At 54.4% G+C, this 105,695-nt stretch overlaps 2 protein-coding genes across 5 annotated transcripts; one reads left to right on the top strand and one right to left on the bottom strand.

Annotated features, from left to right (window-relative positions):
* Nucleotides 1-882: 882 nt before the first annotated feature.
* Nucleotides 883-34,911, top strand: ERLIN1 (ER lipid raft associated 1). 2 transcript variants are annotated; one of them, XM_006126355.4, is made up of 13 exons: nucleotides 883-1,015; nucleotides 8,285-8,377; nucleotides 12,184-12,307; nucleotides 15,012-15,093; nucleotides 16,131-16,177; nucleotides 24,495-24,556; nucleotides 26,317-26,442; nucleotides 27,051-27,124; nucleotides 29,704-29,762; nucleotides 32,499-32,590; nucleotides 33,724-33,813; nucleotides 34,119-34,198; nucleotides 34,448-34,911. In XM_006126355.4, exons 3-13 carry the CDS (start codon nucleotides 12,195-12,197, stop codon nucleotides 34,664-34,666), a joined length of 1,044 nt encoding a protein of 347 aa, XP_006126417.3. In that variant the 5' UTR covers nucleotides 883-1,015; nucleotides 8,285-8,377; nucleotides 12,184-12,194; the 3' UTR covers nucleotides 34,667-34,911. The 2 variants fall into 2 exon arrangements, with proteins under 2 accessions (XP_006126417.3, XP_006126418.2); XM_006126356.4 differs by lacking the exon at nucleotides 16,131-16,177.
* A 653-nt stretch (nucleotides 34,912-35,564) lies between these two features.
* Nucleotides 35,565-94,157, bottom strand: ADAM8 (ADAM metallopeptidase domain 8). 3 transcript variants are annotated; one of them, XR_016350140.1, is made up of 26 exons: nucleotides 93,997-94,157; nucleotides 87,601-87,710; nucleotides 81,836-81,912; nucleotides 80,243-80,321; nucleotides 78,655-78,731; nucleotides 66,898-67,084; nucleotides 65,290-65,355; nucleotides 63,088-63,156; nucleotides 61,808-61,977; nucleotides 60,999-61,080; nucleotides 58,318-58,466; nucleotides 57,934-58,111; nucleotides 55,607-55,696; nucleotides 53,845-54,040; nucleotides 53,146-53,233; nucleotides 49,858-50,041; nucleotides 49,620-49,697; nucleotides 48,265-48,349; nucleotides 47,498-47,612; nucleotides 46,260-46,446; nucleotides 45,125-45,187; nucleotides 41,459-41,527; nucleotides 40,776-40,826; nucleotides 40,110-40,220; nucleotides 36,932-39,969; nucleotides 35,565-36,891 (listed from the first exon to the last, which is right to left on the bottom strand). XR_016350140.1 is itself a non-coding variant. In XM_075934688.2 (25 exons), exons 1-25 carry the CDS (start codon nucleotides 94,046-94,048, stop codon nucleotides 39,919-39,921), a joined length of 2,664 nt encoding a protein of 887 aa, XP_075790803.2. In that variant the 5' UTR covers nucleotides 94,049-94,157; the 3' UTR covers nucleotides 35,565-39,918. The 3 variants fall into 3 exon arrangements, 2 of the variants coding, with proteins under 2 accessions (XP_075790803.2, XP_089636168.1); XM_075934688.2 differs by having other exon boundaries at nucleotides 35,565-39,969; XM_089780042.1 differs by having other exon boundaries at nucleotides 35,565-39,966.
* Between the last annotated feature and the right edge of the window lie 11,538 nt (nucleotides 94,158-105,695).

The raw sequence follows: 105,695 nt of genomic DNA, 5'->3' as shown, positions 1-105,695 counted from the left end.
TGTACTCATAGTGAAGGAATGCCTGTCTATGGTGTGGGCTCTTAGAAAACTGCAGCCATATCTATTTGGGTGGCATTTCAAGGTGTACACGGACCACTCTCCCCTGACCAAATGAAAGGGCGAATACCAAGCTGCTGCTATGGAGTCTGCTCCTGCAGAATCATGACACAGAGGTGGTCCATGTTAAGGGGAGTGCTAATGTCATAGCCAATGCTTTATCACAGAGCAGGGGCCCCGAACTTCCCCAGGCCACTGGCTCAGTGCCCCTGCTCCGTTTGGTCTCGAAGGGAGAAGAGATGCGACAAAGTGGGGGACTGTGTTTGCTATGTTATTGTTATCTCTACTACTATGTTATGTTATCTCTATTACTGGGTAGTAACCCAGTGCATGTGCCTTAGTTTCCCTAGGCACTTCACCAGGAGTGAGATGCTGATGGGAATTTCAGTGTCTGTCTCCTGCAGGTACACAATGGATGATGCTTTCTGTACCCTGAGCCTCGGTGGGGGTGTCCTGTAAGCAGGACGCAGGCTGCAGAAGGGCTGGAGCAGGCTTTGGGGTGTTTTAAGTCTTGGGGGGCAGAGACGGGGCTCTGTTCTGCCTGCTGGCTGGTGGTCAGTGCTGGCTGCAGATGAGGGTTTGGGGCCCCCACACACACTGACACCACCCAGTGCCGCCCCCCCCCCCCATTCAGCCTGGTTCCCCCTTGTGACACTGCACAATGCTACTCTGGCCCTGAACCCTGCCCAGCGCCGAGCCCCGCCCCCATACGTCACACACACCCCTCTGCTGAGCCCCGCCCCGCTACACCGCCCGTCCCCGGGTCGGATTCGGCCAGGGAGCGGTGCTGCACGACGCGGTCCGGGACGAGAGGTATTTTGTCCTCGCTGCTTTGCCGTCCCAGGGGGCGCTGTGATTCTGTTCGGTGATTGGCTGGGGGAGGCGGAAGTAGCCGGGCGTGGCTGCGCATGCGTGGGAGTGATGTATTCGGTGGCTCGTGAGGGGCGGCGCTGAGCAGGTACTGGGGGCGCAGCGGAGACTTCCCCTTCCCCCTCCCCCTCCTCCTCCCGTCACGCCGGCTGGGGGGGGGCCCTCGCTGCGGCCCGGGGCGCTGCCCTCAGACTCCCCCTCCCCCCCCCCCCGAGCCGGGGAATGCGGCGGGGCGCGGGCCTGGTGCTCCCACAGGTCTCGTGGCGAGACTCCCGGGTGCGCGCGCGCGTGGGGAGGGGCCCGCTTGTTCCGCGCGTGGGGAGTGTGGGGGGAGGGGCCCGCTTGTTCCGCGCGTGGGGAGCGTGTGTGTGTATGGGGGGGCCCGCTTGTTCCGCGCGTGGGGAGTGTGTGTGTGTATGGGGGGGGCCCGCTTGTTCCGCGCGTGGGGAAGTGTGTGTGTGTATGCGGGGGGCCCGCTTGCCCCGCGCGTGGGGAGTGTGTGTATGGGGGGGGGGGCCCGCTTGTTCCGCGCGTGGGGAAGTGTGTGTGTGTGTATGGGGGGGGCCCGCTTGTTCCGCGCGTGGGGAGTGTGTGTGTGTATATGGGGGGGGCCTGCTTGTTCCGCGCGTGGGGAAGTGTGTGTGTGTATGGGGGGGCCCGCTTGTTCCGCGCGTGGGGAAGTGTGTGTGTGTATGGGGGGGGCCCGCTTGTTCCGCGCGTGGGGAAGTGTGTGTGTGTGTGTATGGGGGGGGCCCGCTTGTTCCGCGTGTGGGGAAGTGTGTGTGTGTATGGGGGGGGCCCCGCTTGTTCCGCGCGTGGGGAAGTGTGTGTGTGTGTGTGTGTGTGTATGGGGGGGGCCCCCGCTTGTTCCGCGCGTGGGGAAGTGTGTGTGTGTATGGGGGGGGCCCCGCTTGTTCCGCGCGTGGGGAGTGTGTGTGTGTATGGGGGGGGCCCGCTTGTTCTGCGCGTGGGGAGTGTGGGGGGGGAGGGGCCCGCTTGTTCCGCGCGTGGGGAGTGTGGGGGGGGGAGGGGCCCGCTTGTTCCGCGCGTGGGGAGTGTGGGGGGGGGGGGGGGGGGGCCCGCTTGTTCCGCGCGTGGGGAGTGTGTGTGTGTGGGGGGGTGACGGGAGCCGCAGTCCGTGCTCCTGGCTGCCAAGTCAGCGCTTGGGAAGCTGCAGCGGTGTCTCCTTGGGACACTTGATTTTGGTGGGGAGTCTGGCGGCGGGAGAGTGCCTGCCTGTTACTAGTAGGAGCCTTAATGTCTGCAAGGTGAACGGGAAATGGTCTGTTGGCGCTTGCTGAGAGGCGGTTAGTTATTACACCAGTTTCTTGATATCCTCCTAGATTAGTCGTGGGCTTGGTGGACACAGACCCCTTCTGCCCTGTCCCTTAGTCACGGTGGGTTTGGACTCTCTTACCCAGTGAATAATTCCGATGCTGCTCACACTTCTGAGCGTCCGTCTGCAGGGAGACTTACCCAGAAACTTGCTAACTTGATTCTGCTGCCCTTGGCAATTTCTGAGCAGCAGCTGCAGACGCCTTAATGCTTCTTTGTCTGCAGAAACAGGAAGACAAGACTCTGGATTATACCTGGCTTGTCTTTGCAATCTTGGCCACTAGAAATGTCACTTTTTCAAACCAAGGGAAAGCACAGACTCTGCAGGAATAAACGACTAATTTCTCCCTTGCCTGCCCTACACACTCACAAGTGGGAAGCTTTGGTTCTCAGCCATTTCTTATAGGGGCCCTTGGATCTCATATCTCTTTCCTGATTTGTACTAAGCTAGTCATGACTGTAGCCTTTAGTTGGGAAAGAGTGACTAGCTGGACACAGATTGTTCTAGGAAGTGTGTAGCTTGGTCCAGGTGAAGGATGTTTAATCACCTGGGCTGAATAAGGGACATGGAGAAATCTGCTCTGCACTTGGGCAACTGTGGGCACCAAAGGGAAAGTTTATTTTCTTATCCTGCTAGAATCTACGTGCTGGAAAACTTAGTTTTGGTTAGGGACTCTTACTACATTTAAAAGGCAGAACTGCAATTCTGCTGCACCTCTGCCTCCCCTCCCCGCCTCTCACACCAGCTGCTGCCTCTTCCCCCTCCCCTGATAGAGGCAGCAAGGGGGGTGAAAATGCGAGTAATCGACAACTCTCTTACATCTCTAGTTTGGGTTCCGTGAAATGACTATTTAGAAGTACATTGCCTTGCTGGCCTCATTCAGATTGCACGTTTAGACTCTTGCCTATTCCTTCCTGCCAAGAGCTTGCGCTGTATTTCCTGATCAAAGTCCAGTTTTTTTTCCAAAGTAAACAAGGCCAAATCTTAGCCAGTTTGTGCCTGTCTGAGAGAAGGGTAGATTGTGCCTACTATATTTTTTACAATGGCAAAAAAAGAACAGTCCCATAACACAAAAGCTCAAGGGAGTTTTCTCTAATACAGGCAGTCCCCGACTTACGTCGGATCCGCACTTACGAACGGGGCTTTCTCGCCCTGGAGGTCGAGGTGGCGGATTGCTACCTGCGAGCTCCGGGGCGAGAAAGCCCTGTTCGTAAGCTGCTCCGGTGCCCCTGGTCTGCTGGAGACCGTCTCCAGCAGACCAGGGGCACCGGGCGGGTTCCCCGCGCTTCTGAGGCTTTGTCAGCCAACGGTCTGTCCCTTAAGACCGGCTGAAGTTCTTTTAAATTGTGCCTGGTTCTGTTACAGCAACTTAAGGAGTCAGGTTAAAACTTAAACAGTTACAGGTTTATTAAAGAAACTTATAAATCATATGGTTGCAATGGCTATTGTTCTATTTCTTAACTACTAGCAAAATATAGATCTTAAAAATGGTTACAAAGAAGATAAAGATAGAAAAATAGAAATAATGGTACCAAGTAACAGCTTACTCTTTCTATGTGTACACTTAAGACAGAGGACCACATCCAGGTACAATTTTTACCCCCTTCTGTGCCTCTCAACTCCAGCATGTCAGGCCAGGGCCGGTCCCTCAATTCCTAGGAAAGATGAAAATACGAGGTGGGCGTCCCCATAGAACCTCGGGAGGTCAAACATCTAACCTGACCAGCAGGTAGAGGGTAGAATGACACTCAAAGTGAGTGTGTGCTGGGCCCATCTTTTATACTCATGGGGTCACGTATTTCTCTTTCTTATCTGTCATGCCAAATGGGGCTGGTCTGTCTTTTGTGAGACCAGTTCTTACAAGGGAGTTGTGAACTTAATTTACACTTGTAAGGCTGTGTCCAGACTCAGGGGTTTTTTCGGGAAAAGTAGCCTTTTTCCGAAAAAACTTCACCTGCGTCTAGACTGCAGCCGCGTTCTTTCGAAATTAAATCGAAAGAACGCTGCTTTTCTTTCGACGGCGGTAAACCTCATTTCACGAGGAAGAACGCCTTCTTTCGAAAGTGCTTCTTTTGAAAGAAGGCGTTCTTGAATGTAAATAGGGCTTCTTCGAAAGAGAGCATCCAGACTCACTGGGTGCTTTCTTTCGAAAAAGCAGCTTGCTCTTTCGAAAGTTCCGCGTGCAGTCTAGACGCTCTCTTTCGAAAGAGGCTTGCAGTCTAGACATAGCCTAAGAGAGAGAACTAAATTGGAATTACTGGGGATTCTTTTCTCAGTGGGAAATTCCTCTTCCAGGGACTGTGTGTGTGTTCGAATCAACATAGGTGCCAGCCGGTGGCAGTCTCGCATATCCTGATCTCTCCTCATATCTATGTTTCAGCTTCTCAGGATCAGATGAGCCAGCATAGACTATGCTGATTTTATTGCTCCTTCTCTGTCCTGTATGCTTCAGAGAGGCAAATAAGATGGATGTGATGAAGGCGGGCTGTCTGGCCACAGGCTTTGCCAGAGCAAAGCCTCAGAAGCGCGGGAACCCGCCGCTGCTGCCGCTTCAGTCCCGGTGACTGTGGTCTGCTGGGGACGGTCCACAGGCACCGGGACTGAAGCTGCAGCCATAGCGGGGTCCCGCGCCTCTGAGACTTTGCCAGAGCAAAGCCTCAGAGGCGCGGCACCCCGCTGCTGCTGTGGCTCTGCTCCCCGTGTCCCTGGTCTGCTGGGGGGGGGGACGGGGGCGCAGCTAGTGTGCCCCCCCCCCCCAGCAGACCAGGCTTTTGTTTTGGACCCTGGGGCAGAGCAGCTGGGGCGCTGCCGATTGGTCCTGCAGCGCCGCTCTGGGCACTACTGGACCAACCCGGCAGCACCCCAGCTGCTCTGCCCCAGGTCAGCAGCTGATTCCAGGAAGCCCGGGGCAGAGCAACTCTGCCTCGGGCTTCCTGTAGTCAGCGCTGGTCAGTTTCAGCAGCGGCTGAATCAGGACGCCTGGGGCAGAGCAGATGGGGTGCCGCTGGGTTGGTCCAGTAGCACCGAGGAGCGGCCGCGCTACTGGAGCAACCCAGCAGAACCCCAGCTGCTCTGCCCCAGGCGTCCCCAAGTCAGCTTCTGCTGAAACTGACCAGCGCTGACTACAGGAAGCCCGAGGCAGAGTTGCTCTGCCCCGGGCTTCCTGGAATCAGCTGCTGATCAGTTTCAGCAGCAACTGACTTGGGGACACCTGGGGTTCTTAAGTTGATTCTGTATGTAAGTCAGAACTGGCGGTCAGTTTCAGCAGTGGCTGAATCTGGACGCCAGTTCCGACTTACATACAGATTCAACTTAAGAACAAATCTACAGTCCCTATCTTGTACGTAACCCGGGGACTGCCTGTAATTAAAATCCCATTTGGGTAGAGATGATGTGACAAAAGCCTACCAAGCCGATGACAAATGTGAACGTTTTGGGATATCCTAGAGTGTGTTTTCTCTCCTTTAAAACATAACTCAACCGCTGACTGGATGGGGGTAAAGCAGGAATTCTTGTGCTCCCCACCCAAGATGCTATTCCATAATTAGCCAGCACTTTCCTCTTGAAATGCGTACTTTGGCTTCATTTGGAGATAAGATACCAGATTACAAGTCACATCCAGTGTGAAAATTTCTATGTTCCTAATGAAAAATGTGCAAGCTGCAGGTTCCTGGGTGAAGAAGGGGTGGAGTGTTTGTTCTTTTTGCTGTTTATATTAATAGATGTGCCCACGCTACCTGAGTCCGCCCCCCTGTGCTCCTCAATCAGCCCCACATCCTCCTCCCCACCTACCCGATGAGCTGCCTCCACAAGGCCAGCGTCTCCTGTGGGCCATAGTGCAGGGCCTGCATGGCTCTTCTTGCTGGGCTCGGGGACAGCTGAGAGCAGCCCCGCTGCTGCCTCGGGGGTATGTGTGTGCATTCGCTGCTCCCATTCAGCCCAAGGGACATGCTGTGCTCCTGAGGGAAACCTCCAGCCCAGCACGCTTCCTGCCAAGTCACTGCCTCGCCCGGGGGAGCTGCTGAGCGCCGCCACTGTAAGGCGAGATCTAGGATAGGGTGGAGACCGCTGGTTGGAGGAGGGGGGTGCTCATGTTGCAGATTCCTTATTACTAAAATGTTTCAGGGATCCATTTTACACCCGCTCACCACAGGTGAAAGTAAGCGAGTGTGTAGCAACCGGGGGAGAGGGGTGTTGGTAAGCCTAGCAGGGGGAAGTGGAGGGAACGGTTTGGTGTGTGTAGTAGCCACAGAGGAGGGTACAACTTCCTAGCATTCCTTTAAAAAAGAATAGAAGGACAGGTTTCCATGGAAACATTTCTTTTGATGGGAGGTGTTCTTAAACTACATTTCGTTTCAGAACCTAAATGTTGGGCCTAAATTAATTTTTGCAGTATGATTCTAGGCCCATCTACACTGCAAGTGCAATCATATCACAGGAAGCACTTAACGTGCTGTTGTCCCTAGTCATGGTTTGACTTTGGTATTGAAACAGGCTGTGACGCTGCGCAATGCTAGTGCCAGTTCAGGCCTTAAAAAGGTACAGTCAGCTGTGGTCCCTGTGGCTGGGGTGTTCCTTTTGGTAGCTGGGTGTTTCTCTGGAGGAGCTTGGAAGGCAGAACCCGCTGATGTGACTCCTTGTTTAAGTTGAGCCAATGCAGGAGCCTGGAGTCATGTCCCTTTGAGTGTGTTGCTGAGATGAGCTGCTGCAGTTTGAACCAGCTGGAGCCTTGTGTCGCCAGATACATTGTTACAGTAATGTAATTGAAAGGTCACTAAAGCATATGTCACCTGTGGCTGGGCCTGAGACTGACAACTGAGGCAGATGTAGAAGGAACAAGACCTTTCCATAGCCAGAGATTTATGAAGGGTCCAGGATTGTGTTGATAGACTTGTCTATCTGAGGGCAGGTAACAAAGATTGGAGTGTGTGGGGGGGTGTTGTGCTCTTGCACACCTCTGAGTCTGAGAGAGGACAGCTGTGATCCATCACCGATAGTATACACGGCCTTTCGGATCTAGCAGCCATCGCATGGCTGTACACCAAAATCCAGGGATAAGAAGCTGTCATCAGCATGTCCACATAGGAAAGGTTTATAGGTGACCAGTTAACTGGTGGGGGCTGGAGCAACACCCTGTTTGCCACAGGCAGGGGGCTACTCCAGATCCATGGGGGCCGTCCGCCCCTTTAATTGGTTAATTGTCTAAACAGCATGTTTAACTGGTTAACCAATTAAACAGGATTTTACATTGCTAGACCACAGCATCAGCTCTGTCCTGCTCTAGCCTGAAGTTTTATTGGGAGAGATCCAGAATATTGGAAGTGGCCTGGGAGATATTTCTTTACTCAGAAATGGGAGGTTGGATACTGAGTGTTGGGTGATGGAGCTGGTTGTGTGGCATGATATTTCCTCCCCAAAAAAGACTTTGGTTGTCATATGAACTCTTGCGGTGCGTCTGGGGCTTCCTGTTAGGCCATTTTGAGAGGCAGGGTATTGTGTTATTGGGTCTGTGGTTTTGTGACTATTTCTTGACAATAATTGCTCAAGACTTTACAGTGGGTTGAGCACATAGTTAGGGGTCCCATCTACACAATAAAATGCAGATGTGCTTTAGCCATTTTGGATCACAAGTGCATCTGTCTGCTTGTTCTTCCAGCACAAATGGGCCCTGTGGAGCCATATTTTTGCAGCTATTTATGCACCTGGCATTTGAATGCAAGTTTATTCTGCCCACCTTGCTCATTTAAACATGCTCAAAGCACTGTTTTAGGCTTTTAATCATTTACAACATCAGAAGCGAATTGTGATAATATGGTCTGACCTTCCACATATCACAGGTCATGGAGTCTAGTGATGCCTCTATCTATGCCAACTTGTATTGGAGCTTTAACATGTCTAGAAAAACACCCAACCTTGGTTAATACTGCATGTGCCAAGCAATGGAGAATCCAGCACATCCCTTGGTAACCTCTTTCAATGATTAATTACACTAATTGTTAAACATTTGTGTCTTGTTTCCAGGTTTTCTGATCTGAACTTACAGCCACTGGCTCATGTTTTTCCCTTGTCTGCCAGTTTAAATAGCTCTCTCTCAGCTGTCTTCTGCCTGTATAGGTAAGTACAGATTGTGATTAAACTTTTTGATAAGATAAATAGATTTAGTTCCTCTAGTCTCTCCTTGTCAGGCAGGTATTTCAGACTGTAAAGCATTCTTGTGCTACTGTTCTGAAATCTCGTTTGCCAGCATCTATTTGGAAATGTGGCATCAGAACTGTAAAAGTCTCTCCGATGCTGCATACCGAAATAGTATCCCTTCCTGTTCCCCACAGCCGCACATTTATTTGCCTTCCTAGTACACTGCACTGGGAGCTCCTGCTCAGCTGCTTATTCACCATGGCCCCAAGATCACTTTCAGAATCCTGCCTTCCAGAATAAAGTCTTCATCCTGGACTGTGAACTCTGGTCACAGTTCTGAGATGCATGCAGTGTTGAAAGGCATGTGGCATGATAGTACCTAGTTAGCTATATTGCCCTGTAGAAGTGGAGCCCTGCAAATCTGTGGATATGCACTTTGTCAGATATTTGCGGCTCACTTTTGCTGATGCAAATTCTGTGTCTCGAATGCTGCAGATTTGCAGGTGTCTGCTTTATATCGCGGGTATTCACCTCCACTCATAGGGATGTGGATATCTGTGGATCTCCAGAGGCAGATGCCAGTTTATCTGCTCAGGGCTTTATGTACATGGGCTTTGTCCTTGAATTGCCACCTATCAATGTGGTGTTTGTAAAGATTATCCGCCAATGGTCTCATGTTTTCTTCCAGTTCATTGATAAAGGTATTGAATGATGGTTAAGCATCCCTGTGGAATGTCAATAGAAACACTGTCCCTGGGCAGTTATCTCCCCTCCCATTAATTATATATTTTTGTGATCTATCAATTACTTGGATTTTAATCTGTTTAATCCACTTTTAATATAGAAGTTTTGAATCATTATATGGTTTCAGAAGACAAAAGTGTATTATGCCAATAGTTATTACTTTTGTCGATCAAACATGTAATTTCAGATTCACTTAAAGGAACTATTTTCTTTGGGATTGTGTTGATTAGAATGAAATACCTTTCCAGTCTTCAGTTCTTTGATAGCCCTCTGTCAGCTAGTTCTGTCTTTCTGGCTAACTGGCTTGCAATTCCTGTTTTATTCGTGCTCTTAAGCCTTGGTACAGCAGTAGCTTTCATGCAGGCCACTGGAACTTCTCCAGGATTCCAAGATTATTAAAATTTAACATTAGTGGTCTGTTACTGTAATGATAGTGAGAGACATGGGTGGAGCTTCAGGGGGGAGGGGAGAAGAGGTTGAAGAATGGCTTGGGGACAGAAGAGGTCTGAGCCGGCATTAAATACTTCTGCAGTACATGTACCACGTGTGGTTCATGGGCTCTGATCAGTTGGTACGTGGGTTGATTAAAATCAGACTGGAGTATTTTGAGTACAATAAATAAACATACAGAACTGCTTAATGAATGTGAGAAGCTCTACACGTCTGTTTTAAGATACATTAATTTTAGTGAAAGCAGAAGGAAAATTCAGAGATAAGAACAGAGAATTAATCTACTCTGTTCATAACTGACTGTGAATGGTGCAGCTGTGCTGACAATGAAGGCATGTGGACAGATTGCAGAGAGTCCAGCAGAGGATGATGAAAATGATTAGGGAGCTTGGGCACATGACTTAGGAGAGGCGGGGCTTATTTAGTCTGCAGAAGAGAAGTGTGGTTGATTAACTGATAAGCAGTTAATAGTTAATATTAGTTAATAGTGCAGTTGATTAACTGATAAGCAAAAGCTTATTGGTTAATGCTATAGACTACACGCATTCCCCCACCCAGCCAGTAAATTTTTTAGCAGACTGGCCAGCAGCTTGTCTCAGTCCTGGCTCACTGGGTCCAGAACCTATCCCCATTGTGGCTCTGCATTTAAAGTGTATTAGGAGCCAGGCGGGCAGGCAGAGCATCTCAGTTCCAGTTTGCGCTGAGTCCAGGAGCTCAGTCCCCTTTCCCCCCAGACAGGGGCTGCTTCTACCGGGCTTCTTGGGAGTGGGGTCAGAGTGCATTGGCTTCCAGTTCCACTCCCTGGGGACTGTAGAATAGTTGAATAACTGATAAGAATTCATGAGGTTAACCGATATTTAACATCTCTAGTGTGGGGGGGATTTGATAGCCTTCAGCTACCTAAAGGGGTGTTCTAAAGAGGATGGAGCTAGGGGTGTTCAGTGATGGAGCTAGGAGCAATGGTGTCAAGTTGTTGCGTGGGAGATGTAGGATGAGTATGAGGAGGTTGTGGAATCTCCACCACTGGAGATAGGTTTGTCTAACCTGCTCTTAAATGTGTCGGAGTGATCGAGATGATGCTTGGTCCTGCCGTGAGTGCAGGGGACTGGATTTGGTGACCTCTCAAGGTTCCTTCTAGTTCCAGTATTCTGTGTTGCTTTTTGAAGTGGGAGCAGAATTATAAGGCGGCACATGGGGAGGGGGCACTTTCCTTTAATTTCTGCTCAGGGATAGAGAAAACCATGTCTCCATTCTCCGCTCCCTCAAAAAGACAAAGGATACACACACATGCCTGGCTAGGGGAGAAGCACTGAAAACACTCCTTCCTGCTGACCTGAGTGGCTGGACAGAGGAGACAGCTGCAGGGCAGCCTTCTGCTTTTTGGTGCGGCTGCATCCTGGGCTGCAAGAGGCAATGTCCAATTAAGATTACAAATATGTGTTGCTTTGGCTTTTGAAGTTTAGGTGTGGAAACAGTTGATTTAGCTGGATGGGGCTAAGAAAGCTTGACTCTGAGTTGAGAGAGCTTGCTACAGCTGGGTGGGCAAAGCTTTAAAGCAGTAGGATCTCTAAAACTCTTGTAGGGGTCTGGGTAGTACTGCTCAGCCACATGGTACTAACTTAGGGGTGGCCAATCATTTTTGATGGAGGGTCTACTCCAAGATTTTGATAAGTAGTCAAGGCTGCATTTTTCTATGGAAGCGGTACGGGCTATGGGGGGGGAGGTTGGGTGCAGAAGGGAGCTTGGGGTTGGGCACTGGGGTCCAGGAGAGGGTGTGGGGTTTGACAGGGAGTTCGGTGAAGTAGGGGATTGTGACCTGGGGCAGGGGATTGAGGTGAAAGGTGCAGGAGAAGATTCTGACCTGGGGGAGGAGTATAGGAGGGAGTGCAGAGTCTGGGAGGGAGTTGGGGTGCTGTGGGGAGGTGCGGGGAGTGTCAGAGGCAAGCAGCTCCCGGCCAGCAGCACACTCAGGCAGGTTTCCCTACCGGCCGGCAGCCCCTGGCTGGCTGTTCCATGTGTCTTTCTGCGCTGCGGAAGGGGAGAGTTTCATGTGCTGCCCCCAACCCCAGAAAAATCTCTCAGTTCCTATTGGCCAGTGGGAACTGAGAAATGTTGCTGGGGGTCGGGGCTGCATGCAAAGCCTCCTCCACCCCCTTGGCATTGCCAAGAGCACAGGGAGCTGCTAGCTACTTGGAGCGGCACTGCTCCGTGCCGCAAGGGTGGGCTGGCCAGATTAAAAGGCTTGGTTGGCTGCATATTGTCCACCCCTGTTCTAGCTCCTTTTCATTTCCATCTGACACCATGTTAAATTAAGCTTAAAATACATGCATTACTCTTCTGGTATTGTTCATGTGAGCACCAAGTTATTGGTATCGGATTGTCGTGAGTGTGTGGGGGCAGGCATGGAAATGGTCCTTGACTGAGAATGGGAGAGGGGTGTTTGAAACATTCTGTGAAGTTGTGGTCTAGGTTATAAAAAGGCTTGGGAGCCTGTGCTATTAGGAAAATCCACAGGCGCAAGAGAGACTGGGGAACCCTGTTCAGATACTGGCAGCAACATTGATGGATGACCATGTGTTTTGTCCCCACAGATGAAGTTAGTATGACTATGGCCCAGCCTGGGGCGGTAGTAGCAGCTATTGTGGGAGTCGTGGTTCTCCTCCTCTACTCCTCCATTCACAAAGTTGATGAGGGCCACCTGGCAGTGTATTACAGGTACGGTCCCTATGAGCGCATCCAGTGTTCTCACCAGTAAGTGGCATTCTGGGTTTAATTCTCATTGCCCTGCTCCATGTTCCCTGCCTGGGTCCCCTCCGAGTGTGGCAGGGGGGCCATTATTGCTGACTAAAGAGGTAAAAAATACGACACTAGGCTAATAATCATGAGAGAGTGTGTGGTTGTTTTTGGTGGTTTTTGTTTTGTTTTTTTTAAAGAAAAATCAACTTGCTTTCTGATCTGTCTGGATTTTGAAGTCCTCTGTCGCCCTCGTGTGCATTAGGCAATTACAGGTTAAGATCCAGCTTTAAATGCATACAGACAGGCGCTAGCTCCCCAGCTTCTTCCCTCACTACTCCATGTCTCACCCACATCCTTGTGTGCTTGTTTCACAAATCCCAGTCTTCCTACACCACTGAGTACCTAGTCTCCAACTCGCCCATCTCCCCTCACTACCCAGAGCCCTTCCTACATCCCCATGCACCTCACCTAACTCCTTTTTCTTTCCTGTACCCTGGGATGCCTGCTCAGCAGCTTCCCCCAGCAGCCTTTCCTGAACTCTCCACCCTTCCCTGGGGTCTGGTCCCTGCCCAGCACTCTGGCTCAATGCGCTTCCCTGCTGTACTGTGTGCCCAGTTGCCACCTTCCACTGCTGGCAGCTCCCAACTCTGCCAGACATGAGCAGTTAGGGGCAAAAACCTAACTGGCTTCAAGCCTGAGCTTACGTTTATAGAAGGGGCAGTACGAGGAGACCGCCAACAATGGCATGTAGCTGATCTGTGGTTGCTAGCAGCAAACATAGCCAATGGTGGCTGATGGGGAGGGCTCTGAGTTACTACAGAGAATTCTTTCCCAGGTGTCTGGCTGATGAGTCTCGCTGAGGATCTATTTGATCGTCATATTTGGAACTGGGAATGACATGAGGAAAAATTCTGATTGTCATGAGTCACGGATCACTTGCAGGTTTAAACTAGTGTAGCTGGTGTATTTTCTGTTACTTGAAGTCTTTAAATCATAGTCTTTAAACTTCAGGTAACTGAATCAGGCTAGGGATCTATTGTAGGAATGGGTGCGTGAGATTGTGGCCTGCCATGTGCTCGAGGTCAGGCTAGATGATTACGATGGTTATTCCTGACTTTAAAGAAGGACACATAGAGACCAGAGACAGTGAGGTCAGTTCACTAACTGCAGCTACTTCCTTTGTTTAATAAATCCGTTTTAAATGGAAGACGTCTTTTGACAAACTTTTCTTGTGTATCCTGCACATTTAAGGTTGTTTTATTTAATTGAAAATTTCAGATGTTGGTTTTGTGCATCTTAACTGATTTTCATCCAAATAGATCCTGTCCTTATTTTAGTAAATAAGAGATGCGCCTTTCATCCTTTTCTTAACTTATTCATTGTTAATTTTTTACTTTAAGCTATAGCATTACCTAAATAGCATATCTTCCTCCTCCTTCTTCTTAAAATGTGCAAATGGAAAACACTATTAAAATTAATAATTTAAACCAAAGTTTCCTGCTTGCTGATTTAAATCATTATATTGGTGATTTAAATTGCCTTGATTTAAATCAGTCTCCCTGGCTAGACTATCTAGGGACACCCTTTCCATGTTTCTGTAATATTGGTTCTAGCATCTCGTGGTAGCTGTGAGTTTATTGCTAGGCACGGAGTGGCCTCAACAGCTCCTGCATTACCAAATCCACCTTGTCACTTAGATTCCTTGTCTATGAATGGTGCCGTTCAGTGACCGTTTCTTAGCAAAGCCCTTTGGGTTAATATGCACTCCTCTGTGGGATATTAATGTGGAAGAAAGAGGAAGATACTAATGGTAGTAATTTGATGTGTGTGTAAAAGTGTTTTCCAGAGCTCTGTTTTAGACAGAAGATTACTAGTCTCTGATAGCTGCCTTGGTTTACATTTTAGCACAGGTACTACTGCAAATCTGTGCAGGGTTGTGCTGTTGAAAAAGCTAAGCAGGAATACCCATCTTGTCTAATTGTAAGCTGCATGTTTTGTACATTGCTGGCATGAAGCAGGCAAACTGAACACAGAAGGTACAGGGCAAATGTTATCTTGTACCAGTACTAAGGATGTAAAATCCCATTGAATTGTTTAACTGGTTAAATGATTGAAAGGGGCACAGGCAGGGGAGGGGCTGCACCAGACAGGCTGGAGCACTCCCTGTCTGTGGTGGATCTCCCACAGGGCTGGAGCAGTCCCCTGCCCACAGTGGGTGGGAAGCTGTTCTCACCCTCACCAGTTAACTCCGTTAAGGGTGAAGCTTACTGATCAACTGGTTAAACATTCACATCCCTAACCGGTACCCCATAAAAGCTGATGAAATCAATAATTATTGGGAAAGTTTTGTTTAGTCTGCATTAAATAGCTTCCTCTTTAGCCCAATGACCTGTTAGATCACAAGTGTATTTTCTTTACCCTATGTTCCAGTAATGCTGTGTGTATTAATGCAGCCCTGTCAGATTTGATTTGTTCAGGCAAGTGACTTGGTTTTGGTGGGTGAGTAAAATAATCATTCCCCCCCGCTCGTTGTCAGTCATGGTAACGAGCAGGGTAGTAGAGCTTAGCTGATCTGTTGTGAATTATTGATCTATAGAAGCTTGTGGCCACGTCAGTCCAGTACTTTGAACGAGGTCTGGAACAGTCAGTACTGCTTCAGCATCTTCCATTTGTCTTTTCACAGGGGTGGTGCGTTATTACCCAGCCCAACTGGACCAGGCTATCACATCATGCTTCCGTTCATTACCACCTTCAAGTCTGTGCAGGTTAGTAGCTTCTCACAGCTGAGCTGGAGTAGGGTGGGGTCATATGGGCCTGTCTGTAAAATGAAGGCCATATTGGCCAGCCCTCAGGAGCATCAGAGCACAGTACTTTGGCATATTGTCAGGCTGTAGCCACCCCCCTTTCTCTGATTCTGGCGTAGGGACTATGTTTGGTGTATCATGTTCTGCTGCGCTTTGCTCTCCTCTGAATTGTTACCACCACCACGAATCTGGAAGGACTGAATGAGTTACTCTACCTTACTGTGGCTAGAGGTGCTGGTGACTTTCTGAGGACGTAGTGTAGAACAATGTTCTCTTTACTTTTTTTCCAGTTATGTGCAGAATAAATCTTATGCACCAAGGCATGTGCAGATGTGCACCACCAATAGAAGCACATGTTGCTGGCTATAGGAGACTGTGCGCGCTCTGCTAATCAGCTGGGTGGCAACTGAATCTCTCCTGGGTGGCCACCCAAATGCTTACAGGGAACACTGGTGTAGAAACCCCCTACATTGCAAATAAAGGTGGGACCTGTGCTGTTTCCAATGGGAGCGCTCCACTGGCACAAACAAAAAGCTACTTGCTGACCCCGAGGCTCCTGCCTTGGGATGCTTCCCTTGCTGACCCAAGTGCCTTCCCATTGCTTGGGTCTGCAGACGTTCACTGCTATTCACCGGGCAGGGAGCTGCAATCCTTTTGGGTGCTGAGGGAAGGAGAGTCGGAGGAAAGAGAATGGCATTGCCTGCACCATCCTTTTTTTCCAAAACCATCACACCGAACTTCTCTAGCACACATTCCTTCTGCAACCCGGCTTATAGCAATCACAGCCCCCAGCAGCCTAAAGAGCAGTGCTCCTCTCTCTTTACCCCCTCACCCCGTCCTTTCCCCTAGTAACCATTACAGAGCATGCGTGCTGAACTTCCAGCAAGAGTATGGTCTGAACTGGTCCAGAAAGCGCCACGGGGACCTCTTTAGGGCTTGGCTGGTGACTGGTTAGTGCCTGGTGTCCCTGAGCTCTGATTACATGTCTCTTGTTTCAGACAACACTGCAAACAGATGAAGTAAAAAACGTGCCTTGTGGGACAAGGTATGTCTCTCCTCTGTGTTCCTCCTGTGGCAAGCCAATTTGATCAGTTTAATTCTCAGCTTGTGGCTACTTCGCTTGGAGGCACACGAGCCTGGGATCTGAGAATTATGGACAGAAGTCTTTGAGTAGCTTTTCAGGGGGGTGGGATCTGACATGCCCATTCAGAGTGTTTATCTAGTAGTAGAAATAGTCCCGGTTGTCTTCCATTCCCACTCCCTGCTGGTGCCAGAACTGACTTTCTGCGGCTGTCTGTGCACATGTGCCACTTTATCCAGGGTGTATTTATGTCCGTCTCGTTTTACTTTTCTCCTGTTATCTGATATTCCGTTACTCCTCCTTGCCCTTAATCAACCTCTTAGTGCTTCTAGGTTGGAATTTGCACTCTAATGATAGAAGCTCCTCAGTTGATTTCCATGATATGCCAGGGAAATGAGAACCGCACCCTCTTGTGATTGGGCTTTCACGTTTGGAGTGTGGTCACATCACCTGAAATGAACCCTGACAAAGCCAGGATCTGGTGAAATGCAGAATATTTGTCAGTCTGGATCACCAGAAACTTTCTCTGAAATAAGAGCAGGTGAATGTTGCTCAAGTAAAGTTTAGCCACCCAAGAGGTTGATTTTGCAGTATTAACAATGCATTAATATGTGCCTAAATAAAGCACTTTGGGATACTTTGCGAAGATAAGCACTGCACACACCACATTGTTACTACTGCTTTCAAATGATGCATAGTCAGGACTTGTATATTTAAATGCTATTGAATATTCCATAATTGAAAGTTTCTTCTGAAACACTGACCTAGCTATATTGCACATCCTGTATATTTTATGCCGGGGTGGGGAGAAAACAGTTGGGGGCTGCATACAGGTGAGACGTATCTAACTCCCCCTCTTCCCCCCAAATTCCCCCCCCAATCACTGACATAGACACTCCTCACATGCCTCTCGCACACCAGAGCCTAGCGGTGCCCAGCCTAGTAGATTTTGTGTGCTCCAGCCCTGTGGTGGGACAGCAGGGTGACTGGAACTCTGGCACAGGCTCCCCAGTGCTTGGGGGGGGATCCTGAGCCTCGGGAGGGGGGTGCATCTGGCCCCTGGGCCTGAGGTTCCCCACCCCTGTTACGTGGCATAAGTCATTATAATATTCTTTGGGTTACTTAATGAGATCCTGCCACAAAATAAAACACCACTTTCCTGAATTACAGACCCATCCTCCTAACCTGAAAAGGTTTTGAAAAAACTGTTGAGCAATCAATTTGTAAGTACCAAGAGAATAAATAACAAGCCGTTAAGAAGTTGCCAGTATGGCTTTATCAAGAAGGTAACTGGCTCGGTGGACGTGGGAAAGTCAGTGGATGTTATATACCTTGACTTTAGCAAGGCTTTTGATACGGTTTCCCACAATATTCTTGCCAGCAAGTTAAGGGATTGTGGATTGGATAAATGGATGGTAAGATGGATAGAAAGATGGCTAGAAGGCCGGGCCCAGCAGGTAGTGATCAACGGCTCGATGTCAGGATGGCGGTCGGTTTCTAGCGGAGTGCTCCAAGATTCAGTTCTAGGACCAGTTTTGTTCAATATCTTTATTAATGATCTGGATGAGGGGATGGATTGCACCCTCAGCAAGTTTGCGGATGACACTAAGCTGGGGGGGAGAGGTAGATACACTTAAGGGTAGAGATAGGGTACAGAATGACTTAGACAAATTGGAGGATTGGGCCATAAGAAATATGATGAGGTTCAACAAGGACAAGTGTAGAGTCCTGCACTTGGGACGGAAGAATCCCAAGCATTGTTACAAGCTGGTGACCAACCAGTTAAGTAGTAGTTCTGCAGAAAAGGACCTGGGGGTTACAGTGGATGAGAAGCTAGATATGAGTCAACAGTGTGCCCTTGTAGCCAAGAAGGCTAATGGCGTATTAGGTTGCATTAAGAGGAGCATTGCCAGCAGATCCAGAGATGTCATCATTCCCCTTTATTCGGCTTTGGTGAGGCCGCATCTGGAATACTGTGTCCAGTTCTGGGCCCCCCACTAAAAAAAGGATGTGGACGCATTGGAGAGGGTCCAGCGGAGGGCAACCAAAATGATGAGGGGGCTGGAGCATATGACTTATGAGGAGAGGCTGAGGGACTTGGGTCTGTTTAGTCTGCAGAAGCGAAGAGTGAGGGGGGATTTGATAGCAGCCTTCAACTTCCTGAAGGGAGGTTCCAAAGAGGATGGAGAGAGGCTGTTCTCAGTAGTGGCAGATGGCAGAACAAGGAGCAATGGTCTCAAGTTGTGGTGGGAGAGGTCCAGGTTGGATATTAGGAAAAACTATTTCACTAGGAGGGTGGTGAAGCACTGGAATGGGTTCCCTAGGGAAGTAGTGGAGTCTCCATCCCTAGAGGTGTTTAAGTCTCGGCTTGACAAAGCCCTGGCCGGGTTGATTTAGTTGGAATTGGTCCTGCCTAGAGCAGGGGGCTGGACTTGATGACCTCCTGAGGTCTCTTCCAGTTCTATGATTCTAAGAACAAAATCATGCCCAACCAGCTTAATTGACTTCTTTGACAGGGTTACTGGCCTAGTGCGGGGCAGGGAAGCAGTCAATGCAATGTATCTTCATTATATTAAGGCTTTTGGTTGTTTCATATGACATTCTCATGAGTAAATGAAATTACTGTAAGGTGCAAAACTGATTGAACGACTGTACTCAGAGTCGTTATTATTGATTGCTGTCTAATTGGGAGGCTGTGTCTAGTAGGGCCTCACAGGGATCAGTCCTGGATGCAGTAGTAGGCAGTTTTCTCACGAACTACTTGACGTGGAGAATATGCTTATAAAATCCACAGATGACACCAAGCTGGGGAAGAGGGCTTGCAAGCACTTTGGATGAAAGATTTAGAATTCGAGATAATCTTGACAAATTGGGGCAATTGATCTAAATTCAACAAAGTGAAATCCAGTAAAGAGAAGTGCAAAGTGCTTCACTGAAGAAGGCCACATTGAATGTGCAGTTGCAAAATGGGAAATAACTAGGCAAGTTGTAATACTGCTGAAAGTGATCTGGGGACTAAGGTGGATCACAAATTGTCAGCAATGTGATGCACTTGTGGGGGGAAAAAAAGCTGATACCATTGCATTAACATGAGTGTTGCATGTAAGATATGGAAAGCAATTATCTCAATCTACTTGGCATTGGTGAGGCCTTAACTGGAGTACCGGGTCCATTTCTGGCTTCCAAGCTTCAGGAAAAATGTGGACAAATTGGAAAGTCCAGGGAAGGGTGACAAAAATGATAAAATTTCATAATCCTGACCTGTAAGGAAAGGTTAAAAAAGGGCATATTTCATCTTAAGAAAAAATGACTGGCAGATTGGGGGTAACCCTATAACTGTCTTCAAATTTGTTAAGCTACCTGGTGAGGCCTGTCGTTAACCAGGCAAACTCATTTTGTGTAGATTACATTTATAGGAAAGTTCAAGAAATTAAATAAATGTGATAGAATTTTGTATTAATGTGTTTGCAAAATGGAAGTAAAAGAACAATTTTTTTAAATTGTAGGATTTCAACTTGAAACATTATTCATTTTATTGAATAATTACCATACATAGTAAAAATGAATCAGAAACTCATACAGCTTCCATTTCTCTTTCTGTAATTAATTTGAATTATTTTGTGATTTATAACAGGAAAAATTTTCTTTGCACTAAAATGACAGTTGAATAGGTGACTCGATTTTAATTTTTATCAAATATTTTTTTATGAACTCTAATCTGATGAAAAATAATTTAACCTTTCATCCAGCATATTTTGGTGTAAAAAGTAGTGTATTTAGCTAATTTAAATGGCAGGATTGTTTATGCAAAATTTGGTATCTATAGATAATAGTGAAGTATGACTTTACTTTGTACAAACAAATCCACACGCACACACACACTAACTCCAAAATATATGATCGATATGTTAAGGGATGTTGTCATAAAGAGGACTGTGTGTTTCCATGTCTAGGGATGGTAGTAGGGCAAGAAGTAATGTGCTTAATATTTAGCAAAGGAGATTTAGATTAAATATATAGGGGGGAAATTCTAAGTAAGGGTAGTTGAAGTCTGGAATAGGCTTCCAAGTAAGGTTTTGACCTCCCTCCTCCATCTCTTGGAATTAATATTTGTTTATTCACACTGTTACCATGGTGCTAATTTAACCATATATTCTCATATTATTTTCAAAGGATTTATATAGTTGATCTAAACAATCCTTAAAAAGCCCAAATAATCAAGTTACTGCATCCAACTATAACAAAATATTTATAAACATTTGATCAAGATACTTACAAACAGGCTAACCCCAGGCATGCTTATACCTGTTTTGGTTGACTCCAACATGGACAGGCAAGATTAGCAATGAACTCTGTAAGAGTCTATATCCCTCAACAAATAAATGTCATTCCCAGTTACTAACTTTAGCTAAAAGATGAGACAGTTCACTCTTATTTCCAGTCTTAATCCAGATAAGATTGACCAACACTAACTTAATCCAGATTAGACTGATCAACAGTTTGTCCGTTGCTTCTTGGTTCACATCAGCGTGGATGGATTTAAATCAAACTGATTTAAATCATTTCTGCCCCATCCCCCATGTTCAGTGTTTGTGCCACTTGTATTTCTACCCTTCCTGATTCTCAAAAGGGCACATATCAATCTGCCCTCCTTTGATTAAATTTTACAGGAAACACAAAACCTGTGTAATGCCCCTTATGCCTAGCATGCACGTATGGAAAATTCATGTTACCGTTTCCTAAATAGTGATTATCGCTGATTGCTGTTCATTACACAGACACGGTAGTTTCATTTGTCCTCCGGGCCCTTGTGGAGTTGTACATGATACAGCAGCATTGTTTGTTTTGCACCAGAGCAGAGTTAAGCTTCTGGCTGTTACTTCAATAACAAAGGCTTCCTCATATCCCCAAACTCAGATTGTTGTTTGTGTTTTGTTAAGTTGTTTTCTCTGTGCTCCAAGGAGGTAGGTTTCTTACGCATGATTACATCAGCTTCTCCATACAGTGCCTACAAGCTGAAAAGTCAAACACAATTGCTGATTCTCCCTTAGTGGGAACCTTTGAACAACTTTTCACTGAGTAGCATCTAGTCATTGATCTTTGGGGGGGGGGAGAGGAGAGGAGGGGGAGGGAGAGAAGTGTGTTGTTTTTTAAGATCCTGCTTCTCTTACTACCAGATACAAAAAGCCAGCACTGCAGTTTATTATATAGTAGCCATCTGCCCCTCTCTTAGTGTTGGGAATGTTGGGGGGCAGATTTCTGGAGCTGACTGTCCCATCACCCTGTCCCCTACTTGCCGAACTACATGTTGGACTGGTTTGTTGAAGTATGCCCTCATTTTATCATGAACCTGTTGCTGTGCTTAAATAAATCCATCTGTCCCCCCTCCATCCCCGGTAGATTGCTTTTTGCACAAATAGGGCAATTTTTAACATGGATTTTTACTTTACAATGGGGCCACCAGTCATTAAGTGACATCAGCATTTTGGTGGGTCATTGATGGCACATCATGCACCAGTCTTAATACTTCCTTTGAGAAGGGGCTGTGCTGGAACTTTACCTGATGAGTGATTTACCATGTAACTCCCCAAGCATGACTTGCAGACACCTCTGGATCAATTTCTTACTGGATCAATGGCTTTTGTTTGTGCTCGCATGGTAACGGCAAGAACTAGATAATTGGGGGTGGGACCACACTGAAGTCTGGCTGTTGGTAGCTTCATTCACTCTGTTTAACTTGCTCACTTCCCCATGTCAGGTATGAGCTCTTCACCTATCCTTGTGGGGTCACATCTGGAATACTGCGTCCAGTTTTGGGGGCCCCACTCCAGAAACAATGTGGACAAATTGGAGAGTCCAGCAGAGGGCAATGAAAAAGATTTAGGGGACTGGGGCACATGACTTATGAGGACAGGCTGAGGAAACTTCTCTTCTGCAGACTAAATAAGACCAGAGTGAGGAGGGATCTGATAGCAGCCTTCAGCTACCTGAAGGGGGGGTTTCCAAAGAGGAAGGAGCCAGGCTGTTCTCAGTGGTGGCAGATGACCGAAGAAGGCGCAATGGTGTCAAGTTGCTGTGTGGAAGATCTAGGTTGGATATTAGGAGGGTGTGGAATCTCCATCATTGGAGATATTTAAGAACAGGTGGGACAAACATCTGTCAGGGGTGATCTAGATGGTGCTTGGTACTACCATGAGGGCAGGGGACTAGATTTGATGAACTCTCAAGATCCCTTCCAGTTGTAGTATTCGATGATTAGGAAAAACCGTTTCACTAAGAACGGTGATACACTGGAATGGGTTACGTAGGGAGGTGGTAGAATTTCACCTGTTGAGATGTGTAAGGCATGGCTTGACTTGACAAATTCCTGGTTGGGATGACTTAGTTGGGTTTGGTCCTGCTTTGAGCAGGGGGTTGGAGTAGATGACGATCTGAGGTCTCTGCCTATCTAACAGCTGCTTTTGCATATTAGGATACTGAAGGAATGGGATGGAGAATAATGCAAAGAATGTTATAATGCCACTATAAAAATCAGTAGTGTAGCCTCTTCTAGATACGGAGAGCAACATGGGTCCCCTCATCTTAAAGATATGATAGAATACAGCCTCTCTCCGAGTTACGAACGAGTTATGGACCAAACACTTGGCCGTAACTCAAGCTGTTTGTAACTCGGACCCCATTGAGTTACACGCGACTGCGCTGTTCATAAGCACAGGTCGCGTTTGTAACTTGGGGACTGCTTTTACGACTGCTCCATGGGAGCTTTGGTTGTAAGTGTGAACAGTCGTAACTTGACCGTTCGCAACTCGGGGAGCGGCTGTAGTGGGAGCTTAGTGAAGGCCAGTGAGGATGCTTAGTGTCCTGGCACATCTCTCCTTTGAAAAGATTAGGATTGTTACTTTGGAAGGCAGATGAATACTAAGGGATGTGATAAAAATGCATAAAGTAATGAATGGTCAAGAGAAAGTAGAGTGGGAACTTCTATTCTCCCTGCCTCCTAACACAAGACTAAAGGAACGTTCAGTGAAACACAAGGGGGGGGGGCGATATTTTTTCCACACAGTGCGTAATTAGACAGTAGAACACGCCGCCACAGGACACTGTTCAGGCTAAGAAATTAAGTTTCAAAATGGGATTGAATGTGTATGATTATCTGGACTGCTATATCTCCAGTCTTCTGCATTTAAACTGCTGTCTTAATGATGAGGGATGAGGAGATCTTGATGGGGGAGGATTATGCCAAATCTGCCTAACTTGGGGTCTTGCCCCTTCCTCTGAAGCAACTAATGCTGAGCACTATTATAACAAAGGAACTGGGCTAGATGGACCCACAGGTATGAGTCCATCAGGCAATTCCTGTATTCTTAAAATTGGTTGGAATTATAAGCAGCTGAAAGCAGGTTTATAATGTAAGATGTTGCACATCCTTATCTTCCAGTGCCACAGTGCACTCAGCCATGTTTGGGTAAAACTGAAAACCTCTGATTATTATAAAGCCTTATATTTCATGGTCTACATATGCAGAATATCTGAGGGGTAGCCATGTTAGTCGGTAACTGTAAAAACAATGCACAGTACTGTGGCACCTTAGAGACCAACAAATATGTTACGTCATGAGCTTTCATTTTTAAAACCCACTGCATCACATAAGTTGGAGTGGAAATTACAGAATTCGGGGTGTGTATATAACAGCAAAAGAAGTTACCTGTCAATTGCAGCTTCATTAACACTTTGAAGTTGTGGAAGTAGTCTTTTTGTGGTGGACATGGTATCTATTGCACTCTGTTCAGCCTTGCATCTTGTTGCAAGTGGCCTTATATATGGGTCTGTTTGGAGTCACTACATGTGCGCAAACTTGTGCTGACAGAATTCTGTGTTCTTTTCAGCACGTAGTCTGTCCCAGTCCGTGTCCCATTCTTTTAGATCGATCTGTATCTTTTTTCCCCTAATGCTAATAGTTGCTTGGTCATTCCAAGGTCATCTTCCTTTTCTTATTCACATTTCAGTCTAAACACAGGGAGGCATCAGAAAGAAAAATGAATGGGTCATTTTGGACTTAACTTTTTTGATTCACGCAGGAGTGAAGTGCCAAATACTAACCTGTGATTTATTTCCAACTGCAGTATTTCAAGATAGTGTGAAGAAACAAGGTGTTGTGGGTAAAAAGTCAACCCTATAGATTTCTAGCAAACTCCGTTAAGGATTGTTGGACTCTGAATTGGGATTGCAGTGAATATTTGTCAGTGTAACTCACAAGCTTTTTTTTTTTTTATTATTATAGTGGAGGGGTTATGATCTACATTGACCGAATAGAAGTTGTGAACAAGTTAGCACCATATGCAGGTATTCTTTCTTTCCTATTTCATCAAGAAGTATTGCGCCTCACCCTGTGTGTTCATTTGGGAAAGGGAAGAGGTGAAAGTCCTGTTACTTGGGTATCTACAACTGTACTGGGCAAAGCACATGTAAATAGATCACAGTGGACACATGCAGCCTCCCTTTTGTTTTATCTAGTTTAATCTGAGAGTCACTAAAGCCTTTCCTTCAAGTAGCCTGGTACCCAGCAAAGGCCAGGTAAGTGTAAGAGTGAGGAAGAATGGCCTTGTGTTTATGGCCCCAAACTTCAAACCCAGGAGAGCTGAGTTCTCTTCTGGCACTAACACAGGCTTTCTGTGTGACTGTTCGCTAAGTCCCCCCTTCTCTGTGGCCTCTATAGGCCACCTATTACATGGGTAACATGAGGCTGCCTAATCTTGCAGGGTGTCTGGGAGACGCCATGTTTAATGTTTAGAAGACAGTAGAGGGTGCCAGAGGAATGCAGAAAGCTTCATGGAGTAGAGCGTTGTACTGGTCTTGCCTTGACACATGGGAGTCTTGTAGGAGATGGGAGTCGTGTCTGCACAGTGATGTTTGCATTTATTTGCTGTGTGGACTCTTTACTGTAACAGACTTGATAAGCAAACAGACCAAATGGTGCCTGCTTTTGAGAGTGCAGAGCTAGTGAAGCTACTGTGGATGCACACAGCTGACGGGACTTTCCTTTCTTTGGGAGCCACATCCTGTTTGTAAACCGGTTACTCTTACCTTGGGCCTCGCTCTCAAGCAGACAGCTATTGCAGCCTTTGTCCCTCAGGACTGTATTGAACCTGAGCATGGCAGGAACTGCCTACCTGATTTTCCAGGTAGCAGGACCAAAATGAGCCTGCTGGCATCAAGTTACTCCAGTCAGTCAGAATGAGGGCAAATGTAGACAAGCCGAATCTGAATATTTTTCCACTACACTAGAGCAGTCATTCTACAGTGGCCAGCGCATCGGTGGGCAGTACCACTTCCATTCACTCTGTCCTGGTGTGGTCCCTCACCAGCGAATGATTCTACAACTATAGATCCACATTCCCACAGGCTGGAATTTTCCAGGCATGGTTTGTCCAAAGGTAAATGAGTAGGAGCAAATAAACTGTAAAGAGATTGCCTGCCTCATGATCTTCAAATCAGTTTGACTTTTGAAGTGGCAGGCTTGGTTTGCAAAGAGCCCCCGTTCTGAATAACTGAGTTGGCTAAGTTTGGACCTAAAAAAAACTGCAGGACCAAGCACATGCAACTAGCTCAGCTGCTCAAAAGCTGGTAAAGTGGAGGCGCTTGTGAAGGCAGCAGGCTTGCGTAAGGCCTCTGTTGCTCCACAAAGTCACCTAATGTGACACAGGAAACTGAAATCTCTGCTGTTGCCATATGTGGAACCTGTGCTCCCAAGAGGGAGAACCTCTGACTTTTCTTCCTTCCAAACATGGCAATGTACTGCCGGAGACTAGCGTTACTGCAGCTGTGAGTAAGGAATCCCCGCTCAGGTATCCACAGCATCTTACTAGGCCTGTTCCTGTTACATGGCTCATGGCAGACTTCCCTCTGTTTGCTGTTGCAGACCATCAAGCAGAGCTGTTCAATATTTTTATTTGTGCATAAGTATCCTACTCTTCTAGGTTTGGTTTGCACAATCTAGAACTGAGGGTCTCTAACCTTATGAGAGACCATTAGAATGGCCGTGGGGACGGAAAAACATTGCTCTGTTGCTGTGTTGTCCTGAGTAATTCTTTCTCTCTGCTCAGTGTACGATATTGTGAGGAACTACACTGCTGACTATGATAGGGCCCTGATCTTCAATAAGATTCACCATGAGCTGAATCAGTTCTGCAGTGCCCACACCCTCCAGGAGGTGTACATCGAGCTGTTTGGTAAGTATGTGGGGACCGGGGAGTTTACAACGTAACCACGCGCTTAGCTCCTTGCTGCCCTTCCCCAAAGAGTGCAGCTGAATTCAGGAAGCGGTGGAGGGAGCAGTACCGCGCTGTGTGTGGGTCCTGATCTCCTCAGCGCCTTGCATATTTAAGGCCAGAGCCTTAGCTCTAAACGGGTGAGGGAGAGCAGGGTTTCCACTGAGCTAGAGAAGGCATGGGGCATTTCTCACCCTTTAGAACTCTGCCGAATGCCCCGAACAGCAGCGGTTGAGAGGGACATTAAACTAAACACAGAGGTTATCTCCGAAAAGCAAACCCATAGAGCTCCCAGTGCAACAGCTGTTGGTCTCTGTGGAGCAGCAGTCCAAGTACCGAGCTGGTAATAGTATGCCCATGACCCCTAGGGCGCATGTAGCGCTGGGGAATCAGGAGTCGGACAGCATGTTGTGGAGGTTTCCTTACCCTTATTTAGTACTAGATGGGCTTCCCTGCCCTAAGGCGAGCAATGTATTGACACTAATCCTACGTGTATGTTAGCCAGGGGCAATGCTGAGTGTTACAGCGGGCTACAGTGTTGCTGAATGTTTCATGTCCCTTGAATACAGATCAGATTGATGAGAACTTGAAGCTGGCGCTGCAAAAAGATCTGAATGTCATGGCTCCAGGTCTCACCATCCAGGTAGGCTCCTTCCCCAAGGAAAACATCGGTATTTCAGCTCGCTAAAGCTCAGAGTTGAGATGGAATAGAAATGGTTTCCTGCCTTCATATTCCACATGGCTTTCGAGTGCCAAGGATTTGTCCTCTCTCTGTGAGGAAACTTTCTGCTTGTTCCCCAGACCAACTGCCATTTCTGTACATCCTGCCGTGTGATGACGTGGGTTGCCTTAAAAGTGTGCAGCTGTATCTAGCAGAGCAGTGTTGTAATTCTACAATCGGCTTCTGCGTTCTCTCCGCAGATCTGCAAGGCTCTGGCCATTCTAATCACTTCAGCTTTTCCCAAAACCCACTTAGACATCCTCCTCCCCATCTTTTTTTTCATGGAAAACTTGTCATTATAGTTAGAAAAATGAACTGATGTGGAAGAGAAGTGACCCCTTTCTGCACATATTTGTGACATCTGCCAACATATTAGTGACAAAAATGAGTTTTTACTGTTTCTGGCATCCCTGCAGAGCCAGTCCATCTCTAAATATGCTTATCATCAGCACGCTTGATCAAAGTAACTTAAACAAGAGAAAACTGGGCTTGTTCTTCTCCAGGGTCTGTCATTTGTACAGAGGGAGGTTGTTTCCAAAAGACTTTTTCTGCTTGCAGTTGACATTAGAAATCTGGTTTCATCTGGGCTGGGAGGCTGTCATGGCTGAAGAACTTGTGAGCAGTCATTTGAACAGGAACTAAACATGCAAAAGTTGCGCTGAAGAGGGGTCGGACTCAGGCTTTGTCTATACTGCACAGCTCTGAGCCACACAGGTGTGGGGCTGTGTGAGCGCTGCTGTTGTTGGCATTTTTTCCAACAAACTTGCACCTCCCACCTGCGAGCTGTGTGTTTGTGGGCAGGAGAGCACTCCTGAGGACAAAGTGCTGTTACTGTGGCAAAGTGGGGGGAGAATGGGCGGGGAGAGGGGGGTGGTAAGCATCACGACACAAGCTTTGTCACTCGGTTGCCAGCATCGCCAACGACTCTACTTTGCTTGTTTTTGTTGCCAAATTTAATTTGCCCAATTAATATTCTGAGTGGAGGGAGCCTTTTTTTTGAGTTCATAATAAACATCCCTACGCCTTGACAGCTTGACTTTGCTGCTGTATGCTCCCTGTGTGCAATGACAGGTTGGGGTAAGCATTGCATCACAATCAACTCTGGAAGAGCCCTGAGGCCTTGCTTTTCCAAATCACCCTAAGCCATCCAGATTTAAAAGGCCTGATAGGTTAAGGTATAAAGAAGCAGGAAAAACCCTCTTAATTTTTTTTTTTAAAGCAAATCCCTTCAGACCCTCGGTAGCCACCATAAAGAGCACAAGCACAATTTCACAGCTTATTTGCAGCTTATTTCCGTTCACTGAATTTAAATTGCAGAGGCAAATCCTGTTCTCAAGCATGTGCCATCCTACTGAATACAACCGAGGGCAGCTCTTGGTGTGCCAGTCTTTGTTACCTGTTAGGAGTTGGAAGGCAGCCAGCTTGACAAAGCCCAAACTGAGTTGTGGGACCAGCAGTTGGAGAACAGGTTGTTTAAGTTGTGAACTAAACACACATCATGTCAAGTCCTGCCTGGCGTTTTCAGCCTCTCCTCAGAATAGCATTGCATTTTCTAGCTTCTGGGACAATGTTTCTTACTGTGCTGCTTGCCTGGCATACTCTGTATCTGTGTCACTGAAGCCATGTGCTCACTTGGCAAAGGTGGCATCAGGATCTTCAGTAGAGCCCTTTACCTATGACGGCTTGAAGCTTTCTAGCCTGAAATTCTGTAAGCCCAGCATTGAGTTACTTTGGAGCTTTCAGGAAGTTTTGCTTTGTCAGTATGTTTTGAGCTCGTGAAGGTAAAAATATTTCCCCACTGTAAAAATGGATTTGGGAACACACAGCTCGAGGATGTAGTTCTCTCAGCTGCCTGCAAATACAAGTTCCCCGTATTGAGGAGTTGGGGAGGGGGTGTGTATAGCAGAACCTCTTGTGCCTGCTCAGACCTATGACCCCCAACATCAGAGCTATGCATCACACAGCAACTGTTTGATGTAGACTTTAAGCACAAAATCAGTTTGTTTAAACTTCAGGTCAGACTGTTTTTGGTGCAGAAACTGTTACACCCTGGACCTTCTGAATGGCCAACGGGCTGTAGGAGTTGGCGTTTTCTATGAGGAATAAACTAGGAAAGCTTTTCTGTCTTGTGCATTGTGTGTGCTGCAGGCCTGGTGGCAAATCCACAGCACCACGGTAGGAGTCTTCTCTTCGGAGCCCTTTGTCCAGTGTGTAACACGGGGGACACTGACCCCTTTCCTCTTAAACCCAGGAAACTAAAACACTCACTGACTGGTCAGGATAAAAGTGACTGACGGTCTCATTCACTGAGCACTAGATGGTCAGAAGCGTGCCAGCATCCGTAGTGCTGTCCATTGTCTCCGTGCTGCTGGCATAAGAACTAGAGCTTTCTCCACTAGGCGGCACTGCCTGGATCTGGGGATCTCACCAAATGAGTTGCATTTCTTGCCGATGGAATTGTAGAGAGGCTGCTTTTAAATGTCCCTTGGCTTCTTTTCCAGGCGGTACGTGTTACGAAGCCCAAAATCCCAGAAGCCATCCGAAGAAACTTTGAACTAATGTGAGTAGCTGTGCGGCAGATCCCATTGTTTAGTGGGTCCGTGCTCCTCACAGCAACTAGGGTGTGTCGCCGTCCCAGGAGGAGCAGTGGGCCCCTCACACCCATTGCAGTGGCTCTCCGCTCCTTATTCCTCCCTGTGTCTTGGCGGGGGAATTCCATGGCAAGAGGAAGATTCTCTCCTCGGGTCAGTCCCATCTGCTTCTGTTGCTAGAACTTGACTCCCAGAGACCCTCGAGGAAGGCTCCCCTTCCCTGCCCTTGGGTAATGCATAGAGCTGAGCTCAGCAAAGCCCTAATGGCATCATAGCTACTGAATTACCGGGCTCTTTAAGGCCACTGCAGCAGCTAGGGGAGCTCTGTATCTGCTGAGCATGCTCTGTGCGTGTCCCCTCCCTGGCAGTAGGAAAGGCCACAGGCTCTGATGTAAATGCAGATTGCCAAGGACTCAGGTGCAGCAAAGTGGAGCTCTTCTGTCCCACTTCTGTCGGTTTTTTGAGGAGATTCCCCCTCCCCGATTTCATGTAGACGTGACATTTGAACTCCCTCCCTCCCCCTTTCCTGGTTTGTGCATCATCTTCCAAACCATTAGCTGCTACTGCAGTACCAGAGGGGAGTCCTGGAGATGGCTCCCACACACATGAAGGGAGGAGGCAGCCTACAGCCTTCTTGAGGGGCTGGTGATGCAGAGCTCACTGACTGATTGTTGCAGACCCATAGAACAGTACCGCAGTGCTATCCCCTCCAGCGTAGGGATGGACACAGAGCTGCGTGGAATCTGGCAGAGCCAGGAACCAAATCCAAGGCTCCTGAGTCTTGAACAAGTTCCTCAATCGCTAAGGCAGTTGGTGGGTGTCATCATTGAAAAGGTTGGGAACCCCTTTTTCCGCCACCAGACCACCCTTCCACTTCAGCAGCCTTTGGCACTGGGCTCCTCAGACGAGGACAAGACACTCGTGATGAGGGCAGTCCTTGGCTCTGAACCAGTGTGTGAGATGAGAGCTTGCAAGAAGAGGGTAACCCGGATTAGTCCGATCGGGTTTCCTGTGTCGCTCCCAGTTGAGTCAGAGGGCTGCATGGAGGTCCCTCCGACAGCGGCAGTGGCTGTCTGTGCACGTGGACGCTGCTTAGCTCACTGATAGACACCTTTCTGTGCACCTGCAAGACATGACATGGGGCAGGAATTCAGAGCATGGTGAAGTCCCCGAATTAAACACCATTCTGTTTGCTGCTGGGAGACCTTGGCCCAACCATTCTGTTGCCCTTCGCAACCCTCTAGCATTTTGAATTTCTCTCCCCTTTCCCATGTCTAGTGGTGTGAGCAGGAGTGTACTCGGAGGCTGGGACCAACGCTAATTGTATCTTCCCAAGCTAGCAGAGGGCACGAGACTGAAGCAGTAACATTGTAGGGCCTCGCCCTGGGTAGCATGCTGTCTTCTGGGTGGTACTCTTCCACTTTGGCATCTAAATGTGAGGCTGATCTGCCCAGGGTCTTGGCTGGAACAAAGAGACCCTCTGCTGAAAGGTGTTGACTCTGTCAGGACATGGTTTAGTCTTGGGGTCGTTAGAGAGCGCTGGCTACTTCGGCTTTGCTGGTGTTAGTAAGGGTGGCACAGCTGCAAGCGTGTTTTGCAGAGCAGCTGGCCCGTCCAGCCCGGAGACTCGACGGTAGTGTGCTCTGCCTTGCAGCTGTCCTGGAAAAGCAGTGGCAGAGCGCAGTAGCTTGTCATGTGAGTGAGACACACATTTGTGTAAGCTCAGTGCCCTGCCCCAGGTATTGGCTGCCTGTTTCTAGGTGCTGGTCCCGAGCTTGGATCTGTAAAGACGGCAGAGCTGTAGTGCACAGTTGCTTGCAATTCCCACCTGAGGCAAGCTAATTACAAGCCTTCCTTGCTATTTGATGCAAGGTGGGCAGCAGGATACTGTCAGACTCTCCTGATTCCCTAGAAGGTTACAGGTGCAGTGGGCAGGTGTTTCTGTTCTCTGCGCCTTCCAGGGATGCTGAGGCTCCCATGTGCAGAGGATCATTCAAGGTGGTCTTTAAATCAGTAACTCTTCCTCCCTTGCTAAGCTTGTACTGGGGGGTAGAGCCCCAGGGCCTGTTGAACCTCCCTTTTGCTCAAGCAGCCAACTGGCCTCCAGTTATGTCTCACGTGGAGTGAATCCCTCTAATTGGATTCTGATTTAAATGTTGACTAGTAAGAGATTAACTCCCACGTTGGACTTCAAGAGTAGCTGGCGGTGACACGGCGTCCACTAGTGCAGGGCGGCACAAAGCCAAGGAGCAAAGCAAAATCCCAATAAGTGAGCTGCTCTTCTTCAGCAGCCAAGTTATTGGACTCTCTAACCCAGTGTTTCCCAATCTTATTTGGCCACGGAACCCTTTTTACCTTGAAAGGATTTCAAGGAACCCTGAGATTCTGAGAAAAAAACAAACAAACCCACTGCGATTTGTCGAGCCCAACCCCTCCCCCCCCCCCCCCCCAAGGTCTCTGTCTCTTTAAGAGGAAGCAGTGGAGTGCAGGGTTCTCGCGGAGCACCAGTTGGGAAACACTGCTCTAACCAGTACCGTAAACCTGCGGCTCGCCCCATATTCCCCAGGCGTGCCGCTCTGTGCGCTGTACGTGCAACTCCATGTCTGTTCCACCTGCACTCACGCGGCCCTTCGAGCCAGTGACCTTGCTGGCTTTGTTCTGCTCTGCACCTTGAAAGCTCACTGGCAAACTGTTTTGGGATGCAGGGAGGCTGAAAAGACCAAACTGCTCATAGCTGCCCAGAAGCAGAAGGTGGTGGAGAAGGAGGCGGAGACCGACAGGAAGAAGGCCCTCATAGGTATGTAGAAGAGCACGGACACAGAGCTCTGCCAGGGCCAGTGTCTTCACATTTGATCTTTTCACAGGCTGTCTGCTGTGCTGGAGCGGACTTGACAGCACGTCCTAGCTAGGCCCTTTTGACACTCTGCTGTCCCTAGCCAGGCTGGGGCACTGGGCGGGGGAGACCTCCAAGGTAAATCGTGCAGCTGATGATTCAGTAGAGGAGGCTGCTCCCCCACCAGGACTGGCTGCTTTGGGCCCTGCAGCAGTCAATGCCCTGGCTCCCATTTTTGTGGTGGTGACGTTCCTGACCATTGGGAGATACAGCCGGGCCTGTTACTGCCCAGGGAACACGTGGTGTAGAAGTACTTAACCTTATGAAGGCAGGGGCTTACCTGGAAGTTTTACTCTCCCGTGTGATGTCGGTGACGTTTGTGTTACGCTGTTCCTGGCCCCCATGTGGCATTGGGGATGCTGTGCTGCTGGAGGCACCGTCTTTCAGAGAAGTTGCGAAACTAAGTGCCTACTTCTGGGGGCTCATGCAAGATCTCCCAGCCCTTTTGGAGAGCAGCTCCAGTGGCCCTTGTCAGCTCTAGTTCAGGGAGCACATGCCACCTCCATGAATGATTCCCCCTGGTAAGGTGCTGCATTGGGGGGCAGGGCAGGGGGTGAGAAGCTCATTAGTTAATGACTCCCCCCCCCCCCCCCCCCCCCGCCCGCCCCGCCCCGCCCCGGCAGCCGCTTAGAACTTTGAGACATTCCTTTTAAGGGAAATTCTCACTTGTCTTCTACCCCAGGGGTGTGCGTCGCAGGACTAAAAGGTTTGTTTTCGGGGTGCTGTAAGGGCATTCCTATTGCACTGGGAACACTTGTAAGCCAGATCGGGCCTGCGGACTGGAGTCAGGAGCCGTCCTGGTGACTGTGTCTCCACCCCAAGGAAGTTCGTAGGCCATAAATGACTGGCCACGTTACCCGCGCGAAAGGTGGCAAAGTTACTGCTGTGCCAGAACCTGCAGTTGCTTTGCTGTGCCACTGAAATGCAGACAGCTGTTGATTTGTGAAGCACCTAGAGGGGGCAGGAGACCCTTCCCCTGCAGAACTACCCCCCACGTGACTGGCCACGGGCGCCTGAGTGGCTGTTTGCAATTGCAGAGGCTGAGAAGGCGGCTGAGGTGGCCAAGATTCATTTTCGACAGAAGGTGATGGAGAAGGAAACTGAGAAGAGAATTTCAGAAATTGAAGGTAAATGGAGCTTGAGGGACACTTCTCCCCCAGCTCACGCTGGCTGTTGGCCAAAGGTCTCCCAGCAGTAACTCTGGGTTGGGCAGAAACCTCAGCGGGCACCCTCGCTGCTGGCAGTGCGAATCATAAACCTCGCACAGCTGAAGGATGAATTCTCCCTGAGTTTTCCGCCAGCTCTTCAAGGCCCAGGTGGGGATGCGCAGCCTGGCGGTTACCATGCCTAGCCAGGGATCCCTGTACACGGGCTTGTGGTAATGTGTTGCCGTTCTAATGCTCGGTTCTGTTTGACTTCCTGTTGCTGTTAGATACTGTTTTCCTAGCCAGACAGAGAACGAAAGCTGATGCAGGATATTACACGGCGCAGAAAATGGCTGACTCGAACAAGGTACGGGGCGTGACCCAGCGCTTAGATTCACTCCGTTTCTTTGCTCCCCTAGGAAGCCAGGCGCCAAATGGTGAGCGACACGGGAATCTTTTGGTTTTTGCTGATAGCCGTCTAGTTTTCTGCTGCAGGGATTTAAATCTTGGCCACAAGCCCCAGCTGCTGGGTGGGGTGAGAGGGGACCTGTGGGGAGGGACCCAGGGGTGCCTGCTTGGGAACGTTTTACAGGATCTGCTCTCTTGCTCTGTGTAGCTGAAACTCACGCCGGCGTATCTGGAGCTGAAGAAGTACCAGGCCATCGCTGCCAACAGCAAGTTCTATTTTGGTAACAGCATCCCCAGCATGTTTTCGGATTCCTGCGCCTTCAAGCAGGTGGCTGTGCGGACAGTGTCAGAAGCCAGCCTCCTCTCCAAGGAGGATCCTGCGCTCTCCGGGGAAAGCCACCTCAAAAAACCAGAGAGCACAGGCTGATGCAAGGGGGCGGGGGGGGGGAAAGCTTCAGCAAGCTCTGGAGGAAAGGGCCGTGTGCTGCAGGGCACTGCTGTGGGGCAGCCACAGCACGGGCAGCCTCCTTCCGCACAGGTGTGACAATTGGGTTGATTTGTGGAGGGCTCTGCCTTTGCCTTTTCTCACTCTGTTTGAGCTGGTGCTTCCAAAGGAGGGACAAGCCTGTACTCCAATCTGCCTACACTGGAATATTAAAGGACAGCAGCCATGGGGGGTTCTGCACTAGATGCAGTTCTTCAGAAGGCCTGTGTTCTGCATAACTCGCAGGGCAGGAGCTTTGACCTCCGGGCCTTGAGGGCACTGGGTGGGTGGGGTGGAAAGCCTGGTCATTTTGCTGCCCACAGGCTGAAGCTGGTCCAACTCGTTAACCTCCCTCATAGGCCTCTCGCTCATCTAGACACTTCATTTCTTATAAAATGCTACCGCCTGTCACCTGGGCCATGCCTCGCTGTGCACGCCTCCCCAGAGGCTAGAGCCCTGCTAGGACGGTTTGGTGGCAAGTAGACCAATCGCATAGCTCTTCCCCTTGCTGTAGATAGCAATGCTGCCTGCTTTGAACTCAGCACGAGAGCGGCACGGCCGGCGCTGGGCCCGTCTCCTTAGCTGCCCTGCGTGCAGTGGGCAGAGGGGGCTGTTCCATGGCGTGCTCTTCCCATCCCATCCATGCGTGGACTGAGCAGCAGGCAGCTCTGAGGGCAAAAGGACAGAGCGTGTGAAACCCACCTCTGCCAGACCTCCAGCTGCCGCTGTGGGGGGGCTGCTGCCTCCTGGCCGGCAAAGGGCAGATGCAGGAGATGGGACTCTGCTCCCCCCCACCCCCAACACACATGCAGGGGGGGACTCTGCTGTCCTGATGCCCAGCTTCCTGGGTAGTGCTGGGATGGCCCAGTGTTTGTTCTGCCTCTGAGCAGGGACTGGGCTCCCCCTCTGCTTCAGCTCACCGCTGCGCTCCCCTTCCCCAGCCTGCTGGAGGGAGCCAGAATTGGGAAGCTGCCCTGAGGTGGGCGCTCTGCAGCAGCAGCTCCCATTGGTTTGGCATGAAGTGGTGTCACTCCCCCGCAGAGCAGGCACTTGGTGTGAACGGCTCCCGTCACCCAACCCAACTGTCAGCATTTTTGAGCAGCCTGAGTGTCCTCAGCTGGGCTGGCCTGCGAGCGGCACACGGTGCCCATCCTGCTGGGGGTACTATGCTAGGTTAGCCGTCTGCCCCTTGAGCCACTGGCCTCGGCTGGGGGGACTCCTGCAGGAGCTGTGCTTGGCGTAGGCTCCTCCCCAAGGGTCATGGGAGATTTCACACACGCTTGTCTGTGGTGCTGGAGTCCCTGAGAGTGTGGAGGGCTGAGACCCCTAGGACTGGTTCTGCCATGTCTTGCCTCCCATCTGGCCCTGTCTCCTCTCTGAGGAGGGGCGTGGGGTGGGGAAAGAGCAGCCTCATGGCCCAGAATTGGAGTCTACCTGCTCCCCCCACCCTGCAGGCTCTGCTCAGAGGTGCAGGGAGTGTGGGGCTGAGACTGGCCCGGGGAAGGAGCTGGGGTTGGGAGGTGTCTGGGGAACATGCTGTTTTCTGAATGCGAATCATTTACCTTCTCTGAAATACCCAGTGCAAGGTTTAAAACCTGGCCATGCCGTGGCGCCTGCTAATGGCCCCCCAAGTGGGCACGGGGCTCCTTGCAGGGACTGGCCCACACTCAGCTGTGTAGTGGGTGCAGGGGTTCAGTGAGTGTGAGCCCTTGTGTGGGTGCTGTTGCCTGGGGTTGAAAGCTAGGTAAAGCTGTTCCCTTTCCTCCGCAGCACCAGTAATGCTGGCCCAGCCTCCTTTGTCTGGGGACGGCTGCGGCCACGCTCAGTCGGCCTGATCTCTCTTACTGCCAGTGTGTGCAGACGGGGCCTGAGGCTTGGGGCTTCCCTTTCTGTTCTTCCACGTGTCTGCAGCTGGCCCTTCTCTCCTCCCTCGGGAGTCGCTGGGCTGCCGCGCTCCCCTGGGGGGCAGCATGGAGCTTGCTTCTCACTGCAGCTTGTGGCGGTCAGTCACAGCACGGCCTGTCCCCGTGGGAATACAGTGCACTTTGCAGACCCGCGCTGCATCTGCCCCGTCGGCTGTTAGTGGGAGCCAGGGAAGTGCTCCCCAGAGTGGAAGTGACTGTTGCAAGAGGCCTGTCTTACCTGCCTCTAGTGGGATTTGTGCCTCCCTTGTCCCCGGCCAGTTCCTAAACTCCTGGCTTGAGCCACCTTGTCCCACAAGGGCAACCCCCTTCATGTAGTGTCTAAGCACAGGCCGGGTGTGTGGGGGGAAGAAGGCACTTTGACTTCACTGCTTGGGCTCAGGTCCGGGCCAAGGCTGGGGTGTGTGGCAGTGCTACAGCCCCCTCCTCTCAGCCCAGGCCGAATGCCTCCCCGCTGCCCCAGGGCTGAGAGGGGAGTTCAGTTTGGTTCAGGCCGCGGTTGAGCCTGCTTGCTAGCAGGAGACTAGCCCCGTCGTGGTCTTTAAGCTCTGTCCCCACTACCCTCCCATTTCCCCAGGCTGCTAAGCACTCAGCGGCTAATAGCCTGTCAGCACTTTCTAGGCCTGCCCCATTCTCTGTTGGGGTGGCAGGAGAGCGGGGCCACACCTGCAACTGCTACACGCTGTGACTGAACAAGCAGTGACCCTAACCACGTGAGTCTGCTGTGGGCCCTGGGGGTGGCCACTGAGGGGAAGAGGTGTCCAGGGGAAGCCTGACAGGGCCTGGGCCAGTGATGTGGCCTGCACTTAGCAGGCTGGCTGTATCAGGCCTGTACGTGCTGTAAGTGTTCTCCTGCGTGGAGGGGTGGTTCAGTGGACTCTAGGGCACCCTGCCTCCAGCCATAGGTGCTGCTGGATTCAGGGTGTGTACAGAAAACACTGCTTTCTCCTCCAGCCCGGGGCTCATATGGGGCCTCAGGCTGCTGCCAGGGAGGGAGCTGCAGGCTAGACAGGGCCTGCGCAGCCCGTCTGGGCTTTAGATTTTCTCGGTCTGTCATGGAACGTAGGCGTTAGCTACTCGCGCGCTCTTGCTCTTCCTACCCTTCTCTCTAAGGCTGCCTGAGGCTGGTCCAGGGCCCTTGGCAATACTTGAGCAGTACGGAGGGCACTAGGCAGACCTCTCTCGTTTTCCTTACCGACCTTCTCAGCTCTGTACTGGGATCACTTTCACCTGCTCTCAAATAGCGTCCAGGCCGTGCTGCTTGTGGCAGAAGCCCTTGTTCCTTCTCACACAAGTGGCCACAAAGGGCGGGCCGCTTCTGCACGGCCGTGTGAACTTGCCCAGGCTTCGCAGTCGGGAACTGACCTGTTCCGAAAATGAATTGGGAAGTGTCCATTTGAGATCGCAAACAACCTTCCCTCCACTAGCTGCTGGATTGTCCCGGGGTCAACTGAGGCCTGGACACGTTTCTGTGGAATCTTTTTAAAACTTTGTTCGCATTTATATACAGAATGTTAAATTTTTGGATAAAAATAAAATTATTTTGATACCAGGTAGTGGGTGGTTGCCTTGCCCACGTTCTCGTGCTTGGCCTAGGCTGCCTGTCCTCCACATGGCATTTCCCCCAGGGAGTTCAGGTGGAGGCAGGCCCCCGTGTTTCCCCACAGCCTGTGCAAATGCCTGGGAGGACACAGCCCAGCACAGAGAGCGTGAACAGATCCAATACCCCCATGGCCCAGCCTCTGGTGCTGGGTGTAGACAGGTGCACGTCATGGTGCTTTCTACCTTCCAGGAAAGGGAACCGCTACACAGGCTCCTGCCTCCCATGCGAACCAGCTGAGGCTAGAGGCTTTACCTGTGTGCTGAAGGGGGAGCTGCGGCCTCCTGGCGATCACAAGCCAGCCCCTGGTTGCTGGAGAATCTGCCCCAGCCCAGCTGCGGCTCGGAGGGCAGAGCTGCTGTGAGAGCGGACTCCCCTCTGCCGCTCAAGTGGTAGGTAACTCCGTGGGGGGAGGCCCTGCCACACGGCTCCTTGCAATCCGTGCCCGAGACCAGCAGTGCTCTGACGTACAGTCAACAAGCGTTTAGCCGAAAGCCCTCAGCCTGGGCCGCTGCTCCCGCTTCCCCTAGCCAGCGGCCAGAACCACCCTGCGCCAAGCTGGCCTACAGCTTTTACTGTTACCAGTGCCTGTTATAAATTAACATCATGGTAAAAACCCTGCCCCTGCCTTGCCCTTCAGGCAGTTTGTGCCTCACAATAAGTTAAATGAGACGCTGCCCTGGCTGCTGCCCATCACCCAAACCAGCTTCAGGCCTGCTGAAAGCGCTGGCTGAACAGGCTGTGCTCTGGGGGGGTAGGGCAGCAAGCGCTGCTGTGGCATCAAGTTACTGCAGGGAATTCTGGGGCCATACGTATTGTCTCCTGCACTGGCACAGCCTAGAGCTGGGGATCACGGTGACTGCACCCCCAAACCAAGGAACAGCCCAACTGTCCGCGCCAGCCAGGAGCCCCGCTTCATCCTGATGTGCTGTGGGAGGCTGGCTCTGGGGAGAGTAGGGGCTGATACGTGAGGCAGCCAGGGAACGGGGGCTGGCAGCTCGGCCCAGTTGCTTTGCTGGCCCAGGAGAGGCGATGGGCAGGGGTATGTCAGCCAGCAAAACAGCTGGGCTGGGCTCAGGCACCATGGGCAGAGCACACACAGGCTCTGATCCCATCTGCTAAGGGGCCATCTGGTCCCTAAGAGGCAATGGCTGGAAGGGCGTCCCAGCCTGCCTGCTGAACTGGCTCACCCATGGGGTTGGGGCGGGTGGAGGACGCGGCCAACGTGATCCCAGGAGGCTGCAGGGGGCAGAGATTTCAGTGCAGGGGATCCGCCTGACCTGGCCTTGCAAGGTCTCCACGGCACAGAACTAGGAACTGCCCCTCCGTGAGTGCACGGGTGGGGGTGGGGGTCACTGCAGCGAGAGGAGCGTCTCTCAGTTGTACTTTTGGGAAGGCCTTGAACGTCTAGTAAAAACCTGAGAACATCCCTCTACACGGGCTGGTGCCAGCCGCCCGGTCCCTGCAAGCAGCCCTTGCAGGCCGGCCCTGCTGTCCGGCGCAGCCACAGCATCAGTGTTAAGGCACAGCTGAGTCAAGCCTTCCATGTAAACTCCCAGGCCTGGCAGGAGGACGCTGCTCAGCGAGTCGGGTACCATGAAGCAAGAAGCAGAATCGCTCTAGAGAAAACGCTGGAGCCAGCCACGCATCCCTGTCCCAGCCGCCAGTCTGGGTCATCTCCGGGAAGAGGGAGGCTTCAGGGCCACCTTCCAGGGAGCTGCCTGCTGGAAAACAGAGAGGCGGCATGGGAGGGGTGGGTCCTGGGAGGCTCAGCGCCTCACTCGCACTGACTGAGCGAAACCCGCCCCCCTCCACTGGGTAACCCAATCGCAAATCTGATCACAGACACGCAGCGCTGGCTCACCTGGGGCTGGCTGGGTTGACCCGTCAGGGCAGCCGGTTTGGTAGGCGGGACGGGCGGTGGTGGCATTTTGGGCCCCTCCATGCTACAGCCACTCAGCTCCTCTGCCTTCGGCTGGCAAGAGCAAGACAAAGAGCGGTGCCTTTAGTGCAAAACGGTGCAACGCTTTCGGGAGCTGCCCCCATGGCCGCTGCAAAACCTGGCAGCTGCTGGCCTCGGATCTGCGGCTAGCCGAATACGGGAGCAGGAACGAAAAGAAATGAGGAACACACCCCCCCCTCCAGCTTAGTCCCAGTAAGCTGCCTTAGGGCAGCGCTGGAGACAGGTGTCTCAGTTTTGCCCAAGTGCTGCAGTGCAGCTGGAAGGTGGCTGGCCCCACAGCACAGAGCATCCAGTATTTACTCCCAGGCGGCCCTCAGCACCCAGAGCACAGCCCCAGGGAAGTCAGGCCATGCCACAGTCATGGGGGCGGGGGGCAGGGGTGCAGCACAGCTGACCCCAGCAACGGTGCCGTGGTCACTCCCCCAGACCCAGCTCCAAGTTGACTGGCAGGCACACAGCCACCAGGATGAGGCCCCCATGACCCCTTGGGCACGCGGGGGGGTGCACGTGCAGTCCCTATGCATGAAGCGGGAGCTGAGCGGCGCGAGGGCCCGGGAGGAGACGCACCTGCTTGCTTCTCAGCTCAGGCAGAGGCCGGGTCGGTGGCTTCGGCTTCACCTAACAACAGGGTGCAACAGACTCAGTCCTTCAGGCCCAAACCGGCTCCCGCCAGGTGCCCCCCGCCCCGGTACACAGCTCAGCGACGCCCACGGTGAAGGCGGGGCCCTGGCCCGAGAGCAGGCAAAGACCAAGGCTGCAGGACAGCCTGGCTCTGGGCTGGGCCATGTGAAGGGGGGTGTTTGAACCGTGCTGACACTTTCCGCACCAGGCAAGGGCCTCGCCAGGACCCTGGCCGGGGGGCAGCTACTCCGAGGGCAGCACCTGAGGGGGTTTGAGATTCAACCCACCAGCACGGCTGGCATGTCCGGGGCAGGGGTGAGGGCTGGCCGGTGGATCGCTCCCATGGGGCTGGGGAATGGGGGACAGCACCCCTGAGCCCCACCCCTGGAGGAGCAGTGGGGGACAATCGGCCCCTGGGTGGGGCGATCGCAGCCTGGAGCACTGCAAGGCGGCCTGGCAGGAGGCGAGGGCGCTGGGGGGTGGGGAGGAAGCCTGGCTGAGGTAGGCTTCAGGCAGGGAGGTGCCACCCTGGGCAGGCCCGAGGCACCTGCTGTCCAGCGCCACCCTCCAGTGGGCATGGGGGGCGCTGCCATTCGGGTCCCCCTCCCCTGCGTGAGGAGCAGCGTTACCTCGCCAGGCGCCGCTCCGGGCTTCGCAGGGACCAGAGGGGGAGGTGCCACGCTGGCTCTCACTCCAACCTAAGGCAAAGGCAGAGAACAGAAAGCCGGGCTCAGATCACGCCGTCGTGGGTCAGTGAAAACACTGGGGCTCCAGTCAGCCCGGGGCCCGCTGCACACGGCAGCCGGTGCCGGGTGTGGGGGGGGGCGCAGTGACGGGCGTGCCCCTCGGCCGGCCCGTGGCCGTGACACGCGAGGGCGGGAGTGGAAGGGCAGCGCGTGCAAGCACCTTTCCAGCGTGTCACATGCGCTCGGGGCAGCCCAGCATGGCGCTCCCGGTGCTGCATCTAGCCCGGGCCTGCTCCAACCCTTCCTCTGCGGGCTCCTGCCAAGGGCACAAAGGCCCATCTGGCTACAACCTGCCCATCCAGGCCTCAGCCTGTCCTCCCACAGGGCTCCTGCCCCAGCTGCAGGGCCCTGCTCCCCGCAATTCTTTGGGCCCCTGGTGCTGTGCCCGGAGGCAGCAGCTGTGCCCTGGGAGCTGCTCGTGACAGGGTCTGGCTAGCGCTGGTCACGGCCCGGGAGCCAGGCAGCGGGAGAGGTGGGGTATAAGGGTGTCCTGAATTGCACTTCATGCAGCCTTGCCCGGTAGGAAGCTGCCTGCCTGGGCGGGGATTCCCTGGGCTTTGGAATGGCTCATTCATCGTGTTGCCACCGGGCCCAGGAGATAGTTCCCCAAAGCCGCTCAATCACCTGGAGCTGGAGGCAAGACGCAAAGTGCATCTCTAGCCTGGGAAACTGGAGAAGTGGCCCGAAATACACAGGGTGACGTTCCATAAGGACAAATGGGAACCCTCAGTTCACACATGCACCATGGGAAGTGGCTGTCTGGGAAGAATCACCGTGGTAAGGGATCGAGGGGTCAAGGTGGACCACACGCTACAGGTGAGCCAACAGGGTGACACTGCTGCGAAAAAGCAAACAGCATTCTGGGATGCATGAGCAGGAGAGCTGTGAGCAAGACACAAGTCCTAACTCTCTACTCTGTGCTGACTGGGTCTCAAGCGGAGAACTGGGTCCAGGTTCTTGGTGCCACAGTCCAGGAAAGATGTGGACAAACGGAAGAAAGAAGAGCAAGGGAAATGATGAAAGAGCCAGAAAACATGAGCTATGAGGGAAGACGGGGGAAATGGATTTGTTTAGTGCAGAGACAGTGAAGAGGGGACATGGGAGCCGTTTTCAAGGTGCTACACGGAGGAGGGAGAAAAAGCGTTCTTAGCTTCTGAGGATAGGACAAGAAACAACGGGCTTAAACTGCAGCCAAGGCCCTTTCGGTTGAACATTAGGAAAAAGCTCCCTGTCAGGGTGGTTAAGCACTGGAATAAACAGCCTCGGGAAGTTGTGGATTTTCCAACACTGGAGATTTTTGAAGCAGATTAGACAGACCCGTCAGGGCCGGTCTAGATAATACTTCATCCTGCCATCCTCTCCTGGTCCTTTCCAGTCCTCTGATTGATTCTACGATAGCTGGGTGTTCGCCTGGGTGGGGGCTGATCCAGGGACCAGGCCCATCCAGTACTGTCCCAAAATGAGATGTTGACAGAGGAGGTTTTGGAACAAATTGATAAAGAGGTTTTGGAACAAATTGATAAAGAGTATTAAGTCCCCAGAGCCAGAGGGGACAAGAATGCGGAAAGAACTTCTATGAAACGACAGAACTACTATGTGCTATTTGTAACCTAGCGCATAAATTAGCCTCTGCATTTGATGCCTGGAGGAGACCTAATGTAATGACCATTTTTTTAAAAAGCTCCAGAAGCGATCCTGTCAATTACAGGCCAGTAAGCCTAATCTGGCAAACGGGTTGCAACTCCAGTAAAGAGCAGAATGATCAGACACAAGGTAAAAACGATTTGCTGGGACAGAGTCAACACACGTTTTAAAAAGCGAAATGTCTCCCCAATCTATTAGATATTTTGAGGGGAAACAACAAACGTGAACCAGGATGATCCAGTAGATATAGGCTACGTCTAGACTACGATCCTCTTGCGGAAGAGCAAATGCAAATGGAGCACTCATTTGCATATGTCGCACTCTCATTTGCATTTCCTCTTCCTTTCCCTTTTGCGCAACAGGTTTTTGCGCAAAAAAGCGCTGTGCGGACGGCGCCTTTTTGCGCAAAAACCCCCTTTTGCGCAAGAGCCGTTCTTCCTCATTTTTTGCTCTTCCTCAAGAGGATCGTAGTTTAGACGTCGCCATAGTGTACTTGGACTGCCAGAAAGCCCTTAACAATATCCCTCATTAAAGGCTCTTAAGCAGAGTAAGTTGTTCTAGGATAAGAGGGAAGATCCTCCCATGGATCGATAACCGGTTAAAAGACAGGAAACAAAGCTAGGAAACAGCTTCAGTACGAGAGATTAGTTTAGAAAAGAGATGAGTGAGGTGGGCTATGTAGAGTTCTATACACTCATACAGGATGCGAAGAAAGTGAATAAGAAAGTGTTATTTACCGCTTCCCGTAACACAAGGAATGACCAGGGAGCAGGTTTAAAACACACACAAGGAAGTACTTCTTCCCACCCCACACTGACAGACTGTGGAACTCCTCGCCAGGGGATGCCTGCGAAGGCCAAAGTATAGCTGGGCTTAAAAACAATGAGATCCATTCATGGATGATTGGCCTCACAATGGCTATTAGCCAGCACAGTGAGGAGTGTAGCCCCCGTAGCCTCTGACTGCCAGAGGGTGGGAGCGGATGACAGGGAATGGATCACTAAGTTATTGCCCGGTTTAGTCCTTTCTCTCTCGCATCTGGCATCGGCCACCTTTGGAAGACAGGCTACGGGGCTTGCTGGGGCTACGGGGAAGAGGAGTACAAGGGGAGTGCTCCGTCATTCGTAGTCTTTCTCTCCAAGTTCTTCCTCACCCTAGATCTAAGGGCCAGGCAGAAATTTCTGAGGGACACGTAACTCAGCAAGGCAGAAAATTCAGTCGGAATGGCTGCCCGGGCAGCCTCCTGGCAAGAAAGGCAGCGTCCAAGGGAGGCGAGGCTTGCCAGCAGAGAGGGTGAGGAACAAGGCTAAGCCTCTCCACGGCTCAGCTAAAAGAATCTAAACTAAAGCGATCTACAGCTGAACGAGGCGCTGGGAGGGAATCACATGAGAGCTCCCGCTCAGGCTGAGGCGGCTGAGGAGGCTCTGAGGGCGGGTCGCTCGTGCGGCTCTAGAGTCTCGGAGTCAGGCCTGAGGCAGGGCGCACAGAGACGCCGAACAGCTCGGCTCCGAGGCCCACAGGCTGCCAGCCCACCCGAAGCGCAGCACCCACAGGGACACGGCTCGACAGACTGCCGTGTTCTCCGGTTAGGGCAGCCTCCAAGAGTCCATGCCGCAATCCAGGCATGTCCACTCGGCTCCCTCCAGCACGGCGTCCCTTCACCGTGGCGCACAGGCCGTGCTCCGCCCCAGATGGGAGGGCAGGAGCGGGGTGCAGTCTGCCCAGGGCCCCACAGCGGCGACTCCCGGCCCCTGGATTCATTGCGCTCAGCTCGGCTGCACCGAGGGGTGTTCAGCAGACTCCTGCTGAGAGGGCAGCGGTGACAGCCTCAGGCACTGGACAGCACAGGGGCCACGGACCCACAGCGGTTCCCAGGAAGAAGGCTGGCCCAGGCCGGTGACGTACCTGCTCCGGTTTGGCTGGGCGCGCTAGGGCGCTCCGACTGGCGCTGCTGGCCACCGCGGGAGGCTGAGAAGGGACACAGAGAAATTATTGGCTTCCCATCCCTGAGGAGGTGAGCAGGACCCAAAGCGACCCAGCGGCGTCCTACCCCAGGAGGCACATCCCCCGCTCCCATGCCCCAAATGGAGAGGGGCTTGCCCCAACTGGCCATGACCCATGCCCACCGAAGGGAGACACCCTCCCCGTCCTGCCAGGGCCCAGCCCAGCCTGCCCTGAGCAAGGGGAGGGGCCGACCCCACACACCCAGCTACTCAGGCCGAGGAGCCGCCAGCCCAGGGCAGAGCAGGGCCCCTCGAACCCAGCTGCTCCTCTGCCTGGGCTCCAGCGGCTTGAAGCCCCTAATGGCCAATGCAGCCAAGAGAACAGCCCTACCAGCGGGTAGCCATGGTAACCACCCTTTAGGGCCGAGCATGATCCACACACGGGGCTCTCCTGGGGGCAGTTAGTGAGGGGATCTGCCCCTCCACACCTCAAATCTGGGTCTGCCCCGGTGGGGCTCACACAGCTCCAGGCTCCCGCACGGAGCGTGTGCTATGGGGCCTCTGCCCGGCAGCCAGCTCCTCTGATGTGGCGGAAGATCCCCCGTACGGCCCCATTCCCCACGTTTTAACTGGATTCGGGGGGACGGGGAGAGTCCTGGGGAAGCCCAGGCACAGCTACAGCCTGGGATGCAGGGGGATAAGAGGGTCAAGCTACGGGACCATCCCTCCACTCCAAGGACTGTCCCGACCCTGGGCGTCTGGCTCCACTGAGGGGCGCTGATGACACCCGGCTGCCCAGCAGTAGCAGAAAGCACCACCAGGAGAAGCTGCAGCTCTTAGGGCCAGGCCTGCCTCCCTCAGCCCATCCCTATGCTCAGATTCACACCAGGCTGGGTTTGTTCCCCGCTCCCGCTGGAGAGGGCAACAGGCTCCGAACTGTGTCTCTGGTGTGATCGTCGGGGTGACAGGCAGCCGCCCGACTCCCCTTTCCACAGCAGCATTGCAGGGACGCCATCACCAGGAGCCCAGCATCCCCCACGAAAACACTCCAGCCAGAGAGCTGCCCTCCTGCTCCCTCGGCTGCCGGCCCCACGTACCTCAGGGGGCGGCCGGCTGGGAGCCAGGGGCACGGACCTGGGGCTCGTGAGGTCTGAGGTGGTGGCGATCAGGTTTGGGCTGCCGATGTCACAGCTCTGCAGCTCGGGCCTCACGCTCCTGCTGTGGCTGCTGCCCTCTTGAAACAAGGGGTTGGAGAGCCCCGCCGCGGTGTTGGTCACAATCCGCCTGAAACACACGGCCACAGCTGAACGTGGCCCCCACGGCTCGGCGGCAGCGAGGCACAGAACAGCCCAGGGCTCACCAGGCCCTGCTGCCTTAGTAACGTGCCACGTGGGCCTGTAGCTTTCCCCAGGGGGCTTTGGGCGGGGGTTTCTCAGCCCCGGGGCGGGGCGTAGAGTGAGCCCCGGCTCCCCTCTCTGGGACATGACGCACAGAGGGGCTCTCGCCTCAGAGAAGCTGCTGCCCCTTCCCTCAGGCTCCAGCGAGGGGCGTCACCCCCCGGCCCAGGCGTCGAGCTGAGCAGCAGACACCTCTCCGCCCAGCGCCCTCAATATTCCCCTGCCACCTAGAGGGGACAGGGACAGGGCCCTGCCAGCACCAGGGCCTTGCAGCTCCTTGTTCGACAGGACCACGATGCTCAGCAGGGAGATGCCTGGCCAGGCCCATCAGAAGCTCCTGCTGTCCAACAAGGGGTGGACAGGACTTGGGCCCAAGCGGCTCCTCCCGAGCAGGCCGCTCGGAGCAGGCAGCGGATGAAGAGGGTGCAGGAAGGGAGAGCCTGGAGCGGCTGGTGAGGAGGGGTCTGGCGCCAGTGGGTGGAGGGTCCGTTTTTCAGGGATTCGGGGCACACCGCTTCCCACGCCTGACACTGCTCAGACCCCTTGTAACTGCAGCTCCCGTGCTGCGGCCAGACAGCCGCTTCTGTGGGCAGCGGGCTGGGCTTGTCAGGGCGGGTCACAGTGACAAAAACCACCGAGGCAAACTGACCCCCTCGGCGGATGGGCAAGTGTGGAGGAGCCAAGGGGGAACGAACTCCTCTCCCCCACGGGCCATCGGGGAGGGGAAAGCAGGGGACGCCTGCCTCTCAGCACAGACTCTGACAAGCACCCGGATATCGGGAGCCAAGCAGAAGTGCTAGTGGGGGGGGGGGAAGGGAGACAGGTGGGGGGGCTGCAGTCTGTCCACCCAGCTGTCTCATCCGCCCGTCGCTTGCGCCCCGCCGCAGTCTGGCTGTCGCGTGTCCTAGGGGACGCTGGGCAGGGAAGAGCCGCCTTACCCTTTCTGGAAGTATTTCCTCCCATTGCCTTTGTAGAACACGACGCCTCCGATGACCAGCACGGCTCCCAGGACCATCATGGCCACCACAGCTGCCACGATCACACTGCTCCCACCTGTCGAGACCCAGAGGGAGGGTCAGGGCGGGTGGTGTTCCCCTTCCCCTGGCGTGGCGACTCTTGGCAGGGGTTGGTTTGGTCCCTCTCTGCCTTGTGTAGGAAACTCTGGACGTACCCAGAATTCAGTCACCCAGCTCAGCCCACGGTGAGCAGGGCAGGGCCAGACTGCCCTTGGCGTTCCAGGGCTTTGGCCGATCTGAGCTGCTCCTGAAAGGAGTGTGTTGCCCAGTCTCTCAAACATCACAGTCAGGACCTTGCTGCTGCCTGTTTCCTCCCACAGATCCATCCCAATCCCTGCCCTCATGGCCCTTAAACAAAAGGCCGTATTTCTTCATGCAATGCACAGTTAACCTGTGGAACTCCTTGCCAGAGGATGTTGTGAAGGCCAAGGCTATAACAGGATTCAAAAAAGAGCTAAATAAACTCATGGGGGATAGGTTAGCCTGTTAGCCAGGATGGGTAGGGATGGTGTCGATAGCCTCTGTTGGTCAGAAGCTGGGAATGGATGACAGGCGGGATCACTTGATTCCTTGCGCTGTTCATTCCCTCTGGGCACACCTGGCATTGGCCACTGCCAGAAAACAGGACCCTGGGCTAGCCGGACCTTTGGTCTGACCCCGTCTGGCCGTTCTCCTAGTGAGCACTGTACCTGGCACAATCTCCGACAGCTTCCGCTCGCAGTAGGGCGCGGCCCAGCCGGGCTCACAGTGGCACTCCCGCTTGTGGTTGCAGACCTGAAATCCAATCCGGCAGGTCAGGGACCCGGCCGCAGCGCTGCTCCTCTGACGGAGCGTTGCAAAGGGAAGGCCTGGACTCAATCCTGCGGCCTCTACCGTGGTCACCCTCCTGTCGGCTTCAGCACCACATTGGCTTTACCGAGCAGGCATGCGGCCCTGGGCCCCTCGCAGCTGCTGCACATTTGCCCTGGACTCAGGAGCACGACTGGTGAGTTCTCATGAACACACTGACGCTGGCAGCCGGCTCTGGGCGACTCCGGCCCGGGAATCGGCCCCACAGTGTCTGTTTGCGGTGCAACAGGGTGCCACGCTGCTGTGCCCCCTTTGTCGCGCTCAGCACCAGCCCCCGCCTGGGACAGACCGAGCACCCGCGAGCAGCTCACAGCTGGCCCACCCGGGCCGGGCCTCCCGCGCTCCCTGCTGCTGGAGGAGACGATGTTCTGCCGAGCTCGGTCCCCCCCATCCTGGGCCAAACTGCTCCCCAGCCCAAAGTGCCCGGTGAATGGCAGGGCAGCGCTCCACGGGAATCTGGCCCGAGCCGGAGCAGCCACGCTGACAGAAGCCACGTGCCGTGGGGGTTCTGGTGGGGACGTGGGGCCTGTGATCACACGGAGCCCACACAGCCCGGGCACAGGTGGCTTGGGGCTGCATGCCCCGAGGGAGGGGAGTGGCCAGACGTAGTAAATGCACCTTGGGGGCCACGGGTGACTGGTGGTGGTGTTCAGGAGGCGCCCGCCCTCCCCGCCAACATTTCAATCGCTAAATGGCGTGGCCCCACCCGCCTCCTGCCTTCACCCCCCTCCGGGCGCCTCGGGAACACGGCAAGTCGCTGGCTGAAAGGCAGCCCATCACGGGAGCAGGCAGCAGCACCCGGGTGTCGACGCCCTGCACTCCGGCCAAGCGCGGGCCGTGTGGGGCTGCAGGACAGGGAGGGCAGCTCTGAGGTCAGACCCAGAATGGGGTGTGGCCAGGGGGAGGAGAAGCGCTGAGAAGCCAGGGGAGACCCCGCAGGGCTTGGGGCACATGTCACAGACACATGGGGTCCGTGGGCAAAGCCCCGTCAGGAACAACACTTAGCACCTTCCACCCGCGCCTCCCAGCTCTCCACGGCACCGTCCGCGCTCCGATTCCCCAGAGGAGCAATCTGCGGCACAGTCGCTCCTGTACAGTCGGAGGACACCCAGTGGATCGTGGCCGTGCTGGCCCCTTGGTGGGTGCTGGGTAAACCAAAGGAGGGGCGAGCGTCCTTTCCCCGGCCTGAACCTACCCCGTGGCCGTTGCACTTTGCAGAGCAGTTTTTGGCACCGTAAATCAGGAGGTCCTGGCAGCGCCCGGCATAGCAGACCTGGAAGGCGAAGGCAGAAAGCTTTCAGCACCGTGTGCACTGGCACCCTGCCCCGCGGCTGCTTTCCAAACGCAGGCCTCTCCCTCCCCACCAGCAGCCCCCGGGGCACCCCCCCTGCTCCCCGCAACCCAGCGAGCGAGGACGTGGGCGGGGCGCTCACCATTTCCTCCCCGCACTTGGTGCCCGTCGGCACCAGCACAAGGCTCGCCACCATGTCGCTTTCTTCCTTGTCCGTGAGCACCGCTTTGCAGGTCACGCCCCCGAACGACAGGGAGTGGAAGCCGCCCCCGCCGACCGGGCTCCTGCTCCCGCTCAGGCAATGCAGCGTGCCGCACTTGACGTCCCTGCGGGCAGAGTGAGCGGCGGGGTCTCAGCTCGGCTTCGTCTGGCACGGCCCCGAAGCCTCCCCCCAGCCAGCGCCCCTGTGGACCAGCTCCTCTGCCTTTTGCAGCTCTGCATCGCAGAGGGGAGCTCACCCGCAACCCAGCGAGTGAGGGGCGTGAGCAGGCCCAGCTCAGCAGCTCCTGGACCGAGATCACCATATCCTGTGGCACACCGCACCAAAGACCTGCCCCGGCTCAGCAGGGCTGCATTTCCCTACGCTGGGGCTCCCCTTCCCTCTCTCCTCCTGGCAGGAAGATTATCTCCGGTGTTTCCTCCCGGGCTCTGGCGATAAGCCCACAGGGAACGCAGAACCCATCTCCAGCCCTTTCATGAACGCGGGGTCTCCTCCACTCCCTTTACAGAGCCTGGCAGATCGCCACGCAAAACTGCAGGCATGCGGAGGAGACGCCCTGCCTCCCTGCCAGGTCCAGTCGCTTAGAGCCACTGTCCGCCGGGTGGTCCTTGGCAGTGGGACGGAGCCCTTTCTGTGGCTGCCCGTACCACCAGGGAGTTGGGAGCAGGGTGGGAGAACAAAAATTCCACTCCCATAAGCAGGAAGGAAATTTCTCTTCTCTGTTCTCTTCAGGGTCGGCGCACACGCCGTTGGAGTCTGCCCTGCCACGCCGGCCAGTTCTGGGATGGCTTCCTGAATCAGGAGGCAAGGTACCCAGAAGCCAGTGTGGAGGGTCCTGGAGACCTCCTCATCTGGAAGCTATTGGCCACTCTTCGCTACAGCCGGCGCATCAGTGGAGGCGGAGAGAGAGGAGTGAGTAGGATCATGAGGAGATGCCTGTTGGAACCGTTGGTACCTGCAAGCCTGGAGCTCCCTTTTCTTCTCCGTGCTCGGACAGGCACAGCGAGCAGTACGACCTCGAGAAGATGCCGGCAGTAAGGCTCACAATACGAGACGCGGGATTGGGTGGGTAGAGGGGATCCCAAGGGAATTGCTACCAGTGGTTCCTGACGGAGTCGTACCAAAACCAGCAAGCAGGACTCCTTGAGTATCTGTCAGGGCTGTCTCCATGGAGATACTGGAAGGGCTCATCTCCGCCTCATCCAACTCTAAAAACTGCGCCACTGGTAGCAGTGGAGTTGTATTAGGCCACTCCTGACAGGTGTGGAGACAAGACACCAACACAGACTCCTTCTCTGGAGTGAGAACACCCCTCAGGAGGGCCAGGCCAGAGGGAAGCAGAGATTGTCCATGTGCTCCAAGTCTCCACACGCCCTGATGTCTGAGGGGTGCCGGCAGTCCAGCCCCATGGCCCGGTGTGTCCATGGCAGCGGGGCGGTGCTCGAACGGACGAGGGAGTACGGACACTGAGTCTGGCCCAGCGCTTGTGGACGGAGCCGGTGAACGTCGGTCCCCACGATTTGGTAGCAAGGTGGCCGACAGCACTGGCGGATCTTTCTTTTCAATTGCTTTGTCATCCAATGTGCATCCAAGTGTTTAGCACGGCGAGTTCCTCAGGTTCCAGGCGTGAAGCTTCACTTGTCCTGGACAGGCTTGGGGAGAGAGCACGTCTCTTATGGATGGTCCTCAACGGGATCTATCCTGATGTCCAATAGAGAACCTCCTACCCTCATGGGGAGCCCCGGACGAAGAGTCTTTGATCTTCAGCGGTGGAGGCTCTGTTCCTAGACATGTGCTTGTAGGGGCGCTGCTAGTTAGTACAGCACGTGTAGGCCAATGGACACAGCCTGGAAGAGGGTCCATACTCAGGGGCGTATGCATACCCACGCAGGGAATACACATAGGCACCCTCTCTCTTAGAAGCTACTGCTGTCCTATCCTCAAGGTGGAAAAGACTCTGGCAGACGCAGCTCTTACAGGCTCATCTCGCTGCTGACTCATGGCACAGATGTTAGCAGAAATACTAGCTAGCCGGCTGCAGTCCACGCCCTTGGTTTAAATAATCTCTCATCAAACGGGGTTGCCTAAAGACAGAGAACGTTAAACAAGACTCCTTGGAATCATCCATAACGCCAGATCCAAGAGAGATCCATTTCTCTTGTTACCGTTTGACGCAGAGCAAGAATTTAGCGTGGACATGTTCCATCGTTCATAGAACTAGGAGGAGGCTGGTAACCAGATATCGCAAATGGGTAACGCCCCTGAAGCTTCCTAATGGAAATCATCACACAAAAGGAAATGAAGAACTAATCTCTCATCTGCGATTAGCAGCTGGGCTGACAGCCTCCCTGGCAAAACGAAAAACAGCGGAATCCCGGAGTGGTTCAAACAATATGAAAGTTTGTTATGGAAAAACGAGCCTGCCGGTTATATAATCACTATCCAGACAAAGGACCGTCCCCTGCGAAAGAACCAGCGCACCTGCCCAGTTGTTTTTATGGTTTTTCATGAACGTTTGATAGACAAGCCTGGTCTGCCACGTATGTGCGATCCGACCCCTCACTGAACTGAAGAGAACGGCTGGAAATGATGCGGCTTGGACAGTGGGGAGGCGCTCGCTGTGTAAGATGGGAACCCCTGTTACACGCAGAGAGCCACCACTCACATTACCGCACAGTGTTTCTGGACGCCCCGCTGTCACGGTGACTGTGCTGCCGAGGCTATTTGCATAGCGAGGGGGGGGTGAACCTGGTGAAACCTCCTAGAGAAAGACGTGGTTTGATATTTTGAAAAGTGCCCGTGTCACTGAAAGGGAGGGGCTGCAGCAGGGGCCCCTCACAATGGCCTGGACCTCCAGCGTGGAAGCACCACCTCTTCCCTGTGGCCATGTCCTCCCTGCGGACCAGCTCACGACTCTCTCAGCCCCATGAGCTCCCTTCCCATTGGAGCAGCTCACAATGGCTCTGCCTCCACCCCACAGCTCCCTCCCCCTTGGGCCCAGCTCACTGCACTACCACACACACACACACACACACACACACACACACACACACACGGCACTGGGTGCTCACTCTCACACACACACACACACACACACACACACACACACACACACACACACACACACACACACACGGCACTGGGCGCGCTCACACACACGGTACCGGGCGCGCTTACACACACCCAGCACTGGGTGCTGCAGTTCCTTACTTTGGGCTGCAGGGCCTTTTCCCGTTCTCTGTCAGGCACTTCTGGCGGCTATTGTACTCAAAGCAGATATCAGGGGCCACCTGTGCCTCTGTGGGGACACAGAAGAGCGGACGTTGGTGTTTCCCCAAGGCGCGCTAACCGGTGCCTGTGCGAGCGGCACGCGGTCGCCTCTGCCCGCCTTTCCCCCAGGCCAGGCACCCCCCTCCCCTCCGGCATCTCCTAGCCCTCATCACCCCTCCTGTCAGGAACTGATGATAAAACAATGCCCATCCTGGCGCCTGCCAGCCAAGATCCCAAAGCGCTGCGTAAACATTAAGGCCAATATTTTCAGGAGCAGCCTCAGATATCAGGGGCCCGACTTAAGGTACCTCAAAGCCCCCCAATTTGGTGCCCAGAGTGGTTGATTTAGCTTCGCCCGTCCCGCCTGCCCTGCACACAGGGAGGTGGGGAAACAGAGTCACAGAGCGGCCAAGGCCAAGCTTGTCGGCGTGGCCCCCTAAGCTCCTATCCTGCAGTTCAGAGTGCCTGCCCCTGCCCTGGCTTCGCTGGGTTACAGCAGCCTCCCTGCCAGGTGCCAGGCACACCGCGGGTCTGAGACACGGGCTCTCAGTCTACGTGCTGCAGGCTCAGCCGTGGCTGCCAACAGCCTGGCCTTCGCTCTCCCGGTGAGCCCGGCGTGGGTGCTGAGAGCCCCGTTACCTGCGCCCCAGAGGGTGCGGCAGTGCTCGCTGTGCGAGGGGCACACCCCGTTGTAGCAGTAGCCAGTCCCAAACTGGCACGGCACCCCGTTCTCCTGGAAGACGTCCTCCGGGCACTCCGCGGAAAGGCCGGTGCAGTGCTCAGGCAGATCGCAGCTGTTCTTACTGGCACGGCACAAGGCGCCAGCAGCCTTCACCTGGGCAAACACAAGCACAGGCCCCAAGGAAGGGGAGGGGGTCAGCGAGCGACTGTCCGTCAGGCGGCAGCCTTGCTGTACGCCCTCCCTGCGTGGTGCAGGCCGCTTGGAGCACTGGCATGTGCTTCCGTGCGGGGTCTGACCCTTAGCCGGGAACTGCTGGGAAGGCAGCGTAACTTTGAGAGGTGGCCCTGGGTGAGCCCTCTGGGACCAGGAGAGTGGAAACCCGCAGACATTCACCCGCTTGGCCTGGGACCCTTCCTCGGTGACTCGTCCCCGACCGTAACGATTTGTACAACGTGGCATGGAGGAAAGGGAGTCGCGCTCGCTTCTGGCGGTACGGCCAGACAGGCGCATTATGATCGTCCAGGACAACAGGAATAGCCTCCTGTCTCAGGCAGAAGATGCCTCGGACTCTGCGATTCTGTAAAGGCTACACATGAAGGGGGCCCTGCCAGCTTCCTCCATCAGCTGTTCCAGTGGTGAATTACCCTCCCTATTTCTAGCCTGAACGTGACTCGTTTCAGCTTCCAGGCCCTGGATCTCGCTCTGCCTTGACCTGCCAAGTTAAAGAGCCCTTTGCAAAAGCCCTCCCCCAAGGTAGGCACTGGCCGATGGAGATCAAGTCCCGGCTCGTGTGGTCGGTGAGGATAGCACTGGGGGAGGCAAGCCCCCGCCCCCACCGGAACCAAGCCGTCTCCCTGCCCCCCAAGGGGAGGTGGGGCAGCACGCAGCACGCCCCCTCCCACCACGGGGACGGGGGGAGGATGGGCATGTGTGTCCCAGCCTCCCCAGCCTGGATCACGGGGAGGGTGGGTGCTGGGGGCAGCCATACTCTGCCCCAGGATGCTTACAGCAGGCGTTCTGGGGGCTGAGCGGGGCATGGCCAGGCTGGCGGTTTGGGAAGGCAGAGCCTCTCCCTCCTAGGCTACCAGATGCCCATGTCACTGCTTAACCTGTCCTTGGGTAAATAAATGGAGCTTCCCAACTCTTTCTTTGGCAGGCAGGCTGTGTGGCTCTTTTCTGAACCTTTTCAATGGTGGAGCCCCCCTTCTGAACCGTGCACGCCAGAGCGGGTTGCAGGTTCCAGTCTCGTTAGCGCCATACGCAGAGACAACCCCCCCACTGCTGCCCAGTCCTCCCCCGCTTATCCAGCCGAGGCTCACGTTCGCCCCCGAGCGCGTGTCCACTCAGCAGGCACTACACCTAGCGCAGGCTAGCTCTGTTCAAGCCAGTGTGCTAAAAACAGCAGCAGGGCCGTCGTGGCTCAGGCTGGAGGCGGGAGTGTTCCACGGTGGCCAGCCCGAGAGCCAGACGTCTGTGAGCATCCCAGTGGTTTCGTATCTACCCGATCACATGGCAGCATCGTGAGTGTCGGGCTTACTGTGACTCTCCCTTGGGGAGGAAATTGGTGACCAGAGAGCCAGGCTATGTCCCGTTACTGCGCTCCGGCGCTGGGCACGTTAGCAGGGTGGGGAACTGGCCGTGTTTCATTCCTCTGGGCCCTTCTCCCTCGTTGCCCATCAGCCAGGCTAGCCCCCGGCAGCTCCTGGAGACGGATTTTACCTTGCACTGGTGGCAGCATTCGCCCTGCGCGCAGTCGGCGCCGTCGTTCAGTCGGCAGCTGGTGGCGTTGCAGCAGGGATCCCGGCATTCCTAACAAACAAACGCAGCACACACGGGCTGGAGAGGGGAGCAGCGAGTCCCGCTTGGGCTGGAGAGCCTCCTCGAACCAGCCTCTCTGCAACGTCATCACGGGAGACCTCCTGAAAAAGGGCTTGACGCGTCCCCGGCTGTGTGGCTCCACAGGGGGGATGCAGGCAGAAACCCACACAGGAATCTGTTACTAGGACTGGACTATGGACGTCGTTACAATCATACGTCGCTCTTCTCTAGCCTGCCTCATCTGTGGGTCTCAACACACCGCAGGGAGACACGGGCAATAGCAGGGGAGCAGCTGTGCCTGATAAACAGCAGGATAACATCCTTCAGTGAGCGCCAGGAGAGCAAAACACCTCTCTATTGATCCTTGGGAGACTGCGCTGCTCTGTTCCTCTGGCTGCCCTTCAGGCAGGGAGGGGAAAGCCTGAGCATTACCAATGGGCTACTCTGGACTGTTTTGCTGAACTGACGAGTTCACACATCTAAAGCCAAACCTGGACACAAGACGACCAATTCAGCGCCAGGAGGAAGGTGTGAAACGCCACCTCTTCTACACCGCTAGACAGGGAGGGGAGGGCTTCGGCAGCATGGAGGGCAGCGTGCCAAACCTCTGCCCGCTGGTGGGAAGGAAGGGTGCCTTCAGAAGGACGTGAGTCACAGGGGAGAAAGAGAAGCCGGGCAGGGTCGGGAGCGGGTTTTGCCGTCACTGCTCCTCAGCCAAATTCCCGGCACTAATCAGAAAGTTACCACAGATCTGCAGAAGCGCTGGGTGGCTGCTGAAAACAGGCTGCTTGAGCGGGACGTGTCAGAGGAAACGTCTCCCTTACCAGATTGCGCAGCACAAGGTCTTACGACAGAGCCCGTGCACTGGCGGGAATGGACGGACTGCCGAGCTCATCGGAAGAGTTATTTTTATTATACGGAAAAAAACATTTGCAAAAGGGCTTGGCCTCAGTGGGGGCAGGTGGCAGGATGGGGAGCAGTGGTCTCAGGGGGCAATGGGGGAGGTCTAGGCTGGTTATTAGGAAGAGCTATTTCCCGAGGAGGGTGGGGAAGCGCTGGGATGGGTTCCCTAGGGAGGGGGTGGAATCTCCGTCCTAGAGGTGTTTAAGTCCTGGCTGGACAAAGCCCTGGCTGGGATGATGGAGTTGGGGTTGGTCCTGCCTTGGGCAGGGGGCTGGACTTGATGCCTCCTGAGGTCTCTGCCCACCCTGGGGTTCTGTGGTTCTGTGATAATATTGCAACTCCTGGCCAGGGCCTGGGACTGGCAGGGGAGCAGGCCTTTACTCCAGCCAGCCTAGGTGTAGAGGTAGCCATGGTGATTCGACGTGCTGCCCTCGGCGCAGCTCCCAGCCAATAGGAGCTGTGGAGCTGGGACTCGGGGCGGGGGCAGCATGCGGGGCCGTGGGGCTGTTCCTCACTAGGGGTGCGTCTAGACTACCACCGCGTTCTGTCGACGGTAAATCGAAAGAACCCGGCGGTTTTGCTGATGGCGGTAAACCTCATTCTACGAGGAAGAACGCCTTTTTCCGAAAGTCATCTTTTGAAAAAAGGCGCTATTTCATGAAAACAGGGCTTTTCCGAACGAGAACATCTAGACTCTCTTCCGAAAAAGCGAGCCGCTTTTTCAAAAAATCTTCTTGTTCTCTAGACGCTCTTTTTCAAAAGAGGCTTTTCGAAAGATACTTTCAGAAAAGCCTCTTTCAAAAGAGGCTTGCCGTCTAGACGTAGCCTAGGTGTATTTGCAGTGCCTGGCACACTGTGACGCCGATCTTGGTGGAGGCCTTCGGACACCGCTGTAATATGCCCAGTAAGAATCGTGCGCTCGGCCTTACCCGGAAAGCCTCACACACAATGAGGGAGGCCAGATTTGCCATGTCTGACTCTGGATCAAGCAGAAGATACCCTTTTTTATTAAAAAAAAATCCTCTGGTTTCTCTGGCCCTCTGTACTCAGCACAATGAAGCAAAACCCAGGGACACCACCCCGTGAAGCAAAACATCTTTCACAAGCCACTTTTCGGCAGAAAGATGCGCAACCCCGAGGGGGAAGACAGGAAGGAAGCGGTATTCACCCAGCAACGGGGGCTCTGGAAAGCTGCTTGCAGCAGCAGCTCCGTGGTCAGCTCACCGGCCCAGCAGGGCGCTTGGGTTGCAGACGAAACCCACAATCCTGCTGCCTCGTTTCCCTTCCCTCCTTTAAAGTCTCCCGATGGGCGGGGGTCAACCTACCTTGGGCGTCCCGCAGTCACACTGCTCCCCTCGCTCCACAAACTGGTTTCCACAGACAGGCACCCCGTACAGCTCCTCCGCCTTGGGGACGTTCAGCAAGCAGCTGGTCCGGGGATCGCTTAGAAACGTCTGCAGGTCGCTCCTGCTGCAGGTGCTGAAGAGCTTGGGGTAGATCATGCTGGAGGGAAGAGGAAGCGGGCATCACGGCAACCGACACGTGAAGGTCCCATGGGCCCGCCCCTTCGCCGCGAAACGTCTGTGGGAAATGGCCACGTGGACTCCAGGCCAGGAGTACCAGCTGAACGACTGCGGTCCTGGCCTCAGGTGTTCAGTGGGAACCTAAGATGTGCAGGGACCCCTGAAGCCCTGGGCCATTCTCCTTACCCAACGCTAGCCGCCATAACGCATCCTCCTTCGGTCTTCACGGCCGAGCAGCTGCAGCCACTGATATCTTCGTCGTGAGACATTCCCAGGTTGTGTCCCATCTCGTGAGCCACGGTGGATGCGGCTCCGACGGGATTCAAGCTGTGGTCCTGTGCAACAACAAGGAGGACGCAGGCTAGCACAGTGCTTCTTAAACTGTGTTCTGCTGGTGCGCCGCAAGGCAGTCGGAGAACACAGAATTCAAAATGGTCACCCTTAAAGGAGCAGGCAACTTTTTTTGGGGGGGCTCAATAACTTCCCCCGACCTTTTTTTTCCCCAAAAACTTTCCCCCCAACCCTTCCCCCCTCCTTTTTTTTTTCATTGCTCAACAAAAAATCCTTGGTGTTCCCCATAAAAAAAAATATTGTTTGGTGCTCCTCAGTCTTAAAAAGTTTAAGAAACACTGGGCTAGCGATAGTAACGGCTTCCGCCCTATCTTTCTTAGGGTTTCTACCATGCCCATCACCACAGTTTCTTGCCTGCTTCCATGTCAAGACAAATTCAGGCTGCTAGGTAAGAGATTGAAGTCCAGGGCCTCCAAGCTACTGCAATGCTTCCAGTTCTGAATACAGGACCAGTTAGACAGGCAGACCTGCAGGGTTTCTATGAGAGGATGAGACAATGGTGGAGGGGGGAGGAATTTAGGATTATTAGAAACTGGGGAAGCCTTTGGGAAAGGAGGAGACGATGCGGGAAGGGTGGGCTCTAAACAAACCAAAATTGAACCAGACTATGGGCGTGTAGCATTCAAAAGGCCATAGAGGGCTTTGCAAGCTAAGACCTGGGGGGAAACTGACAGGTGCTGAGAAACACTCAGTGCAGACAGAGGCCTCTCTTAGGGATTTTCTATATCCTGGTGAAGAGGAAGGGACTGACGTTTTTAAAGTAGAGACAGGAACTGAGGAGCAACAGTCAGAAAAGAATCCCATTCAATTCCATCAACATGCCGGCAGACAACTAAGTTCTGACAAATTGTGTAAGTGCTTGTATCCAGACACGAGAAGTCTACATACTAAGGTGGGTGAACGTGAGTGCCTGGTATTGAATGAGGATATTGGGATAACAGGTATCACAGAAACTTGGCGGAGGGATGAAAATCAATAGGACACAATAATGCAAGGGCATAAAATATACAGGAGCCTATTAGAAACGGAAGAAGTACGCGGAAAGGCAACAAAAATGATTGATGCTCTCGAACAGCTTCTACGTGAGGAGAAATGAAAAAGACTGGGATTTTTCAGTCTGGAAAAGAGGTGACTTTGGGAGGATATGAGTGAGGTGTGTAAAATGAAGAGCAGGATGAAGAAAGTGAATAAGGTAGTTTTATTTACCCCTTCACATGACACAAGAAGCAGGGTCACCTCATGAAATGAATAGGCAGCAGGTTTCAAACAAAGAGAAGGAAGTATTTCTTCTTCCCACCATGCACCAGCAACCTGTGGAACTCATTGCCAAGGGATGATGTGAGGGCCAAAGCATAACTGGGTTCAAAAACAAATTGGGTTTAAGTTAATGGAGGACTGGTCCATCGGGAGCTCTTAGCCAAGATGGCCAGAGATGCAATCTCATGATCGGGGTGTCCAGAAGCATCTCCTGCGAGAAGATGAGATTCAATGATGGGACGGTTAACTCAGGAATTGCCCTGTTCTGGTTACTCCCTCTGAAGCACCTTGCATCAGTCACTGTTAGAAGATGGGATCCAGGGCAAAGCGGATCCCTTTGGTCTAACCCAGTTTGGTCGTTCTTAGGTTTCCTCTTCAATCAAGTGCCACAGCTACTCTACTTGGCAAGAAAAGCCAAAGCAGACATCAGTTCTAGTAAACACAGAACACAACAGCACAGGCCCAATGGGAGATTTTATAACAATTTCAGCTCCCCAGGGCTGGCTTCTGGGGCTGGGGAGCAGTGTTCCTGCTGGGCTGCAGGGCTGCACAGCTTCACAGGAGATGAATCAGCCCCGCCCGGTCAGAAGCTCAGGGCTCCTTGCAAGAAGCTGAGTGATGGGCAGGACTGATGAGCCCCCTGTGAAGCTGTGCTGCCTTGCAGCTTAGCGGGAACGCTGCTGGGGAGGGGCAGAGAAGGGCGAAGGGGAACACCCAAAGAGCCTGATTTCACAAAGTCCCGGGCAGCTGATGGGGAAGAGGACAGACGGAGGCCTGGTGTGTCTGTAGCTGCTTTGTGGGCTCCTAGGACATTTGTACAGAGAGTCTGAGCCCCTTTGAACCTTCCATCCCAGGGAAAGCGCCAAGCTCCTTGGGCCAGTCGCCTGCCTGACATCTCCGTCCGTGTCCAGGGGGGTAACGGCAGCTCCTCTAGGAGCAAAGTCTGCGCAAACCAATGCTAGGTCACAGAGCACAATCGATGGTGCCATTTGGGCAGGATTTGGCCTTTCTGACCCTCCGGAGCCAGCACAGAGGTGCCTACAGATGGACAGAGCTGTAGATAGCTCCTCCCTGGCCGCATGAGTACACCACTCGCAGCCAGGACGGCCAAGCACAGAAAGCCCCCAGTGTGATGGGGAGCCCTGGATCCAAAGGAACAGGTCAGCCAGAAGCAGAGGGTGCTTGTCTGCCCTCAGCGCGGGGAGCCCACTTCCGTCCCTCGTCTAGTGGTTAGAAAGGAAGCGCTTATCAAGCCCCACCTGATTTACTCCTCCCGAGTCCCGGGTGCACATGGCGTACTTCTTGGCCAGCCCCACCGTCGTGCCTTGGAAGTCTATGCCTCTGCAGGAAGGCAAAATGCTCATAAAAGGACACGTGTCATCCACAATCAGTCCCGTGGCCTCGTGCCGCATTGTCACGTCCGTGGCCAAGGGTGGCGCAGTGTCCCCCAAATGCAATGCACCGCCTCAACGATAGCCCTGTCTACAGAGCACGCCCCATATCCCCGCTGGCCGGATCCTCCCCAGACAGCTACCCCAATGTCCCCACAGCTGCCCCCGTGAAGTATCCTCCAGGCTCTCCCTGGCACCTCCCAGCTACACCGGCAGCTCCCAGCAAACCAGGACCCGCACCAGCAGCATCTCCATTTCCGCCAACAGTTTGCAAGGGATCTAAATCCTCTTGCTCCGGGGTTGGCCCAAGACCCGACTGGTGGAGGCCAGGAAGGCATGTCCCTTGCGGGCAGGTTAGCCCAGAACTGGTGTCGTCACGGTTCTTGCCCCACCCTCTGATGCAGCTGGTAGCAACCCTGCCAGAGACAGGAAAGCCTGCACCACTCTCTGGCCAGTCCCGCCTTGCTAGCGCTGCCGCCGAGTTCACAGTGATAGTGTCTAAGGCCAGAAGGAGCCACCCAGTCGGAGCTGCTGTGTCACGTGCCACCAACCCCTCCCAGCATCCGCATGCTAAACCCACATCCGGGCATCCCTGCTGCAGCAGAGCCTGGCAGTGTCTCAGCCCCAGCGTTGGGCTCCCTGCGCCAGCGGCTCTGGCTCCTATGGCAGAGACTTACGTGATCAGCTGGGCGTTGTCGTGCTTCTTCTTCTGTAACAGCTCAGTCTCTCGCCAGAGGAGAAAATTGTCCAGGGTGGTGTCTGGGTTGGGACTCACCGCGATCCTGTCCTTGTAACTCCAGACTTCCAGGCCCACCAAGGCCACGCGGATATTGAGAGTCTGGTAAAGCTGCGGCCGGGAGAAACTGTATGAGAGCTGGACTGCTTGCACTCAGTGCAATTCTGAACCCCCAGCCTCTACTGCGGCTCCCCGCTAGGCCAGGCTCTGCCTGTGGCCCCCACTGGGAAGCTCAGGAGAGCCCAGTCATACGCGTGCCGTTTCCCCGTTCTTCTCCAGCCACGCCGGCTGGCAATCCCATAGGCAGTGGGAAGGGCACTTGTGCTCACCCCTCCCAGACTAGTTTAGGGCTGGACAGTGGCAGGACGTGTGGGACTATGGGGCGCTCAGCAGCAGCCTGACCAGGGATACGCCGCAGGCCAGCCCTTGTGAAATCAAAGGGTCAACACACATGCTGGAAGGCCATCACATCCTCATGGGCTCTCCTGGATCAGGGCCAGAGAGCTCAGGACCTTGCTGGATCAGACCTTGAGCTCCCTTGGGACTCACAGCGGCTCCCGCTCCCTCAGAGGTCGGGTCAGTGAGGGCTGAGAGCTCCTCGACACCACTCCAGGTGCGCTTTGGGAGCTGTGGCGGCCATTTTGGCCACGTGGGAGACCAGCCACTCTCCCTGAGCAGGGGTCACTTGGCTTGACACTGCCCAGGTTTGTGGGTCAGGATGTCCCAGTGGACAGCCATTTGCTCCAGGCTTAACGAGCCTCCTCGTCTAGCAAATGGAGAAGGTCAAAGTGCCTCTGCTCATTCCAGGGAGATGGCTGAGCTGGATGGGGGAAAGCAGAGCTCCTCCGAGTGTCTGCTCTGCATTACGGGAGGTTGGGTCAGTGGGACCATCGGTCAGTGTTTATCATTTGTCCGCCTGGTTGGTCGCGGGGCAGGATAGAGCTGGGCCTCGTACTTTGCACAGGAAGACACTCCAGTCATCCCTAGCACCTGTTCTTATATAGGCAGAAAACACGAGCAACGGTCCCTTGCCTAGGAAGCTGACCTCGTACTGTGACGGGTGCGTGGAACAAGATTCATTATTGCGAGCGAGCAACGGGACAAGTTCCGCCAGCCTTGCTCCACGGGAGTCCGTGGGAACAGTGCTGGCAGCTTTGCCCGAGCAAGAACTGCAGGACAGGCCTCCGTCCTCACTGCAGCCTGGGGATATCTCACTGTTACCTTGTCAACATGATTCACAATTTCCTTCATGCGATTCTGAATCGTCCGCATGTCTTTGGATTTCTTGTACTAAGGGGGGAAACAGAGAGATTGCCAATCAAGCTGCTGCAATGGGATGATAAACTGAATCGCTGTTCGGCCTCTAGGTGTGCCATGACAGCATACCTGACTTAAAAGCAACAAGCAGTCCTGTGACACCTTAAGAGACAACCAAATATACGGCATCATGAGCTTTCCTGGGTAAACCCACTTCATCCGGTGAGCTGGAGTGGAAATTACAGACTCCAGAGTATATACAACAAACTAACATGGCTACCACGCTGAAACTTTTAAGTTCACAACAGCCATTCCTGGCAGGGTATTAAAGGGTCTTAGAATGAACACTTCTGGTGTACGTTCTCAAATATTGAGGTGTGAACAAACCCACAATGCGGGTCAGCACAGACGAAAGCAGCTACACCCTAAGTACTATGGTGTAACGACGTGGACCGGAGTGAAAGCCAGTTGCATTTTGCTTTCACCCTCAGAAGCAGACAAAGGAAATGCTGAGACTGAGAAGGAAGGCCTGGAAAGTGTATGTGAGAACTTTTACAGCTATATGTCTTAGCGGGATTCATTTACACTGATAAAACACCACAAACCACTTGTAACCCTCCCTCCTCCATGGAAAAGATACAGCACTAATGATACATCAACGTCTATTGCTGATTTTAATGCAATTTAATCCAATGGCTAAATATGTTCCTGGGAAAAATCTCACAGTAGCTGACAGTCCTGTATCCCAGGGTCACACTTAACTATCCATGAGGCCAAAGATGATGTAAGGGTGTATGTGGACACTGGATACTACACAGACAAAGCAGAATCAGAAAAGAGATTCACCAGCTACAAGAAGCAACCTTGAGACACATGCAACTTCAAGATCTAAATTATATGAGGGCTGGTTGGTCCAAGTATCTAAGGGAGAATAAAAGACTATTTGCACAGTGCACGGGCAATTAAGTGAGACAAACAGACTCGTGAGTTTGACATAATGTACCCCCGTGTTCAGATGCTACACATTATTGTAATCATCTCTGTACAAAGTTCCTTGTGAAGAACCATTTGAAAACTGAGGCTTTGCAAATCATTTTTGTCCTGGGAAAATATATGTGGCAACTTTGTATATAAAGCGGTAAGATTCCACTCTATGGGTGTGTCTTTTGTCTTTTGTCGACAAAACTAAACCTGCGTCTACACTACCGCTGAGTTCTGTCGACATAACGTCGACAGAACTCAGCAGTTTTGTCGACGTTGGTAAACCTCATTCTACGAGGAATAACGCCTTCTGTCGACAGAGTTCTGTTGACAGAAAGCGTTATTGCATCTAAACTGTCCTTTGCGTCTACATTGCCATGTCGACAAAGCAGCTGGCTTTGTCGACAGAACTGAATGTAGTCTAGACGCTCTTTGCCGACAGAAGTTTTGTCGACAGTATCTGTCGACAAAACTTCTGTTGACAAAAGCCTGTAGTCTAGACATACCCTATGGTGTTATTAACACCTGTTCCAAACCTAGTTGGCAAATGGATAGGTCTCAAACAAAAGAACAGGTGCAATGCTTAATTTACTTCTAAGCCGTAAACAGAGTCATCAAGCAGGAAGGAAAACAAAAGATGTTCCAACAGGTGTGAAAAAAGTAGCATCCTTCCACACAGACTTTTTGACTCCTGGTGCCTAGCTGAAAATGCCAGGAGGAGGTTGTGCAATTAGAAACCAGTTCAGGTGGAACCTCTCTAGTCTGGTACTTTTTGGTTCAGCAACATCTGTGGCCTGGCAAGATCTGAGTTAGCTAGATGTCCACGTATCATGAGTGTGGCCACGTTTCCTGCAGTCCCATAAAGTTTGTTTACAGCCCCCAGTCCTGGATCTCAGCGTTCTGGGCTGTTATTTAGCTCTAACTTATCCCTAAATGTCTTCTCAGAGCCCAGTAAGCAGGAAGTGTTGATGTTACTGCTAGACAATATTGACCACCTATAGAACATACTTTATGTAAGCTCACAAGAGCTATTTCCTGGAAGTGCACTAAATGTTCTGGTAGGTGAACAGTCCTGGTGTATCTCTCTGTAGCCGCTCCATCCCTGGTGCAGAAACCTGGCCTGCTAGGTGTAGTCTGGTAACCTACCGTATACAAGAAGCACCTGACAGCTGCTGTCCCCCTTACCTCCGCATTGTCCACAACTAGAACCAGCTCCACATAGCGGGGTCCTTTCTGAAATGGAGCTGATTTCTGAAAGGAAAGGAAAAAGCAGATGCCATGTGGGACCTGAATTCCATCTCTGGTGGCTGTGAGCCCAGAGGGAGCCGTTTCGGGGTGAGTTATTCTAGCTGCTAAACTTTCTGGCGCCGGATGATTTTACAGCTTCTGCCTCCCACACTGACCGGCAGAAAAAGTGCCCTGTATCCCCAGCCAGTCACAAACCGTACAGTCGCTATGGTTTTGGTGAAGGGGTACAAATCATTCATGAGCAGCCCCCCCCCAGTTGCTTGTTTCTTTCACCAGTGGCTCAATGCACAGCAGCTGGGTGAAAGGGACATTGGCTGATACTGCAAACACCTCTTTATACACTCTTTCTATACAATCACCGGGGCTGCTAAAACAATACGCTAAATTTTGGGCAATGACACATGCACGGCGCCTGAAACACTCGCTCAGGGAGGGTTCAGCTCAATGTAACTCAAACTGATGGAGGACAACTAAAATGCACATTTCAATGCAGAGATAATTCATTGTGCTGCTGATCATCAGAAACACTTGGCCAACCCCACCAATCCAAGCTGCCTTCCAAGAGCCAAAAAGCCCCAACTGACCCCACCTCCAGACACCTCGGTGGTGCAGGTGGGAGTGGTCAATAAAAAATCCACAGTATTTTGAAGTGGAATGTCTTCTTATTAGCCATCTGCAGCGTGATAGCACCAGGCCCCTCTGTCTGAGTCAGGACCCAGTGGCAGATGCAGCACGCACAGGCAATAAAAGAAACCCCTGTACCAAGAGCTCACAATCAAGGCGGAGAAAATTAACAACCCAAGGGGTAGGGGAACACACCCGCCGCCAAACCCCTGCTCCCAGGTGCTTTGTGCATGTCAGAGCATGAGACAGCGGTAGGGATTTGAACTAGGACAACGCAGTTACTCTGGGGACTCGGACAAGGCAGCTCCTGTGCACGGGGGAAGCATGGCAGAGAACATGGTGTATGTGCAGGGGAAGAGGACAGGCTGGCATCTGGCAGAGCAGCGGAAAGGAATCTGTAGGATGAACGTAGGAACGGCCATGCTGGGTCAGACCTATGGTCCATCTAGCCCAGCATCCTATCTTCCAGCAAAGGCCAGTGCCAGATGTGTCCAAGGGAGTAACTCCCATCTTCCGGTCCTAGCAACCGGCAGCCAGAGGCAAAGGGTACCCAGGACAGGAGCTGCATACCTGACCACCTTAGCATATTGCTATTGATGGGCCGATCTTCCGCGAACTCGCCCCGGTTTTTTTTGAGCCCTGTCCTACTTTTAGCTTTCACGAGCGCCCCCCACAATGAACCCCACCAGCTGACTGTGTGCGGGGTGAGGAGTTTGGTTTAAGCTCTCCTGAACCCAAGGCAGAGCCGCGACTTCCCAGTGACAACTGCAGCAACTGTGACAACCAGCGCATGCAGAACCTTTGCGCTCAGCCACTGCGCCGGGGACCTGCTCCAAGACCCAGCAAAGTCAAAGGACTTAGGATCAGGCCCCCCATTCCTACCGATTAAACTGCAACCCGGAGGAACGGGCGATTTCCTACCCAGTGATGGGGCTTCATAGCGGCAGCGACTTTCGGTTCATGGTCGTACTCCAACGTGACGTTGGCGTCTCCGCAGGTCCCGCGCTTGGCTCTCAGGTGGTCCGCCCGGTACACCGCGTGCTCCCCTGTAGCGTCACCTCCCAAGGGCTCAATTAAATAGACTGTCTGATCGGCCCAGAAAAATCCGCTGCAAAGAGACGGAGCCAACGTGAGTCCGGGGCCGGTCAGAGAAAGGGTTTCACACACATTCGCGGAGGGAGCACCCCGGCCTGCCCCCGCGCCAGGTAGGGAGCTGTGTGCCAGGAACAAGCAGCAGGAAGCGGCATCTTTTATTGGACCCACTTCTGGTGAGTGAGCGAGCGAGACACGAGCTTTTGTGCTTACCCAGAGCTCGTCTGCCGGTCTGGGAAACCTACTCCAGGTGCCACTGCTCACGACAAGCTTTGGGCAGATTGGTTAGCAGGGGCAGCGACATGCTGACCTCCTGTGCTTGGGGGTCGTCTCAAAAGACAAATCTAAACAGGCTTCCCTGCACTGAATTCCGGGTTTGCCTGGGCTTTTAACTCCTGCTTCCCCAAGTCAAACACCATGTAGATGGAGAGAAGCAAACCAGGCCCTGTCACAGTCAGCCAGGTCAGGGCCGGCCCATGATGTTTTGGCACCCGAGGCGGGGAGCTCAAATGACGCCCCCTCGCTTGGGCCAAAACTTTGAAAGGTCTCAATTCTGCCTCCTTCCTGTTCTACTCCTCGCACGGGACTGCTCTGCTCCCTACCCCTATGAAGGAAAACTAACAGCAGCAGACACAATTTTCTACACTCTGGGTCCTACTGGCGCCCCTCACTGTCCGGCACCTGAGGCAGCGGCCTCAGTTTGCCTCATGGTAAGGCCAGCCCTGAGGCAGGTCCTGTCTCTGTAACACGGGGAAGAGGAAGGACAGGGCAGTCCCTAATAAATACCCAGATCTTGTCCCTGTAACCAGCACAGGATCAAACCAACTTTGAGCCTTTGGACCTGATTTCCCTCTGAGCTGATAGGCAGGTTCAGTGGAGTCCCTTAAGTTCTATTACAGAGTTACCAGGTATAAAGACTAATGGGAACCGTACATGGCCTGACCCTACCGTGCTGCCCCGCGGAGGCTCTGCCTGCCACCGAGCAGTGTGTGACTGCACAAGGGGCTGTCCCCTAAAAGGAGCACCCCTTGCAGGGGCAGTGAGTGGCCCGGGACTCCAGAGAGCAGGGAGCTGGTGGCAGCCAGGCGTGGCACCTGATACTTCTTCTGCAGGCGGAAACGGAAAGGCGGCCTGAGTCCACCACGGGGGTGGGGGCAGCGGAGGAAAAATGGGGGGTTTAAAAAAAAACGTCAATAGGATTTTTTTTTAATTTTGTTATTTAACTAATAACCCGTTTTTCTTTGCCTCTTTAAAACGAAATCTAAATTCAACCCCAAATACGTTAAGGCCTAAGCTTAGTAGAATCTCTAACACATTTCAATAAAAATAAATAACCCTATCGAATCCCTGGGCCTCTATCAAAACTCGGCCCTAAAGGCTGTTTTTCTGTGAAAAGCAAGAACCAGCGGGAAAGCAGAGGCGTGACTCCATGGGTGCTGTGGGGCTGGAGAGATGGGGCAGGAAGATGCACCCTGCACTCAAGCTGGTAACCAGAGGGGGGCTTGGAAACTCACCAGCCAAGCCAGCCTCATCAGTGCTAAAGTTTCCCCCTACTACTGCCAGGCTGCGGCATGTGAAAGTGTCTTTTCCCCTCTCCTTCCCGCCAACCCCACACCTGTTGGATGACACATTTCAGCCCTAACGAAACTGCTCCCACTGGCTCCAGAGATTTACACAAGAGCAGGAGGAACCGAGCAGGGTTCCCTGGAAGAATATTAAAGGAACTGGCACATGACATTGCAAGACCCCCCAGCAAGGATTTCTACTGAATCTGTGAAGTCAGGGTCCATGCCCTGTGACGGGAGAACCGCTAATCTAGTTCCTGTTTTTAAGAAAGGGGAAGAAAGTGATTCAGGAAACTACAAGCCGATTAGTTTGACTTCAATTGTATACGAGGTCTTGGCACCGATTCAAAGAGAGACAGGAGTTAAGGACGCAGAGGCGAATGGCAATCGGAATAAAATACAAGGTGGCTTTACAAAAGGTCCCCCAACCCGGTCGCCTCTGAGAAGAGAGCTGAGGTTTTAGACAAAGGAAATGCAGTGGATCTGATCCACCTGGCGTTCAGAAAGGCATTTGCTATAATTCCACATGGGAAATGATTAAACCGGAGAAGGGGGGCAGCGAGGACACAACATCTGACTGGCTCCAACACCGAGAGTGATACATTTCCGGAGGGGATGGCATGGGACTTCCTGCAATGCCCTGGGGTCCCTAAGTGACTGCCAATCACAACAGTCCCCAACGATGGGACACTACATGGGGGGGGGGGGGCTTCTAAGAATTACAGAGAATTTTTTCCCTTTGGGGTTCTATGTACGGCCTGCACAAACCCCCTCTGCTCCCTTCCCCCGCGCCTCTCTCGCACCAGAGGCTCTGCACGTACTTGCTCCTCCCCTTCCCTCCCAGAACCTCCAGAGTGCTGTGAATCAGCTGATTCGCGCCCCATCCCCGCACCTCCCCCCTTCTCCCAAAGCTTGAACGCATCACCCGACTCTAGATGCTCTGGAAATGCCGGGGGGTTGGGGGGAGGGAGAATGAAAGAAGGGACGGTGCGCGCTCAGGGAGGAGGCAGGTATTTGAGGGCAGGGGTGGAGTAGGGGAGGGTCCAGCAACCCCTGGCAAAATGAGAAGTGACACCTTGAAAGCCAGGGCGCATGTGAGGTGCCTGCTGATGGCCCACAACAAGCTCCCTCTGCCTCTTTATGTTACTTTTCCCCGCAGTTTAATTTGCCCTAATAATGGGCCACTTAGTGTTGAACAGGCTGGATCGCGAAGGAGAGCCAAGTGCAATGTGTTTCATCTCATTCTTGCGGCACACGCCCGAGTTCAATCCTGCGGCCCACTGAGACGTCGGAGGCCACTCCTGCGGCCCGTTCACCAGCCTAGGCTGCCCATCACTGCTCTAAGCCAGGATGCGGATATCTCAGCCACAGACACAGGTCAGGGCTCTGTGTGAGGAGCGGGCGGAGGAGGTTCTGTGCCCTGCGACGTGCGGGAGGTCAGACGAGATGATCAGGGTGGTCCCTTCTGACTGTAAATTTAGTGTCAGAATTTACACCGACACACAGAATTTACACAGAAAGTCCGTGAGGCTAGCTCCAGCTTTGCCTGTGGAAAATTCGGCCAGCCTCTCCCTTCCTGCTTTGCAAAGCAGGGGAGAGACTGTTGCCACCCCTGCGGTAGGCAGGAGTTGTGAAGGTCGCAGAAATAACGAGAAGAGCTGAGATTGGAGCTCCGAAACATTTAGCTGATTGCTCCGTGCACCTTCCCCCACACTCGCACAGCGGAGTTTGTTTCCTAGAGCCAGGTCAGGTGGAGCCCACATTGCGGCAGACCCATGAGAAAGGCAGATCTTAGGAGACTCCGCAAACTGGGCCATGATCTGAAAACAGCTCACTGCACTGCAGCCTCATCCACTCCAAGCCAAACACAAACCTGAATCTGCCCCTGCGCAGTCATCTAATCGTTCCCCAATCCAGAGCCAAACTCCTTTCCTTGGAAAATCTTCAACAGCAACAAATGGCCCTGCAGCATCTTGGAGACTAACAAAACATGTCGATGGTCTCATGAGCTTTAGTGGGCACAACCCACTTCCTCAGATGAATGGAGTTAAGGGTCCAGAGGACAAATAAATAGCCTAGAAAGCGAGGGGGTGAGGAGGGAAAGAGAAGGAAAACAATGTGTCAATTGGAGTGTCCATGCTAAATGAGGCTAATAGAAAGGGCTGTAAATACTCAGTGCTTGGCTTTTGATGTCATTCGGCTGTGAAACATAGCAGCCCGTCCAGATCAGATCTTGTTCAGACCTTGATTACAGGTGTCAAACGTGTCAATGAAGCCAAGTCTCCATTCATCTGAAGAAGTGGGCTGTGCCTACCAAAGCTCACGAGACCATCGACATGTGTTGTTAGTCTCTACGGTGCTCTGGACCATTCGTTGTTTTTTAAGTTTTTTCAGTTACTGACTCACACGGCTGCCCCTCTGAAAGTCGTTTCCTTGGGCCACCTCGGATTCAACGACTTATGAGTGCAAAAAGGTATTGGTCCCCCTGGGAGAAGAGGGCAATGTAAAGATGGGTGAGGAGGAATACCAGGGCAGTGTTCATCGCAGGGAAAATGCCTGTTCCGGAGCGCTGGTCGCAGGGAATCGGGGCATGTTCCTGGCACTCATCAAAGTCTCTAAGAGTGGAGCTATGAGGCAACTTGAGAGATCGGGGTGCAGTAAATCACCAGGTCTGGAGAGGATCCTCCCAGGACTCTGGAAGAAGGAAAGCATATGCACCAGGAGATGGCACATCCAACTATCTGTCAGCTCCAGAACAGTGATCCTCATCTCAGCACCAGGCCAGCTGACGGGGAGGTCTGATTAAGGACAAAGCAGGAGAAATGGAACTTCACAGGCTCTGTCAAGGAAAACCGGGCCTGCCCTATGAGAACTGTCTGCAGACAGAATTCACTGGTCAGCTGCAATCTCAAAGGGAGGTTCATAAGATGCCTCTTCTGATATTGTTAACGTAATGCCTAACTAAGTGTGCTGCCTCGGGGCAGAAAGAAGGGGAAGAGACTAACAGCAGGAAGTCCCCAGGACTGGTATGTGATAATGAAAGGCACCGTGGAAACAGTCCCGCCTTTGCCCTTGAATCAGATGAAAAGGCAGGGCTGCTGCATGCCACTAAGTATGAGAGACCCGTGGCCTCAGGGGCTAATGGTGCACGAAGCGGGGTCTGAAAGAGCTGGGTTTGCCCTCAGAGAAGCTAAGGCGATGATGAGAAGAGTCCTGCTTTCGGCTGCAAGCCAATTCGCTGCACGTGCAGGAACAAAGGGGAGACGAGGAGACATTTCCACCGTCCTCTGAACCTCTGCGCCATCCATACCGGCCTGCGAGGGTGGCAGAAAACTAGACTCCCAGCACAACTGGTTCAGTCCAGCATGGAAGGGAGGTGAGAGACCAGACGAGGTGTGCCCAGGCGCCAATCAGATAGGAACGTGAGGCGGGCCGCTTGGCCGTACATCCCAGTGAAGTGACCGGATGAGCAAGTCCTACATCCTTCACCGAGATTCAAATGAAATTAAAAGGAAACTACACAAACGATTGCCAAAAGGCAGCGTGGGGGTGAGGCTGCTGATCCGTGTTAGAAAGCAATGATCAGCGAAAGAGATCTACAAGGACACAATCAATACAGTTCCGTTACCTTCTGCAGAGTCTTAATTTCTGGTGTGGAAAAAACTAGCTGGGTTCGTTCTGCAAAGGGTGATAGGAGAGGGGTGGTGAGTTGGCTTAGTCATAACATTACCACTTTTATTCTGGTCTCCGAAACACCCAGATGGCAGCAGCACATGCACCAGGAAACTAAGCTGCGATCGCTCACAATGATTTAACTCTTGGCTGACTAAGTCAATGAGCAACCAGCACTCTGCTCTAGTTTATTCACAGTTTCCTCGAAGAATATATTGGATTTCCCATCCCTCCACAAAGGAATTCTTGCATGTCTCTGTGCTGACAGTGGGAAAAAACAGGAGAGTGATTTCAAAGCCACGTGGCGTGTGGTTGCGCTGCGTACCTTTTAAGATCAGACACTAAAGACAGCCTGTATGGCTGGCTTATCAGCCCGGACATAAACTCTAGATTTAGCACTGCAAGGACTAAGGTCCCATTAGAGTTGCTCTGTGAAAGATGGACAGAGATTATTGATGCGGTTAACAGACAATCTGGGCTCTTCACATCAAAGAGCTATTTAGCAAAGACAATAAAGCAGGCTGAGTTTCAGGGAACTGTCCTTCTCCCTAGCAGCCAAGAAACAAATCTGCCGCCGTACCCTTCAAGGAGAGTCTATTTCAGATCTAATCTACAACGTGGCTGGTGGTGTCACCAGTTCTCAAATACTAACAGTAGCTACACTGGGAGAAAAACGCTCCTGGGCTGCTCCACAGAAGGCACGGGGCCAGACTCTGAGGCCGCGCGTAAAGAGATGTAAGCTAGCCCGGCCCAGAATCTAACGCCCAGAGACACGAGACTAAATCATGGTAGCTTACACACTGGGGAGCAGCAGGAAGGCAGATGGAGCGTTTAAATTTAATAAGAAAGGGTGATTACTGCTGCTTTTCTGGCTATGCTGCTCCTTTCCGGCAACGTCACAGTCACGATGAGAATGGGCGAGTGAGTCGAGGCCGGGAGGCTAAAGGTGTGTCTGCACAGCCCATGGGCACATGCCTCCCAGTCTGAGGCATGGCACTTGGACTAGTGCAGGGGTGGCCAACCCATTTCAGAGGAAGAGCCAAAATAGCGGTGGATACAGTGCAAAGAGCTGAAGGAAAAAAGTTATTGAGGAGAAAAAAAAAAAAAAAAAAGCCCAGGCCACTGCGTTTTCCCTTTTAAGAGCACAGCAGGCATTGCCCTTTTAAGGTAGCCATTGTGAAGTCTGCAAGGGACGCTGTGACTCCAGCTCTGTCTCTTTCAGACAGAAACACGCTGCCCCTTTAAGAGCCGCGGGTGCGGGAGCCGCCATTTTTCTTTGAAGAGCCGCGTGCGGCTCATGAACCGCGGGTTGGCCACCCCTGGATTTGTGGGGCTCACGCTAGTGCTCTAAAAAGAGCTGTGTGGCCGCTCTTGAAAGTTACCGTGCAGGATGGAGCTCATAGGTGGTGGGTGAATCTAGGGCTGGGAGAGGCAACCCCTCAGTCCCGCCTCTTCCCCAAGGCCCCGCCCCCAAACTCCCACCCCAGGGGCAGGGCTCCAGCTCCCCACCTGCAAGCCACCCGCACTGCAGGGGCAGGTCTCCAGCCTCCACCCCCAAGTGCCAGGACACAGGGCGAGTGGGTGGTGCGCGGCACCAGCCTCTCCGGGGGCAGCTCAGGAGCCACGCTGAACCTCCATCCCCAGGGTTCAGAGCCCGGCAGCGCTGTCTGCGCAGTTATTCACACGCTGACTGGGGCCGGGAGATTCGCTTCTGTAGCCGGGTAAACACACCCGAAGGGGCTTCTGCCGGGGGGAGGCCCAAGTTACACAGGGTTACACAGTGGCCCTCTATCTTCTCTCGTCTAACTGTCCTTCTGCATCCCCGGGAGAAATCATCTCGCCCTCCCCAGGCAACGGTTGGCGGGAGCAGAAGCTGAACGCTGGGACACGCGGAGAAGCAGATTCTCTGTGGGAGCAAACCATCTGGGGAGCGCTGGAAATGTCAACGCGCCGGAGCACAGAGAACGTGCAGGAGAGGGGAAAACCAGGCGCTTGCGGCTTCTCTACGTCCAGCTGGGGCCCACCCAGCACGCTGGCTTCCGACGCACGGGGCAAATCCACTTGGCGCTGCCCTGGCCCGCAGCCCCACTGCTCACGCACCGTAGCACCTTCCGCACAGGTAGCCCGGTTCCCTGCTCACGGGGAACACAACCCGCCCCGCAGGGATGAAACCAAAAGAAACGCCCACGTCCGTGCCGAGTCGGGCGGGGTTGCCGGGGGGTTAGCAGGCACCCAAGTGCACCCCCAAAGATGGTGGATTGGCTGATTGATTTCAGAAGTGAGTCGCTGGGCCACCGTGGGTCCTAACTCCCTCCTGTTCGGGGCCGGCTGAGAGTCGCTCTAGGCTGGAGAACAGGGTGGCACTATTCCCTCTAGGAGTGGGGTCCAGAGGGAGTGGACTCCCCAAGGGGGCTCAGGGCAGGGACAGGCAGCCCTGAGGCGGAGGGGCAGACCCCCAGGTGAGAATGGACTCCCCGAGAAAGGGCCATGACACCGCCGCTGTACTGGAGTGGGCTCCCCAAGAAGGGGCTGTCGCACTGAAGGGGGGAGGGATTTGCCATTGGCGTAAACGGGAGAAAGCTGGGCCCCTCGTGAATCAAGAGCCTGGGCCCGTGTGTCAGGGCACATGGGACTGGGAGCTGCCCTGCCCGTGCACCAAGGAGAAACCTCCTGTTCTCCAGCCTCCAGAGCAGAGCCAAGACCGGCATGGGGTGCAGTAACAGATCCCATACTCTGCCAAGAGCCAGAGGGCAGTGGAGAGGAGTAGGCAGAGCTGTGCAGGGGTCGCTCCCTTCCCCTTCAGGGGCACTGAGAGTATGCAGCGTTCCCCGCCCCCCAGCCACGGGGAGGGGAAAGAAATACAATTCCTGGAAGCAAAACTTTTTCATTTTCTTACATTCTCAGATGGGTAGCCCTGTTAGTCTGTAACCGTAAAAATAACTTTTAAAAACGAGTAGTCCTATGGCACCTTAGAGACTAAACACACACACACACACACACACACACACACACACACAGGACTACTTGTTTTTAAAAATCATTTTCTTACAGCTATTCTACTGGGAGGCTGAAGGTAGCAATGCAAGTACCTCTATTTTAAAAGGGCTCTAGGATTGATTTAGTGAAATACTGAACATCTGTAGCAAGCTAATGGGTAGAAACCATAATTAAAAATAGAATAAGAGAACAGGAGAGGGTTGAATCACCCGGGTTCCTACACAGGGAAACTGTCTCTCGCTACTCTCAGAAGTCTTCAAACATGTCAATAAAGCAGTAGGCAGCCAAAAGCTAGTTGGATGTAATTCATCTGGCCTTTGACGAAGTCCCTTACAAGGGCTACTAAAGAGGTTTTTCTACTATGGAGTGAGAGGCAAAATACTGTTACTCCTTTTTGGCCTGTGCAGCTAGCCAAAAATTGTGAGTCTTATAGGTTGTTCAAGTTGGGAAGAGAAAAGGAATGATGTCATCTCATTGAATTACAAGGAAAGTACAAAGTCCTGCTTCTCTGAACACAAGAGGAACCCAGCAAAAGGAGAGGAAAAACTTAAAAAAAACAACAAATAGTCTTGCAGCACCTTAGAGACCAACAAAACAGTTTTTAGTTTACAGCCCCAAGTGTCTTTCAGCCAGTTCCCCCTTGCCTGCGTTCACACCATTTTCTTCTCTATTTCATTGTGCTTTGTTCCCCATCCATATCCTTACCCGACAATCCACAGCAAAGCTCTCACCCACCTAATTCGCATTCCTAGAGAGAGTCTCATAGGCCTTTGTCTTAAGTGGGGGCTGCTCTAAAGGTGTTTAATCATTTCTTACACCCATTTTAAAAGAAGGGTGGTGATTCTACCTACCACTGATGTTTCACTCAACCCACAACAAGTACTGTCCTGGATCAAATTCAGGCTAGGAGGCAGACAGCAAAAACGGAGGATTAAAATTAACTGCCCCAAAACTTCATGAATGGAGTTACGATGGCCCAGCGATTCCTGGGCCCTTCCAGAATGCTGAGTCCTGCAATTCTCAAACCTCTGAAAGCCAGGAAATAGAGAGCTACGGTAACTCAGGCAAACTTCCAAACACGAGGAAAGAGTTAAAATGCACATCACCTTATGTGCTACGACCTTAACTCTGCCTCTGGTAGCTCACAACACCCGCTAGGAATGGCTCAGTAGGGGTGGTGCCATAGCAGGGACCACCCTGACAATAAAGACAAAGGACTGCTTCAGTATCACACAGAGGGAAGAAAGACGCTGCATCCGTTCACTGTGGAGACATCTTGTTGAGCAGGAGTATTCCATGAAAGACTAGATGCTAGGAAGCCAGCCAGCTCTGCAGCAGACTGAGCTGCGGGGGAGTGTGTGGAACCTACTTTACTCGTTAGGAAAGGTAATTAATACAGTGTAGACCCTAGCCCACATTTTATGTATATTGTAACAAATGTTTCAATCACTCTTGCTTCTCGTGGAATCTCTATTCCTTCTTCAATAAACCATCAGTTGTTTTACTACAAGCACTCGCGGGGGCTGATGCGAAACAGGAGCAGTGGTTTAAGGCAAAAATGGGCCTTTTGGGGGCAGAGGACGTGGGATTTCTGAGGGCAGCTAGTGTCAGAGTCTGATATCACAAGGGAACACTTCAAGGGACGCGGGACTGGGGTGCACTTTTTGTTAACCCAGTGGTTTCCACATGTTTTACCTCACGCAACCCCTTACCCCTGTTCGCACCTCCCCCACACACGGAGCCAGGTGCGGGGTCACCTCTCTGGGAATGGGGGGATGTGGACAGAGGTAAAGGGGCAGAGGCTAGGACCACTACTGGGGGTGCGAGCGGACCCTCATTCAGGGATCAAGGCCTGCAGCCACACTAGGCAGGCAGCCCGGACCCCGGGCATGTGGTGGGCAGCTGGGAGCAGATCCACAGGTGCAGGTGTGACCTCAACCCCCCCCATCCCCCAGTTATTCTGCACACCCCACAGGGAGAAAGTCTTGGTGTTAAGCTGCAGGGCTGAGCTGGTGCAGCCCAGAAGTACCCCAAGACGCATCAGACTGTACATCAGACGGGAAGCAAGGCGTACATATTGAATGGTGAGAATAATTAACCAGGGGAACCCTTTACTCAGGGCCATGGCAGATTCTCCATCCCTGACCACTTTTAAAATCGAGACTGGATGTTCTTCCTTAAAGACCCACTCTAGGAAATATTTAGGAGCAGGTCTCTGGCTGGTATGACACAGAAAATCAGACTAGATTATCATGGTGGTCCCGTCTGGCCTTGGAATCTACAACTCTATGACTCTGGCTACAAAAATCATGAGATTGTAAAAATACAGGTTGGACCTCACTGGTCTGGCACCACGGGACCGGACTGACCCAGATGAGGTATTTTGTCGGACCAGAAGAAGTAATTTCTAGCCCCTCTGCCACCGGCCTCCTACCCCTGGCCGGCTTTCTCTCCTCCTGTCGACCCAGCTGCCTGCCGGCCCCACCATGCTTCCTAGCCCTGCCAGGCAACCCCACCGGGCTCCCAACCGCAGCTCTCCCCTGCGATTCTCCACAGATGTTGCCAGACCAGAGAGTCCCGGTTTAAAGAGGTTCAACCTGTAATAATGTTTTGTTCAGTATATTTGCTTTCGACTTTCTTTCTGAGCCTTCCAGGATCACATTTTCAACCTGTTCTCCACAATCAGGAGCAAAATGACGTTTTCCGGCCTATATGAAAGGTGAAATTCCACCCTGACACACCTGACTCCACTGTGTGGGGCTTTATAGAAACACCAAATGTCCAGAGGTTTTGCCACACTGGTTTGAAAGTACACCCATATAGTGTGACATTTCGACACCCATATATTGTGATTTTACTGCACAACCGAACCCAGACAGCCTATAAACACACAGTTCTCAAACCGTTGGTCAGGCTCTCAAAGGGGGTCACAACCCTGTTTTAATGGGGTTGCCAGGGCTGCCGTTACACTTGCTGGGGTCTGGGGCCAAAGCCTGAGCCCCACTTTGGCTGAGGTGACAGGACCCTGCAGGGATGGCGGGTTTGTAGAAATTTCGGTGGTGCCCAGAACAGGACCACGTTAGGGTTGTAAACATCGTTCAAAACAGTTAACCCGTTAAATGTTTCTTGTCAGAAGACACCCCGGCTGTAAACAAACCCTCGCCACACTGTTCTGACACAGTGTCACATACTGACCCGTGTAATTTACTCTACCGGGTAAATGGGTGTAAAATGCGACTCGATGGGAACATACATAGCACAAGTGTGAGGCAAGACACACTCAGGCCTCCTCGTGCTTTCTGCTCTGCATGTTTGGGTCCCGATGCTCCCTCCCTCCTGTCAAAGCTCCTACCTGAGTCCTTGGCATGTGCTGATGCTGGCCGCTGAATCCCTGTGTCCGTGAACATGTCCGTGATAAAAGCAGTGATCCTGCAGCAGAGAAAGCAGAGGTTAAAAGCCGATCAGCTCCATAGTGGTGACAGTCAGGGTAGAAGAGCAGCCATTAGCAAAGGACAGAGCTTGGAAAGCAGAGACCTGTTGCCTCAGAGCATCTTCCAGGCAAAAACAAGCCTTGCCCGCCTCTTCCATAACCCAGGCGCGATTTTCAGATGGTTCAACACACACAAGTGCTCTCAGCTGTCCCCTGAAGAGCACAAGGGGTGTGTGTGTGTGTGTGTGTGTGAGGTAATAACTTTTACTGGACCAACTTCTGCCGGTGAGAGAGACCAACTCTTCCAGAGGTAAGCATGACAGTGTAACAGCCGGTCTCTCTCCCTCAGCTTGTCTAACATGCTGGGACCAAGGCAGCTACGACGACACTGCACACCCACGTACTCCAGAGACATGGGCAGCCTGAAGATCCATGGGCCGACTGGATCAGCACAATATACCACACGGCCCTGGTGCCCGGCACAGAAAACGTTCCCAGCACAAATACACCCGGAAGACTCGGCATTTCAGAATTCCCTTCCAGCCTCAGGTCTATGGATGTAGGGAAGACCAGTGTGGTGGGGAGCAAGGTGGGCAAATCATCTTTAGCCCTTGACAGGTGACCTCAGCACCTGAAGCCTCCAGCAAGGGCTGGCGGACCCCTCCGGCGAGCACCCTGCTGCTGAGAACACGATGGGTGAGGCAGGAATACAGGAGACAGCAGGGTGACTGCCAACTAGTTTGAGGGTGCAGGAAGGAACAGAAGGTGGGGCCCCATTTCCCAAACACACCACGGATCATAGGAGCAGCTCAGTCCATCCAGCAGCCTTCTCTGCTCGCGGAGCCCCCCCAGGGACAGAGGAAACACGTACCACAAGGGTCTGAAACTCCCCTGCTCCGCCCCTGCCCAACAGCATGTCGGGCACTCGGTGCCTAGCACCGAGCACGGGAAGCATCAAAAAGAGGTCTTGCTTTGCGGGGGGTGAAAGGGACTGGGGGAGACACCACAGGTCCTAGTGAGTTTGTCTTGGGAGCCCAAAGCTGCAGCACAATCCCCCAGCCCCGGCACGTCTCCTCCAAGAAACACGCGCCAGATCCGACAGCACGGCACTTGGATTAAGAACATAAGAACGGTCAGACGGGGTCAGACCTAAGGTCCATCCAGCCTGGTGTCCTGTCCGCCCACAGGGGCCGATGCCAGGTGCCCCAGAGGGAGGGAACAGAACAGGGAATCCTCACGTGATCCCTCCCTGTCACCGATTTACAGACAAACAGAGGCTAGGGATGCCATTCCTACCCATCCTGGCTAATAGCCATCGATGGGCCTAACCTCCATGGATCTATCTAGCTCTTTTTTGAACCCTGTTAAAGTCCTAGTCTTCACCACATCCCCTGGCGAGGAGTTCCGCAGGTTGACTGTGCGCTGAGGGAAGAAAAACTTCCTTTCCTTTTGTTTTAAACCTGCTGCCTATTCATCTCATTTGGTGACCCCAAATGTCTGGGGTTCATACCTGAGTGTCTGGCCTCTTGGTGACCTCCGTGCCATTTTCTGAGTAATGGGTTTCCGTGTAGTGCTCCCCCATCAGTCCCCTGGAAAAGAGAGAGACAGCAGCAGTTAGGACCCAGGGCGCCACTGGCAGCTCCCCGGGACAGAGAACCCCAGGACAGCATAACCCAAATCCTGCTCGTCTGCCCCACACCAATGGGTGCCAAGGAAGTCAGCAGAGCTGACGCCGCCCCCCTGAGGAATGCAAGCTGGGGCAGTTGCACTGTTGCCTAGCCCATCACCAGCACTTACTGGCCTACAGGCTGCAAGAAGACAGAGCCTTTCAAATGCAGCAAGAGGCCAGTCCGTGGGGCTGAGGGACACCGTAGGCCCTGGGGCAAGGTGCGTGAGAGGGACCTGACTCTGCACCCCCCGAAGGGCGGGGCTAAGGCAGAAGGGGCGGAGCCAAGAGCAGTCAGCCCTTCATGTCGCCCAAACAGCAGCATGCCTGCCCCTCAGAGCCAAGTGGCAATTCAAAGGGGCCCGGGGCCCTGGCCGCTGCGACTACCATAGCAGCAGCTGGGAGCTCCAGGCTCCTTCGAATCTCCAAATCTAGGGGCAACTGGTCCCTTTGCTTTCCCTGCATCTGCGGGCCTGGGGCCAGTAGGAGGGCTGGGACTGGTTTCTCCGGCCCAAATGTGAAAGGGGCAGCGAGATGGGGGTCAGACCCACGGATCACAACATTTTGTTTCCCCGCCACCAGTCTGCAAACAAGCAGATGAATTTTCCCTACAACGAGCTCTGCAGCAAACAGTAGCAGCAGGGAGAGACTGACCCCGGCCTCTTGCAGAATGGGGGTCAAGTGGGAAACGGGTCCAGCAGCTGAGAGCATCCCTGGTACCCCCAGGGAAGCAGCAGTGTGGCTGCCGATCACAGCTCAGAGAGAGATCAAGGCAAGCTGAGCAATAGTTTCTCCTCCTAACCGTGATGCGCTGAGGGGCTGGTATTTGATGCTGCGTAAAAATTAGAGACTATTGTGATAGGGGCAGAATAAAAAAAATTGAGGCAGGCAAGGGGCTTGGCTCCGGGGCTGAGTCAAAGCAAGGTTCATATGTGAGGGTTCTGAAATCCCGAGATCCTCCTGCATCACAAATACAAAAGAAGCCTCTTTTTTGGATCTGGATCTCAACCGCTGCAGGGGCTAGTTTCAAGCCGGGGACTGACCTTCGAAAAGGTTCAGCTAGAGGCCGTAGGGCTAAGTCTACACTGGCACGTTGCAGCGCTGTAACTTTCTGGCTTAGGGGGGTATGAAACACCCCTCCTCCCCGAGCACAGCAAGTTCCAGTGCTGTAAAGCACCAGTGTGAGCCAGCCTACTCCCGTCACAGAGATGGGTTACACAGCTCTGGGAGAATATTCGTGCCGGGGCCATGTTTTCACCGCTTCCGCAGCTGCGCTGTAAACTTGTAAATGTAGCCAAAGCCCGGGTGTTGGCTCTCTCCTAACTTCCTGCCCTGCAAGGCTCCACGCTCAGTGGCCTAGGGAGGAATCTAGATTTCAAATCTGTGCTTTCCTCAGGGTACCGACCTCGCAAGCCGCCCTACCCACGGCGCACTCACGTGTTCTTTTCCAGACGGAGAACGTAGTCCCTCCCTTCCGCATGGATGCTGTAATGTACGTGGTCCGGATATGTGGTCTGCCCAGGGGAAAACAACAACAGAAACTGTCAGCCCCCGGCTAGCGAGATATGAAGGAGCAGATTTCGATCCTGCGTGCTGCCGTCACACAGGACCTCAGACTCATCCACTCTAGCCTGTACAAGATTCCTCTCGTCGCAGAGGGATTCGGTTGGATATACTTCTCCCCCGCTTCAAAAAGCGATGCACACCTGCGGCTCCCACTGACTTAGGACTGACAATCAGCCCCTCTGCAAGCCAGGCTCCCAAAACTCACCGCCAATTTATCCATGACAGACATAGCACGACAGCTAACTCCATCAGCAAAGAAATAATCCCAGTTTGCAAAGCCCAGCGTCACTGGGGTTACAGACCACACGGAGATGAAGCTAAACACACACAGTGTTCACATCTGGCACGGGGCCACAGACTGCTGCCCAAGGAACTTACAGCTCATCGAAACGCCTTTTTTGGCCTTTAATTCAGCCCTTCCTGAAAAATCCAGAACCACAGATTCCCCGGATAACATCCCCCTGACCCGCTAATCTTCCCCTAGCAACGTCTCCCTTCTCTTTGGCCGCTCTCACGCACATCCCCGTGGTGTGAGCATCGACGTGGCTTCTGGGGTGCTCCCCAAAGGAGATGGTCAGGAAATCATTGTTGCAGCCACTTGGCCTGAAGAAATACCCTGCTCCCCGAGCCAGGTTTCAGTCCTGCAGCCCTGAAGGAAAAGCACCTTTTCGCCTAGCGAAACTCAGCACTGTCCTTACATTTCTGGCGTGAGGGTGTGAAAACACACCGCTACCGTGCTCATGGGCGTAGGGCTGGGTGGGTGCAGTAAAAGGGACGCTACACAGGCGGCTAGGTCAACCACATGCGGGAACCTACAGGGCCAGGCATCTCGGTGAGTTGTGATGCAAACAAGCGGGAAAGCCGTCCGAGATGCTCCCGGCAATAGTCTGCCAGGCTCACACGGCAGGGCACAGCTGGCCTATGGTGCCAGACAGTCAGAACTCCTGGTTTCTTTCCCTGCCTGTACCAGTGTATGAGCTTGGGCAAGCCACTACCGCTCTCTGCCTCAGTTTCCCCAGGGGTAAAATGGGGACCCCCCCACCGACCAGTGGCAAGTATCGGGAATGTTGGCTGCTGCTGTAAATCGCTTTCAGATCCTCAGCTGACCGTTCATGCTAATGAGTATTTGCACCCTTGGAAGCCCGGACGCCTGCCTCCGGCAGCTGACCGGACGAGCGAACGTCTCACAGCAGAGTCGCTGGCGAAGGCTCTTCCCAAATGGACGCGACAGCTGGTGGGAGTGGTGAGATGAAGTCCTTGGGCAGCCCAAGGCAAAGTCAGGGGATTGGCTGGGGACTGCTCCTCACTGGGGAGGTTGGCCTCTTGGGGGGCGAGTTGAGGGGGTGATGCTATAAAATACCACTTGACAGTCTGGAATTCCCCCTGGGAAAGCACTGGGAAGCTGCAATCAGAGGGAGGCTGGGGTTATATGGAAAGTATCTCCATGCTACAGTCAGAACCAGCTGGGAGAAGCAGCGTGATTTCCCTCGTGAGTCACCTGCTCTCTTTGCACTGCCTTGTGCTTTCCGCTTGAGCTCCAAAACTCCATTGCCGGTTTTTATAAAGGCCCCTCTGCCCACTGAGAGCAAAGCAGCAAGGGCCAAGGGTCGCACTGCCCCCTTTATGGGGGCAGCCCTGGGACGGGAGGAGCACGTCCGCAAAGAGCCGTCACCGGCCCCAACGCCATGCCTCCGCGGGAGACGCAGGAACTGCCCAGGGGGCTTTGTGATAAATTCTTCGGAGAGGAACGTTTCCGAGTTCGCCTCCAAATGGAAGCTTTGTTAGTGTTGGCAACTTCGGAGACAAAACCCAACCCTGCAGAAAGGCCACCAAAGGGGGACTCTGCCCGCTGGTCGGATGGGAACGGAAGAGCAGGGAGCCTCTCTCTGAGAAACCACAAGCAACGCAAAGCAGTTTTAAAAGCCCGATAAAGTTTCCCCCAAGGGCCTGCTTCCAGAGGGCTTTTCCAGCATGTCCAAGGCTGCGGGTCTGACTCAGAGCAGCTTGGACTCCGGTTACGCTCCTGCCTGCTCCGAGGGCTGCAGGGACTCGACCGGAGGTTCAGAAAGAGCAGTTCTGGGAAGGCAGAAAACTGGGATGCAGAAAGCTCGGGCACTAGAGCTGCACTCCTGGAACCCCTCTCCCCCTGGGGAGTCAGCGGGAGAGACACCTGTCAATGAAAGAGCAATCCCGGCCCAACAGCTACCTGGCCCTTCGACACTTTGGAAGAACGTCATGTGCAACAGCAGGTCAGGGAAATGTGATCCTTGATTCCCCAGGGCAGAAGTGACTCTGGGCTCTATGGAGGATCTAGTTCATCGCGGGGAGAAGGTGGCAGAGAGGGGAGGTGTATGTCACCTTTCTGCCCCCACGATCTAGGAGCCAAACCAGCCCTTGGCACAAGTGAGAGCCGTCTCAGGAGCACCCTCCTTTGTGCTGGTGGAGAGCTGTCAGCATCACCTTCCCCTGCCCCGCCTCCTCTGCCCTAGAGTGCCCCTCGGCCAGCTCATGATCCCCTACCTGCCCCCTCCCCAGTGTAGATGTAGCCACAGAGAATCCCCCAATAGCCACCCCATCTTGTAAAAGCGAGATCCAACTCAGGAGTCCCTGCTCACTGCAGCTGTGACAGTGTGACCGGGGGAGAGAGACGACCCCCAAAGCAATGTTATTCGGGGAGCAGAGTCCACCTTTGCAGCAGGAGGAAGAAAGCAGTTTGGAGGCAGGTTGCTTTATATTTTTAACATGCCGGGTTTGGGAGATTAGAAACAGTCCCAGGGAAATGGCTGAGCAGGCCGTGCAAGCCCTACATCACCCGGCCATCCTAGACATGTGCAGGCTGACCCCTCGCGCCCCGCCGCATCCCATCATGCTTTGCAGTCCCTCGCTGGATGCAAGATATGTAACAGATGGATGCGCCGTTACATGTGATCTCCTCCCGTTGGTACCAAAGAAAAGGAGGAAAGTTGTTCAACGTGCGCAGCACAGATGGTATCTCTAAAATAGCCCGGAGAATGTTTCTCTCGCGGACAAGTTTAGGTTTCTGGAGCAAAGAAAACAGATGCCTTTGGGAAGAATTTTTGAAGCTATTTTATCTGAAAGGGTTTGAATCACAAGTGAACATGCTGTACCAAGAATTTACTAGGCAATTTGTGGCTCAGAATTGACACAATGCTTAGGTCTCCTGAGGTACTCTTGGGATTTTAAAAGACTAAAACGCCGTCAAGAAACTGCCATTCAGGTAAGGTCGCAAATCTAACCTGGCTGCCCCCAAGCATTCGAAAACCATGAGTCACACCCTAACAAACAAAAGAGTGGCTTGGAAAATCAGGAGATTTTTTTCAGAATAATAAAATGAGGGATCTTTTTTGTCATCTTTGGTCTGAGTCTTTGGGGGTCATGTTTTCTTGCTCGTCTCCACAACCGCAAGAACTAGAGTCTGAAATTATTTTTTAACAAAACGAAAGCTGAAATTCTCCCACCTTCACAGGACTCCAGGGGCTGACGCTTTATGAACACACGCCAAAACTTGCGCTAAATCAGGAGAGATGGCCACATGGATGGATGCCGACACCCCTCCTGCTTATACAGATTCTGTTTTGTGACTTTCTTCTCTTCATCCCCACAACCAGGGTCAGGTCATCACATAAAATCCGCCGTCTTTGTCTCTGCGGCAGCATTACGGTCCACCTGCTTACTGTCTCCTTTGATGCAATCCATCACTCCCCCGAGGTCTCTTTCCTACCATGCTATTTTCACCAGCTCCCTGTCACTGATGTTCTGCACTAGCGAAGTCCCACTTCCTGGATTATATCAGCCACATCAGACTTTGATTTCCGTGCTAACGTTTGCCTTCTGACACCGCTCGCTTTGTGTAACTCGTCTTCTGGCGTGAAAACATCTCATCGCGAACTCCTGCAGGGACTTGGCTCAGCCTCTGTTGGGGCCACGCGTCTGCACCATGCGGCATTACGGGGCACATCACTGTTCTCCGCAGTTGGGCTTTCTGGCTCAGAGGCAGCCGCTTGTTACACCCAGCTATTTCCATCACCCAGCTACCACGGTACCTGAACTGGTCGGTCTGGGTTAGCTCCACTCCTCTAAGCTCTCTGTCCAGTTTCCCGGCGGCTCTTCTACTGACCTATGGCCTCAGCCTCAGCCAAACTTCTTTTCATCAGATGCCACCGCAGCTGAGCGAGGCAGGGCCGACCCACAACATTCTGGCACCTGAGGCGGGGAGCTCAAATGACGCCCCCACGTCCCCTTGCTTGGGCCAAAACTCGGAAAGGTCTCAATTCTGCCTTCTTCCTGTTCTACTCCTTGCATGGGACTGCTCTGCTACCCACCCCAATAAAGGAGAACTAACTTAACATTTTTTAACAAGGCATTTTAAGTAACACTTCACTTTCAGAGCAGAGAGAATCCATCTGCACCAGCAGCAGACACAATTTTCTACACTCTGGGTCCTAGTGGCGCTCCCCCCATCCCCCACCGTCTGGCATCTGAGGTGGCCATTGGTAGGGCCAGCCCTGGACTGAAGCCCTGGTTTACTATTTTCTCTAGCGATGTAAAATCCTGTTTCCTCAGTTAACCGGTTAAATGTCATGTTACGTTTACCTGCTTCAATAGGAGTGGGCGGTGCCGCTCCAGGCCACCACCCTTGTGACGTGGTGGGCCGCTCCGGCCAGGCCATGCCACGCCGTGGACAAGGCCTGCTCCGGCTAAGCCGTGCTGCGCTGCACCGCACCACGGGCTGGGGGGCACGCTCCAGCTAGGAGCTGGGCAGGGAGCTGTTCCAGCCTGGCTGGGCCGCTGGGCAACCATCACTAGCTGGTTAGGAGAAGAGGCAGCTGCCTATCAAATGTGGTGGGCGTAGCGCTAACTGTTTAGGAGGAGTCCTTGAACAAATGGACTCCGACAGACAGACAGACAGACAGACGCATCTTTCTAAAAGAAAGAAAGAAGGAGGAGGAGGTGATGCTACCTGGTGTCATTCTTCCTGTAATGGCCTCGCGTTAAAGGAGCTAAGACTCTGAGCTTGGATCCTTGCGGACTGTGCCTTCCTGGGGCCGGCCAGACAGATCAAGGAGGAGAGAATTCCTCCTGGGGCATCCTCTGTCGATTTGGGTATGTCCTGGCTATCCTGGGAAGGGAGGAGCGGCCCAGGGGACAGGGTGTCGCTGTGGGACTCTGTCAGACCTGAGCTCCAGGCCTGGCTTTGCTGCACCCTTTCTATGTCACACTGGGCAAGCGGCTTCACTTCGTAGGAGCGGTGAGGAGAGAGGCCTGAGGGATTATGAAGTGCTCAGATACAGGGGTGACTGGGCCATAGACCGCGACAGCTCATGACTGCTGAGATCCTGTTCTCTCCGCGCCTTTCCCTTTGCCGGTTCCACGGGGCCGCACGGAGGAGGCCGATTCCCGATTTCCCGGCGCACGCGCTCGCGGAGAGACCTGACGGTCGTTCTCTCAAATGTGATTATTTGTGCTTACACTAAAACCAGAGTCATTCTCCGATTGCGCAATGTCTGGCTGACCTGGGGGCTAGCACTGGGCCCTAGATCAACCGCCTCCGAGTCTGGGGTCCCTGGCGCTGAGCTCGTCTTGTCCCCGACATTTCAGCGGCGACAGGTACTTACGAGTTGAGCAGAGAGGTCTCTCTTCCCCGGAGCTACAGGCACCCTGCGCGGGATCACCCTTTCATACTGGGCCACGTGCGGGAGTTTTTCCGACGGGCTGGCAAAGGCACCTGTAAAGACATTCAAAGGGTCAGGACTTTCTAAAGAGTCCCGTAGAGGGGTACAGTGCTGCATGCTGTTACGGGAGGGGAGAGCAGCTGTTCTCGGTAACCCCAGTAAGGCTCGCTCTGGATCCTTGTTACCTCCCTTGCTCCTGCATGTTGCCCTCACTGTTCATTGTGGTCTGCTGTTCTGCTACCTCCTTACCGTATACGCAAAGCACGTCCCGTCCCCCGCGAGCCCCAGGCACTGGTGGGTAGCCATCAAATGCCAAAGATGCATTTGCAGCTCTCTTGTCCGGTGCAGAGCCGGTGCCAGACCGTGTCCCCAACTGGGCAAGGCCAGGCCAAGTTTTACAAAAGAGAATGAAAACCTGAAACGGAGTGGAAAAAACCCAACACCTGGCGTCTCCCAGGCGACACATGACTGTAATTATCTTTGACCAAAGTAGGGCCCGTACGGTGACGTCGGAAAACTCAGTCTGCTGGCAATGCTGTCCTGACAACGCGCGGGCAGCATGGGACGGGAAGCTGTAAGATTTCACGGTGTGGGAGCCATGTTGGAAAACACGTCTGTCTCCAACCACAGGGTGAGGGCTCTGCTTTATTGGCACCGAAGCAGCAACCCAGAGTTATCAAGTAGGAGTGGAAACCACGGCTGCTCAACCAGGTGAGCAGCAAAGAAGCCCCTTTCCGGCAGACTGTGTCCTGATTCTGGGTTGGAAATGTTTCCCAAGGGTGGGGGCAGACAGTATGAAAACAAGGAACAAACACCCCAAGCTCCCTCCTCCTCTCCCTCGATTCAGTGCACGAGATGGGACAAAGGAAGCAGCCGTTAATCAGAAGACGGGGTTCTGTCCTAAGAAGTTTGCCTAGTAAGACTGTGGAGAGCATGTGGTGGGGGAGCTTCGCTCCTTGGCTACGTCTAGACTGGTATGATTTTCCGCAAATGCTTTTAACGGAAAAGTTTTCCGTTAAAAGCATTTGCGGAAAAAAACGTCTAGATTGGCACGGACGCTTTTCCGCAAAAGCACTTTTTGTGGAAAAGCGTCCGTGCCAATCTAGACGCGCTTTTGCGCAAAAAAGCCCCAGTCGCCATTTTTGTGATCGGGGCTTTTTTGCGCAAAACAAATCTGAGCTGTCTACACTAGCCCTTTTGCGCAAAAGCTTTGCGCAAAAGGGACTTTTGCCCGAATGGGAGCAGCATAGTATTTCCGCAAGAAGCACTGATTTCTTACGAGATCGTCAGTGTTCTTGCGGAAATTCAAGCAGCCAGTGTAGACAGCTGGCAAGCTTTTCCGCAAAAGCAATTGCTTTTGCGGAAAAACTTGCCAGTCTAGACACAGCCTTTGTGTTTTATCTTTCCTTGTAACCATTTCTGATTGTTAGGCCTCATTTCTTGTACCCCACACGTGTTCTATTGTTTGATCTAATCCCGTGAGTTTAAACTGACGTTTGCACTCCACTTGGGATAAGAAGCCGTGTGCGGATTATTTCCATTAATAAAGGGATGACCTTTGTCTGAATGTCGTGTCTGGAGGAAAGGGGGCGGACAGTACAGAATCCACATTTCTGGGGGGGAGGAATCTAGAACTGAGGAGACGTTGGGGGGCCACCCAGCAGTATAACTGAGGGGTGGCTAGCTGCCTGCAGCACACACACCGTCACTGCTGGAAGCTGTTTGGAAACAGGCCAGACTTGAAGGCGACAGCAGCAAAACTGTGGAAAGGGCACCTCAGTTTAGAGGGCACAGCTGATGCAGCTGCGGATCAGTCTTTACTCCAGGCACGTTAGATTACAACATAACCTCAGGGTTCACTGGAGTTGGCTCCCAAGCCAGTTCCGGCCCGGTCCCTCGAAAGCAAAGCCTGAAAACGTGTCCGGCGCCCAAGCGTTCGGAAAGCAGACGGCAAATCCACCGGGACCCGCATGTATCACTTGAAAAATCTCTCCCGGCTGCAGCGGCCTGACTCATGCTATCGTAACACTTGAGGCTGGCGATACTTTGCGGTGGAGTTTGTGGGATGTTTTGCATTTAAGCTGAATCAGGCCTCCTGATTCACCCAGAGAGGAAACGGCTGGAGGTAGGGGGGAGAGAGGCAGCCAGCCTGCCTCTCCCCCGTTCCCACCGTCCTGTGCCGTTCAAAAGCCACGGTGCTGTCTGGCACATCACGCCCTGCACTCCAAGGCCCCCCGCTTTTCCCCACGGGCAAGCCAAGCCCACAGGACTGACTGCACACGATGCGATTTATTTTGCCAGCTCTCGTCTTTGTAAACCGGCCTGACTGAGTCACACTGTGGGAAAAGGGACTCGGAAGCAGGACAGAGCCGTGGAAACCTTTCTATAACCTCCCCACTCTGGGGCAACACTCTACCCCGGAGGGAGGCAACCGCCGACCTATGGGCCATATCCCGCCCGTTGGACCCTTCCGTCCAGCCCCCGGGCTCCTGCCAGGGACTGAGGAATAGACAGGCTTCCTGAGAGAAGCCAGCCCAACTCCTGGGCAGTGCAGCAGGCACAGGCTGCTAGCTCCAGTCCTTCTTCCCCAGTAGGCACAGTCAAGGGGTGCTGATCCCAGGAGTTAGGGGGCGGAGAGGAGGTGGAGGCCCTGGAGCGGTAGGGGGGTGGGGAGCAAGGGAGGGTGGATAGGGGATGGAGGTTCTGGGGGTCAGGGTTCCGGGAGGTTGGGAGCCCGGGGGGGGGGGCAGTCAAGGAATGGGGAATGGGGGGGTTCGATAGAAGGTGGGAGATCCCCAGGGATAGAGACCAGAGAGGGTTGGATGGGAGGCAGGGGCGGTCCCGGGGCGGGGGGGGGGGATCAGGGGACAAGCTGCATCTGGCTGTTTGGGGGAGCCAGCCTTCCCTATACACCTCTTACAAGTCCCTCCTCAACATGGCCTCCAAACAAAAAGTTTGCCCACCCCTGCTCCAGACCCTGGCATGCGCCGGATGGCAACTAGTCGCGTATTTTGGGAGCATGACCCAGCTGGCAGGTTGGATGGCTGCACAAAGCCGAAAGTCCCCGTGTCAGCTGGCCACGGAGCGCTGGGCTCCCTGCAGGACAACGAGCAGCAGAGAGGAAGTCGATCACGTCGTCCTGCAGGCGCCGAACAAGCCTCTCCAAAGCCTGAGCCAAAACCAAAGGTGCTCTTCTCGCTACCCCCTCCCGTTTGTGAGTCACTGCCTCTGCCAGTGCAGGCTCGGCTCTGGCTGACATGAGACAGCTACTTTCTCCAAAGCGGCCAGTCCTCTGGGCTGGAGCAGATGGGCCCAGGAGGGCGTCTTCCTGGTCAAACCCTCCACAGGTTCTGCTAAGACAGCGGCGCTGCAGACTTATGGCTGGGGGGCTGGACCAGTGAACTCGCTAAGTTTTATGCCCGTGTGCGGAATGAATTTTGTTATGTGCACCAATATGGAGGGGATGCCTCACACCAATGTCACTGCACATGGACGAATTGTGGTGGGGTCCGGTGCATGGGAGGGGGCTCAGGGCTGGGGGGATGAGGGCCTGGCTGGGGTTTTGGGCCCTGGAGTGGGGATGAGGTATTTGGGGTGCACAAGGGGGGGTCCAGGGTGGCACCAAGGGGTATGGGATTGCGCTCAGGGTTGGGGTGCGGGGTCTGGGCGGGAGTTCGGGTGCAGGAGGTGGCTCAGGGTTGAGGTGCGGGGTCTGGGCGGGAGTTAGGGTGCAGGAGGTGGCTCAGGGTTGAGGTGCGGGGTCTGGGTGGGAGTTCGGGTGCAGGAGGTGGCTCAGGGTTGGGGTGCGGGGTCTGGGCAGGAGTTAAGGTGCAGGAGGTGGCTCAGGGTTGGGGTGCGGGGTCTGGGTGGGAGTTAGGGCTGGGGCTAACCCCTTAGGGCTGGGGCTCTGGGTTGGGGCGCAGGGTCCTTCCCTGCAGCAGCTCCCAATCAGCAGTGGGGAACAGATGGTTCGGCCCCACCCCATGCTCCCCTGCAGGCTCCGCCCCCCTGACTCCCAATGGCCACGATTCCCAGCCAATGGGAGCTGCGAGGGCAGCACCTGCAGGTAAGGGCAGGGCAGGAACAGAGTTTCCCAGCACTCGCAGGACACGGCTCCAGCAGGAGGAATGGCAGCACGAGGCACCCCCGCCTCCCAGGCAGGGCAGGCCCAGAACACAGGGGCTTTAAGGGCTGCAACCCTCAGAGCCTCTTTCTTAATCCGGTTCTGGTTCTGGGGCCAGAGGAGCACGTCTCTCTCCTGCCCACGCAGCTGCTGTGGCTGGGGGTGAGGTCACTCATCCAGCCCCAGGAGGGAGCTGCAGCCGGGGGCAAGCGGCCTCTCCCCCGGCCACAGCAGCTCCATGCACGGCAGCCCCGAGCCCCTGCGCAGGGCTTCTTAGACAGCGGCACGGCCGCGGGGCCTGCCCATCGATGGTTTAAAATCAAGGCTGGATTTTCTAGTTCCAAAGGAATGATTCGGAATCAAGACATCCCAGCCTGTGTTGGACAAGACGTCGGAGGAGATCAGCACGTCTCGGCCTGTGGCCCGCAACGTCTAAGATCTTCCGAGGCACCTGCACATCCATTCGCAGGCTTTTAGGGGCCCTCGCATTAAAGAAGGCTGGAAACAACTGGACTAGATTCCAGGCAAGCGTCACCATTCGCGGTGGGTCTGTTCCTGACACCACCGCAAATCCACATACACTGGAGGCGGGAGGAAGTGGACGAAGTGGTCCGTTTCCCTGCAACTCCCAACCCCCGCGGTGAGTTCCCCGCAGCTCCCGGCCACTATGCTGGGGGGCAGGGTGTCTGACCGTTGCTGCTGCCCCACAACAAGCCCCCCCGCCCCCTGAGGCTGCGTTCCTCTCCACACCCTCCCCCCGGGGATGGGGTGCAATGGGGGGAGAGGCCAGGGCGGTGGGAGGAAGGGGATCCGTGTATACACGAAATCACAAACAGCAATTCCGTGAATCGTGAGTCTCCCGTATCACAACCGACCCTCGGAAGCTATGAATTTACTTCAAGCAGTACAGGATCCTGCTACAGCGATCCAGGCCTCTGTTCCCTTGAGGCGTGGTTATTGCCATGAGCCACGTGGAAACTCCAGCTAGCAAAGAAGGCAGCACCCTTCTTTCTAGGGCCTCCTGTACCCGTAAAACTCCACTCGTTTATCTGCCGGGGTGGGTCTACATGGGTTTAGTTGAGGCAATTGCAAACTCCTGTGTGACAATTTAACTGAAACCTAGCTTGGACCCATTTCACTTATTTTGTTAGACCAATATGAACCAAGCTCGCATCTTTGAAAAAATGTGCAGGCACCAGCTTAACTCACCCATCTGAAGTGAAGCAAGCTTAATCTGCGTGAAAACATGCAAGTAGCATTATCTCACACAGGGGGACGGGGGGGGTCACATTCCCACCAATTCCCTTCTGAGTGCGCTGGAAATTATGCAGCCCTTCCACTAAAAAACTGAGGCGTTTAAGGGAATAAACGAGAAAAATGTATAATTCACTCAGCGCTACACCTCCTGTTAGTTTGATAGTTAGGTTCCGTTATTGTGTGCTGCCTACAGATTTTAAAGTTTCAGTCTGGGAAAGATTTCTGCCATGACATCGGAGGCCTGGTTTACAGTAGGAAATGTAGTCATCTACTTTGCACACAGGTGTGAAAAATCCGCACCCCTGAGCAACAAGTAATCAAGCGGCTGACATGATTCTTCCCTGGAGTTAGCTACTGCCTGGGGAGGTGGGTTAACTGGAGGGACGAGAGAACTCCTGCCATCTGCAGCTTCGGTGTCTACACTGAAGCACCAAGGCGGGTGTGTTTTAAGGGCAGGCACCAAGCCCTTCAAAGTTGAGGCGTGGCTAGGCCCTGGGAGGGCAGTTTGGAGCAATGGGTAACTAGATCAGCCAGACAGCGCCGGGCAGCCTTTGTACTAGGGAAGCGTCTCGCTCCTTTATTCTCTTAGAGCATCCAGTGGCACCCAGCTGGCCAGGGCGACCCGCCGCCTGGTCCCTGGCCCTACGGTGCCCGTGGGAAAGACACCGGCCGTGCCCCTCCTCCCACTTGTGCCACTCGGGAGAAGTTTGCCGGGGCCGAGCGAGCGACTCCCCGCAGCCAGGGAGCCCCGCGGCCGCTCCCAAGGGGCACACGCCCCCCGGCTCCCAGGGGCTGCAAGGCCGGCCCGTGGCCCCAGCTCCCCACGCCCGAGCTCCCCGGCCCGCCCCGCCGGCCAGTCCCCGCGTGGAGCAGCCCCGGGCGTCCGCCCCCCGGCCCGGCCAGCGCAGCCCGAGCCGCCCCGTCCCTGCCGCGCCCCGCGCCGCCTCCGAGCCACTCACCGCGGCGCGCCAGCGCCAAGCACAGCGCCAGCAGGGCGAGGGTCCGGGCCATGGCGCGCTCAGCAGCGGAGCGGTGCGGAGCGGAGCGCGCGTCCCTGCCGGCCGCCAGCGCCCGGCTCCCTCTGACTCAGCCCCCGCCTGACTCAGCCGCCCGCCCGCCCAGGAAACCGAGGGGCTGAGCCTACCCCCCAGCGGCCCCTCCCTGGGCCGGCCCCACCGCGCGCTGCCCCTCCGCGCCGCGCCGCCCTCCTGCCCCTGCCTGCTCCGCGCTGCACGTTGGCTGCGCTGCTCCCTCATTGCACACTGACCCTATACTGCACACTGCCCCCCACGCCTCCACACTGCCCCCGCTTTGCACACTGACTGCCTTGCCTCCGCAGTGCCACTGCCCCTACACTGCACACTGCCCCCAGCACCCACTGCACTGAACAGACCCCTGCACCCCTCCACAGTGCACACTGCCCCCGCCTCCACACTGCCCCCGCTTTGCACACTGACTGCCTTGCCTCCGCAGTGCCACTGCCCCTACACTGCACACTGCCCCCAGCACCCACTGCACTGAACAGACCCCTGCACCCCTCCACAGTGCACACTGCCCCCCACGCCTCCACACTGCCCCCGCTTTGCACACTGACTGCCTTGCCTCCGCAGTGCCACTGCCCCTACACTGCACACTGCCCCCAGCACCCACTGCACTGAACAGACCCCTGCACCCCTCCACAGTGCACACTGCCCCCACGCCTCCACACTGCCCCCGCTTTGCACACTGACTGCCTTGCCTCCGCAGTGCCACTGCCCCTACACTGCACACTGCCCCCAGCACCCACTGCACTGAACAGACCCCTGCACCCCTCCACAGTGCACACTGCCCCCCACGCCTCCACACTGCCCCCGCTTTGCACACTGACTGCCTTGCCTCCGCAGTGCCACTGCCCCTACACTGCACACTGCCCCCAGCACCCACTGCACTGAACAGACCCCTGCACCCCTCCACAGTGCACACTGCCCCCACGCCTCCACACTGCCCCCGCTTTGCACACTGACTGCCTTGCCTCCGCAGTGCCACTGCCCCTACACTGCACACTGCCCCCAGCACCCACTGCACTGAACAGACCCCTGCACCCCTCCACAGTGCACACTGCCCCCCACGCCTCCACACTGCCCCCGCTTTGCACACTGACTGCCTTGCCTCCGCAGTGCCACTGCCCCTACACTGCACACTGCCCCCAGCACCCACTGCACTGAACAGACCCCTGCACCCCTCCACAGTGCACACTGCCCCCACGCCTCCACACTGCCCCCGCTGTGCACACTGACTGCCTTGCCTCCGCAGTGCCACTGCCCCTACACTGCACACTGCCCCCAGCACCCACTGCACTGAACAGACCCCTGCACCCCTCCACAGTGCACACTGCCCCCACGCCTCCACACTGCCCCCGCTTTGCACACTGACTGCCTTGCCTCCGCAGTGCCACTGCCCCTACACTGCACACTGCCCCCAGCACCCACTGCACTGAACAGACCCCTGCACCCCTCCACAGTGCACACTGCCCCCACGCCTCCACACTGCCCCCGCTTTGCACACTGACTGCCTTGCCTCCGCAGCGCCACTGCCCCTACACTGCACACTGCCCCCAGCACCCACTGCACTGAACAGACCCCTGCACCCCTCCACAGTGCACACTGCCCCCCACGCCTCCACACTGCCCCCGCTTTGCACACTGACTGCCTTGCCTCCGCAGTGCCACTGCCCCTACACTGCACACTGCCCCCAGCACCCACTGCACTGAACAGACCCCTGCACCCCTCCACAGTGCACACTGCCCCCGCCTCCACACTGCCCCCGCTTTGCACACTGACTGCCTTGCCTCCGCAGTGCCACTGCCCCTACACTGCACACTGCCCCCAGCACCCACTGCACTGAACAGACCCCTGCACCCCTCCACAGTGCACACTGCCCCCCACGCCTCCACACTGCCCCCGCTTTGCACACTGACTGCCTTGCCTCCGCAGTGCCACTGCCCCTACACTGCACACTGCCCCCAGCACCCACTGCACTGAACAGACCCCTGCACCCCTCCACAGTGCACACTGCCCCCACGCCTCCACACTGCCCCCGCTTTGCACACTGACTGCCTTGCCTCCGCAGTGCCACTGCCCCTACACTGCACACTGCCCCCAGCACCCACTGCACTGAACAGACCCCTGCACCCCTCCACAGTGCACACTGCCCCCCACGCCTCCACACTGCCCCCGCTTTGCACACTGACTGCCTTGCCTCCGCAGTGCCACTGCCCCTACACTGCACACTGCCCCCAGCACCCACTGCACTGAACAGACCCCTGCACCCCTCCACAGTGCACACTGCCCCCGCCTCCACACTGCCCCCGCTTTGCACACTGACTGCCTTGCCTCCGCAGTGCCACTGCCCCTACACTGCACACTGCCCCCAGCACCCACTGCACTGAACAGACCCCTGCACCCCTCCACAGTGCACACTGCCCCCCACGCCTCCACACTGCCCCCGCTTTGCACACTGACTGCCTTGCCTCCGCAGTGCCACTGCCCCTACACTGCACACTGCCCCCAGCACCCACTGCACTGAACAGACCCCTGCACCCCTCCACAGTGCACACTGCCCCCACGCCTCCACACTGCCCCCGCTTTGCACACTGACTGCCTTGCCTCCGCAGTGCCACTGCCCCTACACTGCACACTGCCCCCAGCACCCACTGCACTGAACAGACCCCTGCACCCCTCCACAGTGCACACTGCCCCCCACGCCTCCACACTGCCCCCGCTTTGCACACTGACTGCCTTGCCTCCGCAGTGCCACTGCCCCTACACTGCACACTGCCCCCAGCACCCACTGCACTGAACAGACCCCTGCACCCCTCCACAGTGCACACTGCCCCCACGCCTCCACACTGCCCCCGCTTTGCACACTGACTGCCTTGCCTCCGCAGTGCCACTGCCCCTACACTGCACACTGCCCCCAGCACCCACTGCACTGAACAGACCCCTGCACCCCTCCACAGTGCACACTGCCCCCCACGCCTCCACACTGCCCCCGCTTTGCACACTGACTGCCTTGCCTCCGCAGTGCCACTGCCCCTACACTGCACACTGCCCCCAGCACCCACTGCACTGAACAGACCCCTGCACCCCTCCACAGTGCACACTGCCCCCACGCCTCCACACTGCCCCCGCTGTGCACACTGACTGCCTTGCCTCCGCAGTGCCACTGCCCCTACACTGCACACTGCCCCCAGCACCCACTGCACTGAACAGACCCCTGCACCCCTCCACAGTGCACACTGCCCCCACGCCTCCACACTGCCCCCGCTTTGCACACTGACTGCCTTGCCTCCGCAGTGCCACTGCCCCTACACTGCACACTGCCCCCAGCACCCACTGCACTGAACAGACCCCTGCACCCCTCCACAGTGCACACTGCCCCCACGCCTCCACACTGCCCCCGCTTTGCACACTGACTGCCTTGCCTCCGCAGCGCCACTGCCCCTACACTGCACACTGCCCCCAGCACCCACTGCACTGAACAGACCCCTGCACCCCTCCACAGTGCACACTGCCCCCCACGCCTCCACACTGCCCCCGCTTTGCACACTGACTGCCTTGCCTCCGCAGTGCCACTGCCCCTACACTGCACACTGCCCCCAGCACCCACTGCACTGAACAGACCCCTGCACCCCTCCACAGTGCACACTGCCCCCCACGCCTCCACACTGCCCCCGCTTTGCACACTGACTGCCTTGCCTCCGCAGCGCACACTGCCCCTACACTGCACACTGCCCCCAGCACCCACTGCACTGAACAGACCCCTGCACCCCTCCACAGTGCACACTGCCCCCACGCCTCCACACTGCCCCCGCTTTGCACACTGACTGCCTTGCCTCCGCAGTGCCACTGCCCCTACACTGCACACTGCCCCCAGCACCCACTGCACTGAACAGACCCCTGCACCCCTCCACAGTGCACACTGCCCCCACGCCTCCACACTGCCCCCGCTTTGCACACTGACTGCCTTGCCTCCGCAGTGCCACTGCCCCTACACTGCACACTGCCCCCAGCACCCACTGCACTGAACAGACCCCTGCACCCCTCCACAGTGCACACTGCCCCCCACGCCTCCACACTGCCCCCGCTTTGCACACTGACTGCCTTGCCTCCGCAGCGCACACTGCCCCTACACTGCACACTGCCCCCAGCACCCACTGCACTGAACAGACCCCTGCACCCCTCCACAGTGCACACTGCCCCCCACGCCTCCACACTGCCCCCGCTTTGCACACTGACTGCCTTGCCTCCGCAGCGCACACTGCCCCTACACTGCACACTGCCCCCAGCACCCACTGCACTGAACAGACCCCTGCACCCCTCCACAGTGCACACTGCCCCCCACGCCTCCACACTGCCCCCGCTTTGCACACTGACTGCCTTGCCTCCGCAGTGCCACTGCCCCTACACTGCACACTGCCCCCACCCCCTCCACACTGCCCCGACACTGCACACTGCCCCCCACCCCCTCCACACTGCCCCTACACTGCACACTGCCCCCCACCCCCTCCACACTGCCCCGACACTGCACACTGCCCCCACCCCCTCCACACTGCCCCGACACTGCACACTGCCCCCCACCCCCTCCACACTGCCCCGACACTGCACACTGCCCCCCACCCCCTCCACACTGACCCTATACTGCACACTGCCCCCACGCCTCCACACTGCCCCCGCTTTGCACACTGACTGCCTTGCCTCCGCAGTGCCACTGCCCCTACACTGCACACTGCCCCCCACCCCTTCCACACTGCCCCGACACTGCACACTGACTGCCTTGCCTCCACAGCGCACACTGCCCCTGTGCTGCACACTGCCCCTGCGCGCACGCTGCCCACTGCACCTACACTGCACACTGCCCCCAGCACCCACTGCACTGAACAGACCCCTGCACCCCTCCACAGTGCACACTGCCCCCCACGCCTCCACACTGCCCCCGCTTTGCACACTGACTGCCTTGCCTCCGCAGCGCACACTGCCCCTACACTGCACACTGCCCCCCACCCCTTCCACACTGCCCCGACACTGCACACTGACTGCCTTGCCTCCACAGCGCACACTGCCCCTGTGCTGCACACTGCCCCTGCGCGCACGCTGCCCACTGCACCTACACTGCACACTGCCCCCAGCACCCACTGCACTGAACAGACCCCTGCACCCCTCCACAGTGCACACTGCCCCCCACGCCTCCACACTGCCCCCGCTTTGCACACTGACTGCCTTGCCTCCGCAGCGCACACTGCCCCTACACTGCACACTGCCCCCCACCCCTTCCACACTGCCCCGACACTGCACACTGACTGCCTTGCCTCCACAGCGCACGCTGCCCCTGTGCTGCACACTGCCCCTGCGCGCACGCTGCCCACTGCACCTACACTGCACACTGCCCCCAGCACCCACTGCACTGAACAGACCCCTGCACCCCTCCACAGTGCACACTGCCCCTGCACTGCACACTGACTGCCTTGCCTCCACAGTGCACATTGCCTCTGCTGCACACTGCCCCCAGCGCTCATTGAACAGCACAGACCCCCTACCCCCATGCTGCACACTGACCCCAGCATCCCCCACCCCACGCTGCACACTGACCCCAGCATCCCCCACCCCACACTGCCCTCCTGCCCATCCATGCCCTGCACTGCATACTGACCCCAGCACTCACTGCTCCACACTGCACAGACCCCTACACCTGCACACTGATCCCAACATCCCCTGCCCCACCCTGCACACTGACTATAGCGCCCTCTGCTGCACACTGAGCCCAGCACCCCCACCCCTCACTGCACACTGACCCCAGCCCCTGCCCTACGCCACACACTGACCCCAGCGCCCCCTGCACTGCACTGACCCCTTGCCCTGCATGCTGATTCCAGCACCCCTAGGCTGTGTCTAGACTGGCCAGTTTTTCTGGAAAATCAGCCGCTTTTCCGGAAAAACTTGCCAGCTGTCTACACTGGCCGCTTGAATTTCCGCAAAAGCACTGACTTCCTACTGTCTGAAATCAGTGCTTCTTGCAGAAATACTATGCTGCTCCCGTTCGGGTAAAGCCCCTTTTGCGCAAAAGGGCCAGTGTAGACAGCTCAGATTTGTTTTGCGCAAAAGCGCGTCTAGATTGGCACGGACGCTTTTCCGCAAAAAGTGCTTTGAGGAAAAGCGTCCGTGCCAATCTAGACGCTCTTTTCCGAAAATGCTTTTCACGGAAAACTTTTCTGTGAAAAGCATTTGCGGAAAATCCTGCCAGTCTAGAGGTAGCCCTACAGTGCCCTGCATGCTATGCTCCAACCTTCCCCTGCTCTGCCCACTGACACCCCCCCGCACCTCCCAACCCTTCCTTGCCCTACAGTGCACACTGGCCCCTCCCTTTTGTGCTCCACATTGCACACTCCCCCACACTGACTTTCCCTTCCCTGACGCTTGACTCAACTCTGTAGATGCCCCCGTCCCACACACTGACCTGCACCGCACACAGACCCCATCTTTTCTGGACCCACCCCACACACTGACCCACCCCCTCATCTCTCACTGACTCCTCAGCCAGTGCCCCTCCTTGACTCTCATACTGGTCCCCTTCCATCCCTGCCCCCCAGATACACTGACCCCTCCTTCCCTCCGCCCCTCCCTGTCCTGCACCTCATACTGACCCCCACCCTCTCCCCACCCCTCGCACTCCTGCCCATCCTACACTGATACATCCCCTACCTAGCCCGGCCCCTCCCGGCCCCACACACTGGCTATCCAGCCATGGCTGCTCCCAGTCCAAGCATTGTCCCTGTGGAGGGAACTGAGTCTGAGACAGGAACAAGGATGGCGCAGAGGACATGCCAGCCCCAAGCCTCCTGGGCTGGATCCAACTGGCGCGGGTTGGGGGCTGCTGTTCCCCCTCCACCCGGCTAGGGAAATGGCAGCACAGGAAACCGCTCCCCTGGAGGCTTTCCCCGCTGCTCCCATTGGCTGGAAGCCCAGCTAGACCCCACCTCCAGTCTGCTCCTGCACCCCACCCCCCAGCTAGACCCCACCTCCAGCCTTCTCCTGCACCCAAACTCCCACCAACTCCCTCACCCAACCGCCCACTCAGGCCTCCCTACCCCCAGCCCGCTCCTGCACTCATTTCATCATCATGGGTGGCTGACGGGTGATCCCCAGAAAGGTTTGTGTTGAGCAAGGTGGGCCGCAGGCCAAAAATGCTGCGAACCACTGTCCTAGAGGCAACATGTGGGGTGGTCATGTGGCCCCCTTCCTCCCTGTACCATCAGACACAAGATCTCTACCGTCCACCTGCGCCATCCCATAACGACATTGGCCCATATTCTTTTCTGTCTGCCCACGAGTAGCCAATGGACTGGCAGGAAGAACAGCAGCTCAGCAGTTACCCTCCTTCATTTCAGTCTGTCAGCTGAGCTGCAAACCCAGCGAATCTCCTGCCTTGGCACTGGCCAGCGGCCACTGACCTCAAGGTGGCCGATGCCAGGGCGCTAGAATTTGGCTGCGTGCCAGACTCCCCGACTGAGCTGTGGAAACCTCCGTTGCCCTCTGGGGATGTCTGCAGCAAATCCAGCTGAGCCAGAGTCCTGTAGGAGGCCCCTGGGGCCAGGATACCTCAGACCCCTTGAGATGGGGTCCCTAGGCCCCTGGATTCCAGCCCTCTCAGACTGGTTCCTCCATGATTCCAGCCCAAGACTGCCCCTTCCCCCAGCACCCACTTCCTTTTCCTGTCTCTTCCCTTAACCAGTAGAACCGGTTTGGCCACTGTCCTGAGGCCCCTCTTGCTGGGCCGAGCTTACAGACAACTGCCAGCACAGGGGGACCCCGAGATACAGAGCAGACAGCCCCCCACTATGCCACACCTGGCTACAGACGTTGCATACCCCTGGGAGAACACAGAGGGGAAACGGTGAAACAGTCGATCATGCCGGCTAAGCCCGGTGTTGTCAGCTTCAAGAGATCAAAAATCACAAGCTGGACCCCCACCAAATCGGGAGGTGTTTTAAAAAAAGGTATTTTTAGATCGCTTGATTTTTTTAATTCCCCATCCCATCCCAGGGGCGTGCATGTGACAGTGAGTGGTGGCCACTCTCCTGTTAGCCTGGATGGATTTTAGCCCCTGCTGCAGGAGTGTTCATCCGCACCTCTGCCCTTCTGCCTGCAATTAATCCTGCCCTCTGGTCCCCCGTCCCTACCCAACACCCCTCAGCCCCCATCATCTCCACCCCATCAGGTCAGTTCTCCTACCCCATGCACCCACACTGCCCTCCCATCACTCATGCTATTTGCTCAGAGTCCACCACCAATACAACTCCCCATCCCGCCTCACTTCAGCGCCCCTGTAGCCCCCAGGCTATAGTTCAGCCCTTCCCGCCTCAACTCCGCTCATTTTGGGATTCCTCTCCAGCCCTGGGGGTCCCCTCTCCCATTTCCCAGCCTGGCAGGGGAACCCCGACAGCAAGCACCAAGACTGCCCAGGGCTGTGGCCGACTGCCAGCACCTGGAAGCTGACAAAGATTCCTCAGTAAAAAGATTAAGCCTGACTCATGGTCTCAAGATAAGTTTCAGTCATGTCTGGGAAAAGGAGAAAAAAAAACCCAGCCCAAGATGTTTGAGAATTCAATTGTGAGATCACAAATCCTGCTCAATTTTACTTAGAAATTGAGCTTCTTATGATTCATTCTTGAGAGATGGGGTGTCTGCCACGAGCCAGCCACACTGTGATGACCCCTACCTCTGGTTCCCTCCTAGGGCCCTTGCTCTTAGTCCCAGGTGAGAGCTCAAGGCCCCAAAAGAGCACCCCTTATTCTACTCACCTGACGCCTGTTCCGCTCTGCTCTCCAGCTGTCCACTGTCAGGTGCTGCTTGTTCCAGCATGGAGGTGGGAGGCAGTGTTCCCTGTCAGCTGTGCGCTTTTGCAGCTGCCCGGGAGAGATTCAAATGCTGTCCAACTGGGTAGCAGAGCGCCCACAGCTAGTTTTGTGTTTCTACTGGTGGCTCATATGCACATAATTATTCCGCACATGGATGGAAAAGATTAGCGGGAACATCAGTGGGAGGGTAGATCTCTTTGTCTTGCTGGAACCGCTGTTCCTTTGGGTTTGTTTCAACCAATTCTTTACTGATTGTGTCATTCTCCGCAAAAGTTAGGTGACATACATGCCCCGTTTCTTGCCCCCTTCCCGCGAGATTGCAATGCACTGTACAGAGAGAAATGGAGGCATGCGTTGATGTAATGCAATTATAGAAAATTCCCATGTCGTCTCCAAAATGCTTTGGGATACCAGACTTCACAAGTTTGACTCTTATTTCTAGCTGGAACTTTTCTGACTTCTTCCAGTCATTGGCTCTTGTTCTGCCTTTATCAACTAGATTAACGAGCTCACTGGGATCCGCTGAGGACTAAGAGTCTGAATTACTTGTGCTATAACTGATAAGTTCAAAGCAAGGTCACTGTGGGGAAGGATCACCCTCACCATGCAGAACCCCCCCAGCATTTTTGCAAGCTCCTCAACACCAGCACAAACAGCTGAGAAATACAGGAGCCACATATGTACAGGAGTTCAGTGTGCGGATGCAGAAAGTGAGTTCCTGCCTTGTCTACACCTCTAAAAAGCAACGTTCTACCGTGGACTGATCTGTGACAAAGGAAGCGTGTGAGCGGCAAGTGATTTTCAGAGCAAACACTAGAGCGCTCTGTGGTCCAAAGAGGTTTCACAGCAGCAGCTGTACCACACGATTGCTCACTACCCCGTTAAAATGGCAAACTCAGCTGGGCTTCCGGAAGGGCACAGGACATGCCCATGCAGCTGAGCTAGTCTGGCAAGTCCCTATAAGGAGAAATACCACTTGGAGTCTGCAGAAGAGGAACCGGAAGCCCGGTGTGACTAGATTAAAGCACAGCCCGCAGATTCATCTGATCCAGAGAGCGTCTGACCAGGCAAAAGGGGGGGGGAAGTCAGTGCCTGGCCTAGATTAGTGGGGAGAGAGGTGGTGCCTCTAGACTCCTGCTTCATGCACCAGCTTCCTCCAGCAGCACACTCTCGCTCCCCTGCTGGTCTCCCTCAGGCCTTTGGTCTCAAGCTCATCTCTCCGTAGCATCCATGCTGAGAGGCGGGGGCGGGAGGTAACATTTCCAGCCTCTGGGTGGCTGATTCCCAGGTGCCAATTAAGTTGTCTCTCTGGGATTCTGCATTGACAGGGGGTCAGTTTCAGCCAGTCCATGGAGGCCCAGAATGTCCCACAAGACCAGATGTAACTTTTCCTGCCTCTGACAGCAGAGGGAAGCTCAAGCACACAGACAAAAATAAAGCATATCCTGCCTCTCTCTGCTCCCCCCAGCCGCTGCCTCACACCGCACTGCCCTTGGCTCCCCCTGGACCTCAGCCTTGTGTGTGTGTAACCTCCTTGCTAGTTCTGCGACTGGAGAGAAGCAGCTCCCTCCGTCGGGCGCAGCAAAGAATGGCAAGGAGCTGGCCATCTTGGTCCTCTTGCCCAGAGTAGCGCCCAGCGCCACGGGTTCACTCCAGCTGGGAGCCCAGCTCTGCATGGCGGGCCAGCAGCACCCTAGACGAGGCCGGTGGATAGGCTCAGGGGAATGCATTCGGATTAGACTGACCTGTGGGCGTCAGGGCAGGCACTGGGGCTTTGGTTAACTCCTCATTTACTTGGTTCCCTGCCTGTTCCCTTTCTCCTCTAGCTCCCCTGGCCTGGGCTGGGTAGCCGGGTCTTGCCGTAGCTGGTTTCTTGTTGCAGCAAGTCATAGAAGTTTATTAACCCACTAGTGCACTGAGAACAGAGAACTCTGGCCCTGTGAGGGTCGCCACACGCTCCCTCGAAGGGCAGGAACAAAGCGTTTCCCTGTTGGGGTTGAATTGCCCTGCAGGCGCACAGCTCCAGATACCAAGGCATCCCCCTCCTAAGTCACTGCAACACGCAGCTCTGGCTGCCAGGGCCTGCAGGACACTGGGCACAAAGCGTGGGGAGGGGCAGGGCTTTCTGGCACATGCACAGCAACAAACCACACCAAACACACCTCAGTTTCCTGGCTCTTTCTAGTCACTTCTGCTTTGCAGAGGATGTGAAGAGAGATTATGATTTTATCACCAGTGCTCTCAGGAAATGAGCCAGCACATATCCCTAGGGTGGCAGCGGGAGTGGGTGGAGAGCAGAGAGCCTCCCGCCCCCCATCCTGGCCCCTCCAGCCAGCACTGCTCCCGGTAATGCATTGTGTAGCACTTCACTGGCTGGACCCTGGGCTCCAGCAGAACCTTGTACAGCGTGTGGCTACTGAGGCCTACAAGGGAAAGGGGTGCAGGGAGGGCCCCCAGGGGAACAGGGGCAGGGCACAAGGAGTACCCCTTTTGGCAGTCCATCTCCTGGGTGCTACCACGACCTATGTCCGTGGGGACAATGAGCAGCAGAGAGGCCAAATGCTCCGCAACAGGCCTGTGCCAAGGGCCTTAGGCAGCGGAGCCAGCATGGCCCTGTCCCAGCCAGCCGACAGGTGCGTGAAGCCATCTGCTCTCTGAGGGAAGGGAGCTGAGTGGGAGGCAGCACACACTGGAGCCACAGAGGAGGCGGCTGCCTGGCCCTGCCACCACCGAGTCAGGCTCCACGCCAGGCTGAGGTATTCACGC

Source organism: Pelodiscus sinensis, chromosome 8, assembly GCF_052426305.1.
Source record: "Pelodiscus sinensis isolate ZL-2025 chromosome 8, ASM5242630v1, whole genome shotgun sequence".
In the NCBI taxonomy this organism is placed as follows: domain Eukaryota; kingdom Metazoa; phylum Chordata; order Testudines; family Trionychidae; genus Pelodiscus; species Pelodiscus sinensis.
The sequence above is the reverse complement of the archived record's forward strand: the minus strand, read 5'-3'. Positions and strand labels throughout refer to the sequence as shown.

Bases quoted from the DNA above. Each gene is read 5' to 3' on its own strand.
- ERLIN1 (XM_006126355.4), top strand. From the start codon at position 12,195: ATGACTATGGCCCAGCCTGGGGCGGTAGTAGCAGCTATTGTGGGAGTC. The intron at 12,308-15,011 runs GTACGGTCCCTA...GTCTTTTCACAG, and splicing joins CACCTGGCAGTGTATTACAG to GGGTGGTGCGTTATTACCCA. The intron at 26,443-27,050 runs GTAAGTATGTGG...CCTTGAATACAG, and splicing joins GGTGTACATCGAGCTGTTTG to ATCAGATTGATGAGAACTTG.
- ADAM8 (XM_075934688.2), bottom strand. From the start codon at position 94,048: ATGGCCCGGACCCTCGCCCTGCTGGCGCTGTGCTTGGCGCTGGCGCGC. The intron at 49,698-49,857 runs GTGAGCGCCCCG...TTCGCCTTCCAG, and splicing joins CCAAGTGCGGGGAGGAAATG to GTCTGCTATGCCGGGCGCTG. The intron at 45,188-46,259 runs GTACGTGGGGCC...GTCCCTTCTCAG, and splicing joins CCAGCCGGCCGCCCCCTGAG to CCTCCCGCGGTGGCCAGCAG.